The sequence below is a fragment of the Aythya fuligula genome, chromosome 3 (assembly GCF_009819795.1).
Source record: "Aythya fuligula isolate bAytFul2 chromosome 3, bAytFul2.pri, whole genome shotgun sequence".
Taxonomy (NCBI): domain Eukaryota; kingdom Metazoa; phylum Chordata; class Aves; order Anseriformes; family Anatidae; genus Aythya; species Aythya fuligula.
Genome location: NC_045561.1, coordinates 64,383,276 through 64,527,454, shown reverse-complemented (window position 1 = coordinate 64,527,454; position 144,179 = coordinate 64,383,276). Strand labels below are relative to the sequence as shown.

General features: G+C 37.5%; 1 protein-coding gene and 1 long non-coding RNA gene across 10 annotated transcripts; one reads left to right on the top strand and one right to left on the bottom strand.

Annotated features, from left to right (window-relative positions):
- The first annotated feature begins 1,368 nt into the window (after nucleotides 1–1,368).
- Nucleotides 1,369–5,057, top strand: LOC116487093. The gene is made up of 3 exons (XR_004253053.1): nucleotides 1,369–1,423; nucleotides 4,032–4,294; nucleotides 4,619–5,057. It is a non-coding gene; the product is annotated as an uncharacterized LOC116487093 (long non-coding RNA).
- A 30,992-nt stretch (nucleotides 5,058–36,049) lies between these two features.
- FUT9 (fucosyltransferase 9) lies at nucleotides 36,050–141,397 on the bottom strand. Of its 9 annotated transcripts, none has more exons than XM_032183680.1 (4): nucleotides 141,146–141,397; nucleotides 81,830–81,886; nucleotides 61,552–61,654; nucleotides 36,050–39,023 (listed from the first exon to the last, which is right to left on the bottom strand). In XM_032183680.1, exon 4 carries the CDS (start codon nucleotides 39,013–39,015, stop codon nucleotides 37,936–37,938), a length of 1,080 nt encoding a protein of 359 aa, XP_032039571.1. In that variant the 5' UTR covers nucleotides 39,016–39,023; nucleotides 61,552–61,654; nucleotides 81,830–81,886; nucleotides 141,146–141,397; the 3' UTR covers nucleotides 36,050–37,935. The 9 variants fall into 9 exon arrangements, with proteins under 9 accessions (XP_032039571.1, XP_032039572.1, XP_032039573.1 ...); XM_032183681.1 differs by lacking the exon at nucleotides 141,146–141,397 and adding an exon at nucleotides 139,926–139,941; XM_032183682.1 differs by lacking the exon at nucleotides 81,830–81,886.
- Nucleotides 141,398–144,179: the final 2,782 nt, after the last annotated feature.

Sequence of the window (144,179 nt, the reverse complement as noted above, 5' to 3'; positions counted from 1 at the left end):
TTTGCTTATGTGAGAAAATTTGTCTGCAATACAAGTTCTGTATTTGCTTGAGTAAGGCTCCACATGACAGCTATAGCCCTAAACTTGATTCCCAGGTAGGACTTTAAAATATCATTAAAAGCCTGCAGCCTGACATCCTGGCTTACAATATTAGGCTATAAATAAGTCTACATATTATTGTACAGACAGGTTTTTACTCATTCCACCTATACTTTAAGCCAAAAGGATATCAGCCAGCTTTAAACTAAAGGCACCATGGTCAGAATTATCCTTGCTCAGAGCACAATGCTGGCTAATGAAGCTATGTTGTTTCTGGATGAGACCTTGATTGCATCCAGCCAGTTCAGAGCACAAGCACAACAAGCTCAGAGCTGTCTGCAAAGGATCAAATGGATCCTGAAATGAGGCAAATTGCAAGCTCTTAAGTGAAAACTTTAATGGCTACTTCCCCAATTTCTAGAGCAAGAATGAGACCAAACTGTGGTTAATGTGAGAACTGAAGTTGTGTAAAATCGGGGTTGGACCCGATGATCTTTCAAGGTCCCTTCCAACCCCTTCAATTCTGTGATTCTGTGAAAATTCCACTAACCTTGCTTACTCAAAAGTGATTGTGCAGGCATAACAGTGGAGAGTATGTTAAGCAGAGAAAGAGACAGTGGAAACTGTCCCACTGTCCCAAAATAAGGAGGATAGCTAAGAAAAACAAGATGAGCAGTGCGAAATCGGTAAAAAACAAAAAATCATGGGCCCTCTAGTCATGAGAGAAGGGGGAAAAAAAAAGGGAAAAGGAAAAGGCTAAAATAATGATTGGTCAAATAAAATTGTACATATATGATACAGTAATAAGCATTGAGTAGTTTGTGAACCTGTAGTACTCAGCCAGTGAGGAAATGGGAGGAATTAAGCTTTGTATAATTGCGAATATAAGGTTATGATAATGCTTTTGCTGTGCACTCCTTCTTGCAATCACTAATAAAAACGCTGCTTCACTGAAATCCTCACCTGAGCCTGTGGATGCAGATTGTTTCTCACAGTTGAGAAACAGTAACCTGATGCCAGTTGTGAAGCAAAGTTGTGGAGTACTTGTATATCAGTCCAGTGCTGCATCAGACTGTGTCAATACAGCATAGATGTAATCAAGGGTAATGAAGAAATATTGGTATGATGAGTGACATTTTGGAATGATTTTTAATCTTCTTAGATATCCCAACTGTTTTAGTGTAGAAGGTATTTTGGGGTAGTAATGTTGAATGAATATATATAGCTCTTTGCATGCTTGTATTTATGCTTGTGTGTCCCTATATTTGTTGCTATTAATAGATGCTCTAGCAGAAAAATAATGAATGTATTGGAATAACAGAGTGGAAGCTGACATGGATATTGGAGGCAGAAGGCAGCATGCTTTTAAGAATGTCAAGTGAAGGTAAATCTAAATTCCTGATACAAATTTTGATGACTAGCCCATGATTTGTTTTTCAGTGTTCATACTTGTATCATTTACTTTCTTACTGCAGGCAGAAATCACATGAGAAGAAATTCTGAAGTCCTTATTCTTTAGCCAAGCAAAACTGTCAGAGACCAAGTATTCCACTATTCTTAGGTGGATTCAGACCAACAAAACATACTTGTTATCTGTTGTTTTCCACAAATTCTGTAAGATATTAATATGCTGAATGCAGATTTCAGGCATGTTTAGGTCTTGCTGTTCAGAAGCAGAGGGAGGTTAGACTCTTTGATGCCCAAGGCCTCATCTCTGAATGCCTCTCTCTTCACCACACTGCATGAGAATTTAGCAGCTGATGAAGCGATGGAGGGGGAAGAAAGTCAGTGTGACTAACATGCTCGATTGGTTGTATTCTCCTAAAGCAAGGCAACCACCTAGGACTGAATTCTGATATTCTGAGTCTCAAGATTTGGACTGCTGTGCTCCTGGGGCAGTACAAATATGTGCCGTTCAGGGCTTGTCATAAATCCAGTTTTGCCCTTAAAAAATGGTGAATTTTATTAAAGTGAGAAAAATACTGTTAGTAAGAAGAAGGGCACATTTGGAAGTGCTGTAAATAGCTTGTCTCTGTTAAACTTGGTGGAATTTGACTGCTATCACCAGTTCACAATTTTGATAATATTTTGGCAGAAATGAGCCTTGAGGTTCCGCCATAGCGAGTTCATTGTTACTGTTATTTTCTCTTAGGTTTCACAGCAGGGAGAAATGAAATGAGTGTGAAATCTTGTTAGCTATCTGAAGACCATCTGTATTTTCTTAATGAATGCAGCATTCCTCTTGAAACCATGAAATATGTAATATATTATGTTGATTCTAAAACAAATTGTGTGGAATTTAAACTTTACATATACAGTGAACCTTCCTTTATTTAGGAGATTCTCCTGTGAAATCTACCAATGTGATATTAATCATTTAGCAGCTGCTACAAGAAAGAGCTCTTAGAAGGTTTTCCTTAAAGTCTGGCATTGAAGTAATTACTTATTGGCTATAGGCACTTGATTTTATCCAGTGAGGAATTCTGAATTTTAGCTCATTACTTTTTATGATGGCTATGTCCTTTAGTGTAAACCTTTCATTGGTTGTAAGCAGTCTATACATTCTAAAGCTATAAAACACAAGGATGGGGGAGGACGAGTTATATGCACAGCCTACCTGAAAGGAATTTTTCTCCTTTGAAATCCTTTGAGGAAACCTTTAAATAGTACCAAATGTTAATGCAGAATAGCAGTAAAATATTCAGCTGAGTTTCACAAATGAAGATGTGTGTTTCATAAGTGTCCCAGAAGAGCTATGAAATGTCATATCTTATAAGCCATTAAGTATTAGGCTGCTTAGATTCTTAGTGCAGAATTGGCATGGTTTAATTTTTGCATTGTCATTAACACAATGATACAGCATATTGAGGTTTCACAGAGCCTTTTAAAAAGCAAGATGGCATGAAATGTGGTTGGGGAATAAGAGGCAGGTTGTGCTAGAGAATCTCCACTGCTCTCACTTACCAAAATAATTGACACTTCATTATGTCAATGCTGTGGGATCTAAGACAGGTTCACAGCTCCTGAGATCAGACACACAGCTGAGCCAAAACCTCACTCCATGTTGGAAAAGGGGATAGACATGAACCATGCCTATACAGCTGGCTGATCCTGGTTTCCATGGAAAGAAAAACTACTACTGAGCAGAAGAGGACCCCTGGTGCACTGTCCCACATCCCCAGATTTGGACAATGAAGGGTCAGGTGTCTCCTGTGGCACCATCAGAAAGGTGCCATAAAAAAAATACCCCCAGTATTTATATATAATATTATATATATTATATTATATTATATAATTATATTCTATATTCTATATTATATTCTATATATTATATTATATATTTAATTATAATATATTAAATATTAAATTAAAAAATTAATTAAATTATTTTATTAAATTAATTAAATTAATTATAAAAATTAAATAAAATTATAATATAATTATATATTATATATATTATATTATATATTATATTATATATATAATATAATATAATATTATATATATTATATTATATATATTATATTTATATACAAATACTGTGAGCCAGGTAGCCAGGGAGGAAAAGAACTTTTTTTTTTTTTTTTTTTTTTAAGTCCATTTAATTTTTTTTATTGTATGCACTTGCTTGATCTAGTCCACTTGATGAAATAGGGTAGTGAAATTTAGCTTTATATCAAGTTTGTGGCTTTTGGAAAGCCACCAGCTATAAATCAAGTATGAGAAAGAAAGTCTTATATAAAATAAGGATTATAATAAAAACTGTTAGGGACCATTAACTTTAAGCATTGTTACTGCTCTATGAATATTACAATTAAGCATCTCCTTAAATTTGAAACATTAAGGGGTAACTTCTTGCATACACAACATTTAAGTTTGGGTGTAAAATGTTTGCAATATAAACACCACAGAGGTGAATGCAGATAGCTGTTTTTATTTATGACTTTCTTATATGATTAAGTGAAGCTTTTCCTATTCATTTGTTTTCCTAGACACGGGGCCTTGCCTTGGAGGAACTATTTTGCCTATTTGCGTCTATGTAAATGAAAGGCATGGGGGGCATTCTTCTACAACAATTAGCTCTACAACAACTTTGCACAGCACAACATTTGATTTTTGAAAAGCCCTTACAATTTGACCCTCAAGAAGCAGAAGTCCAGATGAGTAAGCTTCACAGTGCTGTTCTTTTATTTAAGCACCACAGAGAATGAGAAAGGAAAGGAGCCAGGGTTCCCTGCTTAGCTGTTTGATACAGGTAATCAACAAACAAAGCTCTAAGCAAAACTGTGGCAAGAAATAATTATCACGTTCATTCCCTTTGTTATCATGGTCTCTTGTCTTTATGGAGCTGAGCACTGTTCCCTACTACAGTAAGTGTTGATTCGAGAATCACCAAGTAAAAGCTGTACTCGGTGTGGGTGCATTCCTTTCACTTAGCACAATAATTTTCTGTTCTTACTGTTCTCATGCTTGGTCACATCTCTGTGATGTAATGAAATGGGGAATGGAAAGGGGGAAAAGAAAGGTTTCACATTTGAAATGCGCTTGCCAGTTCATTCTCCTTTTCCTTCTCCTTCAGCTTGGCCTTGAAATTCTCCATTACAGAATCCCTCACTGAGCAAAGGAGTGCATGAAAACCAGCCAAGAGCCCTCAGGTCCCCTGCCCCACAGCACAGAGCATGCACCATTTCAGAATACAGGCTGGAAGATTTGAGGACAAAGAGATTGGAATGAAGACACTGCTTGATGGGAGGAGTGGGTGAGGGAAGCCTGTGAATTACTTGCTTCTTGGTGAAGAGAAAGTTTATCTGAGAATATGCACTTCAGGGAGAGGATCCTGCCTCACCTCTCCAGGCACAACTTTGGTTTTGGATGGCAGCACACTTGGGTCTCTCACTTGGAAGCTGGGAACTTAAATGTCATGCTGGCTCTAATGCAGATCAGGGTCTGCCCCGTGACTCTCCCACTGCTGATTGTCCTACGTAGAGTCTACAACAGACAGGAGGTGCCTCACCACAACTTTGGTAGGTATATATGCCTCTGTTGTGACTTTACCTCAAAAGAAAACTGCTGCATTAGACAGAAATTAATTTAATCTGTTGGGCAATCCCTGGATTGTTCTGATACACAACTTTTCAATTAGCAGTAGTGGTGTTTTCAGAATTGGGAGCTCTTTTACCCTGTGTTTCTCTGTAATTTCTTGCCAGTGTTTAAAGGAGCATTTGTGAAGAAAATAAAAATGTTTTCTATGGCTTGACTTTTCATCACATACTCCAATGTGCATAGGTTAAGTTGTTAAGCAAAATCCTGTGTAGACAGGAGTTCTGTTTATACTTACCCACAATATGTATAACATTATAATATATATAAACTGAGTAACTTTGTCATGGGATATTGTTTAGACCATACATCTATTTCTTGTAACATATGCATTGTTAAGTTCAATAATGCTAGGTACTTGAGGGTAGAGAGGATTAATTGCAGACTCTGTTTTTGCAAGCAGGAAGCAGCCACTTAGGGTGTATATGTGTGGGTACTGAAAGTGAAATGAAAAGCAACAACGGGTAACGACAAAAGTTCATGCTGAAACAGAAAATAATATCAAATGAGGCTTTGTTGAACAAGGAGCCCCTGTGAAGTGGGGTTTCGTACCCCTTATTGGCTTCATATTCTTTCTGTAGAGCTCAGAAATCCTGAGCCTTCATTACTTTTTTATTGCAGCCTGCACCTTTCCCTACTCCCACAGGCACACATGTAGCAGAGCTATGGAAAGGTTTATTTCCTCATGCTAGCAAGGATTTAATTGTGTGAGCTGTTGGACACTTATATCTCTTATTCAAGTCATCACAGCTGAGGGCACTCAGGATCCTCCAAGATCAAAAAAAATAGAAACCACAACATCTTCCTATCTTTCAAGAAGTGAGAAGAAAATCCATAGTAGTGCTAATCCTGCTCTGTCTCCAGTGCTACTAATTCTTGTTTGAATGAGTGCTAGTGCTGCTTTTCTAATTTCTGATTTACAGCAGGTGATTATCACTTGCCCTCCTAACAATCTATTTTTAACTACTCCTAGTAAATATCTACATTTTTGAAATGAAATGGGATCATGAGAAGTCACTCTACGTTAACTTGAAAACTAGGAATTATTCAAATTTGTTGCTGTTCTCAAGGCTACCTCAACATATAAAGTAATTTAGATGTTAAACCATCTGTAATGCTTCTTACCATAAAACATAGAGTGAAATTCTAACACACCGATTAATTTGTTATTTTTTGCTTTCCATTCACAACACTACAAAGCCAGGCTGTTTTCAGATGTCCTATGTTTTATTCATAAATCTACCTTTAAAACAATAATAAATTTTAAATGATACTAAAGCAAAAAACATTTAAGTTAGTGGCAGCTATAACTGTTTCCTTTCAAGCAAAATAATTAAACAGGGATTATAATATTATTTATTTTAACGTGGTTGGCATTACGTTTTCTCATATACGAGCTTTTGGCATTGATTAACTTTATTTTCATTTAAATTAAAGCCCAACAAGAAGAAAAAATAAAAGTCAAGTGCCCATCAGACAGTATAGTCTCACACAGAATTCAGAGCACTGAATGAAATGGAAACCATCTCTGCAGGAAGAGTGCTTCATAATTTAAAAGCAAAGTACACAAAAATCAACTACTATGTGTTTACTGCCTCATATGCCATATGAAGGATGTTATCACTCACACTTTTTAAATAGCTCTTCAAAATGAACTTGTTCTGTATGGCTTGCAGCTGTTTGCATTTTTATAAGTTTAGGAGAAAATTACAAATTGTGGATGGATTTGCACTTACTCAGCTTTGTATCTCAAAGATTTTTTAGAGATATATAAAGGCCAATATAAAAACAATTCAGTATGGAAAAATAAGCTTGGACAGACCTGTTTTTGCCTCACAGAAATTGAACATCAAGATAGCTAGGTTTCCTTTTCATCACCATTAATTTATCTGAATCTATGTTCTGAAAACTGACTGGATACTGGCAAGAACATAAACATACAAGTTGGATAATGACATTAGGTTGATTTTTATAACTGGTGATACATGGCAGGGAGTATTCAGTGCTCTAAATGTCAGTGCAGGTCCCGTAAGAGGTACTTGACTGGTTCTGGACACCAGAAACAGTATATTTGAGCTAGCACAATGCCCTCCTGCAGTTCTTTTACTATATCTAGTAACAGTATGCTTTGACTTTCAAATCCCATGCTGCATTTCTCAGACTGAGATCCAACATGAACCCCCAAGCATATTTTGCCTGTGACATAATAAAATGTCACACAGCCACATGCATAAAATGCTTCATTTTGTAGTATCTTCTCATAATACAGCATCATTTTGAACATCATAGTGGCAAGTGTGGATTCTATTAGTTACCACATAGCCCTCAGGTACAAGAAGTCCTTTCACTTTTGCCCCTCATACCTAAAAAGCAAAAAGGTTGCATCTTGATACTACCCCTGCAGAAGTTCTTCACAGAGTCACAGAATGTTCCAAGTTGGAAGGGACCCACAAGGACCATCGAGTCCAACTCCTGGCTCCACACAGGACCTCCCAAAAACCAGGCCATTTGTCTGAAAGCATTGTCCAAACACTTCTTGGACTCTGGCAGGCTCAGTGCTGTGACCACTGACTGCACTGGGGAGACTGTCCCAGTGCCCGACCACCTCCGGGTGCAGAATCTTTCCCTAACCCCCAGCCCGACCCTCCCCTGTCCCAGCTCCATGCCATTCCCTCAAGTCCTGTCGCTGTTCCCAGAGAGCAGAGCTCAGCACCTGCCCCTCCTCTGCCCTCGTGAGGGAGCTGCAGGCCACCATGGGGCTTCCCCTCAGCCTGCTCTGCTCTGGGCTGAACAAACCGAGTGACTTCAGCCACTCCTCATACATCTTCCCCTCCATTCCCCATCTTCATAGTCCTCCTTCAGATGCTTTCTAATAGTTTTATGTTCTTCTTATACTGTGGCGCCCAAAACTGCACACAGTACTTAAGTTGAGGCTGCACAAATCCACAAATCTTCCTCTCCAGTTTAATTCATGCTTTACTGACATAAACCCTTTCCCACCTCTTCCACTTATTAATCCTCTCTGCCCACTACAACAGTTCTTTGATCATTCACCTCTGAAAAGTCTGTGAATATCAAAATGATATGTCATTCTGGACTTTTAAAGCAGGATTTGCTTCCTCTAATTTAACTGCCTAGAATTTGTGTATTTCAGCCATTCATTTAAACTTCATTTACAGTGAGTAGAGAGAAGCAGGCATCTTCAAGTATATATTCATCCTACCTATCTAAAATACATACTTTTTTTAATCATTCCTTTAATCAGTTCAAGGGGGAAAGGACCTACACATAAAGCTACATTCATAGCCTTAATATTGTGCAAGATGAAGCAACTTCGCCAAAAATCCAGTTGGTTCTTAACTACTCATTCCATTTGGGAGGCTACTGCTTCCAGTAAATTTCCAAATGATTATTATTATTATTATTTCCCTTCTAAGCCAAACCAATGTGTGTAATGGTATTTTCAGCCTACATTGTTGCTGTATATTGAGAAGAGAGGCAGTGAAGATCACATCAGATAGCATAACTGGGGATGTGTTGGAATAGTGAGCTTCTTACTCTGGAGTAACACAGTAAAGGAGTAAAACTTTCAGAAGAAATGATCTCTTTTGGGTTGCTCATGATCTCCTCAGCTGTTGAGTGTTTACATTGACTCTGACCTGGAGCTTTTTTTTTGAGATCTTTGATTTCAGTAATAGCTAATTGTTAAATACCCTCAGAAATTTTGGGTGCAGAACAAAGGCAGGGAATAGCATAACAGGTATTGGCACCCTATATTATTTATTTCTTCAAAAGAAATGGAACTATTTTGATGAAAACGCAAGAATTCTATTTGGACAGCACAAAAAAAAAATAATAAAAAGCATTTCTTATTTTCTTGAAGCATTTCTTTCTTTTACTTATTTTTTCTTTTCTAGCTGAACTGACAGTCTGAACAGCGAATTTTCTGGATCATGAATTTCTAAAATTGTCTTAGTTGCTTTACGCTTCCCTGTTAGATACTTCTCTTTGAATTTGTCCAAGTTCTACAACTTAAACATTTAAACATTTTCATTCCTACCTTTTACCCAGTAAATACCAATTCCCCAGTGTTGCTTCATTCTGCTTATAGTTTTTCTGAACTAGTGATTAGAAGCCCATAAATCATCCAGTTTCCTGTTTTGCTGTTATGACACTGCAACTTGTGTGCTTCTTTTCCTGTGGAAGAGGCAAGGAGCAGGTGACGAGCTGTGGTGTTGGGAAGAGGTATCTTCTCGCCACCTACCATGATAACCCCACAAGGCTGAGGGAGGATGTGACAGGTAAAAGTGCTCCATTGCTACATGATTGGACGTTAGCAAAGATAATCTTGTATTACTTTACATAGTTGAAGCCATTCAACCTTACATTTCTGCTACAAACACACGTTTGAAAACAACATGGGCTTCTTCAGCTGTAAAGTTTCCTTGCCTAGAGCAAAGTGATAGGTAATGGTTGAAAATTTTGTTTCACCCCTCTCACCACACAGAGTTATCAGATTCATATCTCCATCTCCTTCGTTGAATCAGGGCCAAATATTCATCACCTCACAGGAGAGATCCTTTGATGCACGTACATGATGAATGCAGCATCCAGTTCAGCTCATCACATTATCAGACAAACAATTTGAAAGAGAAATTAATGCTTTATTTTTCCAGTTTTATCTGCTTTAGAGTTTTATCCTGAATTCAATATCAAACCAGCAAATATTATTGTAACTAAAGAGAGGGACCAGATTGTATTACTTTTGTCTGTCCTAGCTGCTAAGCTTTGTGGAGGAGCCTGTTAATTTCATGCTGTGATGCTATGCATAGTAATGTATATATAATGGTAAAGCCTTCATCACATCAAGCATTACAGGATACAACATAGGGAATGGGGTTTTTAGTCTGGGAGGACAGTTCAGGTTAGGTACCTTAGGCTTTTTCTTATGCTGGTAAAATATCCTCATTAGTGATTTGGATAACAGAATAAAGAGTAAGCTTAAAAAATTTGCAGATGATGCTGAGCTGAATGATTTGAAAGTACTGTGGAGGAATCAGAAAGATTAGAATTCAAAGGTTCTTGATAAATTGAAGAAATAATCTGAAATCAGAGAGACAAAATCCACTAAAGAAAACTGTATAGTTCAACGCTTAGGAAGGAAAAATCAAAGGTTTAAGTACAAAATGAGTTATAACTGAGTTGTCAAAGATAGTGCAGTGAAGACCGTGAGGGCTAAAGCAAATCACTAATGAAACATGAATCCCTGCTGGGTTGTTATAACAAAAAAAGTGTATCTCATTCTGTGATATATTAGCACGAATAGTATATAAAGGAAACAATTACTTCTGTTAAGTGCTGGTGAAAAACTGGAACTTGGGCAACGTGTTTAAAGAAGGATCTATATAAAAACTAGAGACAGACCACTAAAACCACTGAAATGAAAGAAAACTGTACTTCTGAAGCAGTTGGCTTTATTTAATCTAGAAAAGAGAAGAGGTGGGAATATGGCAGCAGCCTGTGGATGCTGAAATGTTAGTGTAAGGATATTGTCCATAGTTATCAGAAGCAAGAGAAAGGTTACTTTGCAGCAAGGAAGATTATATAACAGTCTATGAGAACTGCCAGCCTTCTTGAACAGTGCCTGTTTTATCACTTATTTATTGTGTTTATTTATTTATTTTTAAATAGATAAATGTAGTTCATCCTAACTAGAGAGATAATGCAAGTACAAACAGAAATACATGTATGTTTCCTCACTCTTTTCATAATTAACTGTGAGATCTTACCAAGGTGAATTGCTTCCTTCCAAAACAGTTAAAGGATGAAACAGATGGGCAGGGACTTTATGTTGTTATTGTCTATTGTCTATTCAACTATAACTTAAGTTTACCAAACTATGTTCTGTCCAACAGGGGACCCACACATGTGCAGTGTATTCAGTTCTACTCACAGTACAACATTTGGTAGAGATTTTTATAGACTTAATAGATAAGTAAGTGGATATCAATTTAAAATCAATATAAAAAATCTTAGAAAGCAAAAACTAAGACGAGAAGATATGCTAACATTATCTTAAAAAACATATATAGAGAAATTAGTATGGTGGTGTCGTGGTTTAACCCGGCTGGCAGCTAAACACCACGCAGCCGTTCGCTCACCCTCCCCCCTCCCTCTCTGGGACGGGGGAGAGAAATGGAAAGTGAAGCCCGTGAGTTGAGATAAAGACAGTTTAATAAGACAGGAAAATAATAATAATAATAATAATAATGATGATACAATGGTGATAATACGAAAGTAATAATAGTATGTACAAACAAGTGATGCACAATGCAATTGCTCACCACCCGCTGACCGATGCCCAGCCTAACCCCGAGCAGTCCGGCCCCCTCCCCCCGGCTAGCCACCCCTATATATTGTTTAGCATGACGTCAGATGGTATGGAATACCCCTTTGGCTAGTTTGGGTCACCTGTCCTGGGTCTGTCCCCTCCCAGCTCTTACTGCACCCCCCAGCCTGCCCGTTGGCAGGACAGAGCAAAGGCTGAGATGTCCTTGGCTTAGTATAAGCACTGCTCTGCAACAATTAAAGCATCGGGGTGTTATCAGCACTCTTCTCATTCTAAGCCAAAACACAGCATTCCACCAGCTACTAGGAAGAAAATTAATTCTGTGCTAACTGAAACCAGGACATCTATCCACCCCTTATTCCATACCATTTATGTCATGCTCAGGTTACACTCTTTTCCATACATTCTAATTAGTCACCTATAGTAATCATGGTAGTGATAATATACAGTATAATATACTATTTAACATGGTGCAATTCAGTTCATGGGCTATTCTCACCCAGTATTAAATCTCCTTGAGGTACACACCGGACCTCTCCGTTCTTTTGCATTACCCACCAAGTATATCCAGGTCCCTGAGCGAAAACAATTCCACGAATAGGTTTGCCTTTTCCTGAGGCAGGAGTAGCCCAGACTGTTTTACCCAGCATATTTTTTACATGCACTACAGGAACTTTATCCCCATCTACAGTACGTAACAGGTTTGATTGGGCAGGTCCAGCTCGGTTGGTAGATCCCCTAGTATTGACTAACCAGGTGGCCTTTGCCAAATGCGTATCCCAGTTTTTGAACGTCCCAGCGCCCATTGCTTTCAAGGTAGTCTTTAACAGGCCATTGTATCGTTCAACTTTCCCGGAGGCTGGTGCATGATAGGGGATGTGATACACCCATTCAATACCATGTTCTTTGGCCCAAGTGTCTATAAGGTTGTTTCGGAAGTGAGTCCCATTGTCTGATTCTATTCTTTCTGGGGTGCCATGTCGCCATAGGACTTGCTTTTCAAGGCCCAGGATGGTGTTCCGGGCGGTAGCATGAGGCACAGGATATGTTTCCAGCCATCCGGTGGTTGCTTCCACCATTGTAAGTACGTGGCGCTTGCCATTGCGAGTTTGAGGGAGTGTGATGTAATCAATCTGCCAGGCCTCTCCATATTTATATTTCAGCCATCGTCCTCCATACCAAAGAGGCTTTGACCGTTTGGCTTGCTTGATTGCAGCACATGTTTCACAGTCATGAATAACCTGTGCTATAGCGTCCATGGTCAAGTCCACCCCTCGATCACGAGCCCACCTGTATGTTGCATCTCTACCTTGATGGCCTGAGGTGTCATGGGCCCATCGGGCTATAAATAATTCACCTTTATGCTGCCAATCCAGGTCCACCTGAGCTACTTCAATCTTAGCAGCCTGATCCACCTGCTGGTTGTTTTGATGTTCTTCAGTAGCCCGATTCTTGGGCACATGAGCATCTACGTGGCGTACTTTCACAGCCAGGTTCTCTACCCGAGCAGCAATATCTTGCCACAATGCAGCAGCCCAGATAGGTTTGCCCCTACGCTGCCAGTTGTTTTGCTTCCATTGCTGTAACCATCCCCACAGGGCATTTGCTACCATCCATGAATCGGTGTAGAGATAGAGAACTGGCCATTTTTCTCGTTCAGCAATGTCTAAAGCCAGCTGAATGGCTTTCACTTCTGCAAACTGACTCGATTCACCTTCTCCCTCAGCAGCTTCTGCAACTCGTCGCGTAGGACTCCATACAGCAGCCTTCCATCTCCGATGCTTCCCCACAATACGACAGGACCCATCAGTGAACAGGGCATATTTCTTTTCATTCTCTGGCAACTGGTTGTACAGTGGGGCTTCTTCAGCACGACCCACCTCCTCCTCTGATGATATCCCAAAGTATTTGCCTTCTGGCCAGTCCATGATCACTTCCAATATTCCTGGGCGACTGGGGTTTCCTATTCGAGCCCGCTGAGTAATCAGTGCAACCCACTTGCTCCATGTAGCATCAGTTGCATGATGCGTAGAGGGGACCCTTCCCTTGAACATCCAGCCTAGTACCGGTAATCGGGGTGCTAGGAGGAGCTGCGCTTCAGTACCGACCACCTCCGAAGCAGATCGAACTCCTTCATATGCTGCCAATATCTCCTTTTCAGTTGGAGTATAGCGGGCCTCAGATCCTCTGTATCCCCGACTCCAAAACCCCAGAGGCCGACCTCGAGTTTCCCCAGGTTCTTTCTGCCAGAGGCTCCAGGTGGGGCCGTTCTCCCCGGCTGCAGTGTAGAGCACATTCTTTACATCTGGTCCTGTTCGAACTGGCCCAAGGGCTACTGCATGGACTATTTCCTGCTTGATTTGTTCAAAGGCTTGTCGTTGTTCAGGGCCCCATTCAAACTCATTCTTCTTACGAGTTACTTGGTAGAGTGGGTTTACAATCAGACTGTAATTTGGGATGTGCATTCTCCAAAACCCCACAACACCTAGGAAAGTCTGTGTTTCTTTTTTGTTAGTTGGTGGAGACATAGCTGTTATTTTGTTGATCACATCCATTGGGATTTGACGACGTCCATCTTGCCATTTTATTCCTAAAAACTGGATCTCCCGTGCAGGTCCTTTGACTTTATTTTGTTTTATGGCAAAACCGGCTTTCAGAAGGATTTGGACTATTTTCTTCCCTTTCTCGAAAACTTCCTCTGCTGTGTCACCCCACACAATAATGTCATCGATGTACTGCAGGTGTTCAGGAGCTTCCCCCTGCTCTAGTGCAGACTGGATCAGCCCATGGCAAATGGTAGGGCTGTGTTTCCACCCCTGGGGCAGCCTATTCCAGGTATATTGGACTCCCCTCCAAGTGAAGGCAAATTGTGGCCTGCACTCTGCTGCTAGAGGGATGGAGAAAAATGCGTTAGCGATATCAATTGTGGCGTACCACTTGGCTGCCTTCGATTCAAGTTCATACTGAAGTTCCAGCATGTCCGGCACTGCAGCACTCAGTGGTGGCGTGACTTCGTTCAGGCCGCGATAGTCCACTGTTAGTCTCCACTCGCCATTAGACTTTCGCACTGGCCATATGGGACTATTGAAAGGTGAATGAGTCTTGCTGATCACTCCTTGGCTCTCCAATTGACGAATTAGCTTATGGATGGGAATCAGGGAGTCTCGGTTGGTGCGATATTGCCGCCGGTGCACAGTTGTGGTAGCAATTGGCACTTGCTGTTCTTCGACCCTCAGCAACCCCACAACAGAGGGGTCCTCTGAGAGACCAGGCAAGGTAGATAATTGTTTAATGCCCTCTGTCTCTAAGGCAGCAATACCAAAAGCCCACCGGAACCCTTTTGGGTCCTTGCAGTATCCTCTTCTAAGATAGTCTATGCCAAGGATACATGGAGCATCCGGACCAGTCACAATGCGGTGCTTTTCCCACTCATTCCCAGTCAGACTCACTTCAGCCTCCAATACAGTCAACTGCTGAGATCCCCCTGTCACTCCACAAATATAGATGGGCTCTGGTCCTTTATAGCTCGATGGCATTATAGTACATTGTGCACCGGTGTCTACTAAAGCCTTATACTTCTGTGCGCGTGATGTGCCAGGCCATCGAATCCACACAGTCCAATAAACTCGATTGTCCCTTTCCTCCCCCTGGCTGGAGGCAGGGCCCCCCTAATCCTGGTCAGAATCTTCCTCGTTTCTGTGTTTGAAGGACTGTCTGCTGGAAGTTGGAGCAGCAAACTTTTCGGAGAATCCCTTTTTCCTGATTGTTTTCTTTTGCAACTCACGTACCCGTGCCTCTAGGGTCGCGGTAGATTTTCCATCCCACTTTCTCATGTCCTCTCCATGGTCTCGTAAGTAAAACCACAGGGTGGCACGGGGTGAGTACCCACCATATCGTCTTCCTTGTGTGGGTGAACGCCTACCCCTGACAGCTGAGACACTGCTTTGTACAGGTGCGAAGGAGAATAATCTCTCTTCAAGTTGGTGAACCTTTTCAGAAAGTTTCTCCCAAGTGTTCTCCTTTGGTCGGTGGGCACTGGTTGGTTCAGGTGGGGAGGACAATAGATTCTCTTCAAGTTGGTGAACCTTTTCAGAAAGTTTCTCCACAGCTGAGACGCAGGCCTGTAAGGAAGAGGAGAGACTTTCTTCGTACTGCCGGAGTTGTTTAGCCGCTTCACCCACTGTGGGTTCCTCATCCTCTTTCCAGGCCATTATTGCCAATGAGCTGGCATATGATGATGGTGCACTCCGTACAAACTTCCGCCACATGGGTCGTGTACACTTGACTTCATCTGGATCTGTGGATGTTTGTTTGAGGTCTGGATCCTCATAAATCACTTCCCGTACGGCTAATTCCCTCAGGTACTGGATTCCCTTCTCCATAGTGGTCCACTTGCCTGGTAGACATAAAATATCTTCCTTGAAGGGATACCTTTCCCTCACAGCTGAGAGGAGACGCCTCCAGAGGCTGGTGGGTCGTGCTCCATCTGCAATTGCTTTGTCAATGCCGGCGTCTCGAGCAAGGGATCCCAGCCGCTTGGCTTCCCTGCCGTCTAATTCCACACAATTGGCTCCAGAGTCCCAGCACCGGAGCAGCCAGGTGACAAGCTGCTCACCTATACAGCGACCAAAATCTTTTCGCACATCTCGTAGCTCGCGCTCGTTTAGGCTTCGGGTAGTTACTGTTGCTCTTTCGGCATCCTCATCTTCCTCCTCCTGAATCCTTGACGGCCCAGCGTCGTCATCATCTTCGTCATCTCTATACTTAGTTTTGGCAGAAGCCTTACCTGGATTGGCAGAAGACTCTCTGCGTTCTAAACGACTTGAATTTCTATACCATATTTTCACCTTCTCTACAGGGGCAGCTTGCACTGCTACTGCTCGTTTCTCTGACTTTGTTACAGGGTCTGCCACAGGGGTTGGAATGCCCTCTGCAGGGTCAACTTGCACTGCTACAGCTCGTTTCTCTGACACGGCCACAGGAGCTGGAGCGGCTACAGGAGCTGGAGCAGTTGCAGGAACCGGAGCTGTAGCGGCTACAGGAGCTGGAGTTGGAGCTGGAGCAGTTGCAGGAGCTGGGACTGGAGCAGCAGTAGGAGCTGGAGCTGGAGCGGCTTCAGGAGCTGGAGCTGGAGCGACTTCAGGAGCTGGGACTGGAGCAGTTGCAGGAACTGGGACTGGAGTAGCGGCCGGAGCTGGAACTGGAGCGACTGCAGGAACTGGGACTGGAGCAGCTGCAGGAGCTGGAGCTGGAGCGGCTTCAGGAGCTGGAGCTGGAGCAGCTTCAGGAGCTGGAGCTGGAGCAGCTTCAGGAGCTGGGACTGGAGCAGTTGCAGGAACTGGGACTGGAGTAGCGGCCGGAGCTGGAACTGGAGCGACTGCAGGAACTGGGACTGGAGTGGCTGCAGGAGCTGGGACTGGAGCATCTGCAGAAGCTGGGACTGGAGCATCTGCAGAAGCTGGGACTGGAGCGGCTGCAGAGTCCACCGTAGGGGTCACAGTGGCCGTTGGATCTGTCACGGGACTTGGAGTGGCCGCAGGGTCTGTCACTAAGTTGATAGCAGTATCCATGGCAGCTCGATAGGCGTAAGCCAGGCCCCAGCATGTTACAATGATTTGTGTTACTTTGGAACTTCCCGAATCGCGACACCTTTTATTCAAGCATTCTGCCAGTTTTTGAGGATTTTGCACTTGTTCAGGGGTGAATTTCCAAAACACTGGGGGTGCCAACTGGTCTAGATGCCTGCCCATATCCTCCCATACTCCCTGCCACCCACAACTATACTGCCTCCGGGCAGATCTCCGGATGAGCTTCCTAAGTAGTTGTTTAACTTTAAGCAGAACCTGAAGTGCATTCAGGAGGCAGAACAACAGGACTATGCTGGTCTGAGTATCCCAAGGATATTCAATATCTTGGAGAGCTATTGTAATAAACTCGGAGGATAAGAGGGTGGTGAAGGAGGAAGGGAGAGTGATCAAGGAGGGTACAGGGGTGGTGAAGGAGAAAGGGAGAGTGATCAAGTAAGAAAAATTATCTTCCCCTTTCCCCTCCACAGATTGACTCCCTAATGAAAAAAGGCAACAGATACAATTGCTAATAGTTTCCAAAATACAGTTTCCAAAGTATAGAATCGAAGATGTTACTGAGTACAAATACCAGGTTAGAGTCATGGCCAGATATTTCATCATCTCATAAGCCACTGATACAACACACAGTACCATAATGGTCTGAAACCAGGGCCCGGAGAGGATAAACAACATGACAGAGAGCACATACGGAAAATAACGTGCTATAATACTCAATTTGGAAAACAGGCGCAGCACAGTTGAGATTAAAGCAATCAGCATTATGACAAGTGACTATTAAGCAGGTCTAATACTTATACCAATTTTAGTTTAACACACTCTGGTCAGATCTGCCGTTATCTCAACCTTTCGTGCCCCACGTTGGGCGCCAAAAAGACTGTCGTGGTTTAACCCGGCTGGCAGCTAAACACCACGCAGCCGTTCGCTCACCCTCCCCCCTCCCTCTCTGGGACGGGGGAGAGAAATGGAAAGTGAAGCCCGTGAGTTGAGATAAAGACAGTTTAATAAGACAGGAAAATAATAATAATAATAATAATAATGATGATACAATGGTGATAATACGAAAGTAATAATAGTATGTACAAACAAGTGATGCACAATGCAATTGCTCACCACCCGCTGACCGATGCCCAGCCTAACCCCGAGCAGTCCGGCCCCCTCCCCCCGGCTAGCCACCCCTATATATTGTTTAGCATGACGTCAGATGGTATGGAATACCCCTTTGGCTAGTTTGGGTCACCTGTCCTGGGTCTGTCCCCTCCCAGCTCTTACTGCACCCCCCAGCCTGCCCGTTGGCAGGACAGAGCAAAGGCTGAGATGTCCTTGGCTTAGTATAAGCACTGCTCTGCAACAATTAAAGCATCGGGGTGTTATCAGCACTCTTCTCATTCTAAGCCAAAACACAGCATTCCACCAGCTACTAGGAAGAAAATTAATTCTGTGCTAACTGAAACCAGGACAGGTGGTTTCACACTTACGTAGCTAAACATCACCATGCTGCTCTCTCATGCTCCTTCCTCAGAAGGCCATGGGGTAGAAAATAGGATGAAAAGTTTGTGGGCTGAGAGGGAGGGGAGATCACATATCAATTACCATCGTGCGCAAAACAGACTCAGCATAGGAAGATTACTGAATTTTATTACCTATTACTAACAAGCTAGAGCAGTGAGAAACTGAAAGAAAACTAAAACAACCTTCCCTTCCCATCCACTCTTTTCTACCTCCTCCCCACAAGAGGTGCAGGGGAATGGGGAATGGGGGCTGCGGTCAGTCCTTAACGCTTTCTCCCTGCTACTCCTTCACGGTCACTCTCTGTCCCTGCTCCCCGTGGGGTGCCTCCCATGGGATGCCATCCTTCCCAAACTGATCCTGCAGGGGCTTCCCACAGGCAGCAGCTCTTCAAGAGCTGCTCCAACATGGGTCCGTACCACAGGGTCCATCCCCCAGGAGCAAACTGCTCCAGCATGGGTCCCCCTCGGGTGGGAGGCAGCTCCCCCCAGACCCTCTGCTCCTGCTCCTCTCACATGGGCTGCAGCTCTGGCCCAGGGCCTGCTGCTGCGTGGGCTCACCATGAGCCTCAGCCTCCTCCAGGCCACATCCCCCTGCTCCACTGGGGGCTCCTCCACGGGCTGCAGCGTGGAGATCTGCTCCATGTGGGACCCATGGGCTGCAGGGGGACAACCTGCTCCACCAGGGGCCTCTCCACAGGCCACAGGGGAACTGCTGCTGTGTGCCTGGAGCACCTCCTGCCCTCCTGCTGCAGTGACCTTGGGGTCTGCAGGGCTGGTGCTCACTCCTCTCTCCCAGCTGCTGTTGTGCAGCAATTTTTTTTCATTTTTTTTTTCCTTCAATCTTCTCTTCCAGAGGCCTAGCGTCGCTCCCTGACTCAGTTCTGGCCAGCAGCAGGTTCCTTTGGAGCCCGCTGGAGCTGGCTCTGCTCTGACGTGGGGCAGCTGCTGGGCTCTGCTCACAGAGGCCACCTATACAGCCTGCCTGCTACCAAAATCTTGCCAGGTAAATTCAGTACAATTAGTTTTATATAATTTTGGAACCTTTTTTTTTTTCTTTTTTTTTTTTTTCTTTTTTCCCCAGCATACATGTTTTTAAGCCACATGGAATAACACTGTACTATTTGCAGGATAATCTAGATTGTGGTAATGGTATATTCTGCTAGTGATGTTCCTCAGTGAATAAAATAGAAAGACCTAAAAAGACTGCTCGGCCACAATATCTTGGATAAAGCACTCTGAAGATATTGCTAGTGGGTTCAGAGACATGCTATAACTGGAAACTGATCTTGACTAAATATCAAAATGGAACTTGATAAATTCTAATGAAATTAACAAGTAAGCAATCTGAATTGCACCAATCAATTATTCTGCCCATCTTGCCTGCAGTTGTATGAGTGTTTAATATTATGCTGAAGTATAGTCCCATTGTAGTCACATAAATTCCATTCTGGAAACAAGGTAAACAAACATACACTCAGAGTCACCTCAGAGTTTATGAGTAGCGTAGGCACAGTTAAATATTGCTGTTCTAAGAATGGGATAGAAGGGCCTTGTTACCTTTTTCTGCTAGAAAAGGGAGGAAGAAGGGTGGGTCAGAGACAGAGGGTAGCTTAAATAGAGATGTCAAAATATGTACCTTTCATTCACACTGTGTTAGATATCAGATGGTGTCATCTTGCCGGTGACAGACTAATCTGGAACAGCTTGGAATATTGAATATAAATCCAGCTTAACGTAACTTGATTTTTTTTTTTTTTTAATAAGAATCATTGTTCTCTTAACAGGATCTAACCAACTCTAAGGATATCTACATGGAAGCTGTGGTGATGCAGATTTTTTGTACTGAGTTTTGAGTTTTGATGAAAAAGTCATAAGCTGTTATGACATCAGGGAGTGTTGCACCAGTGAAGTTTTTATTTATTTATTTATTTTATTATTATTTTTTTTAGTACTGTATTGAAAATCAGAACATAAAGGAATTGTTATATGGTCATAAATACATAAGCATTGCACTTCTGTGCAACTTTTGATTCTTTAAGTTTTAGATCTACTAGGTTTCACATTCTTTACTCAAAACAGCAAACAGAACAAAATAAACAGATCAAAACAATGCAACGAAACTGTTACAACTTATTGTAATTTGTAGTCTTCACAATTTTTGTCTAAAAAGGATAACATTTTAAAAACATTCTAGCCTAGCTGACAAATTCATTTCCTAACATCCTCCTTAAATGTGGAGTGCCAATATATGAGATAATAAGTGAATTTGGTTGGACTTTGAGTCAGTTATGTATGCAAACATGCAAATGCTCCTTTGAATCCTTTCATGCAGGACGTCCAAACTGGCATAATTCACCCATCTCCTATGCTTTTATAAACATATTCAGTACTTGTTGGATTCATTAAAAGAATGTGTCACTAGATTCAAGGAATGTCAGCAGATACTTATTAAAAGAACAGAATTTCTTCTGCTTGTTATTTATCTTTCATATCTGTACAAACAGCATCTTGGTCTTGCCTTCTATTTCAATTATACAGAAAATATTTTGGAGAAGAAAAAAATTATATCCCCAAATAGATATCGTGTGGTGTGGAATAATGAATGAACCATTTAATCAAGAGCTACCTCTTCTCCAAATATGTGAAGGACTCAATTCACTCATACACCATTGAACTCTGGAGGACTTTCATAATAATCAAGGGAGGGAAGGTGGGACTAAATTTAGATATAAGTTAGTTTCTCATTTTATGCAATATCAGTTGTAGAATTTTGTTTTCATTAAGAATAAATTATCACTAAAAAGGGTAAATTCACAGTGAATATGTGAATGTGAATTGTCAGCATGTTGTCAAATTGGTCACGCACTGAACAGTAACAGCAATTTCTTGAATGAGTTCATAGCTCTTTCAGGGTAACATGATTGCTATCCCCAAGGGAATATGACAATACCATTTTGTAGGTGGTGGGTTGTTACATTGTTCTAGTTCATGAGAAAGACAGGGATCAAGAATCTAAGGAAGGACATAATATTAACTGCTTAAATATGTACTTAGCTTTAATGGCATTTATACTAGTGAAATATGTCCACGGCCATTTTCTGGCACTAGCCGGCATCTAGCCAGGCTAGTCTAGTCAAGTCTATCCTCCAGAACAGAGTAATCTCATATTAAATGCCTCTTGGCATGAGATGACTCCTGAAATGTGCTAAAGCGATACTGGGATGTAGCAGCTGGCCTGAGGCATAAACGGTACCAGGGATCACTCTAACAATTTAATAATATAGATCAGATTACAATGCCTGGGGCATGATGGAAAAAGTGACCTTATATATTCATTTCCCACTGCCTCTATCTACCTTTGCAGCTGTGGCTCATAGTTCTGCTGAAGCCAGATTTCAGGGAGATTTGGGTATTCCCCAGTCACTTGAAGGACCAGCAAGGAGGGCAGTTCTGTGGGGCTGAAGGCTGTGGGAATACATATACACAAGCAAGGACAAGTCTTATGTTCATGAAAGAGGACTGAGAAAACTGTATCTTCCACTCCTCTGAGGCTCTCTGAGTCCAGTGCTGGTTCTAGAATTGGTTAACGTTTGAATTTTATAGAGAAATATGGTACTCTGTTGCTTGTGTACCACATACAATGTCATGATGCCAACGCAGTGGCGAATTAGCTTTATCCACATGCTGCTGCCTCCGAGGCGTGTAGCTGGCTTGCACATCCCTGGCAGCCTGCTGTTTCTGTGAACTAACACAGGTACAGCCGGATAAGCTTTCAATTAACTCTCACAGCAGACTTGCTATGGGAGAAACGATACCATTAGACAGTGTGCCACCTGCTGCCATATCTGAGTAGCGTGCCACTGGGATTGCCTGAAGAGTGCACACAGACTGGTAAATGAGAGGGATTTTAGAAGTTGGCCAGTGTATGTGGTGCTCACATTGGTCTCCAGGAATGACAAACTGTGGCATCGGTAGGTCAGATTTCAGATGCAATCATGGCAAGCTCAGCATGATGCTTCTGTATGAGGACATAAGAAGGATCAAAGTTGGCTGGACATGGAGTCCACCTAGCCCAGTGGTCTGTCTCCACGAGCAGATAAAAGCAGATGCCCATATGTACAGTGCAGTAGGCTTCCTAAAATAGTTTTTCTTTAACGCCTGCTTGGCTGTGTGCTTACTTGTGAGCAGCTTGTATTTTAATGAACAGTTGGGGAATGGTTGTTCTTTAGCAAAAACTCTTAGCTGTTATTCTAATGCTTTTTTTTCTTTTCCACATTTATTTATTTATTTTTTTTTTTTTTTTTTTAATATGTGGACGTTTGGGAAATACTGTCAATACTGTCTTTGTAGGTAAGACAAGAAGGGAAATATTGCATGAAAGGAAGTTAATGTGATTCTTACAAAATCAAGAGTCTGATGAAGAAGGAGCTTTGTAAATGGATCGAAAGTGAAGCAGTAGTTGTTTCAGCATAGAGGCTGGTTTTTGTCTTGTTTCTTCATGGAAGTTGAAAGTTGAGCTTGTGTTTCTCTAAGGATATGAAAATGGTAGATATTTGTAATGCTTCATGGTAGAAGGAGCTTTGTTTCAGAATGAGATATTAGAGATATTTCCTAAGGATACGAAGCTTAGGAAATGTGATTTACTAAGTGATTAGTGAAGTGATTTTACTAGAGATTACTTTCTCCTTTATATGTATCTACCTATGTCTCTCTGTTTAGCGGTATCTTTCAAAATTTATCAGGACATGAGACAATTCCACAGAATGTTTGTAGATGTGAAGATAATATGTTCATATGACGTTCATTGAAATGGGCAACTAGATAGTTCAAACAGTCCTGTAAAGTCTTCCTTCTGGAAGAAAGCCTGACTTCTGAATGCAGCCCTCCAGAGACACCAGGGAATCCACAAGAGAGAGCTATTATGAATGTCCTGATTGTGAGAAAAGCTTTAATCAGACATCACACCTAATTATATGCTAGAGAATCCAGCTACAGGACCTGAATTCATAAAACTACGCTTCATTTCTTCTTCTGCTAAAGGATCTTAAAAGAATTAAATGTCTATTAAGGGGATAGAGCTGGTGATGAACTTCACTGAATGACTACTGTGGAGAGGCATTGTTATGTTTAGGAAATAAATTGAGAATGAGCAGTGTGTTGTCAAGGTAAAAACTGGTGGTGGAGAGGGATGTTTTGAGGAACTTTTTAAAACCAGAATGTGTTGTGAAGTAAAAGCCACAGAAGTAATTAGCTTCAGAGGAGGTGATAAAGCTTATTAAGCCTGTTTTCTGTCTTGGAGGGTGTCATATCATACAGTGGAGATATTGCTGCAAGTATTAGAACAATGCAATCAACAGTGCCTTGAAATTAATGTTTCTGGACTTCACAAGCAATTTCAATTATATTATGCTAATATGTTAAAATAGGAAAACAAAAGTTATGTAAGGTTTTTAGATAATATTAGGGTGCTGAGCTGGTAAATGAATGAAGGGAATTCTGCTGTAGTGGGAAGGGACTGAGAAACAGTTAAGGGAGGAGAATTGGGAAATGCCCTCAAGCTGAAGCAATCTGCTATTGGGAGAGCAATAAAAAATCACTATAAGGCCAGAGACATCTCCAGTAAAGGGCTCTTTGGGGAGGGGGCTGGAAGAGAGATGGAAAATGGATCAATCATTTTAGAGAAGTACTTTTGAAGCTGGTACTACCAAGCACCTCAAATACTGTATAGAAGTCTAGTCACTCGTATTCAGGAAGGATAAATTGCTCTTGGCAGATAAAAATATCAGGGCATAGCAAAACTGTGATGTGAAAAGCAAAAGGAAGAGCAAACTGAAAGCAGAGAAGGGATGCAACACTAAGAAAACACATCTTGAAGGTAAATTTAAGGGAGGAAGAAAACATTTTTTTCTCTTTTAAGCTGAAGAGCAGTGCTGTCACAAGATAAGATGGGCTTCAGTGAGAAGGAATACATTAACTATTGAAGCACCATGATTCTAAGCAGCAAAACTGCTTCCTGAGTAATTTTAAGGTAAGGTATGAAAAGATTATGCTCAAGTTACTGAGAATGGCTGGTTCTGGGCATTCTGTCTCAAAATGTATCCTTTCCAGTCCTGTCGTAAATCTCAACTATCAAGTTGGCATTAACAGATTGTCAGAAAAAAAAAGACAGGGCTACAGGGTAGAAAAGTAATGGGAAGGGAGAAAGGAGCTATCTCTTCAGTGGGGATATAAGCATTAAATGGTTTCCAAAATATCTAAATGTTTCACTCAAGACAAGCTATATTTGCTTTTCCTGAGAGATTAAGAGAAAAATCTCTTTGTTAATGACACCTTTATTAATGATGTGGTCAGCTGTAGTCAATTGCTTTGTAAAGGTATGTTCACCACAAGGAGAGGCTCCCATGTAACTTAGTCACAGATTTCATTACAGGATTAAGAAATACAGAAAATCACCTAAGGCTGTTTTTCTTCCATTAGGAGAAAAAAATACTAATCTTGAGGGAGAAGTCTAAAGATTTCCTGGATGGAGGGGTGTAGCAGATCCCTTTCAGAAGTTCAGTGGCTCAAGGTGAGCTTGCTCAGGTGCTGGGAGTGGTGCGGGCAGGTGGTTACATTGGTATGTATGCGTACTGTGCTGTACAATAGCTGAGCTAGTTCCTCCTGCTCATGGCTGCACTGTGATAGCAGACAGCCTGACTACCTGAAGTGGACTATCTCATTCGTAAACTCTGCTTCAGTTCTTGTAGGAGGATGAAAACATGAGGATTTACACAAGACACCAGTTTGTCTGGAAATTAAAGGCCCCAATTTTGCAAACACTTGTGCAGTGATTTTCTTAAGTATGGAAGGAGTCTTATAGCCTTTTATGTCTACAAATTGCATTATCAAGGAAAAACAGCTTTAAAAATGCTGAAGGGTCAGATCTATTTCATTAACTCTTTGATCTCCTTGGTTGAATGGAAGATTGGAAAAAGCAAGAGTTATCATTATCATTATGGTGCACATTTCTGCATATTTTTTTTTTTGCTGATAAGAAAGAACTTGTGAGCTGTGTTTTCATTTGTAAGTACATTTCTGAGCCTTATAAAAAACAAGGTAGAAGATCTCTGTCTTGCTATACAATATGTTTATCTGTGGAAAACATTCATCTCAAACACAAACTAAAATTTAATGCATCAGAGACATGTAAAATCACTACAAAGATTAAAGATTTGGTTCTGTAATTTTTGTAAGAGGTTCTGAATGATAATATTAAGTGCCACTGCTTTCAGAGCTAGTGGAAAAGAGCATGCTCTTTAATACCAAACAAACAGAAGATAAAAGATTTTTTCAGACATCCAACATGAAAGACATAAAAATAAAATAAATTAAAAAAAGATGAAGCTGCACTTTTGAACATTCTCTCATTGACCCAGATCTTGTATGGCCAGTGGGTGTCCTGCAGGATTAAGCCTGCCTCAGTCCTCACCAGGCAGTGCCATCCAGCTCTCAGGAAAGCTTGGAGATGTATGTATTCTTCAACTTGCTAGACAGCTTGTCTGGGGCACTGGAGAGCTCCGTGGGTCCGCATGGTGCTCTGTGCTAGCCAGAAGCCAGGACACTAGGTGCAGACTCAAGGATTGTGATGAGACAGAGTTGATAAATGGTGCTGGACATGAGATGGGGCTGTGCAGGTGGATTTTGCTGTAGTAAATTGTACAGTATGTCTACCTGTATCTGATTTTTATTTTTCAATTAATCAGGAAATCTCAGATAACATCTGACTGCATGGTTATCCTGTGATATTGCTCAGTCCCCTTCATATTGCTTGCTGTCTTTGAGCTCAGGACTGGGTCTGGTACAGTACAACCACATGACAGCTTGGAGCAACATTGGAATAAAAGGTTTCAAGGGTAAAATTGCCATTCTGGATGTGATTGACACATCCAGTTGATTGCATTACAATATATTTGGTTGAAAAGCAGAACCAATTAAAAAGTACCTGATTGCCTATGTACCTTGTTAGATTTCATCTCAGTGCACTTATCAGTGAATTAAATCTAATTTAATGACAATGAGGGGGCAGTGGTGTAGGAGTACAGGGCTCACTAGTTCAAGTGTACAGGGGCTTGAATCATTCTAGCTGGAAGTAAATATTATTATTATTTCTTTCTTCTGTCAAAATAGACAGAATGCAAAAATATAGATTCAGTGCAGAAGGGGAGGGCATGATATGGCTGAGGAAACCAAGTTGACATAAGGTGGAGACAGTGTCAACAAATGCCAGAAACTGATGGTTCTGGAAAACAAGAGTGAGCAGCTTAAAAAGCAAAGTGAACTTTGTACCTTGAAAGAATGTGTCTGAAAGATGGCAATGAACTATTAGACGATTGCTCCTATTGCAGGAATAACATGATTGTGGTGTATCAGAGAGTCTGTGACTATATAGAAATTATTTTGAAACCTTTTGCAACAACTTTTCCATTTTGATTAACCACAGCCCACTGAGTATGTGTTCTTCACACATGACAGAATTCAGATGACAGAGGCCAAGTGAAGAATGAAAATGCTGTTGATGACATTTTCCTCATTCAAGAATCCTGTCATTGAAAAACAGCCTCTTTTGGGAAAAAGAAACATCTCATAAAAATTAGTGTGGAGTTTCTCAAATTAGTCTTAATATTATGTAGTTATTATGGAAATATTAATATTATTTTAAGGTTTGAATTAAAAGCAAAAATTTTGAGAATACTTTTGATCTTTCATAAATATAAATTAGAACATTATAAAAAACTAATTTTTACTGAAAAAATGGAACCTTATAATTTTTCACCTTTCAGCACAAGCAACTATTTTCTTCTTCCTTGTACATCAAAATTAATTGTAATAAAATTATCATATCTCATAGATAATACATTATTTTTTAATGTGATCTTAGGCAGGACTGAAGATAAAGACCCGCAGAGTAGGTGAGATGAGTTGCTCTCAGACTCCTTTTACTTTTTTTAACTTGTGACTCTTTCTCATGTAGTGGGAACTTATTTATTGCACCTCTACACACCTATATGTAGGCATCTGCTCTGAGATATCTTAAGCTACAACCAGGTCTTTTGCCTAAAGGCTTGTTATCCTATCCAAAAGCTTCATTGGAATTAAAATATGTGTTGAGAAAATATTAGACTTGGAAGGAAGCTGCTATTTTAGTTAGTGAGAATCAAAATGGGGTATTTTGTAATGTGGTGTGTCAGGGTGCAACCAGCTGATAGACTAAGAAGTGCTGTAACTATTTGTCTGTCTCTAACTTCTATATCAGCTTTGCTGAGAGGTGCTAGCCTGTTCTCAGACTCACACTGGCTTCATATTCAGTTCCATGCACTGTTTTGTGCCAAAGTACCAGCCTGCATAAAGCTAAAGTGGGGTTATTGCTGGTTTTACTGCATGAGGAAGTTGTGCCCACAGCAGCTTTATCACTCATAGATATGGTTTCAGCTTCTGGAACCCTAATGCTGGCAGTGCTAGAAACCTGCACAACTTCTGTGCACGACAACTTCTGGCTTTCACTTCAGGTATATACTTCTAGAGGCAGATCAAAAAGTCAGTTGCTTCTGACCCGGTTTTCTAAACATGTAAAGCTTTATGTCCAATAAGTTGGTGTATCCAGAAGGAGTTTGTATTTGAGAGGGAGAATGAAATGGATATTTTTATAAAAAAAAAAAAAAAAAAAAAAAAAGTTCTGTTTTAAAGGCAGAAGGTTGTATTAGCTGTCTTAGCCTGACTTTTTGATATGGCTTTTGAATGTAAGAAGAGGAAATGAGAAGGAGTGAATAATGAAATGTGACAGGGATTTCTTTCCCATGTACTATTAAAAAAAAAAAAAAAAGCCTCTGCATTTTTTATGGGTAAGTTGAAGATAATGATAATTCTAGTTTGAGCAAATGACATAAATGTAAGAAATTTTAAAGAATGTATCCAAGCTTTAGCTCAGGTGGAAAGCAAATTACCCAGCTAGTGGGAGGGAGAAGGATTTTTGAACACCCTAACCAATTCTACAAGTTGCAATGTAGCCAAAAATAATATTCTGCCTTGCTATTCTTGCCTGTTATCATGGGGACCAAATACTCTGTTCTTTTGGGAATGCTGCATTAGTTAGTACATTTATTTGACTGGCATCATCAAAAGCAAGGCAAAGTAACTTCAACAGTAGTACCATAATGATTTAGCTATGTTGCTTACTGTACACGGGAAAGTCAAACAAGAGTCCACATGAATTCATTCTGACTCTGACCACTTGCAAGGATTTTGTGTGTAACAGCTTAAAAAAAGGCAAAGTACTGTTTGTGAAATCTCAGTTGGAAGTCATGGGAATGACTAGCAACAATCAACAATCTTTAGATACGGCTCTTGTTGAGAACTACAAAAAGAAAAAGAATGGCATTAGACCTACAAAATAATGATCAAAGACTGTAGTACACTTAGAATGTTTTCTTTTATTTTAAATATACCTATTACAATAATTTGTTAGGCTTATATAGAGCACTATTATTTACATAATTCAGTGTTTATCCTTTGGGGTGAATTCCAGTGCTCAATAAATAAGAGTCAGTGAGCTGCTTGTTAACCATGTCAGGATCAGAGTTCAGAAAGATTAATTTCACATAAATGATGAAAGTCCTTGAAATGGTTACAGTTACCTATGGTTTCATACAGCAGGTATCTTCTGACTGCAGTCAAATTGTGTTTAAAAATCTGACCTTAGTTATACGTATTTAGAACAAAGATTAACAACAACATCAAATTAAAAATATACTGAAAAACATCAGTGGTTAAACCTCTACATTTTTCAGATGCATCTCAGGGTGATGATATTGTTCGAAGGTAACAAAGAAACAGTTTGGTAGAATTCCTGTTATAAAACATCATGGGGCAAAATATACAGTCACTAACAAATAAAAAATACAGCTTTTTACAATATTTCCTTTTGACATGGCATCTTAAAATGTGCCTGCAGATAAGAATGGTTTTAATTCTTTTATTAAAATTAAGTTTTCCATAGTTACTATTTCTTACACATGAATTTATGCATTATGTATGCTATTTAAAACATATAAAAGATTAAGTTGTCAGTACACGAAATATTATTAGTTGAGAACATGAATAAAGGGTTCATATCAGATCCCATTCAATGTTATGCTCAAATACACAAGAAAGGAACTTTGGTCCTGATCTTTCACTAGGAGAGTAAATGTCCCATGTTTCTACATAGAGAACTTACTATCTTTACAGAGATTGTGCCAGTCCTGAGTGCAATCCCGTGATCCATGCCCAAAGTGGGTTTGAATCAGGACAAGCAGCTTTAGGGTTTTTCTCCTAATTCTTGTCAATATGTTTTGGAGGTCAAGTCTATGGCACATCATGCAAGTGGCTGAATATCTATGACATTCAGCTATGGCACCCAGTATTGTTTCTCCAACAGAGAGAAAGATAGGGAAGTGCAGCTCATAACTACCAGGCATTTATCCTAGCGAATGTAGCATTATCATCATTATCATGGACCAAAAACCATTGCTTATTGACAGTATGCCTGTTTGTTCAACAAAACATTTTGAATTTCAGCAGCATTACAGCTTTGCAGAGAATAGTTTCTGAAGTACCTTGTTACAGTTTTGAACATCTGGCACATTTAAGACACCCACCCAGCTATTTAAACAATATTTTAAAGCAAAATTAATGTTTGATATAAAATAACAGTTGTGTTGTAAATGTGGAAAAATAGCCTACAAAAAATAAGTATAAAAGTGATATCAGATTTATGAATATGTTTCATATATAAACAAGTCCAGGTGACTAGTCTGTGTGTTAGAAATGGCCCTTGACAGGCTGTGTCACAACAGTACATCACATTTTTCACAGTTTACATTAACACAGTTAGATTCACTATAAGATGACACCTTATATAAGAAAAATAGTATTTTACAAACTATACATTTGGCATCTATTTTTACATTTTTTTTTCTGTTTCTTTGTCAGTTCCTTTTTTTTCTTTATCCCTCTTTTTTTTTATTTTCTTACAAAATAGTGCAAAATTACAGTGCATTAATAGAAGATTTTGCAAATCCTAATAAAAAGACATACATAACTTTTTATTTTATTTTTAAATTATTATTATTATTATTCACTGGAAGCAGTTTGGCACATTAGAATTTTGTATAGATGGAAAATCTTCTCATTTTGTTGTCTTCAGGATATCCACTGAATCCTTGAAACATTAACCTGCACCAAGGGAGTTAACTTTCCATACTTTTTAATCTCATTTAACATATGCATTACAGAAGGAAACAGCAAAGGAAAATATAGATTTTATGGTTAAATTATTTACCAAACAGCATACATATATCAGACTGGCTTTTCATACCATGTTATAAGGAAAAGGACTGATGGGAACATTTTCATTTGGTGACTGTTAAGTGGTTAGTTACAGCTTCAAGGCTCTATAGGAAATTTATCCCAATTTCAAAGCATTAGTTTATGGTATATCTTTCACATTTTGCTGTCATGCATGTCCTTGTATATAGATCCAAACTGTCTGTATCAAGTCAGGGGGACAGGGTTTCATGAAAGCTTGTTTTATGCTGGACTAATTCATATATAGAATAACAAACAATTGCTTTTCCTGCCAATTTGCAATGATTAGATGATTTTTTTTTTTACTAATTTACTTAGGAATGTTAATGAAGAGTTCCCCCAGGTATGAACACTTCATTTGTACAGACAAGCACTATACTTCAAAGAAATGCCAATACTCTTGAAGACAAGAGACTTCTGTGTAATCACAAACAGGCATGGTGAAGGCAGCAGGACTGGGAGCACCCTAGGTCACTCTGTGCACTGAGAAATGCACAAAGATGTCACATGAGTTCAGTTCACATGACTTCAGTTCTTTACCTCCTTAGCTAAAAGTAGGAATGAGAAGCCTGGTTGAGATCATAGTATCACCTGCTAGAGGTTCCCAAATAGCCACCTGCACCAACCTACTCATAATTCAGGCAATTAACCCAGAGGTGAAAGGCTCTGACATGTGACCAAACCTCTGAACTCTTCACTGCACAGAAACTATTGGGTTCAGTTAATTGCATGGGGAATATGGCAACATAAAGGTTTCTCAATTAAATAGCTTTCCAATAGAGTAATTAAGTGACTTTTTCCAATACAGAAACCACAGGATGATGTCTCTAGGACTAATTATTTCTCATGAGTTTATGGTTTTATTATCTGTATCACTCTGTGGCATTTGTGCCATGAATTAAAATTACTACTGCATGGTTTATTTAATCAATTTCTTGGCATTCCTGTACTTTTTATGAATATATCTAACCAGTATGAATGTTACACTGATTCTTTGAAGTTAGAATGGGCTGTAGCACTAGAACCATTTATTCATATATTATAAGGAAAACATCCACAAATAAGAAGGTTGCTTTTTACCCCAGCCATTCCACTCTGGGCTCATCCTGTATGAAAGTTTGGGAATGTCCCATTTGGGAATGTCCCATATCGGCTACTGACTTTGGTGGAATATTTGCCTGAGCAAGGGGTAAAAGATGAAGCTTAAACAACCATTTTGAATGAATTGTATTTGTATCGATTGTGGTCTAACATCCAAAAAAAACACTTATATGAGAAAAACAAAACACCAAACAAGAAAGCAGAATTGTCACCCATTGTTAATAAGAATACCCACCAACTGTTAGATAAACAAGTACTTCACCTAGATTCTCTTCTCAATAATTTACTGGTTTGGATGAAGGAAGCACTTGAATATTTGACTAACTTCCACCATTAGATTTAAAGAGGTCAGAAGCCTCCCTGTGTGTGCAGACACACTTGTGTTCTCTGTCTCTCCCAGGCTGTCGGCCTCTAGTTCCTAAAACTCTAGTTTAGTATAAATCAGTAGTCCAATTAATTTACTTACAACTCAGTTGTTTCTGGTTCTATGCTTCTCTAAGATGAAGAATGCAAACATTTCCTCAACAGTGGGAATAAAACCATGTGCTGTTTTTCAATTATATGCCTTTTCTTATCCTCAGAAAGCAAATAAGTAATTCAGGGGTTCACATTTAGATGTTCAAATAGCATTTGGACAATACTCTTAGATACATGGTTTAACTCCTAGGTTGCCCTGTGTGGAGTCAGGAGTTGGACATGATGATCTTCATGGGTCCCTACCAACTCAGGATATTCTATGATTGTTCTAAGATTAGACTCATCCCCTCTAGGACGTCCTTGGTCTGGGTTAAATGAAGCAGATGTGACCAGGTTTTATACTTTCTTCCTAGGAGAATATTCTAAATATCATCTCAGCAAGCCTCAGCTCCTCTCACCTCTGTATTCAACATCTAAGTGCACAGCACAGGGAGGTTGTAAGGTGGGGTGCCATACTGAATGGATGATATGAGGTGATGATGCACATGCTATATGCTGAAGCAGAAGAGTAGGGCCAACGTCTGATGGATAAGCACTAAGCTAGAATTAGTCTGAAGAGTTTTCAGTTTGGAGTAGCCAGTTTACTCACAGAATAGACCCATGGATGTTAAAAGGACACACAAGTTGGCCTATGCTATAGACTGTGCTCTCAGGCACAATTCCCAAAGACAGTAAAAAATATACTGTTAGAAGCCCCATTGCATTAAAGCACTTAAGATGATCTTAAATTCTCATGGTCATATGCATGTGCTTAAGGTCCTTTCTGAATGAGGTCCACAAAGCATTGTTGCATAAGTGCAGAAGGATTTATTTCAAAATCAAAAAAGAAAAGATAATAAGAATTCTTTATATCAAATGGGAAATATGATTAGCATACTGACAGACTTCAGTCTTCCACCCCCAATGTTATTTTTTATCTAATAAAAGAGATAATACAAGGCCAACAGGAGTGTCATTTTTGAATAACCAGTAACAGTTATTAGTTATTTAACAGATGCCTGATTAGAGAAAATTATATGGTACTTTTTCTCTTTCTTTTCCTTTTCCTTTTCCTTTTCCTTTTCATTTTCCTTTCCCTTTCCCTTTCCCTTTCCCTTTTTCTTTTTCTTTTTCTTCTTCAGTTCCAGGTTGAAAGTGAACATAAGTAGCTAGAGCCAGTAACCATCTGTTTACTGTGATCAGCAGTGCCAGTTACACAGATAGTGCTCAGTCTGCATGAAATCCGCAGCCCCACATACATATTCTAGCTCTCTCGGTCTTTCATTTCATTTAATATATTTCTTAAAAAACAAATATGTTGCTGGCTCTTTCTTGCACAGTCTGTGGGCCTCGCTCAGGCTGCTTGTTCATTGCAATCACAGCCACCTTGGATGACAAGAGGCATTCAAAGAAACTGGGAACCTGAATTTGCTAAGGAAGGGAGATCTCACATTGAGCATGAGCTGCTATGGTCATTGAGTATTGGTGAAATGAAAGGAAAAGTCTTCTTCAGAAGGATCTGCTGCCAGTTTGTCTGACATCTCTTCACATTCAGTGGGATAGCAATGCATCTGCTGTTAGCATTTTATCTGTTTTGGATCTTATTTTCCACACTGATTAAGACAGTATAATGTTGATAGCTCAGCATAGCACAGAGTGCCTAAGAACAACCAAACGAAGGTATAGTAAAAGAAAGAATAATGATTACTCTGTCTTCAATGACTGACGATGTAATATGTGACAAGTAAGCATGCTGCTGGATTACTTGGCTGGCAAATAAAATGAACTGACTGGCTAAATAAAATTGTTAAGAAAATAGTAAGAATTGATGTGATTTCTCATCTTTAATTTCTCTTTTATTGTACAAGTATCTTCTTTTGACAGTGGTACCATGGCATAAATAATGCCTTGTTTTCCATTTTAACTAATTCCGTGTAATTTTTCTTTCCATAATTAATTGTTTTTGCCCATTCTCCTTCACAGTGATTTACTATTTGAACCCATTACACTAATTGTTCATGTAGGATGGCACACAGAAAGACCATAAACAGACTGGAATCAATCTTCTGTTAGTTAGGTGTGTAGGTCCAGGCAGATTGCATTTTTGCATGCATGAAGTCCAGATAATTTACAACCATTTTTTCCATCATTATTCACCTAGGCTGGATACGTCTGAAGATGTTACAGCTTCTGTCAGCAAAGCTCTTTACATTCAGTCTTCCATACTGCTTAAGTCTTGACAATACATACACGTAGATCCCCCTAAAATCTTCATAAAATGACTGACTCACTTTTGTTCCAGACCGCACACTTCAGGAATATCAATGAGACATTAGGGCCATGTCTTGTGTTAGGATTTGATCATGATTCTTAGTCATTTCAATCTGGTTTAATTTTTTCCTGTTTTATTAATCTTTGAAATAATTCAAGTAATGAATCCTCAAGGCAAAGTATCTACACAAGCTTGTGTAGAGTTTTTGTGACAAGAATGACTGTTTCCAGTTCCAGCAAAAGACTGTCATGTACCTTAAAATTCAGCACAAGATTAGCCACGCTGACTGGATCCAGTGCTCACAGAAGTAACAATACTACTTACAGGCTTAACACATAGCATATATTTCAAAACTTTCCAGTGTATACTCCTATTGATCTTTTTAGTAACGAGTAATATATATTCCCATCTCATCTCATTATTGTGCTTACTTGTTATTAATATAAGAATTTATCAGATGAATCTTGAAGCCAAGGAATTAGTCTCCTCTGACTAAGGCCTTGTAATGCCTAGCACACCTCGTGCTATCTGGAATGAGGAATGAAATAAGAGACAGTACATGTTCACCAATGGGTGAATATACTTCCACTGAGGTCAATGCAAAGAATTTTAAAATTCCAGCATCAAAGAAATCAGGTAATCTAGCTGAAGCAGTGCCATATTCAGCAGCTGAGAATTTCACAGCCCTGAAAACAAAAAGTATGAAGAAACAGAAAGGTTTTGTTCCTGTGGGTAATAGCCACTTGCCTTCAAAATGATAGAAATATTATTCACATTATGACAATGTCAACACTGGTTTTAGAAGACTGGGTTTCCTTATATTGCATTAATTTGCAAGGTAAGCCCATCTTGTTTCCTACTGGAATGCTGGTGAATTTAGGAGGTTCACAGTATCTTGTAAATTATTTTTTTAAGACAGCAATACACAGTATAAATAAATATCTAAATGGAGACATAGGGAGAACACAAGTGTTTCTATAAGATTTTCAGAGGAGTTTCTGAGTTTAGAAATGTAAGTATATTATTCTTACAGCCTTCCATGTTTCTGTTCCAGCCTGGGGTAAACAAAGTATCTCATAAATCACTTTATTGTTTGTTAATCATCACTTACAACTTGATTCATTATTGCAGCAGACTTGTTGTCTGCAAGTTTAATCTTAAGTACTTATCAATTACATTGCTTGATCAAGGTCTTCTACATCACATAACTAGAAGTTTTTCCAGTTAAACTATTAGACTTTTTTTCATTCTTTTCTGTATGTAGCTTCTTTTACCAGGCCTTACTTTAGTAGCAGGACATGTATTTGTTCACGGTAAACGAAAAGTATCTTACACCTTCATGTTTCAAGCTTTTTACATGTTATTTTCTTTTTCTTAGGGATAAGTCTCAAAAGTTTGAACTCAATGTTCATCTGTTAACTATTGAAACAACGTACTAATTTTACTGTGTGATGCTTACCAGTGAGTTTGTACCTTTTAACATTTCTTTTACAACTCTTTCTGTAGTTTAAATAAAAGATAACATAGTCAGAAAAGAATTCACATTTCTAGTATGATTTTAAAACATATCAAAATAGTAGACACAAGATTCTGAGAGCTGACTGCAACTCAGTAGAAACTGTACTCTGTAATATTTTGACCTAAAAAAACAAGCTGATTGGTTTTCAGTTGGTATCAAAATATATCTGTATGTCCTACATCATTAAACTAACCTTGTACTATACACAGCAATCCAGAATTTAAGTCTTAGCTGTTGAAAGAAAAAAAGTAATAAAATCAAATAACACACATTAGAAACAGACATATTTTTAACAATCATGACAATCATCACATTTCTGTATTTGTTATCAGAGCAAATTTAATACTTAAAAACCTGCTTGTATATTCAGATTTTGAAAGCATCTACTGTTCTTAAGAATGCATTTGTTTATACCTGTCACACAAAATGTTTTCAGAAAAAAAAACTCATTAGCATAATGAGTTGAATGGTTGAATATGTCATCTTGATAACTTATTTACTGATTTTCAGCATATTTCTTTCAGAAAAGAAACTCGGTACTCAGCAAGTTGTCCAACTATAATTACAGTTCAACAGATCTTTACAGAATTGGAGAGAAATTTAACAATAAAAAAAAAAAAAAAGGAGAGAGAAATTTCTAGAATCTTTTAACAAGCTATTTCTAAAAGGTTACTATTACCAGCTAAATTCAGTGCATGAATCTACGCGATCAAATGCCTATATTAAAATCTGTTTACTTCTGTATCAATATATCACCAATTACAGCCCTGATTCAGGTAAACAATACTTGATACACCAGGAAAATTAAGGACATGCTGCATTTAAATGCATTCAAAAGTTGGATGAATCGGGCTTTGATCACTATGGTTGTTCATCTTGTTCATATCTGGCTTCTCTACTCTTTGGAGGGTAACAAACGTATTACTAAAGTAACTCTAGGAGCTGTTTCTTAGGAAACTCATCCTTTTTAGAAACAGAGCGTCTGCTATGGTAATACGTTTTAAAAACTGTATTTCTACATTCTGCACCCTTAAAAAGGGGTGCAATTGATCACACTGAAATAATGACAGATATTGAACTTCACTGTGTTCTCAAAATATAAGATGACCCATAAAAAAGTTACTGTTTTTTAAAACATTACACACATTTCAGAATAGAACAGAAAATTATGTTCTTAAAATTCTCTATGGCATTTAAGAGTTGTGTCCTCATTTTCCAAATAGGTTAAAAAGCAAATAAAATCTTTAAAAAAAAAAAAGGAAAAAACAAATGTTAAAAATCACCGCTTTATGTGCAAGAATGAGGCATACTTCATAGACAATGTGAAAAATCTTGTTTAAAAATTATAGTAAACAATCAAATATTCTTCAGTGCACATAATTAGTATGTACATTATAATTTAAAACTGAGTATTGATGACTGTTGCTCATGATCTTTAAAATCTCTTACAAAATATAAATAGGACAGCCAAGAGAGGATAGCTGATAAACCATGACATAAGGTTTTCTCTTCCTTCTTTTCTTTTCTTATTCCTTTCCTCTCCACTTGGACTAAAGATCCTTCTGGCTTCTTCAAAAAAGTGCACACGTACGTGCGCACACACACACATACACACACACACATTAATTCCAAAACCATTTTTCTAAATTTCCAATTGACTTGTATTCCTGGTGTCTTTTCACATGATCACAAGCAAGACATGCATGTGATTCCCAAAACCTAGGAAGATGCACTGAGAAATCCTTCTTCCAGTTGAAATAACTAAGGTACATCTTGTTATTTTTGTCAAGCATTAGAAGATATTCTGCCAGCTCTCTTGGGGAGAGAAAATCTTCCACATGTATGAAAGAATCTGATGGAATGTAATTCTCATAGTTTTCTCTGGAAGGGCCCAGTACAACTGGTACTGATCCAGCCAGAAGGGCATTGTAAAGTTTCTCAGTAATATAATCTTTGTGGATTGAATTTTCAAATGAAAGGTAGAATTTACAAGTAGAGATAGTTGGAATTAAGTTTTTATCATTGACGTAGTCTCCGAAGGCTTGCCCATAGGTATGGATTTCAATGTATTTGCTAAGCTCATTGTAATACTTGACTCGAGCATGCTCAGGGTTCCAGTTACTTACAACCCAACACACCAAGTTTTCTTTACTTGGCACTTCATATGTAAAGGAACTTGTACCAACCATCATGAAGCCATAAGGCACCTGAATATCTGAATCACGCCGATAAGTCAGGGTCAGGTTAAAAAGGTGTTCAATGCCACTCTTTTGAGGAGTATGAGTTGGAGACTCCAAGTTCATCCAAATCCATTTCTGGAATGGTGGCCTGGCTTGCTGAGGTAAATTAGTCAGATCCCAGCTAATGTCCCTGTGATGAATGAGAACTGCATGGGATTTGTTATATAGTGAGCGGTCAATAGTCAGATGGCACCCATGGATGTTGAACATTGTTTGGCAGGATGTTAGATCAAATGTCTGACCAAATGGCCAAACCCAGATCAAAATAGTAGTCTCGTTAATATTATCAGTTTTGGAAGAAAAGAAGCTCTTCATTTTCAAAACTGAGCTGGCTGATTCTATAGGACCAGAGATCCAGCTGTTTGTCGGTTTAATATAAATTAGTATAAATGCCATGAAACAACCAAGGACAATGAAGATAATCAAAAATGGCCGGAAAATTCCTTTAGATGTCGATGTCATAATTTGTTCTGAGAAAAAAAAAAAAAAAAAAAAAGAGGAAGAGAAAGAGAGAAAATAACATCAGATATTTAAATCATATATATATGTCTTGTTAATGCAATCAGACATCAGACCCCAAAATGGACAAATTTTGATATCATTGACCTATAATCTCAGAAACTTCTTCTAAGTAGAGAAGGTATGTTGTGGGTGCCCCATCCCTGAAAGTGTTCAAGGCAGATTGGATGGTGCTTTGAGCAACGTGGTCTAGTGGGAGGTATCCCTGCCCATGATAGGAGGGTTGGAACTAGATGATCTTTAAGGTCCCTTACAACCCAAGCCATTCTGCACTTCTATGATTCCATGAATCCATTTTCCTATGAATCTATGTGATCTTGCACAGCATTCATGGCAAAATTTTGGATAATAGCATATTTCTCCTCTTCACATTAGAAGCTATCTGACATAAATTGAAAGTAGGGTTTTCAATATATATATCAAGCATGACATGTATGACATATATATATCAAGCATGACATGTATGTCTTAATCATTGTATATCTTAAACAGTGTTTTTGCTTAAAACCTAGGCCGAGGATTTGAGACAAATGATTCTCTTTGATTCTCTTCTTGTGTATCTGCGTGAAGGATAATATGATGCAGTTTTGGTCCATACATATTCATATGTATATATGTATGGAGGATGCAGCTTTAGAGAAAAGAAGAAGGAAAGCACTGGAACTTTAATTCTGTTATCAGTAAGACTGTCAAAAAATTAGCTTATGCCTGGTGGGTACATGGGTATGAACATTTGTGCCTTTTCCTGAGAACTCCAAGAACAGATAGGGGAGCAAACAGCAGTACAGGTTCTCAGCTCCCATATTCAGCGTCACAGTTCCCACATAAAGAAAAACAAACAGTAGTATGTCCTTAAACGTTTAGTTATGTTTTTATGCCACAGCCCTGTGTTAAAAATTACAAAACTACAGATATGCTGCATCTTTTTGAGGCATATTTTTTTTTCTTTGCGGAAAGAAAGGGTAAGAAGTTCCTATAGTTTCCTTTGTTCTCTTTCTGGTAGTGTCTTTCTGAGATAACTGATAAATCTCTTTCCAGCACTCATTTTCCATATGTTTCTTGTGAAACCTAGCAAAGTTAGGGATTGTTTGTGGTTAACTTCTACTGCTGTATGTAGCCCTATAGGTGTTCTAAAAATAAAAATAGTTAAACATGTAAAAAGTACTATGACACACAATGAAAAACGAACAGAAGTTAGATATCAATAAGAAGTGTTCTAAATATACTGTCTGACTGTAGAAATGTAGTCCTGCAGTACACTTTAATTACTATAAAATTTGTCTGACTTTCTTTTTCTGCATGTTTTTCAGTGCTTTGGGTTTCTTATTTATTTATTTATTTATTTTATAAAGTACTCTTTGATTCTCTTCTTGTGTATCTGCGTGAAGGATAATATGATGCAGTTTTGGTCCATACATATTCATATGTATATATGTATGGAGGATGCAGCTTTAGAGAAAAGAAGAAGGAAAGCACTGGAACTTTAATTCTGTTATCAGTAAGACTGTCAGAAAATTAGCTTATGCCTGATGGGTACATGGGTATGAACATTTGTGCCTTTTCCTGAGAACTCCAAGAACAGATAGGGAAGTAAAGCAGCAGTACAGGTTCTCAGCTCCCATATTCAGCGTCACAGTTCCCACATAAAGAAAAACAAACAGTAGTATGTCCTTAAACATTTAGTTATGTTTTTATGCCACAGCCCTGTGGTTCTCAGGTTCTCAGCTCCCATATTCAGTGTCACATTTTTTTTTTAATTAAAAAAAATCCCATGCCTAAATATATATAAAATATCACTCTTAAAAAAAATAATCAGACAGAAAGCAAAAAAAAATAATATATATATATTTTAAATTTAAACCAGCTCATCTCATTTAACCTGTGAAATAAACAATTACATTCAGCACAAAGACATGGTAGAATGTTGTGAGTGTAAAAGATGATGTGTAAGCATAGCGGCACAGTTACAACAAAAAACATTTTCACATTCATCATTTATGAAAGGGACACAGAGGGGATGTCATTCCTAGTTCTACACTACCACTGTATCTTGAGGAAAAGAATTTTCCACAATTTCTTCCTTATTTTAGAAGGTCAGATGGTCTTAATTTTCTGGTTTTAGGTACTGTAGGTTAACCTTGGCTGGCTGCTATGTGACCACCCAGCTGCACTCTCAATCCTTCTCCTAAGCAGGACAGGGGCAGAAATTAAGATGGAAAAGCTCACTGAGGTAAGGATAGGAAGATAACTTACCAATTACTGTAAGGGGACAATAAAACAGACTCACTCTGGGGAAAATTAATCTGATTCATTGCCAATGAAAATAGATTTGGATAGTGAGACCCCTCCAAAGGGAGCAGAAGGGATTGTTAATGGGGATTGAGGTCAGTCTATAACAGCTCCACCGCACCACTCCTTCCTCACACTTTTCCCCTATTCCAGTATATGGGCTGTAGTCTTTCTATAAATAACCGCTGGTCCAGAATGGGGTTTTCCACAGATTGCAGTGTGGATATCTGCTCCATCATGGCCCTCTCCGTGGACTAGGGGGAAATCTTTGCTTTGGTGCCTGAAGCATCTTCTCTACTTCTTCTCTGACTTTGGTGTTCACGGGGCTGTTTCTAACACTTTTTTTATTATTATTATATATATTTTTTTTAAAAACCCTCTCATTCCTCACTGCCTGTCTAGTGTATTTGCCTTTCTTAAACACACTTTTTCCTAGGCACTGCCATCTTGGCTGCTGACACCAGCTGTGCCCAGTGGCGGGGTCAGTGGAATTGGCTGGAATCCAGCACGGGGCAGCCCCAGCCCCTGCTCACAGAGGAGCCCTGTAGCCCTCCTATCCTACGAGTGCCTGGACATGGACAGCCAGTAGAGATATTTAAAATCTTGTGGTGTGTTTAGTCTGACTCCTTTGTCTCATCCTCTTCTTTTGGACATAGATTAGCAAGTCCTCTATGCTTTCAAGCAAAATGATCCTGAAAGGAGTAAAGGGGAGGAATGTTTGTGTCCATAACTTTTCCACTTCTTCTCATCAGTTCAAGTTCCTCTGAAGGAAATTTGTGGTTTTACAGCTACATCACACTGGCTTTTTTTTTTTATTTCTTTCTTTTTTTTTTTTTTTTTTTTTTCCCCAGCTTATGTTGATTTTTGCTTGAAATACATCTAGAGGGCAGTTTATGACCCACAAGAGCAGAAGGTTCTTTCCCTGCCTTTCTATAATGACAGTCTGAGCAGGGTCTCTGAGGAATAAGGGATTTATGTTGAACAGCTCTAGGAGATGAAACGCAAGTTAAAAACAAGGGGCTGAACCAATCTTTATGTGACTGTTCTTAGTTTCTCTGCTATCGAAACCAACACAGAATAGGGACAGCTTTTCACATAAGAGCTAGTGTGAGCTGAGTTTGGAGAATAGGTTGGGAAAGGTGTCTATTCACAGAGACTGATCATTTTCTGGAGACTGAAATGGCCGGCAAATCAGAAAAGTACTTTAACATTGTGCCTTGTAATGCAGTCACCCTCCGGTTAAAAGCTCACAAGGCTTTCATTGCAGGGATTATTTTACACCAAGCTCATCTGCTAACTAATGAAACCCCCTGTATCATCACAAGACAATTTCTGCTACACAGGAAAGAGTCAAATATTATTTATTCTGTTCTCTGCAAGAAATTGTAGTGTATTCACGGTGCAGTATTTGTGTAGGAAGTTTTGAACTATAATGTCAATGTGAGGATAAACACTTGCTGCTCCAGAATACCAACATTAACTTCTCACAACACTAAAAAAGTAAATTAACCTATTTTCTGTCCTCAAAATCTGTTTCCTCACATTGTTTTGGTGCCCTCTACTTATGTGCCCCCTACTGATGCGGGATCGTGGTTCTTAGAATTTACCTTTCACTGAAACACTAACTCACAGACAGGATAGTACTGTCTGGTTTTACATCCTTTGGGTTCAGAGAACTAGCCATTCATTACACAGACTCAAACATCTATTAGGAAGTTACTGCTAACAGGATTGTGGGAAAGTGTTACAAAAGCAAGATGTTAAAACCTGGAATGAGAGGTTTGCAAGGAAGCAGAAGCCCAGAGCAGAATTCTAGCAATGCCACTTGCTTATACTCCAAGGAGCTGACAGGATTTTGTGGTAACTGCAGTAATAACTATTAAGATATTCACTGGGAATAGCAATATTTTTTTTTTCAGAATGAAGTGTTAACCTCAGAAGCAATAACTTCTGCCTTCCTTAAAGCAGACTGAAGAACCAGCAAACTCTGCCTTCATGGCTTTTGGGACCCTTGGTTCTATATACAGGGAGGCAGTAGACCAGTGAAAACATACAGCAAGCACCTGTTGACAAATAGTATTTTCTTGCGAAGCAGCTTTTCTATAATGCTAGGATATAGAGATTGGTTCCTTTGTTTGCCCACTAGAATTTATGGAAGATTTATTTTTCACAATGTTCTTCAAAATGTGTTTTCCATATTTAACATTTCCTTCTTCCTTTTTGTGCCTAAGGTAACTACCAATCTCCTGCTGTAGCTCTCACATAAAGGTGACAGACACTAAGGAGACATTCATTACAAGACATCCAGCCAAATAACCTTAGCTCACCCTTCCTCTTTCATGGCTTTCCTTCCACCACGGAAGCACAAATTTCCTTTTTGCAGATCCCCTCCCCCATCAACCTCTGGCATGCCAGCCTCTGAAAAGAAAACTTTGTCAAAGAAATGTGTTTACTGAGACTATTGCCAACTGGAAGAATTCATTACCTTTGATAGTTTCATTATAAAGTACATTTCTGAGTGTTGTGACATAGCGAGTATCTTCTAGGTGCTTTTTTTCCTAGTTGAAAGTATAATATCTCATCAGTACAAGACTATTTTTCTCAGTACAAAACTTAGCAAGGCTCCCTTTAAAGTGCAAAATTTGGCATTACATCTGCAAGCAACTCCACGTAGTAGCAACACAACCAAGGAGATACTAGCAGGGTACTAGCAACATTAACCCTAAGTACACCAGGCAAGGCTTGCAAAAAATATATCTATTGTGTGAATGCATCATGTTCACAAAGAAATAAAATGGAATTTTAAAGGAACTGTTTTATCATGGCTCCTTTGCAATGGTGACTTCTTAGTTATTCCAGAAGGGATATATATATACATTTCTGATATGCAACTCTGCAGGAGGGAGAAAAAAAGGTAACCTTCCTGGTCAATAATATCAATATCTGCTTTTCTGGCATATCTTTATGCTAGCTTCACTGGCATACTATCAAAGTTTTCCCAGTAACCCAAATATATAACTACTTGCAGAAGTATAACTGTCATTACTAGTCTAGTACTGAAATCTTCCAAAGGCTTAGTGTCAAGGTCAGTCCTATGATTTTTTCAATCCAAAAAAGCTGGCCACTGCATCCATCAAAAAAAAACACCTGACTGTCAGCACTGGCAGTCACTGCAAATCTCCTAGAAGAGCTAAGATGGCTTTCTGGAGAATTTGAAAGTGTGAGGGAACGTTTTGTTTCCAAGGGTGGAAAGGGGCATTGAGGACAGTATTTTAAAATTAAGCTGGAGCAAAGGGACAGTGTTATTTTTGAAGTCATGGACACTGAATAATGAATAAAGACCTCTTGTTACTTTTCTTGCCTTACTTAAAATCCTGAGTTGTTCAGGGCTAACTCTTATCTTTATCAGCATTTGGTTTCAGGAGAACTCAAGAAGAAATACTTTAAAGTCTCTGGTGATCACTCCTGGGATCAGATTGGGCATCTCTGGCACAGAGGATTTGTCAAAACTGAGAAGCAGGAGGACACTGAGGCAAACAGATGTGTCAGAGATGGGCCCATCTAGAAGCAGATAGTATCTATGGAGATACTCTAGAAATATTAAAAGGACGGTTGAATGCAGTGGGAACTGATACGAATCTCATGAAAACAAACATTATTGTTGGAAAGAACATTCCTTTGAAATTCCTTTCCCTGTCCTCTGGCATATTGTAGCAGCCCCAGCCGCGACATATCTACCTTTATGCTAAAGGTGGTGTTGTCTTAGACCAAACTTACAGTTAGCTGGAGGTTTCTTCACCTGCAGTATTAAAAGAAAATATATTGCTTCAGGCTAGCTTGAGTTTATCTTTCTATCTCCAAGTCATTGCTGTGTGGACATGCCCCAAACTACTTTTGCTTCAGTTCTCTGAGACTAAAAAATTTTTCTTTTTGATGGAATTAACTCTTACTGCTCCCAGTTATGCCTTTTTAGCAACTGAAGTAGTGGATTTTTTCCTTGCATGGACTTGTTTCCATTCTTTTCCACACCTGTCCCACAGATTTCTGAAAGCAGCCCAGTCTGAAAAGACTCATCAGAGCTACATAGAGTTAAAGGTTTTCATGCTGAAAGTTGAATGAGCTGCTAATCTCAGGCTGTGTATTTTGATTCTATTTGCACCATTGTATTTGCACCATTCTTTTTCTTCCCTTCTCCACCTCTTTTGTTTTTGGGTTATTTGTTCAATTCCTCAGATTCCAGTTTTGTGTGTTTGCACATTGAGGACAATATAGAATGTTCTTATTCAACAGTGGTAATTTTTATTATTATGAACAGTTTTAGAAAAATAATCTAAGAGGACAGGTAGCATAATTAAGACATTGTTTAGGGAATGTGCTAAAGCAATCACTGGAGACTGTTAAGAACAGGTTAGACAAGCATCACTCAGCAAGGAGAGATTAGATTCTCTCAGGTCCTGGGGCTGGGCTAGATGACCTCATTTGATTCCTTCCAGACTTTTGGTCAGTGATGATATTAATCACAGACTGTTGTAAAAAGTACCTAACAAAAATGCATCCCGACAGCCTAAAACTGCAGAAAATTGCTGAATAAATTAGTAAAAAAATCTCTCATCTTGAAACTTTTCTTGCAGTCTATGAAACAGCAATACTGCATAGTGAAAATGTAAAGGAAACTGAAAAATCAAGTGCACAACAACGACAACAACAACAAAAGTCCCCGTTTTCAAAGGCAAAACAGAGAGCTTCCTGTCAATTGCTGGCTGAGGTACTGCTGCTTTTTTGAGAATCTCTGAATCTTGTCCTCTCAGGCCTTGGTGAGGAACACCCTATTCTCATCTCCATTCTCCCAATTGCTGTGCAACACACAGAATGCTGCAATGGCTCAGCAGCCTTCAGCGTTCCCGTGTGATTGCCATCTATCCTCTCCTTCTCCTGGTGGCACTCACATACTGTCACTCCCCAGCTGCTGAGGCAACAGCTCAGTGGTTCCTTTCTGCAATCTGACACTACAGCAGACAGCCTTAGCCAGGGATGCAGGGTCTTTTGTAATAACAGAGGGAAGCAGCTACAGCATTGCTCTCCGTACTGGACAGATCCTACTTCCACGCCCCACTGCCACATATTTGAAAAGAAAAAAGAAAAGAATTACCTGAAAATCCTATCCAAGGAACTTTTTCCAGCCAATACAGAAGTAGCATCAGGACACCCCACTTCACACTGCAGCTCTATCTCTTTCTATTTATGAACTCTAAGGGAACATAAGAGTACTGTCTGTTCCCTCTCTTGCACAACTGGAAAATTCATGCATGCAGAGCTTTAAGAAACACCAGCAGCATTGCCAGGCTTGGTAACATGCAGAGACAGTAATTTTTTACCTTAATGACCATGTTGGCTTGTCCACGTCAAAGCTAGTTTACAACTGATAACATTCTGTGAAGGGAGTGGTGGCTTTCCATACTGTGCTGACTACAGAAAAGGCAGTTCTTTACCACCATAACTTACGAGCCAAGTTTATCCACCTCCCCAGGAAAGTACTTTTTGTCTTCCTGAAGATAAAACTCCTCCTAGTTATACAGCACAATCCAAACTTCTTTCAAAAGCACTGAAAATGCTCTGCAACAAATGAAGCTGTTCAAAGAAAAGCATCCTCAGAAATGGGTAAGGGGGTTTCTTTCTCCCTTCTTTCCATGTAGTTTGGGGACAGCAAATTGCTGTTCTCACTGATTGTGCCAGAACTGCAGAAAGAGCTGTTCAGTACCTTTGTGGATGGCTTGTAAAACTGCAGCCAACCAGCTGAAATATGGAAAAAAAAACATATCTACACAAGGTATGAGTTTGTGATGGCCACCAGCCTACCAGAAAGCCCTAGTTAACTCACAGTAGATGTGAAAATGGTGTAAATTAAGTTAAAAAGAGATGGGATGTAAAGTGGCAAATGAAGAATCATAGGCTTTGCTGTGTATGTGTGCTAAACTGAACATCCCAGAATCATGGTTGCTTCTGACAAATTTCCTAGTATATAATTCCTTAGTACAATGGAAAAAAATGCCTCTCCATGCAAAGCAGACAAATCAGGGTCAGGAAAAAGTGGAAAATGCCTGCTTATAATAGTGAACATTTACTAGGGGACATTACTTCTGTGGCAAAGCAAGGCTTTTGGAGCTCTAAGCACCAGCTGTTTGTGTAGATATGATTAGAGGCTGTGTGCAGCCTCTTACACTGCTGAATCTTGCTGCATAGGCAAGCTTGAAAATTTTAATTGGGATTTAATGCTGTTCTTTTTGCAGATACAACTGCAAAGATCTGGAGGATTGTGCCAGTGGCAGCATAACTTCTGAGACAGCTCTGTAGCCTAGACAGCTCTGTAGCCTGAGAGGCCTCTAAAACTTCCCATAAAATCCTCATAATTTGAGCTCTTCTTAACATTTCAGTTCCCTGCCTGCCTAGCACCTGTTTCTTAAGAAACTCATAAATATTCTGGCTTTTGGATCTGTACTGATATCAGTATTTTAGGATGCAAATCGATGGTCTTGCTTTAATTTACAAAGCCTAAACTGTTAAGAATGCTAGTTGCTGGAGAGAAAACTGCTCTTGAGAGAAAAGGGGGCAACTGAAGTGCTCACATCCGTTGTAATCAGCTCTATGGCTGAAAGGGAAAAAGACATTTACTTATAAAGTCAGAATAAAAATGCAGAAGAGAGCTGATTTTCAACAGGACTCAGCAATGGCCAAGAGTCCTTATCCAGATTCTGCAACTTCTTGTCCACACTGCTCTTGCTTTCTTAAAAGAGACTCAGTAAGTCAAAGGCTGAGGTTAAAGTCAGTGTATATAAAATACAAATCCTTCGTATCCTATGATACTGAGTGCCAAAAATGATCGTCACTTATTTTCTGTATTGAAAAAATGTACTTCAAGTAAGTGAACACTTATAAGTGCAAGTGCCTCAATACAAAATACATGGACAATTGGAAAAACACCAATCATTTTCCAATTGCACACCAGCAGTTATGTTTTCAAGGTGAATTATGTTGGTAAAGTGTTAAACATTTTAAAGAATGAGCCTGGTAGGTGTAAGATGGAAGGTCATTATAAAACAGGACTCTTAAGGTAAGTATTTTATCTTGCTGGAGCAAAGAAGTGTGTAAGTCACTATAAACGTTGGCCAAATTTGGAAATTTTAAAAAATAAGAAAGGAAAACTTTTTAGAGACCAATCCATTTGGCTTCTTACTCATGCACAGAAAGCAAGAGCAAGATCCACACACACACACACACAAAAATAAATCATAATTGCTCATAACAATATTATAAGAGCTTAAAAATCATGCATATACATACCCTCACACACAAACAGAAACAAAACTGGAATCCACCAAAACCTAAACAGCAGAAAATTAAACAGTAAGGATGAAAACATATTTTAAATATATGTATTAAATAGTATATATTGTAAACCCAGCAAAAATAGTAACCCCTAAGCCTCTCAAACTGTACATTCCTCTGAGAAAACAAAATCTCAGTTGAGAGAAACAGCGGTTAATTTCTTGGAGTATCTCTTTGTGTGTATAATGAAAGGAAGAACAAAGAGCTGGAACTACTAGTATAACAAGCTGAGAAATACAAAGCTGTAACAAAAAGTCACTGAAAAGACATTTTCTATAGAAAAGAAAAAAAAATCTTTCAGTCAAGAAACAGTAAATACATGAGGAGTGAGTTGAAGGAATTACAGTCTGGAAAAAAAAATCCTACAACACCTACATGCACTAAGATGATGTTTTCTTGTTACTACTTACTGTCTGGGTTAACATATGCAGTGATGCCTCTGAAAGCAACGCTCACAGTTAGAATATAGGAAGGAAGAACAAGTTGATGACAATAAATTGCATAAAACAGATTGGTACTTAGTACAGAGATCATGCTTAATTTGAAAAGACTCAGGTTACTTGCTATGGAACTTGCTGTTTCCTAGCTAATTTTCTTCCTTTTCAGACTATTGAAAAAAACAAGTTGAGCATCTGCAGTGTAAGTTAAAGCAGTCCATTCTGATGTTCAGTTACTGCATTTTACTGTCATACATTATTTTATTCTTAATAGAGCAAAAATTCCATAGTGAATTCATGTATTTTTTACCACTGCAATAACAGGTTAAAGTAAAATTATTTACTATATCTTGAAGATGCAATTTGCTAGGCAGTCTTTTTGCCATCTTAAGGTTTGCAGCCCATATTTTTTATCTGCTACAATCCTACTGTACATATTAGAATGAGGCATTTAAATAGGGGTGAAAAAATAGTTCTCATTTGTTCCAGTACATGAGGAAGACTTTCTATAGCCATTTTACTCAGAAAGCAGCTTTCTAAAAAAGTCAACTGAGATGTCTAGGAGCAAATGCAAGGAGAAAAAGAGAGGACAATGAAAAGAAATTAGAAAATAGGAAAAAAAGGAGCACTCTGCTAAATTCCATTTTCCTCTGCTTTGAAGATGTTGGTGTAAAGAAAAATGATGGCAGGCAGTTGCCTTTATTTAGTCTGTGTCTCCCTGCAGTTAGTGCAGCTTAGCACAGGTGGGTAGGACTAATTTGATGACAAGGATGATAAGAGGGACCGAAACTCATGCTTGGTTAGCCTACCCCTGGTCCTAAGGAGCCCTAAACCAGAAACAGGCACTACTAATAGGGCTCAGGGGGTATGCTGGTGTCTGACTCCAAAACTGCAACCCTGAAAATCTCTGTTCATTTGTTCCTCAATGTTAGTCATGCTTGAACACTCTCTGGCCCTCTGCCTTTCAGCCTCCTGTGCACTCAGCAGCCTGGTGCCAGCACATGCCTGGAAGGGGCTCATTCTTCACAGGGAAGGGCCACTTAAATCGATAAACCAGCTATTCTCCCAGCTCGCAGCCCTGAGGAAGAACTTAGTAGCTGTGTCTACAACCAGAGACTCCATCTCAAATGCAGTGTTAGCAGCTGCTTTTTGCTTCTCTGCTTTTAAACAAACCAGAATAGGGTGAAGTCCCTTTATGCAGCACTTGAAGCTACAAACTCGGATGAGAGATACAAATCCTACTTCAGCATGAAGTGATTCGGTCCTAGATATTGCACTTTCCTTAAAGATTTCCTAGCTCCTTGATGGCAGTGACTGTTGATTTTAAAATGTGAGAAGAGATCTAGGATTAGAAGGAAAGAATCCTTTCCTCCTTATTGGTGCCCGAGCTGCTAATCCAGACACTACTATTTTCCCCTGACCTCCTTCTGTCTCTTGCCTATTGACTCCTTAATGATTTATGCCCAGGGGCACATCTGCAGCAGTGGAGCATGGTGTCCAACTTCCTTCCCTGTGCAGTTTACAGCCTTGTAATGGGGGATGGTGCAGGGAGGTGATAGAGGTGGTCTGAATCTCCTGTGTTGGAAAGATCACAAAAACTGGTCTGTATGATGGGCGACTGTTTTTTCTGTCCTCCTCTTGCTAGGTTTAAAAAGCTGTAACACCCCAATTTCTTCATAAAAGAAAGAGTCTAGCTCCCTGATTTCAAGGGAGGATTCCCAGCTCTGAGTCCCAAGGAGAGTACTCTTAAAGAGTACCGGATGTGCCTTGGTGAGGGATGGAGGAAGGCACATCCCTGTCCCATTTTAGGTAGCCTCTTCCATTGCTTATCCTGTGTCTCGATCCTCACTGGTTTAATTTCCTGCATTTAGGTTGGCAGCCTAAATACCCTAAGGAAGCTTTTGGGTTCCTATCCTGGGGCTGACAGCTAACAGGCAGCCATGCTAATGTTTAGGGCACAAGCTGGATCTGAGTGCAGATTCTGGCATGCATGGTCAGACATCAAACAAAACCAAAGACCAAACTACTATGAATACTATGAAGTCTCCCTCCCAGCCAAATTAAATGAAGTAAATAAAATTCTTATGTTGTAATCTTTCATAAAGGGAGTGAAACCAAAAAGAATAATAATATTAGTAAATCTTGATATTTCTGACCAGCATATTGATCTAATGAAGAACAGCATGGTTTTGCCAAGTCTAAATCACTATTAGAGCCTGCTGGTGCCCTAAAAAACCTCTTACATGGGACAGAGAGCAAGGTGATAGGAGAACTTCCTGGCTCATTTATCCGTTTCACTTGAGTTCAGTTGAATGAAATTTAATTTGGGTTAATCACTTTCTATCTCTCTTTTTTTTTTTTTTTTTTTTTACAACTATAGCATGAAACTAATGATATTTTCCCTCCTTTAATAAAATACTTTAAATAGTCTACAGATTATAAGCACCATACAAGCAAAACCAATGCTGCATTGGTAATAGCAATAGTTACTTCTGAAATGCCTTCCTTAAATAATCATAAAGGACTTTTACAAGCATTAGTTAAGTTCTAATCATAGCACAGTTAGAAAATTATTACTGAAACTGCTTTAGTGGGAGTCAAGGAGGGGTGAAAATGAAGTCCAAGAAAGATTAAGTGATTTACATAATGCCATATAGTTTTTATGGTATTTGACAATGATGATTTTAATTTATATCAAAATGGTTGCATCTGTGGGATAGAATATCTTCCTTCAAACAAATGTCACCAGAAACTACTCATCACATTAATTCAGACCAGATACCTCTAGCATACCTTCATTTCAGTCTCTGAAAACAGATCCCGAACTTCTTGACTGTAATACATTAGTAGAGGAAAATGTAAGATATAATCAGAAGCCAATATAAGCCAATGACGCCTTGATTTGTACAATAAATAAATAAATAAATAACACCTTGAACTCCTTTTTTTTTTTCAGAACACTGAAAAACACTGTCAGAAGAGCTGAATTTATTGAAAGACAAGAAGTATCAGAGATGAAATCTTGCTCACAGAAACACTAGCAAGCCTTCTATTAATTTCAGTATGGTTATGGTTTTGTTCTTTCAAGTGAATGCAGCAACATCTAAGAAGTGAGAAAAAGAGCACAAAAGCTATTCCTTTGTGACCAAAGTTGGCTTAGAAATGAAAAACCTAAGGCAGCTCAAGAGACAGCAAGAAAGATACATGTCAGAACCTAAACTCTAGAACAAGTTACAAATAATGAACACTCTCCCCTACATAGACACACACACACATCAATAACCTTAGGAAATTTAACACATTTTTTAGATTCACTGTAATGTCTTATCAACACCACTTTACATTCTTTGTGCCTGTACCCTTACACACATCATCTATACGTATGTAAATACACGCGCACACACACATGCTTATGAACATATAGAAAACTACTGCCCAAACTGCTGGACATGGGTAGAAGCAGTGGGTCTAAGGAGATAAGCTGATGCTTTGCCGTGTGACAGCCAGGAGATGTAGGTGGTAATGGCACAACTACTCCTGCCTCACTGACAACTATGAGGGAGAGAGATAGGTGAGAAGAGGAGATGAAGAGTGGAGATGGGGTTATTGTGTATGAGAAATAGTATCTTTTTCTTTCTTACCTTAACCCTTTTATCAGAGAGGATGTGAAAGAAAGCACTGATCTCAAACACTTCCCTTAGAAAGAAGCATAGCAGCAGGCTGAATCCTGAAGTCCTGAACATCATTAAGAGCATAAGACTTCTGTATACATATCTTGAGATCAGAAATCTTCCTTCAGACTTTTTGAAAAAAAGTACATCAAGGAAGAGAAGGAAGTTGCTCATATCAGAACGTTGATGAAATTTGTCTACGATGTGGCAGTAGGGTGGATTGACTCAATAATCGTTTCTAATATGCAAACAAGTACATCTATTTGCATAGTTGACACGAATAGAAAGCTTTAAGGATAAAGGATTCTTAAAATCCATTTTAGTTTTCATTCATATTCTGCTCCTTTTTTTTTTTTTTTTCATTTTCCATGTCAGCAAGGATTTTTATTTTCTATTTTTTTATTATTACATTGATTACATTGCATTGCATTTTATTATTATTTTATTACCTATTATTATTATATTTTATTTTTATTTTATTTATTATCTTTCAAAGTTACTACGCTATGCAAGGTTACTAGGTTGGATTTGGGTCTTAAGTACAACAAATATGATAACTGTTTTCAACCAGCTACTTCTAGTGGATTTATTTTAACTGCCAATACAGAGGATTAATATTTTTTTAATCAAAGAACATTAAAAATATTTCTAAGGATGTTTTAGAATAAAATCTTTCAATGTTTCAGCAAAGTGTTTTTTTGTGTGTTATTTCCATGACTGTGGTTCCTAGTGAACTCTTACTGACACCTGTTACTAGCACTAAAAACAACAGGAGAAAAAAATATATTTACAGAAAAAAAAAAAAAAAAAAAAAGCCTTTAAAAAATGAGTTACTTTGGATTTTCAAAGACATAACTGTGTGGAGAAGATGTTTTCTAAGTTCCAAATAGTATAATATTAACTTGAAAATGTATTTTTTTGGGGTACTCAAGAAATATTTAGAAAAGTACTTACAATTTCAAGGAAGTCTTCCCACTTTAAGCTATTTTCTGAATGCCAGGCAAGCATTTATTCAATGCCCATGGTGTAAACATTAAAACACGAAGTAAAAGATCACTTAACAGAGCTCGTGTATGATTGACAAATATTGGAATTTGATTGCATTTCTCTGTTATTTAAGAAGATACCAAATGAAATATGTACAACCGGAAAAAAAAAAAAAAAAAAAAAAAATATTTTGGATAGATGACCTTACTTGCTGATAAAAGTAAAATGAAATAAATTACATTTCAACATTTCTGAAACTACCCTATTATGCTGAACTGAACGGTAAGTATTTCACCGGGAAATTCTACATTCTGAAAGATATATTTTTTTATTAGTATTATTGCTTTTTTTTTTTTTTAAATGGAGAATAAAATATGATAATCTCCCAGGAGACTTCTGGAAAGATACTTTAAATTGTCATTTTGTGCAAGGAAGCAAGATAGAGTTCTGCAGAGCTGATGTGTTGATAGTATGATTACTGCAGCTAGATTTATTTTTCCATTGGGATTTTACATCTTTGCTTTATTTAACTGCTACATATAAGGGAAATTACATAAAAGGGCAAATTTGGCACAGAATTTCAGTTTATAGTACCATGATTTATAGAACCTAAAAACAATAGACAAGTTTCCACTGCTGTTATTGCTTAAAATACAGAAGTAAGAGTTTTATTTCTTTTACAAATTCTTGCAGTGTATAAGCTGTTGCTCTGTTAGTAGAGGGCAAACTGAGATTTACTGGACAGCAACTATAAACTATGGTACAAATGAGTGTCTTGTTTTCATTGGACAAGGTGAATTAAATTCCCTTTGTTTCCTACTCTCCCTCCATATATTGCTTCTGAAATGTTTTTGGATTCTGATGCATTGCACATAAAACTATGTTATTCTCTGGAAAAGTTCAAGGAGACTTGATCACAAAATGTTTAATAAATTTTGTTGTTTTTTTAGTTATCAGTGTGTAAAAAACAAAACATTCTCTTGAGAATATCATTTTGTTAACAATTTCTCAAGGATATTTTTTGGCAGATTTTGAACAATTTTTCAAGGAAGCCCATAGCTTCTCTAACTGCTTATTAGGGAGGGAATGGTTTGAAAGCAATTTTGCACAGAAAAAAGTAAGAACATTTTCAACATCACAAAAATTTGTGGAGGGCAAGAAATCATTCCAGCTATCAATTCATGATAGCTTTAACCACTGGAAGATTTCTCATCCTTTGTGAAAACTGAAGGACAGGTACACACTGTTGTACGATACTAACAGCATCACAATGTCCTCCTGAGTTGTACAACTAGAACACCTAAAGAAAAGCAAAAGCAGAACTACATCTTGATGCAGACATAGCCTGGGCGATTACTAGTTTCCCTAATTACCCAGCAACTGGGCGGCTCAGGCACCAGCCACCCAGATGAATATTTTGCTTCCAGTTTTCCCTAAATTTTTTAGGTAAGGGTACTTTGAAGAATCTGCCTCAAAGAGTTTGTACCTGTTGCATCCATATGTACAATGTTTCTGAGATATCTTATGAAATTTCAGTATACAAAGAGAATCATAGAATCACAAAGAGCATGAACATGGTGACAGCTTCATGGTCTTAGCCTTAAAAATCATAATTCCCACAGACAGTAGCCCCAACTCTCTCTATTAACAGCCCCTCTTACCTTTTTTTTTTTTTTTCCTACTTCCAGTGGCAAGCTCATACCCTTGCTATATTTCAGAATTAACAACAGCTGTGGGAATCTGGCAGCTCCAGCAACATCCTAACAACTTATTGAACTAGCCAAATAGTACTGCCAGTGTCGCTTTTTTGTCTTCTTCATTTGGCTTTTGCTGTTGTCTATGTATTTTCCTATTTTAAGGCCAAAAACCAGAAATTAGAATGCTTTTGGTATGGCCTAGCATGTGAATACAAGAGTAATTATTAAATAAATGGGAAGTGCCCCATGGACAATAAAGGCCCATGAGAAGACTGAGAGAAGAGCATCTGGAAGCTGTGCATTTTTTTTGTTTTAGTACTCTACTCCACTGGGAGAGACAAAAGATTATCAGTGCTAGACAAGGATCTGGAAACTTTAGGACTTTAAGTGTGTTCAGGAAAGACGGGATCTCCAGGCTAGTCCAGAGTAAAGACTGAAGAATAGAGACGGTTTGTTGATAGCAGTACTTGTTTGTTAAAATATATTTTATGTTACATATATGTTATTTGTGTTCAGACATGAAAAACAATGCATTTTATGTGTTATTTGCTATGCAAAATTAGTTCCATGCCTATAAGTGTGTGTTACTCTCAGGGAGACGTGGTACAGCATGTACTACATCCTTGACACTTCCTGCAGACTTCATTCTTAATCTTAATCTTACATTCACTCCATACCAGGTTCACTCGGCTCATTACTCATTAGTGGAGTTACTCCTTGTTCCCCCAGCAGCAGACATTCCAAATTAAAAATATCTGCAGGATCCAAATCACTGGAGCTTTCAGGTGAAGCCTCTGCCCCAGTAATGAGCATGAATTAAAATCCCACAAATTTGGTTATAACAGTGGTGTTTTGCATATATATTTTCTGGACCTACGGTTGCAGGCCTCATGTAGGTGACTATGTTAATGCCTCATTTCAAAGAAGAGGCACTATGCTTTTCCAGCTATATTCATCTCTGATTTCTCAGTCCTTCTGGAAGACTCTGGATGCAGGTGACAGCACTGCCAGCAGCTGATGCTGCTCTGAGCAACCAAGTCATTTTCTCCCATGTTCCTCAGTGTGACAGACCTAGAGCCCTGCACTGGCCCAGCAACCAGCCAACACAGGGCCTGCACTTCCATTTAGTATTTTTAGTGGAAGCACCCCGCTTAATAAGTTTTTAGTTTACCAGATGGGAATTACTGTTGAAGTTTTCCTGGTTGTTGGCCACAGTCTAGATATGACCACTAGGCTATCAAGATCTATATACTCCAAACAATAGGAGTAAAATAGAGGGTTTCCTGGTCATCAGCACCCTCCCTTTAGCTTTGCAGGTCTGAAAGCTGTTGTCACTCAATGCATAATAAGCCTCACTTTCTCTATAATAATGGTGGTAGATGCTTGCTACTGTGTGTCATAAGTCTGAAGGTATATTTCCATTGTAAATACAGAATATAAAACCCAGTATTTGAATGTCATACCCACAACTCAACTAACACTGTCACTGTCATTTTAGCATCCTAATTACATCAACATTGTCCTTTGTGACTCATACTGCAGATTTCCAATCAAAATGTCTCTGATGAGGGAAGCTGCATTATAGCAATCAAGCAGCAGAACAACATCTCTAAATAATCCCAGCTTATTCAACATCCCAACTGCACTGTAAAAAGGTGATCTAAACAGCTAAATATGGCAGGAAAGTACACATCACTATGTGAACAACTCTGGCTTAGATAGCTGATGAGGAGCAATTAAATATGTCTGAGTATTGCCAGAGTTCAGTACACATTACCCATGGAACCACATAATGATGAATGATCATAAAGAAAAGGTGAGAAAATATACTTTATGCCTGTTAATATCTTCTCTGCATGCCCTGTTTTTATTATTATTATATTATCTTTTATTTATTTATTTATTTAAATTCAAGTGAATGGGGAAGCCTAAACTTGCATCAACCTTAAGTTCCTGGGAACCACAGCATTGTGAATTCACAAGAACCAGAGCTTCCGTTTTCCCAAGGAAATACATTCCTAGCAATTGCAGCTGTAGAGGAAAGCTTGAAAAAGCAACCTGGTGTACCACAAAAAATAAGATAAAAAAATACAGTACTGATTACAAGAAATCCTATTATGGAATTGTAGGAAAGCAGCTCCCGAGTTTCAGTGCCGGGTACTTCCAATACAGCTTACAGAACTCAGTTCTTTTTCTCTCAAGGTGGAAGACTTTTAGTGTGGAAAGTTTGAAATAGTCCCCAAAAATGCTTCCTCCCCCTACCCCCCCCCCCCCTTTTTTTTTTAATTTCTCTTTTAATGTCACATGGATCCAAACCATTACTGCAGACTATGTGTTTGGAGCAAAATTATACTAAGTATACTTGGCTGTGATACTTCATTAGGAATTGATGTAGCAATTGAGTAGGCTCAGAGTAGAAACATATTTGGGTGATATTCTCTGTATTTTGGAACACATCTGAGAGGTGGAATGGGTATGGTCTGAATTGCTTTAGCTGTATTACTGTCACAGAATGACTATTATACTTCCGAGAAATTTTTCTTTGGTTAGATGCTCCTGTGCTGCTTTGCTGCATGCTAGGGCTATGCTAGATAGCATATGCTGTGAGGTATTTTCTGCAGTCTCTTGTTAGACTTTTTTTCTCCCCAACTTATCCATTAACATCAGTGGTGGAGAGTCCCATCCTCTCTGGAGTACCCCAGGACACTGGGATGACCAGAACCCCTCCTTAAGCTTGTATCTTCTCTGAGAACACTGTACCACTGCTGTCTGTACAGGACTGCCATTTGGTAGAGAGAGAGCAATACCTGTGGTTTGCCTGCAGTGTTATAATCACTGTCCCCATTGCTATAACATGAAGAAAGGTGAAGAACAGTTTTATTTTGTGATAGTGAAAAATATTACAGAAATTCTGCTGGGGAAAAGATATGCAGAAATAGAAAACACCCTGTTTCAGAGTTACTTATAAATATCTAAAAATGTCTGATTTCTTATTTCATTCAAAAAAAGACATCAGGATGCTTACAGAGCTCTCACCTCTGGGATCCACTTCTGGGCAAGACCCCCATCCTGAGAACTGTCAGTACCGATCAGGATGCTGACCTGCAGCACGTCTTCCCAAATGCACACATCCTCCCCATTCACATTTTACTCTCTTCCACAGAATTTCCTGTGATTCTCAAACTTAATACTTAATCAAGGTATCCATTTTTAACATTGTTCCTAAAGGATTTCTAACTGTTACAGCATAGGTTTGGAAATGACAATATCTCTAGGGTGTAGTTAGAACTGTTGCCTGGCCAAACCGTCAACAAGCTTTTTCAGAATAACTGTGGAAAGCATAATGACTGGGCTGGTATTTAATTTTGTGGTGAACAAAAGATTTATCTCACTCAAATAAAATCCTCCCTCTAGACCAACAGGGAGAAGTTTATCTCAGTAAAAATTCATTTACACATTTAAAATATCATTTAATCCCTTTACACGGAAAAGCACTCTTTAGGCTACCATAAAAGAGAAGCTATAATCATAGTTTTGGCAGAGACTAAATACAAGAGGAACCAACTAGGAGGATACTCGCAGTTTCAGTGTGGATGACGCTGATACCTAGTTTGCTTGGGTGGTGGGACAGGTGATGGTGACACTGGTAATTCAGATCTTCTTCCTGATTTAGTTTCCTTGAATGTAAAATGAAGTTAAAAATACTTGCCTTCTTTATAAAGTGTTCTGAAAGTACCTACAGAAATTATCATGTAACTAAGATCGGTTCCCTTGTACTTACTGAATCTTCTGTTAACCAATTAATTGAAATCTGTGCCTGCTTTGTGCTTGCAAATCAGCACAGATGAGATCCAGCAGAGTGGAAAAATAAAAAACAAGTTATGGTCTATCAAGATACATTTTAATATCAGTTTCATGTCATGTGCAAGAAGTAGGTTGCACTGATTGCAGAAGAAACTCTGATATGCTCTACTGATAGACTAGTAGGTCCATATCATCAGATTATAGCCTTGGATTGCTTGCCCTCTAAGTAAGCCCAAATCAAGCCACTCTATTTCAGTGATGGTGCGAACACAAACTGTAATCTAGCTGATCTGATGTACCCGACCTTTAGCACGATGTCAAGAGGGCTAGCTGTGCTGATGACCTTAAACACAGCCCAGGGCAGAACTAGCTTACTTCCTGAGTATGGCCAGAGCAGTGTTACAGCACAGATCTTACGCAGCACAAATGCGTAATGACAGTCCTTATGAAGAAGAGATTCTTAAGGTTTCCATTAATTTGTGCAAAAGGACAATGAGTTTCTCTCATTGTGACTTCTCTCACAAGGCACACATAGGTGATCACACGTTGCTAGGCACTTGTGTCAAGGCCTTGCCATCTGAAAGACTGCTGTGCACTTTCTTTGATGGACACCAAGACTTTTAGGCTGGTAGAAGCAACCTCTGTTCTGGTATGGCTTCAATACCTGGAAGAAGCATTTCTTAGTCTTAGGATGATATAAAGAAGGGATAGGTAGAACTGATGGTTACAGAGGAAGAGAGGAGTAGGTAAATACACTCAGAGCTGATATTTTTACATTTCCTCTCCCTTTGTATTATATCATATGCTTAGATCAGTCAATATGCTATTAAAAGGCAAATGTTAAATTAAGATATATTTGCTACAGGAATATAACCCAATCTTTCATTCCACTTTCTGAGATATAGGAGTAGGTAGTATCAACAGTCTCTCTTCATCTGCTCATTACTACAATTCAAGTATTTTTATCTGGCATAGATCTTAAAAAAAGAAAACAACAAAAAAGTAGACTGTAACACAGATATACATTAGTAAATATATATGTATTTATGGAGATATGTCCCATATTACCCCTTTACTGCCTGTTAGTATTGTATTAAAGCATCTATCAAAACAGAATAAGAAATAATTGTTTTGGAAAGGATTATAAAGTTTCTAGTGGTGATGGACTCTATACTTCCCAAGGTAGAAGTTGTCCCTTCCTGTGTTCTTTTCAGCTGTTTCAGATTATGTCTCCAAACCATGATTTTCAATTCAAAGCTCTTTTGATAGAACATATGAATTATAGTTGTTATCACATGAAACCCCCTTTTTTTTTCTGAATAGTAACTTTAAAATTGCCCATTGCAAATCTGTAAGAACACTTTCTTTGTAAAGTCATAATCTTGTTTTATAACATAGTCAAAATGGCAACAGAAAAGAGTGAAACCCATGATTTCCACATTATTTCAGAATCTCTTAAGAGAATTAAAAAAGGAAGAACTAAAAAAAAATAAAAAATGTAATGATCAGAAGATTAAATCTTAAGAGTCAACAAGTGCTTCCATTCCTCTCTGAAGACTCATGTATAAAATTAATTTTTAAAGCTTCTTTTATAGTATTTTATAACTGTTTTACATAGTATGTTATATCTACTTTATACAGAGTGCAAGCAAACCACTGAATTTTAAACTATAAGTTAATTAAATATAATGAATTTTAATGGAACACAGAAATAAATTGTTACATCTTACAATTTGCATCTCATAATGATGGCCACATTAAAATTCCTTATTAATACATCTAGTGGTTTTAAAACCAGTTATAATTTAAACTATTGTTATGAATCTTAGCTTTCTCATATAAATCTTCCTTGAAAAATGTAAATGCTAAATTTAGTTTGCAGAATATGTTGCACATATAAAGTCCCAAGTCCCAAGTTAATGAAATGCACTAGGGTTCTCTTTGCAGAAGCACTAAGGGGGTACCCTTTCCAAAAGCCGGTATCATCTATATGCTTTAGAAATCTATCCCAATTTTCAAAACAAACCTAGGCATTTTAATTGGGACTTCATTATCTTAAAAATTAGGTGTCTGTTCTAAATTTTTCATATAATCTACATCTCATATTAAAGAAGAGAGAGGGATATTTCTCAGTAAGTCATATGTCTCATCATAAGATAACTATCTTGGACATTACATGCTTATTTCTCTGAGAGAATTGAGAGAACTTACTTCCCCTTGTAATGGAGAATCATTAACCCTCTTTTGGTCTTTGGTCAGTCCTTTCTGGGTTGGAAGGTGGGGGACGCAAGCTGCAGCTGGATATAACGCTGTTCTGGAAAACAGAAGAATCAAATCCAAATCCCTTCTGTGTTTGATTTAATTTCTTATCTTTTACGCAAGAGCTTAACAACTAAGCCATAAGGAGGCATTCAGAAATTAAGATCTCAGTGCATCCCAGAGTGAAACTTAAGTACTTGACTACTGCAGCAGACCTAACCAAGCTATTCTGGTTGTGGAGGTGAACATCCTCCCTCTATGACACATCACAGAATAAAGCAGTTGCATGTGAGAGCCTGGAGATGATGTAAATGTCTACTTCAGATTCTCAAACAAAACAAATTTTAATTAGTGATATTGTAAATCAATAACTTCAGCTACTTGTCAAATAGATGTTCTTCCTCTAACTCCATGCCAACTGGCAAAGCTTAGACAAAACTGGTAATGAAGTCTGAGTATGCAGGTAGCACAGGGAAAATCCGTTTGGATTTGAGGATCCTATCAGGAGGTGCTCCAGGCACTGGAGCAGCAGTTCCCCTGCGGCCTGTGGAGAGGCCCCTGGTGGAGCAGGCTGTCCCCCTGCAGCCCATGGGTCCCACATGGAGCAGATCTCCATGCTGCAGCCCATGGAGGAGCCCCCAGTGGAGCAGGTGGATGTGGCCTGCAGCCCATGGAGAGCCCCCGCAGCAGCAGGGCCCATGCCGGAGCTGAAGCCCATGTGAGAGGAGCCCATGCAGCAGCAGAGGATCTGGGGGGAGCTGCCGCCTCCCCCCACGGGGAGGGGGCCCCGTGCTGGAGCATTTTGCTCCTGGGGGATGGACCCAGTGGTATGGAGCCGTGTGGGAGCAGTTGTTGAAGAGCTGCTGCCTTTGGGCAGCCCCCGCAGGCTCAGTTTGGGAAGGATGGCATCCCGTGGGAGGGACCGCACATGGAGCAGGGGCAGAGAGGGACCATGAAGGAGCGGCAGAGACGAAGAGTTAGGGACTGCCCACAGCCCCCATTTCCCTGTGCTGCTTGGGGGGGAGGAGGTAGAAGAGGGTGGATGGGGGGAAGTTGTTTTTAGTTTGTTTTGGGTTTCTCACTGCTCTACTGATATTAATTGGCAATACATTAAATTAATTTTCCCCAAACCAAGTCTGAGACAGTAATTGGTGAACCATCTCCCTGTCTATTTCTACAAGTGCCTGAAGATCAAATGTTTTCTGTTTATGTCAGAATCATTTAACGTGCCAGGGCAATTTTCTAAAGTTTTTGGGTACTGTTCATTAATTTACATTCATACCTTCAAATTCTGCCTTGTCCTTCCCTTGCACTTGCTTTTCAAAATGAAATTTCAGAAACTGTTATACAAGGTGCTTTTAAAAACCACCCTTCCCTTTCCTAGAAAAATGCAGAGTTTCTAGTCTTTTTTTTTTTTTTTTTTTTTTTTTTTCCCCCATAACAACAGGTTTACTTAAAATGTCATGTACAATAAATAAAGAAAAGGGAGAATGTAAATGTTAGCCTTTTAGGGTTTTGATATGTTTGAAAACCAAATCCAATTATACCTCCATATTTGCAATTCTTTATCCTAATAAAGTTGCCGTGGGTGTTTTCTGCTATTTATACCATGAAAACATGAAGAAACAACATGATTATTTTCAGATTTGTGTTTAGATTTTTTTCACATCATAATCACATGAGAAAACTGCTTGAATGTATTCAATATTAAAATCAGCAAATAGTTTTTAAAGGAGAGAAGATAATTAACTTCCCTTTTTAATGATGCTTCTAATTTAGATTATGCATGAGATGTATCATAACTGAGAGAGATTTCACAGGAAAAGACTGTTCTGTAGCTAAAGTACTAAACTCAGAATCAATACAGTTTGATTCTGTTTTCATGTCTTCAGCAGACTTGCTGTGTGACCTTAACTGAATTATTTAATTATTCTGCTCCACAGTTTATCTGTAAAATTGAAATAATGACGGTCAGATTACTGAGAGGATGTGAGGATTAATTATTTAATATTTACATCTTCAGATAGAATAGAGTTAGAATTATATTATAGAATTATATGTTAGTTAGAATTATATGGTGAATGGTTAACATTATTTTGCTACTACCAAATTCTCAAATAGTAGCCTGGCTATTTTATTGTACAGAAATATTAATTTTTTATAGTCTTACATCTGACAACTACTCTTCCTGAAATGTGTTAAAAAACAAATGTAAAGTCCTTCTCTTGGCTTTTAAATCTAATTAATGCCCAAAGTACTCCAAGAAGGGGTAGAGAACAGCACTGTTCAAGTCTACCTTTGTTGCTCCCACCTGCCAGTTCCACAGAAGGACGAGTAAAAGATATCTTCCAGATAATAGATATTTACCACAATCCAATTGTTAAAATAAATACCACTACCACAGAACAAAACAACAACAACAAAAAGAAAGAAAGAAACAAACAAAAAACACCAAACCAACCAAACAGAAAAACCAAACACAGAAACACACAGTGCATTCACTACAGGCTTATAATGCAGGTCCTGGAGACCAAAATAAATAAACAAACTAAACACTTTCTGCTTCTGGCCAGAGCTGGCAATTATACTCACAGGAAACAGACAAGATTTGTTTTGAAGGTGATGGGCTCCTGAAGTACAGATCTGTCCCACACAGAATCTGGCTACCTCAGATGTTATTCTATGCAAATCTCTCAGTCAGTGGTTAAAAGAAGAAGGCTGTATATATACCCCAAATGTGTATGAAATGCACTCTAACTGATGATAATGAATTGTCATCATCAATTGATAATTGATAATTGGCAATTACACAGCAATATTAATGATGTACAAGTACTACCATTTTGAATCAACAAGTAATTGCCAGAAAATGTCTCTAAAAATTTTCAGCATAGTTGTATTCGATATACTGAGTTAAATGGCCTTTTTAATTCAAACACTTTCTTGACATTATTGGCTGTACTTTGTGGATTATTACGTTGAACTGGAGTGTGCTGATAAAGGTCTTCAACTTCTTCAGATATGTGATGCAGCTGAGCAAGTTGAACTTCCCACCTGTTTGATTTATCAACGCAAGCTAGAGGAAGGTGGCATGTATCCTTTCTGGTATTAAAAGGAATGGAGACCGCAAGTGGATGATTGCTATCCCCGTGACCATATCCTAGGATGAGTCCTGCATACAAATACCTGCTCCTTATCACAGGTAGGGCACACAGCAAAGTCTGGGTTAGCTCATAGCTCAGCTGTGTTTTGCTCCTGCATATGTGCAAGGAAAAGTGATTTTAACTGTAGTGCTGAGGCACAGCTTGGAGAACTAAGAGCTCGTGCAAATACTTTGGAGAAAAAAGAGAAAGCAGAACTTCATTATTTCTTAGCAAGGCACCCAACACATTTAGAATAGATTATACTGAAATGCGATGATTTTAACTCTTGTGCCTGAGGATGATGCCAATAAAAAGCAGCTATTATCTAACATAGCTTAATATGAAATTTTTACAAATGGTTCATTTGTAAGAAAGAGGTCCCTGGTGAAAGGCAGGTTACTCAGATAAGCTGTGAGACCATAGTTTTTCACCCAGGAGTAAAAAGCATGAATTAGCCTACGATCTTACAGTGATGCCACAAGCAAAGATTAAACATTGTGAAACAGGCAATCTATAAGGTTCTTGAAGCTTAATGTCCAACAAAATCCCAATAGAATAAACTGTCTAAAATGACCTTTCTTATTACCTCACATTCTGTGAACACTGTGACAATATAAACACAGATAATTTAAAATAGCCTAACCCATATAAACACGATGTATGTGTATAAAAACTTCTCATTTTTGACTTGAATCTCTCCCGATATTTTACTTATCTCTATTACCTTTGGAGTCAGAAGCTTTGTTTCTGAATAACTGTAGAGCCTGCCTTGCTATAAACAAGCATTAAGACCCCTACCTGATTGGGGAAGCTTGTATTTCTTGGTCTTGATGAGCAAATGCAAGACTCACAAGTTCCACAACATAAAAAATAAGAGCAGGTGTACCTCTGAAGCAATTTGGTTCTTGTACGACTGCTGCTCAGACATAGAATCGTACATTATGCAGCCAGAAAAAAAATCACACAAAATTTCCCTGAGTTTTTCTCACATAGAATAGAAATGAATGGGATTTGAGCATAATTCCCATTGAGCTAAATTCTCTACAAAGCCTTATTCTGATTCATAACAGCAAGAAAAACCTGATCTGCTGATTCAAAATAAAAGCAAACTCCCCAAATAATTATTTTAAAGGACAGTACCAAGTTTTCTGATAATTTTGTTGGTCTTGGTCAATCACCTTACAGAACATTATTATGACCTGATAGGATATACAAAAGGCAGTGAAATCAGAGCAGCAAAAACTCTTAGTTAAATACTACTCTCTTTACTTTCAATGAACAAGATCGATTAATTCTAGGGCCAAGGTCTTTCTGTCCAGTAAAAATTTGCATGCTCTTGCTTTAGTATGCAGAAAAGTCTAATACCGCTATTCAAAAATAAACAAATAAATGAAATTTCTTTAACACAGAGAAAAATCTAATGCTATTGTAAAAAAAAAAAAAAAAAAAAAAAAAAAAAAAAAAAAAAAGTAACAATAAATAAAACCAAGGGACACTTTCCTGTCTATGTTTAATCTGCTCTGTGGACTTTGCACAAAAGTATTGTCATTAGAAGTATGAAATGTGATGAAATCAGAAATGTTCTACACCCTGTCTATAGACTAAGCTGAGCTGATATAAGAAGAATGCAGGGTGGTGGATATAAAAATCTTCTCCATCTTTCAGAATCAGGATCAAATAGACCATTGCAAATATGAAATAAATAAATAACTGTCCAGGAAATAGAATAAATCCTCAGTAACACAGGTTCAAATATACTTAATGAAAATGTTGTTGCAAAGAAAATATCAGAATAAAATACTTAAGAAAGTATGGAAATTACAGCTTACTTACTTGGTTAAAGTGATGATTAAATATTTGTCAGGTAAAGTGACATGGTAACATGCAAAACTATACATAAATATTACAGTGATGAAGAAAAACAATGATTTTAGGAACAGAACCATAATCTCTTCTATCAAGCTCAAAGAGAATTACCTTTTTTTTTTTTATGTGAACATTCTTAAATTCACAAAAAAAAAAAATACAGAGAGGAAAAAAGTACAATTTCATACTATTTAATGACAGCTACACAGCTACATCACAGCCACTGGCCATGACAAGTGAAAATACCAAATATGAACCAATGTAGTAAATAAAATTCCAAATGCTTGGAATGCCAACCAAAAACATTATTTTTGACTTACAGGTCAAAAAATTAGAATTGCCCTTAGGAGGACAAAACACATATACTTCAGACCAGTATGATTATATTTTTAACACATGTCAATTACATTTACAACCCTGGATACACATTTGCAATCTATCAGAATAATCTAACTAAATGAGTGTCAGATGTGATTAGAAGCAGCAGAAGGAGGCAATGCAGTTAGAATATCAAATAGGCACAACATGTTTAGCCCTTTTCTGCATTCTGTCTACCCAGCTTTACTATATGTTTGCCATAGCTTTCTGCCCTGGACTCTAGGGAAACAATCAAAAATGAGAAATGTAAGATTTTATAGACTCATAGCCTTTCTTTCATTTCCTAGCCATTTTTAACCCTTTAGATATTTCAGTTGTTTAGGTCTATCAGGTCACAATTAGGTCACAATGTGAAAAAAAAAAGGTGATTTTTATATGCCTCACTCACACTAAAAGATTTTGCTGTCACTGACTGTATCAGTAAATGCCTCAGTATTGCTCTTGATTAGCCACTGGTTTTCTCTGGATTATGCCAAATTCACCAGCAACACTGAGGACAAAGCCTTCTGAATATTCCCAGCACTTGGCTGTGCAAAGCAAGGATTTCAAGTGAGTGATGCCTCTTGCATTAAAACTGTTTGGACTGCTGAAGATGCAGTGAGACCTGCCACAAATACACAGGGGGTTTTGGAGCACAGCTGGTGACAGGTAATGGTGACATTGCATACCCTTACCTTAAAATTAAGAACATTTATTAAATATGTGCTTATAAGGCCAAAATTGTAACAGAAAAACATACTAAGTTAAAAAGGAATTAACATCTACTTGCTGCTACAGTGAAATGTCCCAGTTAGGGACTTTTCTGGATACCCTGGGCAGTCTCTTACAGAAAATATTGAAAATAGATAACAGCACAAAACCTGCCACCTATCTGTGCTTACCAAGGGCATTTCTTTCCACCTCCGTTCCTCCAACAGACTGTTTTTTTTTTTTTTTTTTTTTCCCCACAATGTCTCTATTTACCCCCTCAGGGAAATCCAAAGTGAGCATGTGCCTTTGCTCCACCTCATATCACATCAGCTCTCAGTCACCCACATTCTCACAAGCTCTTAGTCTGATCTCAGCTAGGAATCATTAACTCTGCTTAAACAACTCTTTATAAAGATATCACTAATATAATGTATGCAGTACACAGTCAAGGTCAAGCTGCTTAACATGTGTGTTTGCTCAGGTGTTTTTGACTTTCTACCTGCAAAAGTGAGTATGTGGACTGGGCTAGCAAGTTTGATGCTCTAAGGGATAATAAATGAAATAATTGGGGGTAAGTTTCTTCAGCTGCATCCATGAAACTGGATTCTCAGACTGGGTTTTTAAGATTTTTTTCATTGTTTTAGAGACAAATTTCATTTTTCTTCTGAAAATATTAGCTAATATGTAGATAAAATACATAATGTTAGAGGACATTGCATTACTTGAGAAATAATGAAATACATGTAATTTGCATCTGTACTGTAAAACATATGTAGAAAAGAGTAAAGTTAAGACTGCAAATGGAATTTGTCATTTCCTGATGAGTACAACTTTATAATAAGCTATGTTATTGCATATCACCAGAAAAATTGTCACACTTTTTTTTTTTAAAATCTTTGTAAATACCATGCACTGAAAATTTACATTACATGGAAATCATAAATACTTTGTTGTATCCAAAATATTTTATTATGAATTCCTCTAGTTCAGTGGAATTTGCTTCACGTTCATGTGTTAAAAGTGATGACTTATGTAATACATGTAGATGATGCACTCTATAACTGAGTTTAGGTGGCTCAGACTTCTTTAGCATTTTGTAAGAAACACATGGGCACAGGACCCTTTCTTTTACAGAAGCATGTGTGCTTGGATGACCAACGCAGTTATAGTTTCTATAACAATATGGAAATTAACATATATATTGGTAGGTTCCTGCAATAACCCATCTGAACAGAAATTTTGAATGTATTTGCACCATGAAGATTCACATACATGTGGAAAATTTGCCACAAGGAACATTTTTTCTGAATCAAGATAAAATAAATGAATGCAGCAAAAGATAAGAAGAAAGACAAAGCAGAATTAAGATCACGTGTTTAAGTATGCATATCCAAACTGTTTTAGAAAGCTTAAAATAGATTTATATCAGACATCTGGTTTGCTCTTGAATTTATGACAAGGTACTTCTTTCCAAACTTCTTTCCTTAGGTCTTAATGGGAAGAGAATATGATCAATTTATGGATCAATTTTAGGAATCTATTGTAGGATTAAGAGGCTACCTCAGAGAAACTTCCAAGGTGTTTGCCTCCATAGCAAAAGAATGAATAAAGATGGACATGGTCCAAGGTGTTGTGATGTGCAATGTCAAAAACACAATGGCTGACCCTGATGTGGTAGGAAATAGGACAAGAAATAGAGCTTCAGAACAGAGGAAAGCATACTATAATAACCGACAGGACTATTTTGGCAGATGCATTTTTTGTAGGCAGAAGAGTGCAGTGAGAAGACTAGTTAAAAAAACAGGAGAGCAAATAACAAAAATCAGTTGTGGGTTTTAGCAGCAGTGGCAGGAAAACACACTTTGGAGGAATAAGTGGCCAGAGATGGCTTTATCATGGCAACAAAGTAGAAGGAGGAACTGAAAACTTTCTTTAGTGAGTTAAAGGGTCACTCTTTCCTACCAGATGGGTTGTCTGGGCACACTACACATATTTCCTCATGGCAACCCAGTCTGAAGGTGGGAAGGAGCAAGTCATCCGTATAAGAGAAACATCCCTGTGCCTGCACACTAAACCAATCACTGCTTCTCCTCAGTTTATTCCCTTTCCTTTCCAGTGTATAACACTATTGTTCTATTTACCAAGTATTTCCCAACATGGTCTACATTTCCCTATGATGATTTCTATTTGCTCAGTGCTTACTGAATCCCCTATTTTTAGAATTTAAAGAATTTCGATTATTTTTACTGAATCCCCTAAATAATTGAAATTCTTTAAATCTAATCATATTACTTATTAGCTTAGTACTTTGTGAGTAGACAGCTAACTTTGCACATAGCCTCTGAGATGTTAGAACTTGTGAGGACACTGTCCTGGCTGCCACAAAGGTCAGCATTATCTTTTCTCTTCTCTTCTGCTGTGTGGGCACAACAGTGAAGGTGTTCTAACCTTGTTCCTTTGAATGAAGGGATTTTCTCTGTAGACTATGTCCTATTTGAGCACAGGTGAGAAGGGTGCTTTATAAAATGCATTTATGCTCAACAGGTGGTTAAAGAGCCTATATTACCAATCCCAGGGATGCTGTGTGTATGAATTATTTCTCAATAATTGCATTGTTTCTGAGTTAAATAATTTCCTTACCCATTTTTTTCATCAGTTTTCTCCACCAAGTCACAGGTATGTTATCTAAATGCAAAATAGCCCTAAAATTACCCTAGCACACTACAATCCCTTCCCAAACTGAAAGTTTCCATCCCAAATTATGTTTCACAAATCAGCTTTCCATCCTGCAACTTTTCAATTCTCTTCATTTTAAGCATTAATCTCTGAGGTCAAATCATCTTAAACACTTTTTGAAATAAATTCTGCACAGGAGTTAACTTCAATTTCATCTTCTCAGAACTCATATATGTCTTCTATGGATTTCTGCAGGCAGTAAAATGGCTACTTCATTCTGACTTTTCTCAGTAGCATGATGTTTTTTCTTTCAGTAGTATGTTGACTGTAATGTAACTCTCAGGGGTATTTTTATCATTATTATTATATATATATATATACTTTTTTTTTTTTTTCTAGTGTAAGAAAAAAAATGAGGAGAGAAGAATGCAGTGCTCAGTGTTATCTTTTTAAGAACTAGAAAAGGGCTCAGGCAACTGCAATTTAATGCTGCAATGCCTAAATCCTACACACTGAGAACCAAGTATAACATTTGCATTGAAAAGTGTGCAATAAGAAGTCAGGTGTCCATGTTCCCTTGAATGCATGAAGAACATTTTGCAGCTATCAGCAAGTGAAACAATTTGGTGCTTAAATGAGTCCAGAGGAGGGTGAATCTACAACTCTTTTTCTGTTAGAAGCAGGCACTTGGTAGTTAGTCATCTCTCTTAAACTGAGAACATGAAGCCCAGCTCCTGAATATGGCTACCAAGCTGGATGTTGACTGGTCTTTGCTTCCTATGATGGGAAGGGCACATAGCTGCTTGAGTGCAGCACTCAATTGGAGTGAGTGGTCTCAGAAAACTGTCCAAGCCAACAAGCAGTAAGTCATTATGGAAAGATAATGTGTGTGCGTGTAACTTTTCTTTTTTCCCTGGTTCGGCCTGTCAGCCAAGAAAACAAAAGACAAAAGGAGTAAGCATGATACCAAACCCTGAAAGGTTTTTATCTTTCAAATCTTATTAGCTCAGAACTTTGTGTTTATGACATTCACCTGAGAAAGAGTGTGCTGGAGGTTTCCTGCAAATGTGCTTTATTTTAGGTACTCAGAAAATATATTGTTTGACCTGGAGATAATTGTAAAGATAAGTAGATTCTCCTTGCATAGAGGATGCACAGAGACAGCCTAGTTATATTGCCTTAAAATGTTCAACTTGAGAGTAGAAGAACCTTCTGTGAGGTTCTGTGAGAAGAACCTTTCTGTGATGCTACCTTGGATTTAGAGTAGGAAATGTTTGTTGTTGGATTTATTTTTTGTCTTTCATTTGAAATTTGTGCGTAGTCACACTAAACTCAGCAGAACTAATTATGAATTTAGCAACAAGCACGTGAAAATTATTTGGAGGGCTTTGGACCCAAACTAACTGGTATGTCTACTTCATCTCCAAATGACAAGCTCCCTGGCTGCCTGCTTCTGGTCTGCTGGGATAACCTGTGCAAGATTAAACTTTTTCCAACTTCATGCAAGAAAACTTTTTTTTTTTTTTTTTTTTTTTTTTTAATCTTGATACTATGTAAATCCTTTAGATGGGAATCAGGCTGCATGATATAAAAAACAGGACTAATCTCTTGAGAGCTGAAAACCCTTCTACCTTAACTTGATAGTTGTTGATCATTTCTTTGTTTGCATGGGGACGAAAAATCCTAATGAGCATCTCTGTAAATTCCAGTGTCAATTTAAATATTATTGAAAAACTGCTCAAGACTTACAAATGTTCTATTACAAAGATTACACTATACTGCATAGTGGTCTTTAATAAGAACCGAAAGTGATTCACTTTCAGTAACATTTTTCACCTTTTGATTCCTATAAATTCAGCTAGTACACAAAATAAACTTTTTTTTTTTTTTTTTTAATATATGACTAACGTGAACTGCTAGTATTGTTATTACAATTATTTATATATATATATATAAAAACCCAGCTACCTCAACCTAGCATCCTTAAGAAAAGGATTGACAGCCAATGCACATTGTTCATCAGAACAGCTGAGATCTATTTCCACCACAAGTTTTTCTCTGTTACTTTTAAAACATCAAATAATTTAATTCACCCTTCTATCTGAAATGGCATTCGTCATATCTATTTTTTTTTCCATTTTCAATTCTTTTTGCTATTTTTGCTTTTGCTATTTCTCTGTATTTTTCTTATGTTTTCATATGTTTTTATATGTTTATGTTTCATATGTTTTTTATTTGTGTATGTTAAAATAGATTTTAAAGCATTTTGTATAAATGAATAACTAGAATCACTTTGTATTTCTTCACAATTCAAAATGCTGAAAAGCTTTCACCATTCTTTAATGTGCTAAGTTTCTAAAGGAACCACAGCAAACATTTATTAAATTGCATGCTGGCAGTTCTACTGAGCTGTTACTCACATGTGTAGAGTTAAGCACAGGAAAAAAATTAAGACTATAATCATCTTTCTGTATATATTTAGAGAATATTGATCTAGAGGCACAATTTGGAGTCAAGTGCCAGATTTTTGGTTTGACAAAGGCAAAGCTGTCACATTACATATCTTTCTTCGCACCTGCTTATTGATACTAAAATTTTTGGCACCTTCCACATAGAATCACAGAATCATTAAGGTTGGAAAAGACCTTCAAGATCATCTGGTCCACTGTATGAAATAAGCATCAACTTAAATAACTGAATGTGGACAATCTTATTGTAGCTTTCTGTATATTGGATTAAATATAATGCCCAATAAGTATATTGGGCTAATATATATTTTAAATATATAGTTATATATAGAATGTTTCTATACATATATGGAATGTATATAGAATTCTATATACATGTATATAGAATGTTTCTATATATATATTATATATTGTAAAATATACATGATATATTAAAAATTATCTGTGTTGAGTATCCAATGGATAAATTAATAAAGTTCCTAAAATGACAAATAACTTTTTAATATAATATTATGTAAGATCATACCCCTTTTATTTTTCAACATTTTAAAAAATGGTAGTCAATTTGTATCACTCAGCTAATTATGACAATTTTACTTAGATATGTCCTTTGATATATTGCAACTTCTTCTGGAAAGAAGGCAATGAATGATTATGATTCCCTGGTTCAGAAGGTGGATCGGACCAGATGACCTCCAGAGATTCTGTGAAAAAAATGTAGTTTCTTTCTGGAAATTCTGCTTGAATAAAGAATTCATGATCATTTCCCAATTCAAGGTTTAGAAGAATGTTGGCCCAGCATTCATGTCTGTATCTTCAATCCTTTTGAAGACACTGCAGCTATGTTTAGGTAAATATGACAAATAGCAGAACAGGCTTAATAAAAATCAAAACCAGATTTGTTTGAATAGGGATTGCGTGATCAGGTTATTTACTAGCAGAATAGAAACTACCCAAGGCCACAGGACCTTAGAGGGAAAACATATTCTACGCAAACAGTGAAGACAGGCTGAGCTTTATGGAAAGAATTATTTTAGAGTTTGAGAACTGTTGTCTCTGGTATATATAGCAGCAATGTATTTCTGCTACACTTCTACAGTGCTACATACCACTAGCCTCACCTGTGTTGGCCCCAGAATTTTCATCTGTATGCACAAGGGTGAACTATATACCTCACAGCTATTGCCTGCTCACTGTTTCCTCTTATTATTCTTTAAAAACAATAAATTTTTTTATCCACAAGATAAGTGACTTTTGCCACATTTCTCTCTCATCTACCTAAGAAGATTAATTGATGTAGCATAGATTTTAGATGCAGAAGACCTTTCCTGCAGAGATTTATAAAATGCTTAAATCCACTTGTATGAAACTTTTTTTCTGAAGTGAAATGCCCTTGATATTGTAAAGGTGCAGTGCCAAACAACAGATACCTGTCCTTTTGTTAATATGTCATTCACTTAGAAGTGATTTGTGCCACCAAAAGAATGATAAAGCTGGTGTAGTCTTTGACACTTACACAGACAATATAGCTACATTACAAAAAGGATATTTGTGTGTGTATTTGCACAGGATTTAAAGTACTCCACCTCTATAAAAACTGTCAAAGAACCTTTGTGTTACCTGACACCACTGCACTACCAGAAGTTTTAGAGTAGGTCCTATAGAAGATTCCTGTGTAAAATACATGAATGGAATGGGCAAGGAAAGGAGCTTATCCATAATAAAAAATATCAAAGTGTTCCTTAACCTTCTGGAGAAAAATATCCATTGGTATTTTGTTATAGTCTGGTACTGAAGGATGAGAAAGAGAAAGAGGAGTAGTGAAGAAGAATGAATAAATACAGAAACACTTAACACTGAATTAAAAACAAACAAACAAACAAAACTATTGTTTTTTTAAAAAAATGACTTTTGAAATTACAAATAGTTTCGTGAAATGCTGGTTTGGATTTCTTTGTTTTCATACTGTTCAAGTCTCACTACCCCTTCATAAATTAGATTATCACTTCATACCCCCTCATAAAAAGATTATTTATCACTTTACGTTTTTGACAGAAGTTAAGAAAGCAATGTTAAAAAAAAAAAAAAAAAAAAAAAAAAAAAAAATTGAAACAAAAACCAGACTAGTCTCACTAGCACCAGTGTGTATTTTCCTATAGAACTGTAAATTTCTGTGCTATGGGCAGGGACACTTTCTACTAGATTAGGTTGTCCAAAATCCTATCCAACCTGCCCTTGAACTTTTCCGGGGATGGGGTGTCTGCAGCATCTCTGGACAACCTGTGCCATTGCTTCACAACCCTCATAGTAAAGAATTTCTTCTTAATGAATAATCTAAATCTATCCTCTTCTATTAGAAAACCGCTACCCCTTATCATATCACTCAACACCCTGATAAAGAGTCCCTCTCCATCTTTCTTGTAGGCCCTCTTTAGGTACTGGAAGGTTGCTATAAGGTCTCTCCAGAGCCTTCTCTTCTCCAGATTCTCTCAGCATGTCTTCATAGGAGAGGTGCTCTAGCTCTTTGATCATCTTTGTGGCCCTCCTCTGGGCTCACTCCAACAGGTCCATGTCCTTCTTGTGCAGGGGGTCCTATAGCTGAGTGCAACACCTAGAGTGTTCCACTCTCATGAGAGTAGAGAAGGAAAACCACTTCCCTCAACCTGCTTGCCATGCTTCTTTTGATGCAGCCCTGAATACAGATGGCTTTATGGGCTGCAGCTGCACACTATAGACTCTTGCTCAGTCTTTCATCCACCTACACCCCCAAGTCTTTCGCCACAGAACTGCTGCCTATACCACTCAGTGCCCAAACTGTGTTCATGGTTTGTCTACTACCCCCTCCCTGTCTGCTACCTTTAAGCTACTGAGAACTGATCAGATGGAAGCAGGGAAGCAGGTAACTACAGAGATTAAGCATGATGAGAGTCAGTGCTGCGACAACCATTGTCTTATTTTCTCCAAATTTCTTTACAACAAAAGAGACTCTTGGTCTCTATGGTCTCTTACATATCTTTTTTTTTTTTTTTTTTTTTTTTTTTTTTTTTTTTTCAAACTAGGCACTTTCTAATTTTTGACAAAAAACACAAGTGGAGAACTACATGGAGTTAAAATTAATATGATTTCCATGGCTTCTCAAAAAATTGTTCATCAGTGACTCTGTGGCTTTTCATATGAACATTTAGGCTACAATACTAAAAGTGAGCACCTGCTTGTCATTTTGCATTGCAAACAGCTTCATTGATTTAGTGAGTTAAGCCAGGTCTCTGAGTATACCTTTGCAGGATCAAAGCTCAGCTGCTTCAAATTTCAAACAATAATAACATGACATGTCTAGGTCTAATGTTGCTTCTGCTTCAACAATCTATTTCTGTAGCTGGTTTTGTTAAGTACCCTGGTTTTTATCCTACCTCCAATAATTAAATTTGAGTTCAATCTCATGTTTATTTAGACATTTTTTTTTAAAAAAGAAAACCAAAGTTAACTACTTTTTGTAACTGGATTTGACAAGAAAACAGAATGAGCAAAAGAGGTCAAAAGCTTTACAGGCAAAATAAAACCAAAAGAAGTTAGGAAACAATACAGAAAACTTGAGACTTAATTAGGATGTGCATAAGAAATCTTAGAATGGAACTAGAAAGACAGAAATGAAATTGTTTTCCACAAAATTAAGTGCCTACAAACTGCACAATGGAAAGATTGCACAGCTATTTCAACTTAGAAGCTAATATAGATATTTTTCAAAACCTGAAATAAATAGTAACTAGACAGAAGTAATGGAGTACTTCTGCTTCCTTGTTTCTTTCTAACAGAGTCTAAAGTTCAGAAAACCCAATGAGAATTACATGCCCGAGTTTTTAAATCATTCAGAGGAACCTTATCATATGACTTTCTCACTCTTTATTCCTTTCATTTAGACCTGCTTTGTGTGTTCATACCATATTGGTTTGCTAGGCAGAAAAGTCATTATCTTGAAAACTTACTTTCTGATTTGGTAGCTTTGCTTTGTAGCAATAGCAGGTACAGTAACTTTGTAGATGAAGTAGTCAAACTTTATGTCAGGAACTCATGAATAAGCTCAAGCAGGTCTGTCTATGATGGAAGTTAAACTGCTGATTAGTTACAGATGAAAGTGAACTTTATTGGCTTGCATAGAATCTAATAACTTAGAAATGTCCAATAAATCCCCAGTTTATGTAATGGCTATAATAATATCAGGTAGGTTAATCTTGCCTCTCTTTTATTCAAATTGGCCTTCAACTTGATTATTAGCTTGAAGAATGTAATGCACAAGAGAGACAGTCTTAGTGCTTTTGGTTCCCAGTGCTAGAGACCAGAGTGACCTGTAGAATACGGGAGAAGAAATTGTAGGGAAAGTCCCTCTCAGTCTACATAAGTCTGAGATGTAACATTCTCAGTTTAAATATATTTTCCAGAGAAGTTAGTAGCTACACTATTAACCATTTATGAACTAAACATTCTGAGAAGCTATTTTTTTTTTCACTTGGCTGAGTTTGAGCATTCTTACATCTTTTTTCCCTTTCCCTTTCCCTTTCCCTTTCCCTTGCCCTTGCCCTTGCCCTTGCCCTTCCCCTTGCACTTTCCCTTTCCTTTTCCCTTACCCTTTCCCTTTCCCTTTCTCTTTTCCTTTTCCCTGTTAATAACAACAGCAGTGATACTAAACATCAAATCTCAGCCTTTTTACTTCCATGTTATTTGGAGCTACTTAAACAATTCCAAGAATTACTTTGAAGAACCAACCAACAAACAAACAAAAACATCCCGCAAACCCCCAAACAGAAACAAAACCCACAAAAAATAATGAAACTATCTTTCTTCCATTTTTATCCTTGGAAATAGCGAACCAGACTTGGTCTCAAAATTGTCATAAATCAAACACTTAATACAGAAAAATGCCGATCAGATGACTGAAACTTTACCACATAGCAAGAAAAGGATTTTGTGTCTGAATATATCATGTACTAGCTCTCCCTATAGAATCAGGTTGGAAAAGACCTCTAAGGTCATCTAGTCCGACCTTTAAACCTATAATAAACTATCATAAGTGACATGGCCTTAAGAGTTTAGAAGAGGACTTTTAAGCCATTGCTTCTCTCTCTCTCTTTATTTTATTTTATTTTATTTTATTTTATTTTATTTTATTTTATTTTATTTTATTTTATTTTATTTTATTTTTTTGGTCTTCAGAAGACATTGTCAAAAGTCATGGGAGGTGGCACTGATTGCTTTTGTGCTATCCAAGATATCTTCTAGAATAAATGAGCTAAGTACTTGGGTGGATAGCATTCTTTTTCAGATCCTGCCTTCTGCCTCCTATTTTTGGTGATCTATGCACTATTCCAGATGGTGAATAATCTTCATAAAATAAGACAATAAATCATAATAAGAGAAAAATACTACATTATGAGGTTGAATTGGAATAAGTTTCCTATGTCTAATGATCTTCTAGCAGTGCTCCATGTTTCGGTAATATCTGTTCATCCAGAGTATATTTCTCCTACTATTGCCTAGCATTAAGATTAGCAGCATTTTTGTTTCTCCAGCTGCTTTTGTTTCTCTTGCTTAGCAATTAAATACAACTACAGACAATTACTTACTTTATAATTTGTGTATGTAACTGGGCTGTCTTACTATTATATGTTTCAAACTGTGCATGATCATCTTTATTATCAAACACAATATGGAGGAAAATTTGTGGTGGCACAGAGAAATATATTTGAGTAACTATTATAGACATTAATAGAAATCACACAGCCTGATCTATTTAAAACTTGCTGGAATTTAAATACTGAAATATTCTAAAGAAATGATTAGGAAAACAGGATAATTCCAATCAAAGTAAATTCCATATGTCAAATTCTTATTTTTATTTATATACCTTAAGGCCACTCATGAATATTCACCCACTTCACTTCTGTCAAGACAAAATCAATTTCTGTTGTATCAATTTTATACTATTGTCTGAAAAGTCTTTAACTTTCTTTCAGGATAATAGTGCTTTTTGGATGACTGTTTCTTTATTTTCTTTATCCACTGAGAACTTTCCAAATTTTGTGTTCAGTGAGTCAGAGGTCCTTTGAGAAAAATAGTATGTGATCATGTAATTAAAGACAACATGCACATTCACATAAGGGTAGACTGAAGACTCACAAACAGCATTGATTCAGGCATTTCCTAACTCACAATGTTTTGGCTTTGCAACCCAAATAATATTCTTCAGTATATTTTTTGCAGGTCAAGAACTGATTTATGTGAGTGAACATTTGTAGGAAGTATGGTTCAAATAGGAGAACAATACTCTGGACTAAATATGAATGTTGCAGAACTTCCAAAGATGGTCATTTCGTTGTGCAACACACTGATTAACTTTTCCTACTTCAGTCTCAAAATGTCTTAGCATGATGTCATGACGTTACTTTCTATCTTCTTGTGGCTTTAAGGCAACTCCTCTGCTTTTCACCACAGTATGTAGTTATTTATCTTCAGCCCAGATGTATTTATCTCTGGCTATATATATATATTCTTCTTACAAGTTAAAGAAATGACTTGATTGAATTTACAATTTAGTCTACAGTAGAGTAGTGTTTGAACTTCATGGTTTAAAGACAAAGTGATAACAAATTTGGAGGGAATCTTATATACTGTTACTCAGATATGCTATTTTTTGGTAAATGAGAGCCAATTTGGTGCAAATTGTAGCATTCTGAAGTAAACATATATATATATATATATATATATATATATATATATATATATCTGTGGAAGCTAGATCCTAAGAACTGTATAATCTCCCATTTCTCTTTCAGTTCTACTGAAGTTCAGTAAGGCTAGGTGCTGAATGCGATGATACAGGCTGAGGTAAGAGTTGCTGGAGAGTTGCCTGGTGGAAAGGGACCTGGGCGTATTGGTCAATAGCTGACTGAACATGAACCAGCAGTGTGCTCAGGTGGCCAAGAAGGCCAACAGCATCCTGGTTTGTATCAGGAATTGTGTGGCCAGCATGACTAGGGAACTGATTGTCCCCCTGTACTCAGCTCTGGTGAGGCTGCACCTCAAATACTGTGTTCAGTTTTGGGCCCCTCACTACAAGAAAGACTTTGAGGTGCTGGAACATGTCCAAAGAATGGCAATGAATCTGATGAAGGGTTTAGAAAACAAATTTTATGAGGAGCAGTTGAAGGAGCTGGGGTTGTTTAACCTGGTGAAGAGGAGGTTCAGGGGAGACCTTATCACTTACTACAATTACCTTAAAGGAGGCTGTAGCGAGGTGGTCTATTCTCCCAAGCACTAAGTGATAAGACAAGAGGAAATGACCTTGAGTTGTGCTGGGGGGAGTTGTGTTGGATATTAGGAAACAATTCTTCACTGAAAGGGTTGTGAAATATTGGAACAGACTGCCTAGTTGAGTCACCATCCTTGGAGGTCTTCAAAAAAATGTGTAGATTTAGACATGGTTTAATGGTGGACTTGGCAGTGCTAAGCTAAAGGTTGGACTAGATGATCTTAGAGGTTTTTTTCCAACCTAAACAATTCTATGATTCTATTGGGTCTATCCTGTTTTGCACGAACCACTAAGAACCATTAGAAACATAAGAACCATTCTCTGATATGAAAATCTTATTCAATTCTCATGACTACTCTCAGCAACTTGATGGATGTTAACTGAATATGAGTTCATTACTTGTGAACATATACCAGGATAGGATTTTTTGTCTGCTGCCATTCTAAGATAACTTCTGAAACTGCAATATTCTTATTAAACTAAGTGGTAAAATAGAAGTATACAGGAAATTGTACAAATAAACCCAAGATACTGGGTCATAAAAATATGACATATTTACCATAGTTTTTAACGCAGTATGAAACAAGCAACAGATACAAGACTCAGAGAATGAAGCTCCATCTTTTTCTTCCCACCTGTAGATTTCTAAAGCAACAATGCTGTAATAAATACAAAGGTGCCTGCCATCTGTTCTATTTTATGAAGATTATTTGTTGCCTTTGTAACACTGGAAACTTTCCAGCAAATGTTCCAGCAAATTTGAGCAAAGAAACAATCAGGTGCAAGGTATATGACCATTATTCATGTGATGTGCTATAAAACATAAAGCAGCACAGAAACACACAAAAAATAAATAAAATAAATAAAATAAAATAAAGTACCAAGCAGAAGAAAATAAATGTTAATAAAGATAAATGATATTTGATATGGTTTTTTTTTTTTTTTCATTTTCACTAAAAATTAATAATTCTATGCACAGAAAAAGGCAGTGGCTCATAGAATCATAGAATGGCTTGGGTTGGTAGGGGCCTTAAAGATCATCCAGTTGCAATGCTCTTACCATGAGCAGGGATGCCACCCACTAGATCAGGTTGCCCAGAGCCCCATCCAACCTGGCCTTGAATGCTTTCAGGGATTGGGTATCCACAACTTCTCTAAGCAACAATTTCCAGTGCCTCACCACTCTCTGAGTGCAGAATTTTCTCCCAGCATCTAATCTAAATCTCCCCTCTTTTAGTTTAAAACCATTCCCACTTGTCCTGTCATCATGCGTCCGAGTGAAAAGTCACTCTCCAAATTGTCAAGCTGTGATTTCAAACACTTTTAAGCTAGATAATAAATATGTCATTGATGAACACTCTTGATCAATAGCACACATCCCTGGTAGCTTTAGGAGAAACTAAGCACTACCTGAGCAAAGTGAGGCCAACAGTGAGGTTTGGAGCTCGTGAGAAAGTACTGTTGTTATGTGTTAAATGGATAGCAGCAAACAGCTCTAAAACAAGACAGGATGGAATACTTGGATAACACTTCAAATTTGGAAGAAATTACTGTAATTTCATTAGGTTTGGAAGAAGAATTGACAACAATTTAGCATTATTTTTGTCTCCTTTTGTGAAACACTGTATGACTTTCAGCTTTACTTCATTCACTTGACCATCTGAGGTTGTCCAGTCCTCATTTATGAACTAGTAAAGTGTTCTTACTGTAATCTCTTCAAAGATGCAGCAGGATCAGCTTCAGGTTTTCCAATAAGATGTTCTCTAGAAATAAAAATGAATGAGATGCAAATAGACTTTTAGAAAAACATTGTTCTGGCCAGTGGATTCAGGTTAGGATGAATGGTGTTTGGAACAAAATAGAGACCCAACTGTTCTAATTTTTACTCAGAGCTTTGACATAGCCATCCTCTATGATCATGGATAAGACCTATTGTAGACTGGAAAGTCTGGCAGAGTTGAACATCTAAAGATGATAGTCACTTGGAATATTTTTCATTTGGAGTCTTTATGCATTTCTACTTTGACTGAAGCCAAATTTTAGTTGGAATCCTATGACATGCCAGGAAAAAAAAATAAAAAAAAAAAATCAACTATTGCTCAAACCTGAATGGAAAAAAAAAAAGAACAGGTTTCTTTTTCAGTTTATTTGAGATTTAGTTTTGTGCGCTCATATTAGATATTTTGTCAGTGTGTCTAGAATCTGAAATAGAGCTTGTACAAGACCCAGGTTAAATGGTCATGAAAAGTCAACACTGCTATCTCAGTTTTTCATCAGTATAACTATGCTTGCTCTTGAAACATTCTTCTCAGTTGCTATTAACATGTTTGACCAGCCAAGAAGCAAACACTGTTTACATTGAAAAGGAAAGAACAAGTCTATGATCCATGGTGAAGACAGTACAAGCTACTGGAATTTTCAGGGTTACCAGAAAACTAAGAAAATATGCTCCAGTTCAGGATTTATTTAGCTGCTTTTGTAGTTAAAACACCTTTTCATGTTAAGATATTCATAAATAAACTCAAATAAAATAATGTGTAACAAAGAGGTGTTTTGAAGATGCATCATAAGAAAGAAATAAAACAAGACAATATCTCTCTGTACCACTCAGGGGAGGACACAATCCTGGATATCAAGGCTTCAGAGGATATTGATGAAAACAGAGCAAGATCAGGAAATGGAAGAAAAGTGATAAAGAGTCCTGGAGGAATTGATTTATGAGAAAGATCAAAAAGGTAAAACAAATCTATAGCTAAGTAGTGACTAAGGATAAGAGAGAGCAGTAGAAACTGGCATGCTTTATAGCCACACAGAGAAATGTTACTGGAATAATAGCGGGGAATGGTAGTCCTGTGAAACTCATTACAGAAGAAGCTGGTAGAATAGCAAAGTAGGCTGACTAACATCTTAGAAAAACAATGGGAGAAAAGATGTTAGTTATTGTAGGCAGATGACAGAGAGAACATGACTATTTTTTTAATTACAAACTTGGTAGTGTATTAATGTTAAACTGGAGTTGATGAATAAATTAGTGGTGCTGGCTGCTGTAGTGGGTGGCCTCAGCTTAAATCACTTGGTTTATTTTTCAGTGATAACCTCATCACACAAGGCAAGGAATACATAAGAATCTTGTATACCTATGATGCTAAGTTGTGTATGAGGCAGGAAAGATGCAAAACCTTCATTCAGTCTAAATTCAGAGTGTTGGGTTGTGGAATGAACTGAACTATGTTCCCTCTAATTAGTGTCTGACTTTCTGAATTCATTCATCATAATTAGTCATTCATATGAAGACAAACGTGGAAGACCTCTGTGTCTAGTGACCACAGATATATTGCCATCCACTTGGAAAACAAACAAACAAACAAAAAACCAAAACCAAACAAAAACAACAACAACAAAAAAAAACACACAACAAAGAAGATTTTGTTGACCTGATATGAAAAACTAAAGGAATTATTTGGTGTGTGAATTGATAGAAAGATATTGATACTAGTATCTAAAAGGGCAATCCCGAATTTATCATATGAATTACAGCCTCTGGCAGGAACATCCGCAGGGGAAAAAATCCAGGAGAAAGAAGACTTTCTTCTATTTTTGAATGAGATCAAACTCCCTGGATACTCTAGTGAGGGAAAAACAGAGCGTGTATTGGACCTGCCTGCTAATGACAAGCCTGGGTCCAGAATTTCTGGCACTAAAAAACTATGACTGGAATTTAGCACATCAGGGAAGATAGAAAAAAAGTATTATCTAACGATTCTATCAAACTCAGTGATTCTACTTTTGATGAAAGTGATTCAGATTTTGTGTTCTTCTAAAGCACCCCTATTCAGAAGCAAAAGCAAATCCCAAAGCTGCTCTAAGTCAACAATGAATGATAGAATCCTAGAATGGTTGGGTTTAAAGGGAACTTGAAGATCATTTGAAGACCAAACCCCTTGCAATGGGCAGGGACATCTCCCCCTAGATAAGATTGCTCAGAGTCCCATCCAGCCAGGCCTTGAACTCTTCCAGGGATTGGGCTTTTCTAGCTTTTCTGGGCAACCTCTTCCACTGCATCACCACCCTCATAGTAAAGAATTTCTTCCTAATGTCTAAGCTAAATCTATCCTGTTTTATTTGCAATCTGTTACCCCCTGTATCATTCCACCCCCTGATAGAATCCCTCCCCATCTTTCTTGTAGTACTGGAAGGATACTATAAGATCTGGTCTCCATCCTTGGACATTTTTAAGATCTGAATGCACACAGACCTGTGAAACCTGGCCTGACCTGAGTTTGAGCATTTGAGCAGAAGATTGGACTAGAAATGTCCTTGGATCCCTTCCAAACTGAATTATCCTAAGATTCTGCCTCAATAAATATTAAGGAAATGTAAAAAAGCAAAGGAAGGAAGAAGTGAGAATATTTATGGTAAGATCAGAAAATTGTCTGTATACTAACTCCTGCAACCTTCATTCAGGTAAAATTGTCATTTTATCTTGTGTGATATAGGCAACTGGGATCTACAGAAGGATTTAAATGACTGCATTTGCATTGAACTGAAATCAATGAGGGCTGTACCTATTTCAGTAGAACACTAGATTTAACACCCAAATCTGCTAAGTATATCACAGACTTTTAAAATAATTCTGCAACACTTCAGTTCCACCTTATTCAAAATAGGAGTAAAGTAATATCTACTTAGAGTTACAAAGACTTAAGTGCTTGTTTTTATTTCTTCATTTTTATTTTTATTTTTTTTTGCATATACAAGGTGGTGCAGTCTTACTGATATCCCAGAACAGTAACAAATAAATAATGGTTCAGTGTACGGTCAAGGGAAAGTGAGTTGCTGATGGAATTAACACTATTGTTTCCTGGGTTACCTGTATGATTTATAAAATCCCTTCCTGCCTTTAGAAACAAGAAAATTTAACTTTTTTTTTGGATCTGCCAACAAATCAACAAACAAACAAACAAACAAAAAACTTAAATACAAGGACATCAAGTTTATTCTGTAATTGTGCTTGTAGCCAGTGTTATACCTAGGTGTTGCCAACAAAGATCTATTTTTTTTTTCTTTTTTTCCAGTTATCTTCTCCACTGCCACAGACATTATATGTGAAATGAAAGGCACTCACAGTGCACCTGAAGAGTTTAAAGTCTGTACATGCTACCTATATAAACATGTAATATTATTGTAACTATCACAGAATCATAGAATCATCTAGGTTGGAAGAGACCTCCAAGATCACCTAGTCCAATCTCTGACCTAACACTAACAAGCCCTCCACTAAACCATATCACTAAGCTCTACACCTAAATGCCTTTTAAAGACTTCCAGGGATAGTGACTCCACCACTTCCCTGGGTAGCGCATTCCAATGCCTCACAACCCTCTCAGTAAAGATGTTCTTCCTAATAGCCAACCTAAACCTCCCCTGGCGCATCTTTAGCCCATTCCCCCTTGTCCTGTCACCAGGCATGTGGGAGAACAGACCAACCCCCACCTCACTACAGTCTCCTTTAAGGTAGCTGTAGAGAGCAGTAAGGTCACCCCTGAACCTTCTCTTCTCCAGGCTAAACAATCCCAGCTCCCTCAGCTGCTCCTCGTAAGTTTTGTTCTCCAGACCCCTCACCAGCTTTGTTGCCCTTCTCCGGACTTGCTCGAGCACCTCGATGTCCTTCTTGTAGTGAGGGGCCCAAAACTGAGCACAATACTTGAGGTACGCCTCACCAGAGCTGAGTACAGGGGGGCAATCACTTCCCTAGACCTACTGGCTACACTGTTTCTTAGGCAAGCCAAGATGCTGTTGGCCTTCTTGACCATCTGAGCACACCACTGGCTCATATTCAGCCAACTATGAACCAATACTCCCAGGTACTTCTCTGCCAGCCAATACAAAATATGGTTGGAATTACCTTTTTGTGTATTTACTTTCCTTCTACGTTCCTAATTCCTCTTTTATTATGTGTGGTTTTGCTTTTCTTCTTTTTAATTTCTGGAAGTTGTCCAAATTATCCCTATCTTGGAAGCACACACTTCTTTTCCACTTATGCTCTAATTCCCTCCTTTCCCTTATTCTTTGATATAGGTTAATCTCCCTTTTATTCCAACCCATGACTTGACATTTGCTCCTTTTAGGAACCAGAGAATCTGTAATATTTCAAGAGAGAGAACAGCACAGAGCAGGAGAAGCATGCAACATACTGAAAAGAGGAATGGAGAAAAATTTGGTGTGGGAGGGTGGTTGAGCTGAGTAGAGAACTAGCAGAGTCCTGACTATTCTTTAGACACCAGAAGACTCATGGTGTAGGACTGACAATGGACCTTTGGGGTGATGAAACATCAGCAGAGAGCACAGTTGTGATGGCCTTGTTCAAGACAAATAGGAAGAAGACAATGTCATATAACAATAAAAAAGTGACAGTATATGTCATCATTGCTATTATATTTCCTCTCTTTGTGTTTCCTCTCTCTGGTTTCAGAGCTAGAAAATCTATAATATGCCTTTCTGTATATTTTGCCATCAGAATTGATCTCTTTTTATACACTGTTTCAGTTATCAACAACATGCTTTCACCACAGGCTGCACAATTAAGAGACTATTGTGGACTATCCTAAAATAATGACTAATGTACAAACTAAATTATCTGTAGAAAATGTAAAAAAAAACAAAACAAAACAAAACAAAACAAAACAAACAAACAAACAAACAAACAAACAAACAAAAAAACACCAAAAAAACTAATTACAGAATTCATCCCCTTGGAATATGAAAACCTGAAAGCAAACAAGTCAGAGCACTGCTTAACTTTCATGCTAAGAACAAGACAATGTAACTAAATACAATTATATACAATAAACAAACAAGAAAATATTTATTGCAGCTATGTTCAGAAGTCATGTTAGAAACATGAATACTTTCTGAACTTATATTAAAATGAAAAGCTATGTACTTTTTACCAGAAGTTATAAACCATGTCTTAGCTCAGTTTTCTGATATAACATACTTTGCAAAAGCACCTGCATTGTAAAATGAAGAAAAATATCACTTTTCAAAAACAGAAAATAATTTCATATTGCATGAAAGATGGATATTTATATATATATATATAAAGTTGCATAGTTTATAACTATATACCTTGAGTTTTAAAAAGTCCATCAAGAAATTAAGGATAACAAGATGGTCATCCTCACAAGTAATGACGATATTTTGTTTTCAAAATATAAGCATGGGCTAAGAATTATTCGAGATGGGAAAAATCAACTTTTACTGGGGAATGAAAAAAACAACATTTTAATGAGGACTTAGAGAACTTATACATTATACATGATTACAGGCATACTGCATACTGATGAAAATATTAAAATAAGCCAGGTTAAAGGAAAACAAGATGTCTTATTCTGCGTAAGTCAACATTTAAGATTACTGTTTCAAATCAATGATTTTGAATATAGTGACCTTCTGTGATTTTAAAACATGTGATTTAAAACTCTTCCAAGTTTGATGTTATGGCACAGAGATTTGAATCCTCATTGTTGACAGATTAACAGCATAGGTAGTCGTACCCTACTGCTATGGATACAGCATAAAAACCTAGATAGATGAGTTACATATGCCAGATTTCCTAAGAGAATTTAGGATCATGCTTCAACAAAATTAGAACAATTAAGTGGCAAGCATGTACTTCACAAAGAAATACTGCCCATTACAGGTACATCATGTAAGCCATATGGTACCAAATTTTCACAACAGAAATATAATTTGGTTTTAAAAATGAATGAAATGAGCAGGGATGGCTTAGAATGAACAGAAAACTTTTTAAGCATGAAATGCATGGAATAATGAGGATGTTGCACCTCAGTGGAGAAACACAGCATAATGACACAGAGATGCTTGCAAACAACTGCCTTGTACAGTAGACCTTAATCAAATTACACTGTTCTTGTTTTTACAGTCCAACCCCTCTCGGTTTCCCTTTCTTTCCATTTATTTCTTCTCTCATAGTCACTAGGGATGACAGAGAGTACATGTAATACTTTTGACAGAGACAGGGAGAAAGGACAGATCTGGTTCTGCTCTGAAAGTGATTTTCCAAGGATCATGCTACTAGTAGTCACTACTAATGAACACTGTGAAGATAGGAAGAATGTACATTTGTGTATGACTCAACACCCACTGAATTAAAAGGAAAATTACTTCCTAAAATTATATTCTTGATGCATTTTTGAGTGTGTGTAGGCACAAAGAGAGAAAGAGAGAAAGAGAGAGAGAGAGAGAGAGAGAAAGAAGGAAGGAAGGAAGGAAGGAAGGAAGGAAGGAAGGAAGGAAGGAAGGAAGGAAGGAAGGAAGGAAGGAAGGAAGGAAGGAAGGAAAGAAAGAAAGAAAAAGAAAAGAAAGAAAGAAAGAAAGAAAGAAAGAAGGAAAGAAGGAAAGGAAGAAAGGAAGAAAGGAAGGAAGGAAGGAAGGAAGGAAGGAAGGAAGGAAGGAAGGAAGGAAGGAAGGAAGGAAGGAAGAAAGAAAGAAAGAAAGAAAGAAAGAAAGAAAGAAAGAAAGAAAGAAAGAAAGAAAGAAAGAAAGAAAGAAAGAAAGAAAAAGAATACAAAGAGAAAACATGATTTAATTTTCAGTTTTTAGGAAGAAAATTAAATTGATAATAGCTCCTGGAAAAGATATAACTACAGTTTATTTTTAAATGTATTGCTCTCCTAAGTTAAAATTTGTTGCTATATAGATATTGTGTTTCAGGTCTATATGGTGGCTTGGAGTGATGCAGATCACTGAGGTTTTTCAAGGAAATGATTTATCGAATAAAATACAGTCCTTAAAGAACAGGCACAAGTGATTGCATATAGGATAAAGAAGAAATAATGCTGGAAGTAATATTTGATTTGAGCAATGCTATTCAAAAGTAAAATGCTACGACATGTAGAGCTTGTAATGCAATAATTCTTGCATGTACAGGTAGTTTTAGCACTGTTTTTCTGCAAGACAGAAGTCTTTACAATTACAATATTTAATTTAAAATAATATGGGTTCTTTTCCTATATTAATTTACTTGAGAAAAGAAACTTAAAAAGGATCCAAAGAAGGAACTTTACCTAGGCTTGCACTACTTCCTGTAAAAAGAACTAGAAAAAGAATGCATTCACATATTCATTCAGGTCAAGAACCTGAACCTGTGAATGTTTATATCCATCTGGATTCTGCAATCAGATTTGCCATGGCTGCTAATAGGGATTAAGCTATTCGTGTATCAAGGAATCCTAGGTGCTGCATCACAAGGCCTGGACCCTTCTGAATTAAGAGATAAAAGGGTAAGCCTAATGTGTGCACCTGCCTAAAAACTTTGGTTCCAGCAAGTTCTATAAACTGAAACCATATTATTAAAGAACTCAAGAACACATATGCATTTGTTCAAAAACTCCAAAATCCTATTTCCTTTTAAAATCTGGTTCTGGGCCATAACACGTCACAGGGACTGAGCAATTTACGGAGTACTTAATTATTGAGTGCAAATTTTCTCAAGTGCCTAGCTAATGAGTTTAGCAAAAACAAGCAAAGCAATAACCAGAAAGAGGTTCGAGTTGAAATTAAAGTCAGTGCTTCAGCCAATTTGTATGTGGGTAATACCTCTTTAGACTGTTTTTGTAATTCCATCTGGAAGAGATATGCTTCTTTTATCACCTTTAAACATTTCCATTTTGTTTCTATGTGCCATTGACCTGAAGCTGTATTTTAAATCTAACCTGATGTATTTTGTGGCTTCAATTAACTCAGTGCGTATTGAATAAGGGTCTGATCCTTCATCTTTGATTCACAGGTATATTCTGTATTTGATTCATATCTGTATTCTTTGCTTATCTGGACTATCTATTTGTAAGAGTAACAGTCTGTAAAAATGGCCTTTGGAGCTCTTCAAGCACTTTCAGATGAGACATGAATTACTGTTCTATAGCAAATTTCTTCTGTCTCTACTACGGTGTTTTGACTTTTATTTAACCAATTCTCTCATTCTTTTTCTAAATATATGCTACCCTTAGTTTGGTCTTTTTTCTATATCTCACAATTAGAAACTTCTTTAAGTCTCAAGACATGAAGCCTCAAGACTTTGGTAAGTAGTAATGGTAATAATTATAGTATGTCTTGTTCTTTATTCTCTTTTTATTGAATGAGACCTGGTATAATGCAAACATGGTTATCGCATGATTGTTTTAATTATATTACATTTTGTGGAACAACATACAACTGTGCTAAGTTGGTGTAACAGCCTACAACATCAGAACTGTGCTGGTCTACATCCACTCTGAAATTGCTTTGCACGGACAAACACATATACAAAAATGGTAAGGGGGGGGGGAGAGAAGATAGAATCAGACCTTCTCAGTATAGACAGAGTTTAATTTTAGATCATAATTGAATTACTGTAACTGGCTTAATGCCTACTAAAGTCTGTTTCTTGCATAAAACATAAGAACATTTAAGATATGTGTTTCTAACCTCATAAGACACCTTTATAATGTGGATTATTGAAAATTATTTTAGACTTGTTATCAAATAGGCCCACATAACTATTCAAAAAGACTTGTAATTTTCAACCATCACCAGCAGAAAAAGTCTTCAACAGTGAAAGAGGTGGACAAAGAGGAAAGCACATTAGTTGAGCATGCCAAAGGGTAACCAACAGAGAAAGAAACCACTCACCCTTTAAAATTAAAGCTTGCTTGGTGTGCTTTAATGTGTTCTATATCTAGGGCTGTGCTTTTCACTGCTCTTGAAATTCCTTTCTAGTCCAGAGACAACAGCTATTAGTGTAGCTGCTCTGAATTAATTTACACCATATTTTATTGCATATATTTTTACAACGAAGCTTTTATTCAAATCAACCATACCAACATATAATTATCAATCATAGCTTTCTCCTGGAAAATTACCAGTATATTCAAATAATCTGACTGCATGGGAAATAAATATTATTTAGAGCTCTATTTCTGTAAAACTGTGAGATCAATACTTCTGAGGCTGTGGAATACTTTATTTTTATGAATATGATGTGAATTAAGTTACTGCCATGACTGATGTGTTAAAAAGCTTTATTTATTATTTCATGCCAGACTCACTGAAATCTTTGGCCTGTTCTGATATGTAACTTGAATTCTCTTCATTTTCCCCCAATTACTAACTGACACAGAAAAGAAAATCAGCCTACAGAATTGCTTCCAGGAGAGTCTAAGGTGAAACTTCATTTGCTTCAGTAGTACAAGGCAAATTCTAGCAGTTTTAAAATTATAATTTTGTTTAACAACATCAATTTGTGCACTGATCTCTTTTATGGTTAAGAAGTGTCTTCTGTAAATGCGAGTACTGGTAAAAGACATACACAAAACCAGGGAGGTGCACTATTAATTATTTGAATGTGAAGATGGAATTGAAGTTTAAATGTGAAGCACTAGTCCATGGTTCTTTATTTCTAGGTACTTTCTAAAGCCTTTAGCCCTGTGTGCATATTAATTCCATGATCTTCGGACGGGAAGGCATCAGAGCTGAAGCTGATGAAGACATGAAAGTTGATAAGGTTATGTTTCTATGCTACCTGTGCTGTGCTATGCTATGCTTTACTGTCTTATCCTACCCTTGACAAATCACATACATTTACAGGACTCCTAAAATCAATATTTTTATCTACAAGGAGACTTCAAAGGGGAGTCCTTCTTCAGCCAGAAGGAGGCAGGATCTAGATGGATAATGAAAGATAAAACACTGAGATGATGGTACCATTTGCTTGGTGGAGATTATCTATGGAGAAAAATACAAACAAGTAGACCCCAAAAGAAGGTTGTTAAATCTCATGGAAAATTAAGGAAGGAATGGGGAGAATCTGCTGAAGTGGAAGACAAGAAGTGTTCATCAAGAAGATAGTCAATATTGCCTGGCAACCTAGGGAATGTTAAGTTCAGTTCTGAGACACCTAGACTGGGACATACTTGTAGAGTGACTTCACTACAGTGGGTAGAACTTGATTTAGAAACAATCTAGCATAATTTTTGTCTGGTCATAGAAAATGTTGCTGGTCAGGCAGGACTTGCCTTGACACAGGACTTTGTGTCCTCCATTCCATTCTACCTTTCACTTTAAGGTTTATTACTTTTAGAAGTCTGGCAAAATGTAAATTTTTTGCTCTCAATATAAAAGGGCATGATATGATTGGCTCAAAACACTTTAGTACAGTCACTTCTGAATGCCTGAGTACAAAGGCACTGGCAGCAAAACATATAAAACAGGAGAGAAGAAGAGTGATGTTGTTCATTTTGAGCGAAATAAGGTCAGAAAGGCTTCAGCCCATTTTTTTTTTAGACAGCTGTAATAAAGAAATCTGTGGCAAGTCATCAAACATCTATGTGACTCACCTCTTTCCTTTATTTAGTGTCCTCAGTATGATGTTTTCAATAGCAGAAAATATCCCTAGGTGTTTTTACTCTTTTGATTTGCACTTCTAGTTATTCAGGCACTTGGCTAAACTGATGCTGCCACAGAGCTTCCTGTTATGGATAACTTGTTGGAGCCAGGAACTTTACATGAAACAGCAGTGCAAGCTACAGGCATACACAGTATCAGCTGAAATAACACTATGACCCAGATGATCGTCCTGGAGTTCTGTATGGTGTATAATCATGCATATGTTGTTTTCTCCTTTGAGTACCAGTCTCTTTATAACCAAATGCTCAGAAGTAAAAGCACTTAACCTGATCCTACTGATTATGCAGTGAGACAGTGAGACAATGTGCTCTCCTCTGTCTTTTAGATACAGCATTTAGGTGTCTGACCCCACATCTGAAGCTGATTTTTAAAAATCATAACAATCAAATTATGGATTTATTTATTTATTTATTTTTTAATAACAAAACTTTTAAAGCCTTTCTAAGTAATCTCATCTGGGATGATGTTGTCTTCAATAATTTTAAGATACCTTTTCTTCCAAGATGAATTTATGCTAATCTTTCATACACATTATCAGATTTCATGAGGTCCAGGTTTTTAATTTCTCTCTTGATACTCTTGATAACAACAGCTATGAATATGTCTTTTTCCAAATCACTATTTAAAATGTTATGAAAAGTTACACTTACCAACAAAACTAATAGCAAGGTCTGGATAATTCATCAAGTAATGCATGTTTTATTCTTTGAATTTAGTCCTTCAGAATTTAAATTATTTGGGTTCAGAAGCTGCCAGGATGAAGACAGCATTTATATATTGCTTCTCCATGCCTCCATGTTGTGGAAAGAAAAAGTTATTAAGATTAAATGAAGGCAGAACAATTCTGCTCAACTTTTCATGGATTTCTGGGATTTTTTTTGATGTGAAACCAAGCAGATGATCTACACCTTTGGCAGTGCAATGACATGTCACTTTATGTAGATAGTAACAACATACATTCATACAATACCTTGTAATCTTTACAAGAACTGTCACCTTATACTGTAGCAAAATGTACTATTAAGCACCATTTAATCCACATATCAATGGCATAATGCCATGGAGTAAGATTATAACATTTTCCTTGCAGTTCTAAAAATTATCTGTCTGAATTGTCAGCTCTTTAAAGACTGACATGATTTTGGTGTGGTGTTACAAGTGTACATCATGATAAAAAATGTAATTTAAAGTAACTCCCCTGAGTGTACAGAATCTTTTTAAACAGCTGCTTCAGATTTATTTATTTTATTTTGTTTTATTTGTGAAGCATAAAACATAAGAAGATATCAACTCAGTAGGTAGCAAATGTACCTATACTTCTTTTTTAAACAAAGTCTTTGTCTGAAATTGAGCCAGGAACAGTATTCCCTTTCCAGCAACATACTGTCACAGTGGAATATGAGATATATGAGATATTCCTTCCCATGTTCCACTCTCTCTTCTCCTGAAATTATATATACATATAAATCTATTTTCCACTAGTATCTTGTCACAGTCCTCTACACTTCAATGGAAGAAATAGATATTCAACATGAAATCAAAATGAAGGTTTGTAGCATGTATAAAGTAAGCATGTAGCATGCAGAACTTATTTATATATATTTTTTAAAGCATGCACTTTCATTAAACTCCATGCAATAGACCTGATGGGAAGAATTGTTTTTGAGTAAATGTCTCAAAAGGAGTTCAGTCATTTCTCACCAAAGTACTATATGTAGAACAGCTAAAGAAGACAAGAGGATATATTAGTATTCTGGTGATCTTTTATATGCAGACTGCATGGAAATCACAAAGGTTAATTTACTGCTAAATTAATTAAAACAAATACAAAGTCAGACTGTGGAATTTCCAAGGTTTTTCTGTCTCACCCAAACACTAATTCTTGATTTTATTCTTCAAAGAAAATAATACTTCTTTGTGTTCCAAGACATGCAAAAGACTTAGGAAAGCAAAGCATAATGAATCTCATAAATCATTTTAATTCCAACCTCAAAAACAAACAAACAAACAAACAAACACTTTTTTTGTTTGTTTCTTAGACTACTGATATTATGTAGACTGCAAAGGAGATCATACTGAACTCATGACTGTGAGAAGTGCTGTATGATGTCATTCAATCATAATTTTTGTTGTTGTTATTGTTTTTTTCACCCATCTTTTCCTGAATAAGTGCAAAGTTGTTAATAATGTGTTAGACCAAAATGTGGGGCAGAGAAAAACAGAGAAATAGTACTCAGGGGGAAATGAACAGATCAGAAAACTGGCAAAATAGAGCAGTGATCATAAATTATGGGAAGGAAAATCAAATGTGTTTATATATATCAAAATATCAGCCCTATTCAAGTACTTGTTTCTATTTCCATGAAATGAAATGACATCTTAACTGAACCCATTAAATTCTATGCAGGAGAATGAAAATGACAAAATACTAAACTTGAATTTAAAAGCAGAAAACACAAGATGGATAAATATGGTCACATTTTGCGTTATCAGTATTGGGAGCCTCCATAGGCTGGTATTGACTGAATAGGCCTATTAGATCACGTGGTGTCTCTCTTTCCATTTGACCACAAGCAATCATTACTTTTTTCCATGACTGCAGTCCTGTAAAGTGATCATTGATCACTTCATAGATTTTAAGGCCAGAAGAGAACTCTGCAGTCATTTAATCTGACCTGCTATGTGACACAGGCAGTAAGATCTCACCCAATAACTTCTACACGAAGTCCAATAATTCATGGTTGACTACAGAACACCTTTTAGAAAGAAACCAACACTGATTTTAAAATGTTGTATGATGCACAGAAAATCTACTACTTTCCTTCATAAATTGACCCAATAGTTATTTTCTCCTCACTGTTGGAACTGTGTCTCATATTTCCATTTTGAATGTGCCCATCTATAAACTGTGGACATTTTTGTTGTTGTTGTTGTTGTAGTTTAAATAACATGGTATCCATTAGCCCTCCCTTGTTACATACATATATGGGAGTATTATAGGTCAGTCTCTTTATTTTCCCCCTGATAAACAGATTATTTCCTGACGTATATTCCTGTAAGGGAGTCTTTAAGCCTCATGATTCATTCTTTTGAGCAACAGAGCTAGAAGTTACATTTTCAGCCTACACTTTGTACCTGCAAACAACAGAACTAGAAAACTTTCCTGTATAGAGACAATATAAGCTTTTGGTTTCTGTTGTAATTATCTGTATATACACAAATAATTTAACTTAGTATCTGTTCTAATGATCCTATGAAGATAACTGTGTAGTTTGTCTTAATGGGGAAATGGCACATGCACATTTGCAAATAGAATAGAATTTACAGCTAGCTAAGTGTAAGGAAAACTAACTATGATAAGCAGAAAGTTACTTAGTCCAATATTTCCTTAGTCTGAAATATTCAACAGACTGTGGAAACAGAGATTCCCAGGAAGGAAAAGGTTAGAGCATACCAAAATTATGTAATATTTTCTGGATCATAGCACATAGTGCACTGATACTAGAAACATCGTTCTGATTGCAGCTTAACTTCACATGTATGTGATATTATTAGAAATGGAAAATAAATATTTTTATTTTTTATAAGCTTTAAAGCATGTTTGACAGTCTTGAGAGGTGAGACTATGAAATTAATGTGAAATTAAGCAAGACCAAGTGCAAGGTCCTGCACTTGTATCAGGGCAATCTCAAGCACAGATACAGGCTGAGTGGAGAATGGATAGAGAGCAGCTATGAGGAGAAGGACCCGGGGGTGTTGGTTGTTGAAAAACTGAATGCAAGACAGCAGCGTGCACTTGCACTCCACAAAATCAATTGTATCCTAGGCTGCACCATGAGAATTTTGACCAGCAGGTCGAGGGAGGTGATTCTCCTCCTCTACTCTGATCTTGTGAGATCCCACCTGAAGTATTGCATTCAGTTGCAGGGCCCCCAGCACAAGAAAGATGTGGACCTGTTGGAGTGAGTCTAGAGGAAGGCCATTAAGATGATCAAAGGGCTAGGGCACCTCTCCAGACAGAGAGTTATCCAGCCTAGAGAAGATCCGGGGGTGACCTTATAGCAGTCTTCCAGAACTTAAAAGGGGGCTACAAGAAAGCTGGGGAGGGACTCTGTCAGGGAGTGGAGTGATTGTGGAGTGACAAGGGGAAATGGTTTTAAACTAAAAGAGGGTAGATTTAGATTAGATAGGAGGAAGAAATTCTTTACTCAGAGGGTGATGATGCACTGGCACAGGTTGCCCAGAGAAGTGCAGATGCCCAGTCCCTGGATGTTCAAGGCCAGGCTGGATGCGACTTTGAGTAACCTAGGCTAGTGGGAGGTGTCCCTGCTCATGGCTAAGAGTTTGGAAGTAGATGATCTTCTACCCTATTATTCTATGATTCTATGATTTTATGATATTATAAAGTGATAGAAATTAGTGATAATGTTTGGAATGTTCTTAGCAACTCCTCAAATGAATAAAGTTTCTAACTTTCTGTCTTAATACACCTCAAATATACTGTAGGAGTCCTATTTCACTAGGGCCATCAGATTCTCTTTGCTGCATTTCAGAGTTAGTTTGGGATTTTGAAAAGTCTTTTTCCAAATAAAGCTTCCTCTCTCCTTTCAGAACAACCCAATTTCCAGTTTGATTTTCAGTTTCAAAGCTTCTCAAAACCAAATGAGATATGCTGGATTTTCTGAATTATTCTAATGACATAACCTAGTTTCCACAAAAAGCAATGGGAGCTTGATCAGTTGCTCTAATGGGAGCTAAAATGGAAAACTTGAAAAAAAAATCACCCATAGCTAATTGGCTTTTGTGTACATATTAGCTCTGCCAAGTTGAGTTGTACTGATGAGCCAGCCTAGAACTGGCAGGATACTTGATGATGCAGTTGCCATCCAGTCTGCCAGAAACACTTTTTTGAAATAATGCTACACTTCCATTACTTGAAACTTTCTTATTTCATTTTCTGTATAAACTGATGTATTAAAACAGTTGGTGAGGGAAAGAGTCCTGAGTTTACAAAGAACAATGTGAATAAAAATTTCTAGAACTATGAAAGACCAACTTTAGGATTTGTTTAATCTTATTTTATAAATGCATATGATCTAAGCAGTAAACTATGTAGAATTCTAGAGTCAAGGTAGGGAGACGGTAAATCACACCTGACTAATCTGATTACCTTCTATAGTAAAGTGGATGGATCTGTGGACAAGGGGAGAGCAGTGGCTGTAATTAGTGTCTGTTTTAGCAAGGCATTTGGCTGTCTCTCAGAGCTTCATTGTATGCAGATTAGGACATGATCTGTATGGGTGGATAACTATATGGGTGGAAAGCTGACTGGCTGGATAGACTCAGAGGATGCCAGTTAATAAATAGGCCACAGTCCACTTGAAGGCTAGTAAATAGTGAGTACCACAGAGGTCTAAATGGGGACCTGCCCTCTAACATCTTTATTTATGACTTGGAGGATTCAATGGACTGCACTCTCAAGTTTGCAGATGATACTGGGGACACTCATCAGTTCACCTGAAAGCAGAGATGTCATCTAGAAGGTACCAAACAGCATGGAGGAATGGACCAGTATTAACCTTTGAAATTCAACAACATTAAGTTCTCCACCTACAAAGAAGAACCCTTTGTGATTATACAGTCTCAAGACTTAATGGCTTGAAAGCAGCACTGTGGAAAAGGACACAGATATTGTAGTGATCTTGGAGGAGAGTAAGCTGAATGTGAGCCAACAACGTACCCTAGCAGGAAATGTCAACAGTTTTGGGGGCTGTATTAACAGAGGAGCAGAGCCAAGAGGTAAATGAAAGTGATTATCCTTCTCTACCTGAGACAATTCCTAGACACAGTGTCCAATTTTGAGGCTCCTCCTTCTCCTCCCCCTTCCTTCCTTTCTCCCTAGCCCTATCAGTAATCTGGAGAAAGCACAGCAGAAGTGACCAAGATGCTCAGGGGGATGAAGCACTTGCCCTGTGAGGAGAAACTGATGGAGTTCACCTTGCTCAGCACTTCCTGAAGAAGAAGCAGTTTTGAAGGGACCTAAAAGAAGCCCCCTAGTAGCTACAAGATGGTCACTGAGAAATGGTGCCAGTCTCTTCACAATGGTGAAGGATGAGAGACAACAGGAATAGGCTGAAACAAAGGAGGTTCAGGCTAGATATAGGGAGAAAAGTTTTCCACTGAAGACAGCTGAATCATGGAACAGGCTGCCTGGAGATGTTGTGTAGTCTTCATTCTTGGAATTTTTAAAGGCCCAGTAGGATGAACCCCTGAGAAACAGTAGATTGGACTGAGAATTTTCTGAGACCACTTCCAACATGAATTAGCCTATGATTTAAATTCTTTGTAAGACATAATTGCCCTTACCAAGTGTCTAAACTGCTACAGAAGGAGCCTAGCTTGGGGTAAGATGACTAATTTTTAATGTGTCATTGTTAAATAAAAATGTCCTCCTATTAGCAGGGAACTGCAAGTCAGCTAATGAACTGAATGGGTGCGATTACTGGTAATAATAAAAAGGCTTTTAAATCACAAGCCAATTCTCCAATCTCACCTGCATAATAGTGACCAAAAATCTTTTCTATTGGACAAGGCATTTTCTGTAAAATCCTGTTATAATATATTTTCCTCCTTCCCCCACTTTCCCCTCCTCCCCCCCACCAATATACAAACAGTGCAGCAGCTGTATCAGAACTCCACAATAGTTTCTGAACTATATTTATACCTATTTTGCTTACTTCAATGAGCAGTAAATTGCTCTAACTTTCTGTTTAGATGTGGACATGAGACCCAGAAGGGTGTTGCTTTCCTGGTTTCTAAGCTACTTCTCTGTCCACTGCACTACCTTTCATCTTTATCAGATGGTCTTCCTTGAAAATTATCATCCTACATAAAGGTCTAATCACATGAAAGAGTCAAGGACCAAGGTGCTGCTCGTCATGCTTTATTCAAACAATGCTTATTTTTCCTATATCTTATACACTAACTTCCAAAGCAGTAATTAGCTTCACGTTCAATGATCTTACAGAATTCTCTGGTCTTCATTAGGCTTTTAGCCCTTCACAAATATGAGCTATTAATTCATTAATAGATGAGCAGTTAAATTATAATGTCTTTTTGGTGTCAAGAAAGAAAAATATCTTAATGTCACAGCAAAGCTGAGAATAGTTTCAAGGAATATAGAGAAGGTTGTTGTCTGGAGTACAGATGTGAGAGGATAAGATAAACAAAAGATGAAGTAATAGTCTGAAGGGAAACCTGATACACAAGGATAAATTATGTGTTCTTAATTCTTAGATGAGTGTTTCCTATATCTACTAAAATGTAGGATAAATAGATGTAAAAGGGAAGCATCCTTGAAGACCACTGTAGAGAGGATAGCAGGAAGTGGCAGGAGTAGAAACCATAGCCTGCCTGCTCTTCTTTATACTCCAGAATAAATAGGGCAAGTACAGAGATCTGGAAATGTCCATAAGCAGTATGAAAAATTTTAAAGAAAAAGTATGGACTTCTTATTGATAGGAATAGAAGAAAAGGTATATGTTTCTCGAGACTCTTTTCATCATTCTTTCCACAGTCTTTCCCTTCAGCAATTAGTAAATTAATAAATTTAATTAGTAAATAATTAGTGATCCTTTAATTTACATGATTATAGTATACATACATTAATAAATTAACACAATTTGAAGAACTCTGTCCTTTCTTGTTTTTAACCTTCCAGTCATGCCATCTGGTCCTGTGCAACGGCTGCTTAAATCATTCATTTTCCTTTTTAAGTTGACCTTGGGTTGACTTCTTCACTTTCCACATAACTGATTAAATTTAGTGGCAATTATTTTTGGGTAGTCTAACATACTCTCAATCCTTTTTAATGTACTTGCCAGAAATCTAATTTTAAAATAAATTTGCACATGTACAATTTTTGCTGTTTGCTTTGCTTATATAATTATACTTGCACCACTGTGCAGGCAGCTTCAATATGTTCAAAGATGGGTAGAAAGATCTTCCTGTAAATGTATTCACAAAGGTAATTTTGGCATCACCTTTCAAATGTAAAGGTAATGATGAATCAAGGGCAAACACCCTTTCTTTACAATTTGGTCTGTAGTAATATATGTTCCAACAGATTAATGTCTTTGGCAGTACAATTTTAAGACTTCATCTCAGTCATCTATTTTTTGTTGGAAATTTCTTGAATCTTTGCCATATGCTGAGGCAATCCCTGTTCAGTAGGCCAGTTGAATTACCGAATAAAATTCAAAAGGCATGCAGGCATTTTGTCTCAATAACTTGATATTGTATCGTCACTTATACTCAGAAGTTATTATAAATTAATTAAAAGAGCATCTGAAACCCCTCAGGTAATTTTTAAACACAAGAAGAACCTCTCTTGTAGTGATACTGCTGTCCCCGCAAGTCTATGAAGATATTTTAATCAGACATACTAATTTTACTGCACTAAAAGGAAAGGGGGAAATATATGATTATGGTCTGTGCCTACTGTCAGAAATGCATAAATTTTCTGGCATAAGTAGGATACACAGGGTGTAAATCAATGGCACAAAACCAGTGCCATTGATTTCACATGAAGTATAGCAGCCTAAAATGAAGTAAAAACATTCTGTGTAGGCTGTCATGTTTAAGAAACCAAGATGCAGAAGGATTTACTTGACACCTTTGGCAATTAATATACATATGTGCTGTGATAGTTTGTGGAAGAGGTTGGCAACAGTACTCTCTAAAATAGCAATTTGGCTGAGATGCTCAAGGATTTCAGGGTATCCACTGATGACAAAATATAGCTGTCCGAAAGCTACTTCTTTCTGTACATCTCTTTTCCAGTCTTACTCAATGAGGCTCTTGATGTGTAACATAGTTTATGAGCTGTCATACTGCTGGATGGACTGGAAAATGATTCCCATCCTTCTCAAGTTTTTTCTTGTTTTGGCTTCGTACATGTAAAAAACTTCTTCTGCAGGCTAATTTGCTCCCAGGTGCCCAATATTTTCTGCTTACTGAAGATACTGTTCTTGGGATAGGTCTTTTACTGCTCATGCTTCCTTCTCTGTATTAGTCATTAGCTGTTGTAACAGGGACTTGAGCCTTATTTTCATTTCATTATGTCACAATGGAGCAAAGGCTCTAATGAATTTACAGTAGCTTTTTAAGTTACTGTCTCCCTGTATGTGCTGACCTACTTATGGCCATGTTATTGCTAACATGGAATGGACAAAAAAAGTGGAAGTGCATTGGCTTCTCAGTTGACACAGTTCATATCCTATAATATGAAAGTAAAATCCATTAATTTCAGTTCAGTATGGTATGATGTGCCACAGGGTGTCAAGAACGAAGAGAATAATATACATTCAATTTTCCTATCTCCGATACTTGGGCAGAAAAAATCTGGAGCAAAAAATAAGGATGATAATTTCTTAAAATATTTCACCAGGATTCAGGAGGCCTCAGTAACTGCTTCCATTTCATGTTTTCCTTCTGAAACTATTCCATTTTCCAGGGGGTTGGCCAAAAGAATTTATTTATTTTTAGAAGTGGTTCTTCTAGAATGGAGAATGGCTATGGGTGCCTAGAAGCTTGCAAATTAAACTGGAAGGAAATAAGATATGATTTCATCATAGCTGGACCATAGTTTGGTATGATATATCAGTATGTAGTTTTGCAGGAAGTCATGTGTCTTTAGATATCCCTGAAAATTATTATTCTCATAGAAACATGATTCTCCATAATAGGTGTTTTAATCTATAATCCTGGTAAGTAATATAAAGGTAAAGTAAAATGATGAAAAAAATTCTTAGTTCACTTGTATGCTTTACAGTTTTATATTCTTATATTTATAACTCTTAAGGGCAAAAATCACTTGTTACTCATATGAAAATGGATACGATAGTAAGTGTGCTGTTGAAGAGTCAGTACTGACTCTGACTTCTGGTTATGATTCTTTTTTCCCCCTGTTACCATACTGAAACTCTGCAGAAGCAATGCAAAGAATGGAGAAAAGTATAATAGAAGGGGAAGGGAAGGGTGTCACTTTTTGAAAGCTGATCAGCTAACTCCATCACATTATTGTGTTTGAAGGAAAGCATACTTATCTTCCAGGCATGAATACAATGATAACAATTTTGGCCCTACACTTTCATAATATCGTTAAGGTAGTTGTAGAAAGTTCAAAGGTCAAAGTGTGACAGATAATAGCCAGCTCTTTTAGGACAGTTCCTGAGGCTGAATTCCATGCTTATCCAATACTTTAAAAAGTGTCATTGATACTTGACATGCAAAGATTTTAAAAGCCCGACTCATTTTAAATTCAACAATATCATTAAGCTACACAGGACTCAACACTGCCATTGCTTTTCAATCTGAGAATTTAAAATTCAACTTGGAAAAAGTGTCCTAAGGAATCAAAACTAAAGTAAAATAAAATAAAGCAAATCTAACATATGTAGACCTCTTAAACTATCTACAAATACATTGCTATTATTTTTTTCTTCTATTTACTTAAAAAAAAAAAAAAAAGAAAGAAAGAAAAAAATGTTTGCTAAAATTCTACCTCATATCTTGCTTTGGAACTCAAAGTAAATATAAAACAATTCAGCCCGAAGAAATATCCAGATCTGAAGTGTACTGGTCATAGTGCTCATATCAACATTCACTACAAATCTGCACAATCAAGTTCTATAGCCAGATTTAAGAACACAGAAGCATTTACATTTACATCTTTTTACTATCCAAACCAACCTGTAAGCTGTGGAATATAAAATGGATTTGTTCTTTACTAAAGAGCAATAGAGGCCCTACAACATGCAACCAATCCTCCATAAACAAAATATAAAACAGGAATAAGTTTCTGTTACCTACAGCCCATATAACAGCAGTTTAAATTTTGGTCCAGATAGTGAGAATTCCAAGATTCTAATTAATTCACATTTTGTCTGCCTCAAACTTACAGAAGGTCAATATTTTAAAAACAACAGCTAGAATAATAAAAAACTACAAACATTTTTGTGATCATGCACAAGAACATTACCCCATGTCTCTGGCAACCTTGCAGCAAAATTAGCTGACTAGGTCCAAATTATACTGATAATAAATTTTCTCACTGCATAGCCTGAGGAGAGAGATGAAGAAAATGAACAAATACAAAATGAAGAAAAGTGAGAAAGGAGAGACATGGAGGGAGAGTAAATATATATTAGAGACAAGGAAGCTTTTAATAACACTGTTCCCTGAGCTTGAGCTTGTTCTTTTCTTTTGTTCATAAAGGTTTATAAACTATGAACTCACAGAGAAGAATCACTATATTTTTTCAAGGAAGTTTTATAACTTTTATTATCATTTGCACAATCCAATAGATATGTAGGACTCAATACAAAGCAAATTGATATCAGATTCTATCTTAAGTATATATGGAATTACAGATGGAAATATAGAAAAAAAAAAAAAAAGTTTAGCACAGCATATCTAAGCCCACATTTAATATCTTCCATGGAGTAGCATTGTTTTCAGTGCAAGCTGATGACATTCACTTGGATATTATACTAACTCTTGCATTGGTATATAAGAAATCATAATTTTGTGTCCAGATAAATGGCAATGTAGAACATGTAAATCCTAACAACACGTTACTGCTTTGGATGCTTTCTAGTATTAGGATGCTTTGGAAGCAGCACCTAAGCAAGCATCATCATAAAACTCACAAACCGTTTAGAGGGATATACATGTAAACCTACTACCTATTTAATTTGAAGAAAGGAGACTTAAAATGGCTCAATTTCAAATTCAGCTAATTATATCTTGTGCAAATCAGACAGATGAGAAAATTATCTATCACTTTACTTTTAAAAAGCTTAAATATTTTTTCAATATTTACTCACAACACTGGAAGAAGGTGGCATTTCCAGGCTGAGACAATTCAAGTATAGTACATTCTTTTGGGAAAGATGCTCCCATTATCAGTTAGAGAAATTAATTTATAAAAGGTAGTCTAACAGTTAATTACTCTTATTTACTCAAAGGAACCAATAGCATAAGATTATGTTGGTAGAACACCAGCCCTACTAAAGAAAAGTTACTTTCAAAGCTTAATTGATACCAATTACAATAAATTTCTTTCCTTGACTGAAGCAAAATGCGCTGAACTTTCCCAGTACTCAGACAAAAGCATACTGATTCGATACTTTTTCCATAGGTCTTGAAACTCATCACTTGACTCCTCTAGTAGTTCTGCTTTAATGTGACATGCTGGGAAAGCTACAATAGTGAATCATATTAGCTATTTTTTTAGCATTATTTTGGAATGCAGTCTGGGTTTACAGTCTTAAATAAACAAGCATTGGGTCATTTCAAAAATACATTCTACTGCTCTGTTACTTTTGTGCAATTTAGAATGAGATAGAAAATCTGTGGATTGAAAAAAAAAAAAAAAAAAAGAAAAAGAAAAAAGAAAGAAAGAAAGAAAAAGATCGAGGAGTTATGCCCTTTCATTCTTAAAATGTACTTTTTGGCAGTGAAAGAATCCAACTGAAAAAAGGCTTTCTTTTAATCTGGGGGCCAATTTAAATGTCTGCACTTAAATTTAGTGCGTAGGTTAATGTCCCTCCAATTGGATCTCAATTACATACACTCCAGTTCTTGCATTTAGATCATTGTACTCCTTAACAAATCAATAAATAATTTAGCTCCCTGGGGAATAAACTATTAAAGCAAAATCCAGTGGACTTTAAGAGAGGGGTGTTTGAACTTTCTAAATTATATTGGAAGTCTTTCAATAGTTATTGTGTAAAGCTAGTACAAAATTATGCTGGTAATGATACTGTCTTGCAGATACAGTGACATCACTCACTCATTTTGCCATTACAAGACATTCTCTTATCATTTATTTTTACTTAAGAGTTTATTTTGGTTAATGCTAATGAAATAGTATTGCTCACAATTTTTCTCAGCTTGAGTGAATGCTCTTTTACTTTGCACCAGCCAAGTATCTTTATTTATTCATGATTCCTCCCCAAGAAAGCTGGGTGTCACAGAGGCTCCTTTTGAGGGCTGTGATATCACTGTCCCGTATGGAGCACAATGGCCCCATGTTACCTGTGACAGATCTACAAACCCTTACAATGAAATACAGCTCTGAGGAGGTGAGCATAAGTGCTCAAGACTTAGAGAAGAGTACAGGAAGTGACCATAATTATGGTAAAGGAAGACTAATTTATCTCAAGACAAAGTGGACTGCAGGGTGGCCTTTGTTTTAGGTGATGGTTATATCACTTGGATAAATCAACTGGTTCTATAAATGGCTTTCACATAGGTAACCAATAGAGAGTATTCTCTTCCTGAGCCAGTCAGATCAGTATGGGGGAAGCATATATGTGCAGCATAGAATAAGAAAACTGTCAAACAATGAAATGAACTTTGAGGAGAACAAAGGGCTTTAAACCACATAACCTTTTCCAGCAACATGGGATGCCCAGCATCATGACAATGAACATATAGAGACCAGTAACAGGAATTACATTTGTATTATGATCCAACTGCATGTTGCAGTTGTTATATTCCATATGTATTTTTATTTCAGTACACTGCTGTAACACTCTTGTAAATCAAAATCCAGTGTAATGTCAGATTATCTCAAAATAAGTAAATTCTGAATTAAATGTCAAATCCTCATTATGTAAAATACCTAAAAAAACCTGGTCAGATAGTATTAGACTCTGACACTGCTAAACCTCACTGACTTACTGTTCCAGAGCATTTTCTAGCATGGTTCCCCTTCTTGGGATAAGAGGCAAAGAGGACAAATTTAAAAACAAAAAACAAAAAATGACAACATGACATTCCATATGAACACAAGAAAACACCTTTTACAAAGTGGGTGGTAAAACACTGGAACAGGTTGCCCAGAGAGGTTGTGGAGCCTCCATACTTGGAGATATTCAGAACTGGAGTGAACATAGCTGAGAACAAATTGCTCTTGCTCTTGCTCAGAGTTGGATTAGATGTCCTCAACAGGTCCCTACCAATTTAAAGGATTTAGTGATTAGGCACAACAGGCAATTCAAAGATGTGTTACAAAGTGAAAGAGAGTAACAAAAACAAAACTGTCAAAGGAGCAAGAGGTGTCCAAGGCTCTTCATCGTGGCAAAAGTCTTCTATAAAACCTCACTCTTATAATTTGCACTTTAGATATATGAATACAGATAATGAATACAAATAAGTACTAGTTGAAACATAAACTTAAGCCTAAAATGCGTGATATTTCACAGATTTGAAATGAAGCACTACACAGATGCATGATACATCTGAATTACTCCTCAAGCCATTGAAGCAGCTCTGCTAAAACTCCTCAACCATTCAACAAAGATGAAATGCTCAAAGATGAGCATTGGAGATTGCATAAAGTTCTGCAATACTGATCTGTGAAACACAGGTAAGCCCCTAAATTGGGTAGTCACATAATTAATTCTGTATCACCAGCCTCCTGTGGAGTGTGATTAAAGCGTGCTCGGATACATGTTGCAGACTTCTCTGCACAGCCCTTATCTCCAGTACTGGGGACAGCTCAAGGTCCCTGTTTGTGCCTACAGGTTACGACACCAAGATTCCAAACAACTTAAGTGACTGTAGCAGCACCCACATCAGAAGTTAAATTCTATTAAAAATGATACCACACAAGCAAGTGTTAGGAAAAATAGATAAGTGTGACAAATTGGATTAACTCCTGGCAAGATAAGACATGCTTCACCTTTCGCCAATGACTGGTCTGAGGAAGGAATTGTGATGCAGCTTGATGATCTGTCAGGAGATATTGAGTGATGAGAATAAGATAAATATTTAATGGAAGCAAAATAATCAAACCAATGAACAAACAAATATATAAAATCTACACATTTTAGAAAAAAAAAAAAAGTATTATAGAACATAGTGACTGCAAAATTGCTGTCTTCAGCACAAATAAACTTTACCGTTATGTCAGAAACTTGAATTCTGACAGCAGAGCATAGTTACAGACCACAGCGTCTATCTGTAATCATTGATGAATTTTCAATATCCTAGTTTCAGACTACTCCATACCCAGAAAAATGCTGAGACCATCAGTTTGCCTTGCTATGGCATCAAAGTCATACTGCTTGTTGCAAAGGCAACTGGCATATTTACTTTCTCTAATTCATATGGCTGAAGAAGCTTGTTAAAATTTTCAGTACTAATCTGTGTTTCTGAGAGACTGATGCCCACCATACCTATACTATTTTCTAATTAACAAGAGAGATAAAACACTTGTGTAACTAGGGCCAGTCATGAGCAAGGTGAAAAGACACTTCCCAGGCCAACTGAAGAGAGTAGAGGTTTTTATTAGTGGTTATATCTAAAGAAGAGTTAAGTATAGTGCTTGGAAACTACAGACTATAAGGGACTGACTGTAGATATGAACTTTAAACAAGAGGTAGAAGTTTCACCTTTGTTGTGGCAAATATTTCCAAGAACTTTCTTCTGAACTTATAAATAACTGACTTCCTTCTGTTCAACTTCTACTGGCTGTTCTCCTTTCCAAGGCTGATTGTGTCTATGTGCTGCAGTTGTTAACTGCTCTTGCCTCAGTCCCTATGGAAATGGAAATAAATCTGAGATGATACTGAAAGGTTGCTAGGAAACAGCCTGATGATGATGAGGAGGAGACCAGTTTCCTGGCCTCTCTTCAGGGTATTTCCCTGCTGTTTGTCGATCAAGATCACCACTGATGATTTGCCAATTCCAGGTGCTACTACAGAATTCTATTAATAAATAGATCAGGATTACTTTTTTTTTTATACCTGTGCTTAGTAAGGCAAATGCAAAATTTTCTTTCTGACAAGATTTTGAAGCCTTTTCCAACTCAGCTGAAATGCACTGTACGTGGAACTACTCTTAAAATTCATTTAAACTCAGGCTGATGCAGAATGCAACAACTTATTTGACAAGTTAATACATTTATTATATTTTTTATATCTCTTTATAGCTTAGTCACAATGAATATTTGAGTGCCTTCCAGTAGTGCGTTAAGCAATGTGACTAATGCTTGTTACATGTTTATTCTTTCATTCCTCTCCCCAGGGGAAGATATGTCTACTGTGCAATGTTTTGTTTTACAATATACAATGCTTGTCTGACTGTTCATCCAAATGTTTATGTTACAGAATGAAAGGTTAAGAAAATCCAATTTGCACGTGGAAAGGGAAGTGGCACTCAAACTTGTTCCTCCTGCAGAAGTTGATTTCTCAGTCCCAGACTGGCCCCAGCAAAAGCACTCATTTCTGTTTAATAAGATTTACCCTCCCTGCAAAGGTTTCTGTTTTCCAGTAAAACAAAATCAACAGTCACTATTTTCATTTGGGGACTTCAGTTTAGATACTCTGAACTCTGGCCACAAAAAAGACTTTGAAAAACCTTACAACTTTGAATATGATTCAGTAGTTGATGAGAATGGAAATGATACTGCAGAAACCACAGTACTTGGAAGAGCTCAAAATTCATCACAGCTCACAATTTTCTTACCAGAAAGACAGTTCCTTCTGTCATACAATGTTGTTGTAACCTGTTGTAGTGGGTTTACGTGGCAAGGTTTTGGTAGCAGGGAGCCATAGGGGTGGTTTCTGTGAGAAAGATCTAGAAGCTGCCCCATGTTTGGGAAGGGCCCCATTGTTTTCCAGATCCGAGCCAATAAGCGATGTTGTTTTGCGCCTCTGTGAGAGCATATTTAAGACAGGGAAAAAACGCTGCGCCACACAGCAGCCGGGAGAGTCAAGGGAGTGAGAGAACAGCCTTGCACCAAGGTCAGTGTAGAAGGAGGGGGAGAGGTGCTCCAGGCGCCGGAGCAGAAGTCCCCTGCGGCCTGTGGTGAGGACCATGGTGAAGCAGGATGTCCCCCTGCAGCCCATGGAGTACCACGGTGGAGCAGGGTTCCACGCTGCAGCCCGTGGAGGAGACCACGGTGGAGCAGGTGGCCCTGCACCGACGGAGGCTGCCGCCTGTGGAAGACCCCTGCCGGAGCAGATTCCGGGCCGGACCTGTAGCCCGTGGAGAGGAGACCACGCAGGAGCAGGTGACCCGGCAGGAGCTGCTGCCCGTAGGGGAGCCAGGTTGGAGCAGTTTTCTCCTGAGGGATGGACCCCGTGGTACGGACCCATATCTGGAGCAGTTCTGAAAGAGCTGCTGCCTGTGGGAAGCCCACGCCGGATCAGTTCATCAAGGACTGCATCCCGTGGGTGGGACCCCACAGCACAGGGGACGAGAGTGACCGAGAAGGAGCGGCAGAGAAGAAGTGCTGTAGACTGACCGTAACCCTCATTCCCCCGTTCCCCTGCGCCGCTCGGGGGGAGGAGATGGAAGAGGGTGGATGGGGGGAAGGTGCTTTTGGTTTTTTTTTCGCTTTGTTTTCTCACTTCTCTCACTTGTTAGTTGTAGGCAATAAATCTTACTATCTCCTTATGCTGAGTCTGTTTTGCCCGTTACAATAATTATTGCGTGATTTTCTCGTCCTTATCTCAATCCTTGAGCCCTTTTCACATATTTTCTCCCCATTCCTCTTTGAGGAGGGGGAGTGAGAGAGCGGCTGTGGTGGAGCTCGGCTGCCCACTCGAGCGGAACCACGACACCTGTAAAGGCACTGAAACCAGGAATCTGGTCAAAGGTGAGTTTCTGATGGTATACGCTTCAGGAGAAATGCTTATTTATGCAGGAAGCTTCTGAATATGAAAACCTAAGGACTGGTGGTATCTAGACCCCTATAGGAAAACCAGATTCCTGGAGAAAATAATAACTGGGAATGAAAAGAAGGGATTTGTGGTGATGTATTTTTAAAGTAGAAAGCTTTGGAACAACATTATACTTTCTTTTTTACTAAATTTTCAGTACAATGTATTGTACTGAAATTTTCAGTAAATTTTCAGTACAATATTTAATAATGAATTGATTAATGTGATAAAATATGTCACTAGATTCTGATTTTAAACCTTTTCTCTACTAAGTTTGTAGTGAACTGCAAACAATTTTGTAATAGGAAAGTATGAGAGAGATATTGATTTCAGTTTTATCCTTATTTTACATCTTCTCTATAAATAGTATTTTGCCATAAAATTGTTACTCCATGCTTTATGGTATTTTTATGCTTTAGTTGTATTACTGTCATTATTGTAGATTTTACATTTCAGAGAATATAGTGTTTTGGAAAGCAACAGAAATGGCTTTGCCAATACCAGGCAGTATCATAAAGGCTCTGGAAGATATGTCATAGCCTGCTTTGTAGCAATCAAGACCACATACTCAGTGTAGAACATCTGGAATAGCCACTAGGCTCAGGATTTGCATGTTTGTGATATTCAAAGGGTTTGAACAGGTGTCAGAAACTTCAGAAAAATGAACTGTCTGCTTACAGCCATGAGTGGATCTCCAATGAGAAACTTGGTTTGTTAATATACACATCCCTCTCAGATGTCTTTATTTGGACAACTCATTTTTTTTTCTTTGCAATTTGCAATATTTTTAAATCAAAAAGGAGAGTAATGGATTAAACTTGTTTTTACCAGTATTTTGAAGGGAAAAAAGTGATGACTACTGTAAAAGAATATATATTTTTTTCCTTTTATTTTCTGTTCTCCCTTTATACATTAATGGATATTAATTATAGTTTGATGGATCTCTGAAATACTTAACCTTCTGGAAGAGTATAAAAATAAACCTTTTGTCTATTATAGTCTACTACAGGGAAAAAAAAAAAAAAAAAAAAAAAAAAAAATTCTCCTTTTCAGTCCCGTGTTTAAAAATGTAATATCAATGGGATGTGTGTAGGCAGATTAAGATTCCTTTTCACATTCTCTTACACCATGAAATGTAATTTGATGTGAGTAAATGTTGCTAAGAAGGCAGCTTTTGTGATCTCACTAATTAAGTGTAAGAAATCTGATCCTGATTGCATTGATGATAGTGAATAACATCATTTAGTTTAGATCCAGATGGGACCCATGGTTTAATTAATGTTGCAAGCAGCCATAGGATTGTACGAAGGTGTTGAAAAGAGTTTACTCTAACTTCAGTGATACAAAGTTTGCCTCAGAAAAGCAAATTGCAAAAATGTGTAATTTGGAAAAAATGCAGGAGGAAAAGTCAAAATATGCTATATTCTACCTTTAAAAAAGAAATCTAAGTTACTCTAGGAATCTACTACTGTTCCTTTCCTTAAACGACTATTCACTTCTCTGATACTCCTCGCACTCCTTTCTTAGATAAATGAAAATAAGTTTCTTTCAGATGTCTCCTATTTTTTTTAGCTCATTCCTATTAGTCATAGCAACATCAGCCTCAAAGGACTAATATCAGAAAAATCTATTTGTACTAGAGTCTACTTTATAACATGTGCTTTCAAAAACTTCCTAATAGCAGCCATTGTAAAATCTGTATAACACCTGGTACAGCTTTATTTTCCCTTTAGAGGGACGAGAAGAACTGGAATTGAAGATCACCTGTTTATTTGTCTACTATCTTTGGGTTTGACCCAAAAAAATCTTCCATTATATTTATCTGAGTTTGAAAAAAAAAAAAAAAAAAGAAAAGGTTTATTTTTCCTGTTTTCATCAGGCAACTTTTGTATCTTAGTAAGAGTCTCCTTGGTCAAGCTCCCTCCACACATGCATCGAAATATCTGGTATCAATTTTGATCTCTTCTATTTATGTAAAATTTATTCTATCAGAAGAATGATGAGAAAAGCCTTACTGTGATGATCAGAAGAGGGTTGGTTGTTCTTGGGAAAAATTAAGAGGCCTATTAAAGAATAGATTGAGAGGATTTGTTATTACTGTTTACAAATATACCAGAGCAAACATGCGAGTTAAAATAAATACCTTGAAGAATGATAAACAAATTGATAATTTAGTGACTAAATTCTACTAATTACTTATTATACCTTTAATTCAAACTGCAAAACTTCTATTTTTCTGTTAATTAAGGTTCCAGACTCATTCTGAATTCAGATAAAAATTGGATTGCAACCTCAGACCTGACTCATGACCTTTTTCTATAAAAAAATCTTGTAAGGACTCAGTCAAACACTATTAGTTATAACATGTTTTATGTTTTATTTTGTTACTAAACATACTAAATTATAAATCAAAAAAATTATTATTCCGGCATATGTGTTTTGTCCTTTTCTCCTACAAATTCATCAACTTTAAAAAGAAATTCTGTGTTTCTAAAATAGGCAATGGACATGTTGTTCACTCTGAAAATAAAAACATATGCAACAATCAAGTGCTATGAAGGTATTTTTCAAACAGACTAGAAACCATATGAGAATGCTATAGCAATGATATGTTCCAAACAACAAACTCCTGTGAATCCTTGTAGAATGCAAACTCATAGAATGTCAGCTGTGTCAAACAGTCAAATAAAACTGGCATTCTGATATTTTTCTAACTTTCCAATTTTCACACTTTTTAATAGCAATGCAACTATTTGTGCATATGAGATTATTATATTAATTATTGAGTGCAGTGATAATTGATATTACTGAGCTGTTAGTGGAACATTTATTTATCAACTGATAACGTCTCAGTTAAAGACCTACACAAAATAAATGGGATAGTTACCATCAAGAGTTATAATGATGGGGACTTAATCTGTTACCTGTACAAAAAAAAAAAAAAAAAAAAAAAAAAAGTAATAAAAAGCAGTAAAAAGCACTGTCACCATACATGTTGACTGCATCCGAACTTAGTATTTACTGTAAAAATATCTTATGGTATGTATGGGCATCACTTTCAATAAAAAAGGCTGTGAACACAATTTTAAATTGCTGGCTAACAGCCAGCCAACTCTTTTTTCAGTGCAGCTTCGTCACACTATGGCTGTTCCTTGAACATTCTTCAAAGTGTTATAGAATGTGATTTACCCCTGCCATATTTGATTTTGGATGTATGGCCCTGTAGAAGTTATGTTGAGTCAGATGCATTGAAGGATCACTTCTTTAAACTTGGAAAGATACAAAGCAGAGAAAATATTGAGCTACTAAATATCACAATTAAGCAGAAAATACACATGCAACTAGAATACCTAAATTTCTGTACCAACTACAAGCAGTGTTTGCATGCTTAATTGGCTTTCCTCAAAGGCTTACCTACCTCTTTTTATGCTCCCAATTATGCAGACAATTACTATTATTAGGCAAGCAGTACAGATGTATCTGTCAGAAAATTCTTGTAAATCTCAGAAGGTAGTTTTGAAGTGGTAGACTTTTTACTTCCAGTCTCAGACAGGAGGCTCTGAAGGTTTGGAAGAGTAAATATCCTCCCCTATGTCATGTGTCTGTTATGGAATTTTGGATCTTCAAAAAAAAAAATAAATTATTAATTAATTAATTAATTACTCCATTGAAATCAATGGGAACTTCATAACTTCCTCCCTGTCTCTCCAGCAGCAACATTCTGCAGAAGAACGCTCTGAAAAATGAGTAATAAACATACCATTTTTTTTTTTAGTGTTAGCTTTTGTTGATCTTTATGCTATAATAAGTTTATGAGGCCTGAGTACTAAAGAGGTTAGTTGGTCTTATATCTGGACCTCTCTCAACAAAGTTCTTGGGAAGTCTGGGGAAGTCCCTGCTGACTGGAAGCTAGGCAATATTATACCAATTTACAAGAAGAGCCTGAGGAAAGACCCAGGAAACTACAGACCTGTTATGGTCTAATCTCTATACCTGGAAAAGTATTGAGAACATTATCTAAGCTACTAAAAGTTACCTGAAGAACAAAGCTATTATCAAGCATAGTCAACATAGGTTCATGAAGGGAAAATCCTGCCTTAGTAATTTGATCACCTTCTATGATAATGTCACCTGTTTGTTGGATGAAGGGAAGGCAAGGGATGTAATATATATACATGTATACATATATTTTTGACCTTTTATGCCATTCCTTATGGTATCCTGAACAAATTGTCCAACTATGAGATAAACAGGTCCATGCTACACTGGATGATGTGCTGGCTCAACAACAGAGCTCAAAGGGTTGTAGTGAATGGGGCTATATCTAGCTGTCAGCCAGTCACTAACAGTGTTCCCTGTCAATTCTAGGGTCAGTTCTGTTCATCATTTTTACCAATAATCTGGATGCAGGAGTGGAATGAGTCTCAGCAAGTTTGCTGATGATAGTAAACTGGGAGGTACTGTTAGGTACTGGAGGGATGAGGGGCCTTGCAGAGGGATCTAGATAGACTGAAGTGTTGAGCAATCATCAATGGCATGAAACTCAGCAAAGGAAAATGCTGGCTTCTTCACCTGGTACACAGGTGAAGACATAGGCAAGGTTGGACATATGCACAGACTGGGAGATGAATGGCTGGAGAGCACCTCAGCAGAAAGGGATCTGGTGGTGGTAGCTGACAGCAGGCTTAACCTGAGTCAGTATTGTGACCTGGCAGCCAGGAGGGCAAACTGTATTTTGGAATGCATTTAAACACACCACAGCCAAAAAAGAGGTCAAAAGAGGTGATTCTTCTGCTAGAGAGCATTGGTGTGGCCTCACCTTGGTTATATTGTACAGTTCTGGTCTCCACAATATTAAAAGGGTATTAAGATACTTGAAATCAGCCAGATGAGGATAACAAAGCTTTTAAAAGGGCTGGAAGGAGAGGGTGAAGACACCTGGGTTGGCTAATCATCCCAGGCAATAATACAAAAAAAATCAAGAGACAAACAGTAGGTCTGTTTGACATCATCAGCAACCCCCTGCAGAGAGCCACCAAGAAGATCAAGGGACTGGAGCACTTCTATGAGAAGCTGAGAGAGACAGAACTGTAGAGCCTGGAAAGGAAAAGGCTCAGAAAAGCTCTTATCAAGGTGTATATAATACCTGAAGGGAGAATGCAATAAAGACAGAGCCAGGCTCTTTTCATTGGTGCCCAGCACCAGCAAAAGAGGCAATGGGCAAAACTGGAACACAGGAGGTTCCCTCTAAACATCAGGAAGCGCTTCTATACTGTGCAGGTGACTGAGCCCTGGAACAGGTTGCCCAGTGTGGTTGTGGAGTCTCCCTCCTTGGAGCTATATGGACATGGTCCTGGGCAACCTGCTCTAGGTGTCCCTGCTTGAGCAAGGGGCTTGGACTAGATGACCTCCAGAGGTCTCTCTGAACGTCAAGTGTTTTGTGATTCTGTGATCATGTCACAGAATGAGAAAGAATAAGAAGGTTGAGTTAGAAACAGTGAGTTTGTATTTGTGCGTATGTATTCCTTTTCATTATTTCTTCCTCTCCCAATCCTTCCCGTCGTCATTCCCTGCTACATACTTCTTCAAGTAATACTTCAGTCTCATTCTTGCTGTAAAAAGACCAAATCATCAGCAGAGGAATGTCTGCTTCTCTGGTGAGTCAAAGTCAAATTCCCTTTTTGGTTCCTATCATCCCCCAAATGTGTTTTGACCTTGTCCTTCTCCAGTCTAGGCATCACATAGACTTCTGGTATGTGGGTGCATGTGGCTGTGCTCATGAAAAGGACAAAAAATCATGTTTAGAATGAAATAAATACTGCAAGTCACTTGATAGCCTCATCCACCTCTCCTAACCACAAACCTCCATCCCCAAGAGATGTGTTTTGTATTATCCTACGTTATGCAGCCATCAGTTATAAAGATGATGAAAGTTGTGGCCTTTGTGAGGTTGTTATTGACAAGTTTCCCTTGATGAATAGATCTTATTTTTTGCCTCCCACGCCTGTTTCCAGGCACATAAAACACTACTTAACCTTCAGGGTATGTCACATATTCAGCTATGATTCTCTGTTAATTAGACACTGTTTGTATTTATAGGAATGCCCCTTTTTATTGGGTTTGAATATCTTTGCTTAAGCATGCTTTATGTAGCAATTATTGAATTTGAGTTCTCTGCAAACTAGCCATAATTCAGTTTCCTTTCTGTGCTTACATAGAATACTATTAGCAGCTTCTTTAGGTAAACAGAAAAATGTGTAAAATGTATCATTAGCTGGGATATAAAAAAAAAAAGAAATGTTTCTGTAGAGTAACTAGTTTTGATTATGCCTGCTTTTCCCACACGTTTTTCAATCTATTTTCAGCTCTCTTCTCATAGGCACAAGGGATTCTGCACTATAATAGCTTCTTCCCTATCCTCAAAGGAAATAAAACTGATAACACCCTTTTTTATTAAGCAAGCAGAGAAGTCAGTATGCTGACAAGATGTTAATTTTTTTTTTTTAAAGTTTTCTCATTTCCTTTTTTTTTTCTCACACTACTTCATTGTAGATAATTGGGCCTGTGTGTGTTTGTAGTTTTAAACCCAGACAGCAGTTGTATTGTCACTTGTTTTCCTCATCTAAAATATTTGTAAATTCATCCATTAACACTTCAAACATTCATTTATATATACATATATATATATATATATATAAAATGTGGGATTATCATATATTTAGTTTTTATTCATTTAAAAAGATTATGCTGTGTTAATTCTTCAAAGGAATACCAAATCATTCAATTATGTCCTAAAATGTAGCTTTTTCTTGTTTTGGAGGAAAGCCAGTTTCCCAGTCTTTGCTTTCTGCCTCACTGTCCCTGTCCACTTATTCTAGTGGTCATGAAAAGAGTTTTTCTTTCATGACTGCTTCAACATTGAGTGTTCCTCTCTTGTTAAAAAAAGTCAAGCATTTCATACTAAAAACGAAACTGACATTTTTATTATAGTGTTGATTCTGCTGAGTGAGAAGACCTCAGACAAAGGAAGCTTGTACAAACAAGCTATTCACATGAGGTACTTGGTTTCTTGGGAATGGGAAAAGCTTTACCTATTGTCAGCAGCTAGGGGCTGCAAAACAGAGCAAAACTGAATGCAGTAACAGCACCTCAGATTTCCCAAGCTGAAAGCAAGAGTGATCAGTTAACAACACTAACATTGACCCTTAATAGGTAGGAGATTATGAAGCTGAATATCAAACAATAAATAATAACATAGGTCAGGCTACATGATGCAATATTAGTTCTTAATTTTTAATGCTACCTTCATTTAAAAAAGGAGAAAAAAAAGGTACAGTGAATACTGAAAATGCCGTAATCACAGAAGGGTCAGTAAATAGATCATTTCCTGCTAATAAGAATGCCATCAAGACTCAAATTGGGATGAAAAAAAAATAAATAATAATGTGTCTTTGGTAATAAATCCAGATTTAGGAATTACCGTGTTGCCTAATTCAATCTCCAAACACGGTCTCCAACTTGAGCTAATTGATCTGTTCATTAAGGATTAAAAAGAAATTATATATGGCATTAAATAGCACTAGCAGACATTTTTTTATTATTATTATTATTCATTAATTTGTTTGGACAGCATTAGTCCTTCACATTTAGATGCTGTTGCAAGGACGAAGGATGAAATCTGTCAGGGTTGATCAGGATCTCTTTGTCAGGAGATTTCCTTCCTATGCCCATGTCTATAGCCAGTCTAATGTTCCCTCAGTGCTCTCGAATGGGACTCAAGAATAAAAGCTACCTCCTCTCTGACAATGATGATACCCAAATCTAAGAATGAACAGTTTCAAAATTTGATCTGAGAGAGGACTATCTCTTCTTACTTAACTTTATCTGTGCAATTTTAGTTCCATTCCCTGCTAATGAAAATGAATAAAAATAAAAATAATATAAAATGTAGTTAACATAATATCTTTAGCATAAAAGAGTTGGTTTTTGTTTGTTTGTTTGTTTGTTTTTTCCCATTGAATAAGAGGAACAAGAATCTATAGGGAGGTAACTAGCATCTACTCATCATTTGATATTTGTAAGTGTCATCTCATAAACATCCTGCAATGCTGTCTAGCATATTTCTGATAAGTGGAGTATGTGTCAAATGTTGGAACAGAGGAAGGGAAGACTGACCTTTGGCTTTCTTTGGGAATATAATGCCTTTCGTGTCTTTTTTATTCCTTCACTGACAGTAGTACTTCCATATGTAGAATTGAGAACAACCCATTTCATCTTGCTTAATGATTAAATATAAAATAAGTATCGCCTGGAGCAGAAGCCAGGGTTTCCTCTTTTTATCTGACTATCCTATCTTAAATATAGAGTAAAACTGTCTTTTACTTATTCTTGACTACATGTATATCACTCTATTTGCTGAACAATACTTTAACAGACAGCTAAAGGGATGGAACAAATGAGAATATCCCATGGGATATTCAAGAAGTGGGAAGGGTAAAGGAAAGTGGATTTCCCTCATTCAATAAGGTAGCTTGGGTGAATCTGCCATAAAAATAAATAAATAAATAAAAATCAACATGACCACTTCTGCTGCCAGCCATTGGCTTCCTTTTTTCTCAAGCATGGTCCAGCTCAGTCTTTCCTACTACTTATTATGTGACTGCCCTCAGAAGGAGGTATTTGCTTGAACCTGAGAGACAGTTGCACTTCTATACCTCAGAAATAGGGCTATATAAGCAAGGTACATGGTGCGTATCTCTTCATAAATCATTTGTCCCATAGAATTTATGTTACTAGATCGATTTATTTATTTTTAATAGATCTACTTTCCTTTGCTAGTGGAATCTATTTCTCTAACTTAAAACATATTTAGAAATTATTTTGGTAATTCTGTCATTGTGTCATCAACAATTTAATTTTACAGTCTGCAACATTTCTTATTTGCTAATACTGTTTGTTTTAATTTCTTCAGTCTACAATTGTTTTCATTAAGTCCCTTATTTGAATGAATATTCTCAATCTGTTACACGCTGCCATTATTCTTAGTCAGTAAAAATACCCCCACCAAAACAAAACAAAAAAAAAAAAGCACGACCTTTTTATCCCTGCATCTTAGCACAACTTTGACAGATTATTAAATTATCCAATTTGAATGATAAGTTCAGTGTAAATTCTTATTGATAAAAATCTGTCAAAAGGAAACAAATCCTCTTGGACATAAAGCTGTCATTCACCAAGCTAGTTTCTTTCAATATTCTTAAAAAATAGACAAACCAAACCTCAAGTAGGCTGTTCCACCGGAAAATGTTACTTTCCTCACAAAATGGCTGAGCAGACAAATTCATAACCATTCAACTACAGTAAAATTTAAGGTTTTACAGATGAACTAGAAAGCACTGAAAAATGAAAAGTCATATCTTAAACTTGTATGTTTAAATCTTTGTTTGTCTAAGAGTTTATTTAGACTTTAAACAAAGTCTGTTCCTTTTAAAACACAAACAAGCAAAAAAATAAAAACATTGTAAAGCTAAATCCCCTCACAAAACTACCTGTGTGAACAGCAACATAAGCTATCTCCATTCAAAACTCAGTAAATCTTCCCTTCCCTCCCCTTCCTTTTTTTTTTTTTTTAGAAAAAAAAAAAAATATATATATATATATTAATTACTCTGTTTATTTAAGCAAGAAACTTCTAAAGTTAGAGTTAAAAATGCTTTCTTAATTACTAGTGCACTAATTTCACTGAGAAAACAGACAACTTATATTTAGTATCACAGCAAGAGGTTTTATTATTACCTGCAAAAGTATGTACTGAACTGAGTTTAAATACTTCATTACATAAATAAAAGTAATTGTTGCTGTAAAGAGACAGTGAGAATCAAAACCAGAATAAATTTGAAGTGCTGATACTAAATTGATTATGTTGATTATGTTGACCATACCTCAGCAATTTTCTAAAACTAGTATTGAGATCTACTTCTGTGTGCAAAATTTCACATTATTTAGAATAAATTTATCTATATCCAGCATAATTTAGTTTCATTTAACACTTACTATATATCTATACAAAGAAAAAATACATTTTAATCCAAAGAACACATCATTACATAGTCATGAAAATAATCATATTTTCCAAGGACTGAAATTTATCACTTTTACCAAGACTTGGCAAGTTGAAAAATGGACTGATAACTATACCAAGGTTATAAAACACAGAAATCAAATCACAATGAAAACAACATTTAAAGCTTCTTAAACAGAATACAGCAAACAGACAAATGTTAATTGTGGAATATTTTGCCTAGGAATTAGGAATGGGCCTTCTTTTGTTTTGTGAAAAAAAAAAAAAAAATGTGTTTCCTTCATTAGAAAATAGCTTAGAAAGGAAACGATGATCAATGTTTCCTGGGGACAGGTGTTACAGGGGACTTTCCACTCCCTTTGAAAACATGCATATTTACAAGGGTCGGCTCTGCAGGCTCTGTGAGTAAGCAGCTCTATTATCCTGCACCTTCCAAGACTTATTTTGGGAGCCTGGTAGGGTATTAGTGAAGGACAGTAATGTTAAAATTTCTCTTTTCATCTCTGTGTTGAGTTCCTCATGACAGTTCCCAAGCTGATGGGTGTCTACAGATAGGCCCAGAGGGCATTCAGAGGAGCTGTGAGTGCTGGTTGCTGTGACCCACCATTACCAGCTTCAAAGCAGCAGGGAGTAGCAGAACTTCAGGACATTAAGGACCGTGTCTTTCTCTGGATGTCCCAATATATCCATGATACTCTGATTTTCCATAAAGCACTGAGTTACACAGAGCAATGGGAATGACCCTGTGAAGGTATTTCCTGGAGGCTTGACACTGGTGCCTGCAAGGATCTTTAAACTGAAATAACAGAAAAGTACAAAGCAAAATTCTCTTCCCACAATACTATTTGCTGAAGCCTAAAGCAAAATTGTGTTAACTGCAAAACAAAACTAGCATTTAGGAAGACAGTATCTTTCAAAATACATATTGAAACTGAATATTCTCTCAGTTACTCTGATGTCTGATCTCCATCATAATTCTTCTGAATCTTATACAGTGGCAACTTGCAAAGATTGGCTGGCAACAGAACAGTAACTCAAGACTTTCTCAGTCTTGAAGCATAAGTAAAATTGTGAAAGCTAGCTAAAATCTATATTTATTTGCATAAAGACCTTCAATAGATATAACAGGACATGACCACAGCAATCTTTGAGTCATGTAGAGAATACAGAGTTGGGCTACAAACTTGTCAAGTATCCCTTTAAATGAATTGAGATTTTCTGTTTTGAAGATCTGTTTGCCCAACAAAAAGGTCTGCAGACCAGAGCCTATGAGGCATCAACAAAACACATAAAATCACAGTGTGACCTGAAGTCCAATAAAGTGAACAAAAAAACAACAACCCAAATGTTTTCCTGCAAATATCAGAAAGAAATGAATTCCTGAATTTCACTGATCCATAAGATTTTAGAATACCATGGCCTGAAATGAAATATAGGCATACATTTTACAATCAAAATGATTACTGCTTGTGGGTGTTATTCCCAGAAAAGAAAAGAAAAAAAAAAAAAAAAAAGTTATCAATTTTCTAAAATATCAGGTGGATAATATAGTTAAATTGTTACAGCACAGTGTTGGTAATAATTTAACAAAATGTAGATGCTTATGCAATGACAAGTTCCAAAAACGGTAAAAAAACACACAAGGCTAGAACTCAGATAATCCATTGTGATTAATGATAAAAGAGATGACCTAGTAAACATGAAATGTAAGTCATAGAAATGCTACAACTTTTTTCTCCTAAGGAAAACTCAAACAAAAACCTCTCCTGTGAAAGCAAGAAATCATCAGATACACAAGATTTAAAACAAAACCTTCTCTGTCCATATGGGGGGCTCAGAATGAATGTTGGCAGTACACAGCCAGAGACTTGAGTATTTTCCAAGTGAAAGTGATAGTCAGAGGGACAATTTCCAGTAAGTGGAATGTGCTCATGTGCAGACCTTTAGTTCCTCATAATAATCTTTTTGCTCTCAAAACTGCAATAGAAAAGTATACATCCCTACTATTCTATCCCCCCCTCGCAGCTATTTTTGTTACATTTGAGCACCCAGTGTTTCATACTCCTTTCTCCTGTTATTTTCTTAAGTTATAATTTCAACCTGCCTCCAATGATGCTTATCGAAACTTTCAGCAACTTCTGCAAAAGCAAAATAGAAAACACAGATGAAAATACTTGACCATCTGGGAACATACAGTAGAATAAATACTATGAATGAAGCAGCTACATACAAAGAGCAAGACCTAATGAGCAAGTAAAATATGCAGAAAATCAAAGACCCAGTGTAGAGCATTATGTCTGTCAGAAAAAGCAGCTGCTCTGGGAAAGCTGCAGCTCGCAGCATCAAAACATAATGAGTTAGCATGACCAGTTCCCCACACCCCATCTCATAACAGAAAGACACATAGACTCAGTAAAGATCCAAGTGTAAGGCTAAACTTTATCTATGAAGCAAAATGAACATTTAAGAAGAATACTACTTTACAAAAGATTATAATTAGAGCATCAGAGGTTTCCATACTGAATTTGGCTCAAGACCCAATTTTGCTTTCTTTACTGCCCCTGATTTATAATCCTAGTGATGAGTAGGATTACACACTGTTGTCAATAGTACTATCTGCCTAAGTATATATGTCCATCAAAGTACAGAAGGGAAATTGGGATTAAGATTTACCAAGGTTAACATAATTCAAGTTATATCTAAAAAAGATATATTTTTTTTTTAACAGCTAGCCCATTAAAACTATTCTGTGTAGAAGGTTTTATTTCTACAGGTCTTATTTTGTTTTATCACAAGAAATAAAACTTCTATAAGCCAAAAAAATGTCTTTTTTTTTTTTTTTCTGCACAATTTCATGGTTCTCAAAAGGCGAGAGAAAAAATAATTGGATATTTGTCAAATTATATGACAAAGAGTATGTATAAAATAGAAAAGTTTTCTACCTCCTTTCTGAAGCACAAATTTATCCAACTTCACTGCACTCACTCAAAATCATTGTCACTCTCCAGGCTCCATCTTAACTACCCCAGTGGTAAAGATTGTTCTGTAGAACTGCCAAAAGAGCTCAAAAATGGTAACTCAAGCTGTACAAGACAGGCTCAAAAAATATTTTACTTAAAAATAAAAGAATGAGGAAGCTTTTAAAATATGCTTTAACCTTGCTGTTTTTTGTTGTTGTTTATTTCTGGGAGTGAGGTATTTTGAAGCTGTGACCTACACTCATGATATCTATAAACTTATCATTTGAAAACAATCTCATCCTACAGTTCTGGTTACAGATATGACTTACCTTCACCTACCTACATTACCCCTATTGACAGATGGAAGTTATAACTTCTATGATCCAGAAGTTCAACTGCTCACATAATTTCCTATAATTTGTTTCAGGCTAAAACATCTAATCTAATTTAAATAATTTAAATAGTATCTGTTAGCTAACAGAACTAAGAAACAATAATATTTAGTAGGTGTAGAAGGATTTTGCATAACAAATGTAATACTTATGTTCCTAGCTTTTCTTTTTTCTGTCTCATGGCATTTGAGATTTTCATGCAATACTGTAATTTTCTAAGTTGACGCATTAAGAGGGAGAGAAACAAACAAGCAAACAAACAAACAAAAAAACAACACCGGGCATATATCATAAAATAATGAAATTAGGCATCAACAGCCCTTTCCTGTGCCCCTATGTAGTAGGGAAAATTAAATACTGAATCTGTAAGATTGTAGTGAATTTAAAGATATCACTGCTATAAAACTGATTTTAGTTCCACTTTTGTGTGTCTTGTTACATTCAGCCCAAAAGGCCAGTAAGGAACTTGTGTATATTGAAGAATTGAGGTCAACTCTCTACTCCAGGGAGACAGAGCCGGATCTGTTGTCTCCATACTCAGCAATTGGAAGTTAGGAAAGGAGAAAATGTTCTGACATTTCACAGCAGGGGGCGCTAGCTATTCCCCCCAAGCATTTAACAATGATAAAACTAGTTGAGCCCTCTGATTAGATTAGTATTTCCTTTCATAGAGATTGTAGTAACTTCCTAAACTAAAAGGACTTATAGGTGAAACAACAGAGAGTAACCCTAGTGTAAAAGAGTATTAAACCAAAATGGGAAACAGTCCCATCCTCATGTACCATCCTTTGGCAAAGACCAAATTTAACTCTACCTAGTCAAAACACTCCCTCTGACAACACGCTATGTAGCTCTAATATTTCAGAGTCTTATTTAAATGGTATCCATTCAGATGGCAAAATGACAACAGTGGCACAGAAAGTCAGGCTTGCTTTGCAGGCTTTCCAAGAAGATTGCAGTTTTATTCTTCATAGCCTTGCAGTTCTAAAAATAAATATTGGTATGTCATGAACACCTTCAGAAGATCTTATTTGGAATACTATTGTGGACATCTATTGACAAATTTAGGTCATGCATGCTTTAGTTTTAGCACTAATTGATGGTATGCAGTCATCTATTAGCATCTAGTTTGTATTCATTCACAGAAATGAATGAGAGGACTTTTCTGTAATTAAATTAAGTTGCATTACTATAAGCCCTACTCCAGAGCTGAGTATCAGGATGTTCTCACATTTTCCTCCATTGGCTTAATATAGATGTGCATACATACAGAAATGGTAGGACAAAATGAATGATTGTACTGCTTCTAAGGGAGCATATATTCTGTAACAGAAAATGACTTGTACAGGATGTCCCTAAACTTGCTAAATTTTTGTAATGATTTGTTCAAAACCTAGTAAACTGGGAGACGGGTTAACTGGAAGAAAATTGAATACATAGAATATCCTACTTATCTATTTGAAATAAACAAATTTAAAGAAAATTGAGGTACTGTGCCAGTGAATTAAGCTAGTTTCAACAGAGTTTCTTAGCTCAGTGTGCAGTGTCACAGGAACACAGCTGTGCTGCTTCTAGCCCCACAATGGCTTATGTGCTGCCAGCTGAAATCTCTCTGTACCGTACTCCTCAGCTTTCCTAAATACAAGGGGAGCACAGCAAGCTCTTTTGGCTCCATTCCTACTGTCTAGAGATAGCCCAAGTCAGCCGCAGGTTATGGCCTTGGAAATGAAAGTCCTATATAAAAATAATTGATGGTCTTAAATAATTAAATTGCATCTTAAAAGAGAAAGACATACTCTCCATAGTGCTCACAGAAACTCCCTTATAGTCAGAGGGAGGAACAAGTACTTTCACCGGGTAATTCCTCCCATTCTAAGAGAGAGGTCCAGAAAGCACAGTGAATTGCTCTCTGGAAATGTCTTTCCCTCTCTTAACTGCAGAGGAAACTCTGAAAGTTAGCTTGCTTTTGGTGGCTAAAGTGAGGTGAAATGAGGGCCATTCATGAATACATTTTTAACCTGTTCAGGCACCTCTTCACAATTTTGGGTTGATTATAGTTGATTACAAGTAGAATCATGTCTGAGTGATAAAATACTGCTAAAGAAGATGGGAAAGTAAAGAAAAAAAATGAGAGTCAAAGATGCAAATTATAAGTGACCAAAAAGAAGATAATAAATATAGAAATTAAAAGACATTATCATATCTGTATTTAGACTTAAAATTTTGGTGGCTTTACATAAAAGACTAGGCTGAGTTATAAATTAGTTAAATGCTTCACAGTCAAGGGCACATTTCTAGCTTCACTCACTGCCTTTCAAGAAAATTTAGGGATTTCAAAATGCAAATATTTAAAGTGGGTTTTCCCAGGTATATTCATGCATAACTGATCAGTAGATGAGGATTTGATTCTAGCAGGAAGTAATGATAGTTCTGGCATATCTATGTGTCAGAAGGGAAAGCCAGTTTTCTAGAACTCTGAAAGAGACATAAACCCAATAATGATTTGTAAGATTAAGAGACCATGGAATAGATATATTCTAGTAACTGGACTGTAAACCTAGGAAGATTCCAGGCCAAAATTGGTCTATCAAAAAACTGCAGGCTAATCATCTGAAAGGAATAATATATGCAACAATGAAATTCTATGCTATAGTTAAAGAGACATTTCCCACTCATTATAATTTAGATAAAATTTTTCCTTGAAAACACTCTTTTGAGGTTAGAGGAAGTCATAAAAACAGGGAAAGACAGCCTACCAACCGAAACAGATTTGCAGGCACTGACTACATTATTACCTGTGATACTCTAATGCTCTTGTCAACTTACTCCTGCTTCAGAAAGGTTTCGGTCTAAACAGAAGATAATAAATTTTAATGGCTAGTTCTTTCTCATAATCTTTACCAGAGAAGATTTATCACAAATATTAGGGCTTTCACTAAAATGATATCTACAATTTGATAATTGCTCAAGGAGCATTAGGAAGTATGAATGCTTAACTCAGTATGAATAAATCAGATTTTTAAGGACTTCAGAAAGGTGTTTGTTTTGGTTTTTTAAAGTGTTGCAGAAACCTATGTAAAGGTTTGCTTTGTAAAATAAAGCGTAAAAACTAGATTAGATTATGTTGAGCTATCATGTTAGTACACAACAGCTTTTAAGGCTACTGGAAAAGTGTCTACCATGAAGACTTTAAAATCTTAAATAAGAAAAGAGACAAAGGACTGGTAAAGATATTTGTTTTTTAGTAAATAGTCCATCAAAAATGAATGTCTATAAGAAAATGATAGATACTTACTTTCATCCAATGCATAATTCCCTGAACTAATATATTCTTCTCTTCCCTTGGACATTAGCTTATTTTGTGCCTTGGCTATAGACTTTAATATCTTATAACAACAAATGGAGGCAAAGTGATGAAGGACTATGGGAAAGCTATATTATTGCTCACTGCACTATATCTATTATATGCAAGAACAGAGATCTTCAGTTTCCAAACTAGCAACTAAGTGCTTTTTATAGACCATTAAATTCACTGAAGGTTTCTATTATTAGTAGTTCTCTGTAGTTCCAAAACCTCCTTTTAACACTCTGTTTTTTTAAATGAACTATAAAGGTAAAACTTATCAAGGGGTTTAGTTGGTGCTTTGGTCAAATGCTAAATTCAGTGCTAAGGCACCACTAATGCTTTTCAGCCCTCATGCAGCTGCAGCCTAGCATCTCAAAGCACTGTGGTGCTTACACAACAAATCCTCAAGCCCTGACCCTGCCCAGACTCTGAACACAAACTCCCTCACAAGAGCAGCAATTGACTCCACAGAGCAACATTAGTCCACTCTTCTGTGAAAGAAGAGTGTCAGATTTAAATTCTTCCTCCATTACCTCTTTAATCAATTATGCAAATTGGCAAAGTTTCAAAAGGAGAAAGTCACTCACTTCATCCCAAAATAACCATTCAGTCAGTAGTAAGGGCACATTTCTGACCTGAAAGTGTCTGTGAGCGAAGTATTTTCTCTAGTTCAGACACATGGGGACATTTTTAAAAGGTCATCCACCCAAATGGTAAGTCCTCTAATTAATGGATACTTGGGTAACAATTAGCAGCATGTTTTAATTATTTTGTAGAAAAGGCAGGTCTGGTGTACGTGCTTACTTTCAGTAAGTAGGTGGTTGCTCAGTGCTGAAAGTAGATCCTTTAAGGTGCAGGTTGTATGTGTATTACTGTCCCATTGTATTTCCTTCTGACGCTCAGCTTGCTGATTTCACTGAATTCTGCTCTTACTCATCTATCTCCCATGCTTTCCATGTGAAGCCTAATTCAGGGCAGAGAAATGAGTCTTTAACTGACAAGTACTGTGTTTATAAATGTTTCAATGCCTGATGGCTGAATCCAAGAAGTCTGGGTATTAAAAGACAATTCATTACTTCACTTTTGGTGTCTTGAAGACACATCACATAAAGCGTTCCTATTTAAGTTGCACACAGTCCCTCAGGAAGTCAGGTGGAACAGGCTGGGCTGTGGGCACCCTGCACACAGAACAGATAGTTATGTGAAGTTAGGACACTGACCAGACATTTTGATACAGAGGACAATACATGTCACAAAGCCTGTTTTAAATTCTACCAAGGCAGAAGTTAAGCATCCTGCTTAAGGTTTTAAGGAAGTATGCATATCCATCCATATATTATTCAGATCCTTCTAGCAAAGTAGATATAAAATACTTTCTTTTCTTTTTTTTTTTTTCTTTTTTTTTTTTTTTCCTCTCCTTTAGAAACTGAATGGAAGACAAAAAATAAATTGAAATTATTTTATTTTAAAATAAAAGGAAAGGTGATGGTGGTGCTCTGCTAATAAAACTGATAAGATTTGTTTTCCAAACTGTCCACAGCCTGGGTTTGGTTCTGCCGACTGCCTTCTCTGGCACTGCAACCTGCTGCTCCCAGAGATTATTCTGAGATAAGACATTTGTCACACCTGTAGGAACGATGCCACTACATGGTCAGAATATTTAAATACTAAATATTTATTTGCCCACATGATGAATGACTCTTTAGCCTACTATCCAAAGCAATTGCCCAAGGAATGGGTTCCTGGTTGCAGTACTTAGTCCATATGATCACATAATAGAACATTTATGCAAGTCCTTTAACTTCTTTGATCTTCAGAAGACTTAAGGTGCTTCTTGGGACATAGACAAATAGAACTTTAAGATTGAAAACTGAGCTAGCAATAGGCAACTCCAGGGCAAGGTGATGGTGGATTGTGCTGTTCAGAGACTAAAAGATTATGCTGCCATTTGTCTGGGAGAAGTAGTGTTGTTCTGTAGTGCATCCCATTTACCATACATTGGTTTGGTTTCCAGAGCAGTCTTGGTGTGCAGGAACTAGATTTCTTTTGAAGGAAACTAAATTGGAAGCTCTGCTTACAGCCTGTACCAGATGTACTTTGTCCTGCAGAGGGGACAAATGGATCTGAGCTAATCAGTCCTTTGAACAGCCTCAGACTATGTACAAGGTAGTAACATTTGGTTCAAGACAACAAACTAAATCTAGTCCATGGTAAAAAGCGTTGATCACATATTTTAAATAAAGGGACCTCAGCACCAGCTGCTTTGATCTACTGGTCTGCTCCTGTTGTGCAGAATTACTTGCTAACACAGACAAATACACCCAAGTCATGTTTTTTGTTGCCTAAAACCTTTAATGTATTTAGTTATAACTCTGTGTGTGAATTTTGCCCTCAATCATCACAGGTAGCTGTTAGTGAAAAGTTCTTTTTTTTTTTTTTTTTCCTGGGTTGAATAAAATGGCTTTTATATAATTAAGAAGTGACAATTTGGGAATCCATGTAAAGGGGAAAAAAAAAAAAAAGGAAATTCTGATCTGAAATGAAATGAATCTGAGGCATAAAGGAAACAGCGGCAGGAAGAAAGGGAACAGACTGAAAAGGAATACAAGTGGGAGTGAAGCAGGAGAAAATGCTATTTTGAAACAATAGATTGAAAAAATATTTAGAAATATATATATTTCTATTTCAGTAGGTAGAGAATTTTACTATCTCGACTGATCATTGACAATTCTCTCAAGTCTATGCCAGCCTTTTTCCATTTGCTGCTGAAAGAGTTTGTAATTATCACATATTACCCTCCCTTCATGACATCAGAAGAATTCTGTATATTTTGAGGAAAATATGTGCTAAAAAAATTTAGTAGTATAGAAAGAGGCATGGCTGCAGCTGTGGACTGGGAACCTAGTGCCTTGGCTTGCATTTCCGGCTTTGCATCTCTGACCTTCAGAGAGGCAAAATTCTGGAGTAATTTCTTCTACTTACCTGAAAACTACAGATAATCCATAATCATTACACAGCATTAGCCACTTACAAAAATGGGGCACAAACATCAAAATGACTTATTCAACAACCCAGTGAAAGGAACAAATATTATCTGCATAGCGATGAGAGCAAAAAGGAGTACAAATTAGGCCAATCCAAGAAAGTTCAAGAAAAGAAATAAAACCATAAATCTAAACCAAGAAACTGCTCTATTATGGAAAAAATAAATAAAAATCTCACTTTCAGGGAAGAGGTTTTCAACTAAGCAGGATGCTTAGTAGCTCAGCTGCTACTGTGGACCAGGAAGAATAGGAGTATATATGCTTCTGTGTGTGTGTGTATGTATATGTATATATTCCTATACCAGAAAATATATTTACTTAAAAAAAAATACATTTAGACACAGTGATTCTATTCAGTAGTTTAGACTGTTCTCTATATAAAACTTAATACAGAAAGCTGCAGATCTTCCTTGTAACATCCAATAGGATATCATATTCTTTTCTGGAGATCAGAGCTGCATGATTTTTTTATTTTATTTTATTTTATTTTATTTTATTTTATTTTATTTTATTTTATTTTATTTTATTTTATTTTATTTTATTTTATTTTATTTTATTTTATTTTATTTATTTTTTTTTTTCCAGGGGAGAATGAAGGTGTTTTTACATCAAAATATCTCTTGGAAGAATGTCAATTTCAATAAAACATGTTTTGAATAAGTGACTGCTGTGTATTTTTAACATTTAAAACAACAAATTACTTTGATTTTATCAAAATCAGTCTTCCAAATTTATCCACTACTAGATTATCCTACAAGTAAAATTACTGACCAGAAAAAAATAAATTCTTAATCTGTAGAACATATCAACTTTTTGGTTTTGTTCTTTTCAGAGTAGAAAATTGTAAAATTGTAAAATTTCCCACAAAGTGGTATTTTCATCTAGCCAAGTGCTTCATTACTCAGTGTGCAACAGAATCATAACACGTTTTTTCCTTTGCATCTTAACTGTTAAAGAAAACAGAACTTGTTCCTCAGTGATAAACTTTATACATATAGTAGGTCACTAAATCATTAATTGAAAAGCGGGTGGTCTTCACAGCTAGTCTATTTTGACTTATAACAAGATCAAGAGGAATATGATAATGTGATGTCTGATGTAGGGCTATTTGAAAGTGTTGTGGGAAGAAGCAACTTATTTTAGTAATAGGTAGCCTCCCAGTTTCAGGCTGCATTTCTAAGACAGACATTTGTCTCTATATTTTGTAATCACATCTTATAAATGTGAAAAAACTATGACTTGCTGGTATCTTCTTAGATTATTCACTGATGTACTTCACAGGTTTTGGTCAACTACTTCCTTTTACTGAATTGCACAACTCATTCATACTGTAGCTTATACGCACATACACATACAAACAATTTTCCTAATTGTTTCATTGATTGCATGAAATTAAATTACTCCCAGTCTTATGCTGATTATTGTCAACTGTGTAAAAATCCTGGTCCCACAGCAGTACTGTGCTGAGCTCCAATGTGCAATCAATATGGAATTCCTTCCCATTGACCATTAGCATCACTTGCTACACAAGACTTTGCATAGCACTTTGCACAAAATAGACTTTCCATACAAAAGAAATTTTCGTGCAAAGAGCTAAAAAACAGATTTAGTTATTATAGTCAATATTTTTGTTTGTTGTGTTTTAGCAATATGAATGCTCTCCGATCCTTGCACTTGCCCACCCTAGGACACCTTTGGAAAGAAGACTCTTCCCCTAAATGAGGCCTGAAGGACATAAACTTTGTCTAGTTATGAACACTAACTCCAACAGATTTTAAATGTTATTTTGTGTCCCCTGGGAAGCCTCACTGGAGAGGCAGATGTTTATTCCTTTTCTTTCCATGCATGCTGTGAACAAGGGTGGCCAGTGGAAAGCCGTGGGGGAGTTGCGTAGATCTTTGGGAAGTGCAATTTGGCTCCTTCACTGAGTTCCTCACTAACAACCCTAATCTAAGTGATAATGTATCATGTAGGGACGTCAGTTGTCTCTTAGCGGAGGTGGTTATGGCAAATGTTGAAACTCTCTTAATTATTACAAGTTCTAGAATTAGCAAGCTTGTTATGCTCCAAAATGGCATTAATTGGATATTATCACATTTCCTTCTGCGTTCAGTATTGTTTAAAAACTCTTTTTAAAGTTTGATAGTTTGCAAGAAACCAATTAGCATTTGTTTCAGAGCAAGCTTACTTCGTTATACTTAAACATTGGCCTTTACACTATGGGTATTTAGAACTGCTGAATAATAGTCTTAAGCAGTTAGTTTGTGAAAATTTTGTATTGCCAGATTAAATAAATCGTAAAATCAGGATAGCCTAGGTTGATAGCCTTGGCTGTGTAGCTGACAAATTTGATTCCAAACATAAAAACACTGGCAATAATAATAACAACTTGAATGCTTTCTAAGTGTAGTTGGATGTTGTCCCATTCCATTTAAATGTAATATTCAGTGTTAGTGACTGTAAAGTATTTCCTTTTTCGATTCCTTAATTTCAAAAGTTTATGATTTTCCATAACTCTCTCCCTCTAAGCCAAGACTTCCCCTGCTTTGGCGAAGAGTAGCAAGGACTCAATTCTGACAAAGTCTGTTAAAGTCAGAGTGCTTATCATAGGACTAACATGTTTTACACAATCAGCCAATTTATTGGAATATTTGCATTCACAGAAATTGGCATACATATAAATGATTGATTGATATGCCTTCATTTGGCATAACCCTAACTTTAAGGAAGGCCTTTCTTCCTTTGTAGTTAAAGCCACTGAAGAAAATTCACTGAAATCCTATTCTGTCAGAATATGCTGTTCAACAGGTATCACAGCGCTCTATGAATTTGGACTAATTTTGGTGAAGTCTTGATTTGAAAGAAAATCTAATAAAATATTCAAATGGTTTCTGGGTTGTTGAGATGTATATTATAATATTTTAAAAGCCTGGCTTGAACAGTTCAGTCTATCTGAAACAATTTGGAGGAAAGACTTCATTTTTTGAGGACTTCTAAATTTGTATCTTTTATTTCAAAAGGACACAATATTTGACATTTCAATAAGCTCTGAAATGTCACCCTGATAAGCAGAGAGAACTAGATTTGACACTTTATGAGCTTCCTTCACCCCATGGTGTCTGGCAAGGTCTACATTCCACCTGCATCCATCTGTCCTCAGTTAGTAATCTGCTCTGGGTACTACTGTTAGTACCTGACTTCCTAAGATGTGGTGACTCATCTGAAGGTAGCCCTTCAAAATACACAGAGTTGAGGCTGCTTAATAATTTAGAAGCTATTTGAAAATTTGGAACTCCTACCTGGTGTCTCTATTTGGACTGAAAAAAGTGGGTTTAAAAAAAAAAATGCAGGAGGAATTGTGGGGAAAATTTTACACCTACCTGAAAGGAAGTTGTGGGAAGCTGGGGGTTAGCCTCTTCTCACAGGCAACTAGTGATAGGACAGGAGGGAATAACCTCAAGTTGTACCAGGGAAGGTTTAGGTTGGAAATTAGGAGTCATTTCTTCTCAGAAAGAGCACTTAGGCATTGGAATGGGTTGCCCAGGGAGATGGTAGCATCACCATCCCTGGGGGTGTTTAAGGAAAGGTTGGACATGGTTTAGTGGGAGACATTGGTAGTAGGGTGATGGTTGGACCAGATGATCTTGGAGGTCTTTTCCAACCTTAATGATTCTATGATTCTATGAAATGTAAAGACAAAAATGTAAACAAGATGTTAGTGTTGACTTTATCATAAGAATTGGCAGATTTCAGTCAAACTGTTTTCAATCACCAACTTTAACCATAGTTCAAATCAGGAAGAAAGACACCATGTATTAATATTGTATTATGTATTATTAAATAATTGTAATTAATCTTGGACTATAATTATGCTTTTTAGTTATTTTCTTAAAGAATATTTGAGCATCACTCACTTAACCATTAAAGAACATTAATCAGCAATCAATATAAGCTTTATGTAAAATTTGATACCATTTATTGCTAATCACAAAGAAGTCCACATCTGTCCTTTGTTCAGATTTTCAGCTTGTGCATTTCAATATGAGAAATGGTGCCTAATGTTTTAAAAATACCTAGATGTTTTGGGACAGAAGTCAATATACAATTAAAATACAATATATATATTTATATATATATATATTTTCTAGATTTTTTATTAGGTAAATGAAACTGTGAGAAAGGCCCTAGATAAATACAAAATTTACAAACACATTCCGTGTTAAAATAAAACCCATCACTCATTTGTTAAATGAATGAAATAAATAGTTTTGAAGTATATGCTTTACATCTTTGTGTCCTTCAAAGTTTGAATTGTATAGATCTCTGCCTTTCCATTCTAGCACTGAAATAGGGAAACAGGTTTTTCTGCACTTTCAATTCTAACACATTTTATCAGTTTGAAACTGCTATAGTTGTAGTTTATCCCGGATAAAGGACATGGAAGAAGACATCTACAGAAAAGAACAAAGCTTTTAACAGCTGGATTATCACTAAGATATACAAAAGTATATTTGTTAGTGTTTCAGCTGGTGGATTCTTTTAGTTCAGAAGCTTTACATACATAATAAGTTTAGGTTGTACTATTACAATAGTGTTTTTTTTCTTTCCTTTTTTTTTTTTTTTTTTTTTTTTTTTTACAAGAGTTGTAGGTTTCATTTATACAAAGCAAACCATTATGTATAAATATCTATTAAAAAGAATCAAATTGTATTTATTTATTAATTTGTTTTCTGACATTTTGTGCTGTTGGGTATTAGAAGTTACAGGGGAAAAGGTATTAGAATTGGAATATTTTAATTTAGCCAGCTATGGAAACATGGTTAAACATCTGTTGTCTATAAACATGGCTATAATGTATAACATGGTAATACATTGTCTATTGTCAGATCAAGAAATGTAGCATTATCTTGTAAAGAAATGAAGCTCTTTGCTCATGGATTGTTTTCTTTCCAGAATAAAATATCTGACAGCATTAACAGTTTCTCTACATAATTAAAAGAAATAGTGTGAAAGCTTCTTTTTTTTTTTTTTTTTTTAATAATAATAATAATAATATAAAAGTGTTATTAATTCATTTCACTCTTCTCCAGTTTGTGAAATATGAGCACATACTTCCAGTAAGATATCCTTGAAGAACTAAATGTCTCAGGGGACTGGTAATCACATTTTTGGAGCCTTTCACCTCTAGTTCACTGATTCAAATACAGCCAACATGAAGTAGTGATGGAAAATCATTGTGGTTTGAAAGCTGGTTTGTGGCCTGTGTGAAATGAACTGGTTATTTCACTCAATTTCTTAAAGGATCTTGGAAAGCACTCAGCACTTTTATAAATGGTGCTGAGGATGCTGAGCTCCTCACAGGATCTGGCCAGCACCTATGAAGACACATCTGGGTCTGATTTCTTTGAAGATGGCAGAGGCCAAGACTGACGAATAAAATCCCACTTCTGATCCATTTCCAGGCAAATTTCCTCAGGAGATTGACCTCTTATAGCAATATCAAGTACCCCATCCAGCAAAGCAGAGCTGAGGTGGCAGCACAAGGTGGTAACTCTGCGTGGCATTGCTGCTCTCTGTGCTTCACAAATGCAGGGCACAAACAGAGTGTCATTTTCTATTTCTGCCGTCTGGCACCTTTTCATTAGAATTAAATGAACTTAATTTAGGAGGAAAAACAATAGGGAAAAAAAAAGAGAGAGAGAGAGAGAGAGAGAAATGACTCTTTTTTGAGGGGGTTGAGTGCATCAGTCTCATTTTATTTTATATTATTTTATTTATTTATTTATTTTATGCAGAGGTACATACATATGTAGAAATAGTTAAGTTATCCTTTGTAAAGCTCATATCTACCATATTCTCAAAAACCCATCTGCCAATACTTTTCCTCCCCAGTTATAAATTATCTCAGCTCTGTGTTTCCCAGTGAAGGCTTTAAATTGTCTCCTTCATTAATTCATTTCCTTTACATAAGGGACTTTTCTTCACAAGAAGTGTATCTCTTTTTAAGAAAATATACACATCTTTTTTTTTCTTTTTTTTTTTTTTTTTTTTCCTGAACATTTAATATGTGGTATTAGGAACTTCCTCAGAGGAGAGGAAGAAAAGTCTATCTTCATTAACCACTAAATATAAAGCAGGGATATTAAAACATCCAGATGTCATGTCAGCTATATACCTTGTCTTCTATGATGTCACATTTGATTTTCTTATTTTATGACTTTGACAGCATCATATTAAAAATTTGATTGCACAATGACAGTACAGGTTTTGAATTATTCAGCTTATGAGTGCACTCTTACAGGAAGACTATTTTGTATTTCTTGCCATTTCTGAAAAACTGACATTTAAAAAAATGTAAAAGGAAAGGGAAAATGATCGCTAATAACTAATTAATAACTCAAGCTTGGCAAAGGTAACCTCATTTTAATAGAATATCACACAAATTAAAACTAGATTACATATAACACACAACGTATTTCAAAAGTCATTTGAAACATAATTCTCCGGATGACATTTTGGCCCCAGTGAGATCAATGGCAATATTCCAATTCAGCTTCCGTGAAGCCAGGACCTCCTCCTAACTGAGGATGTTTTAGCAATTGTCAGAATCCTTGTGGTACTTCATTGGATTATCTTTACCAAACCCTTTGCTAACAATGTTCTCCAGATACAAGTGGTTACTGAAATCACTGGGACATTTTCCATTGGACTCCCATTCTTCAAGTCATACCCTTGAAGCTGGAACCTTTGGGGCAGTTTTTGCAACAGTCTTTTGGGGCATATGCTGTGTGTAAATGACTACTACAATGACTGACTGGGTACTACCAGCTTTTGTTTTTGTTCCATTTTTGTTTTTGTTCCTCTGTCTAATGTTAAACAAGTGCAATCTGTTTGTTCATTTGCATAAATAACTTCAGCTGTAACCCTTTACAGAGTGACCAAATCTGTTTTTACTTCATTACAATTTACACTTATTTTTTAAATCACTAAAGTTAGAAACATCTGCTCTCCAGCTTGACTAGATTCAGCTAGCTCTTTCATATCAGAACCGTAAAACAAATAATGTTCCATTTTAAGAAACATGTTATTTCCACAGCCTAAAATGAAATTTTACTGGTATCAGATATGAAAATGTCATTCAAAATCGAGCCCTTTTACCATCAAACATTACAATTTTTTAACCAGTAGGGCCCAGAAGAACAGTCCATAGCTATACATGCTTTATTATTTCTCACAAGAATTATTTCAGCTGAGCTGTCTGGGCTTGTAAGAACTATAGGATTGACTACAGCTCAGAAGGGTAAAGCTTGGAATATTCCATACCAGACATAAAATAAATCCTTCCAGCTACAGTGATAGGGAAAAATACAAATGATCTTTTCACATCCTGGTTCCTTCAAAATGGTTAGCAGAAATGTCTTTGATTCAGCTCACACCTGTGTCTGTGGAGAAACTCATACTGATTTAATTGAGATCAGAATCATGACCACAGTTATATCAAGAAATGTATTTGTAGTCTCTCCAGAATTTCTGAGGTTTATTCAAGAGTTCAGTTTGTCATTAAAGACATACACTGCTGTTCTTCACCTCCCTTCTAACATGTCTCTATTCCAATTTGAAGATGACAAGATTGCCTGTTTTCATTATAAGCAATGAAAATTAGTTACGGATCACTTACACTATGTCATTTTAGTTCACCTATTTAACCTGCACCTAGTCTGCTTCAACACATGAATCCTACTGGGATAGCATTTTTTCATTCTTAAATGAACAGTTCCACACTCATGTTGCTTTCCTACTGATAAGCAAAACTTATTTCAAAATGTACAATTGAAAACAAGATATCACAATTCAATAACATTTCATTCTGCAGTATCAATATCGGTCTGTAAATATTCTGCCCAAAATAAAAATGCAAGAGCTTCCAGGACAAAATCCTGCCATCCTTATCATTCACTGCTCAACCTCTACTCAGGCAAACTCCAGCTGGAGATAACAAATGGTAACTATATAGTTGCAGAGTAAAAACTGAGAGATAATATAAACCTTTCCCTATTTAATTTCATGTGTTTTTAGCAGCAGTCCTAATCAAAGGCTGCATGGTTTAAACACTGTTTCTGGAAAACACTACTGATTAAACAGAAATCAAAATCAGAGCATTTCTCTTACAACTATTTGTGGTCTGACTGGGAACAGGCTGATCATGACCAGTGACAGAAGAACTTATTTCCATAATAACCTTTAAATCTTGTTGTTTCAGGCTGCCACCAGCCGTGGCAGTTAAGGTATGATGAAAGCTTTCTGATGAGTCTCACAAGCTTTCCTCTCTTTATTGCAGACAAACTCACCATCCTGTAAACTATGCCAGAAAGCTACATCTACAGAAATACAACCTTTCCCTTTAGTACTTGTATGTGGAATTGCTTTAATCTCTTTACCCAGGGCAGTGTAGGACTAAGGAGTTCTCTGTAACTGAGACAGAATGCTAGGAAAAAAAAAAAAAAAAAAAAAAAAAAAAAAAAAAAAAAAAGTATAAGTGAAACACTTTAAAAAAATAAATCAAAAATTCCAGCAAAAATTTAACAAAAAGCAGGAATTATGGGAAAAAAATAAATTAAAAGATGTTTCCCCCCAGACTCCTTCAGTCTTAAGTGTTATCACAGCACCAGCTTCTGGAGAAAGAAGTGAAGATTTACTTTGAATCCTATATTCATACTTGTTGGCTATTTGGCAAAGAGGCAAGAGGTTTCTTCTTATTATTATTATTATTGTTTTTGTTAAGGCTGTTTCCAGGTCTTTAGCATTACTCTGAGCCAGGGATGTTAAATAAAAGGGGGAAGCGCTGCTGCCATAACAACCCTTTTGGCAGGGAACTATTGGGATACAGATAGCTACTACACTACCTACAACCAACCGTGTGCATCATGACACATAAAACCAGAAAAAGGCTTTTCAGCCCCAGCATCTTCAACATTTGCACTCGCCACTCCAGAGCAGCGAAAGCCAAACAAGCACAGACTTCTCCTCCCCATCCCCTCCGACCCTATACTTATTTATTTGTTTGCTGGGGCAGGAGGGGTAGAAAAGTCCATCCCAGAACCGAGTTCTGCCCGAAGGGCTCTCCCTAGAGCATCGCGGAGCATCTCAGGGCCCGGCACCCCGGGGGTGCCACTCGGGGGAGGCAGCCAGCTGTGCTCAGCTGGGTCGGGTGTCGTGTGTGTGTGTGTGTGTGTGTGTGTGTCACCAGCACATTAAAATGGTCCCTCGCAAAAGTTAAGGCGCTGAACCCTCCCCCGGGCTGCCCCGGGCATGGGGGGCTGCGGAGGGCGTGCGGGTGTGTGCGGGGAGGAGGGGGCTTCTGGCCCCAGAGCTTGGAAGCGGGGCTGTCGGGGTGTCTGTGCGTGCGGGTATGCGTCTGTCTGTGACACAGAGAGAGAGAGACCCCCGTGGGAAGGGGCAGCGGGAGGGGCAGCAGGGTGCCAGCCCCTTCCCCCGCAGCTCCCGCGCAGCCCCAGGGCCACCCCCGCCGCTCCTTCCGCCCCCCCGGGGAGGGCAGAAACCGGGGGCCGGGACCCCCCAGTTCCCCGGGGACAGGGGCAGGCGGAGCGCGGTGCCTCCCCCCGCACCCTCCTCAAATCCCCCAGCGCTCATGCCCGGGGCCGCTCCGGGATGGTCGGCGGGGGAGGCTGTGGATGGATGGGGGGGTGAAGGCACGGCAGGTGCTTTTCTGGGGTGATGGTGGTGCTGTGCGGGGGGGCCGGGGCCCGGTGACTCACCCGTCCGAGGCGGGGGCTGCGGGTATCGCGGCGCTGCCCCCGGGGCGCGGGGGGCGGCGGGGCAGGAGCAGCAGCGGGCGCGGGAGCAGGGGGGAGCGGCGGGGCCCGGGCTGCTCCTGGGCGCGCTCTCGCTGCCCATCCCCGGCGCTGCCGCCGCCGCCGCCGCCGCCGCCGGAGGAGGATGCGAGGGAGAGTCAGCCCCGGGCGCGGGCACGCGCGGCGGCGGCGGGAGGGGAGGCGGGGAGCGGCGCGGGGGCGCGCAGCGGAGGGGGAGCAGCGGGGAAAGGCGGGCGCACGGTCCTGCAGCCGTCTGTCCCCCTCAGCCCCGCAGCCCTCCCGGCCCTCAGCCCCGCAGCCCTCCGCCCCGCAGCCCTCATCTGCTCAGACCCCCGGCCCTCAGCCCTCCACCCCACATCCCTCCATCCCTCGCCCCTCCATCTTCCCATCTCTCCATCCCTCCGCCCGTTATCCTTCCATCCCTCCCTCGCCCAGCCATCTCCTTCCGTCCCTCCGTCCCTCCGCTCCCCCTGGCCAGGGAACCGCCGTCTCCCCCCGCTGTCCCCCTCCCTCCGCCGCAGGGGGGCTCCGGAGCCCCCCGGGACCGCGGCGGGCGCGGGCGCGCTGCCGCTCCGCCTGCGCGTCCCCGCGGCGCGCCCCCGGGAAGGGCGCCCCGCTCCTCTGAAGGGCAGGGGGTCCCCGGTGCCCCCCTCGCTCCCCGCAGCCCCCGGGGAAGAAGCGCACAGGTCTTGCCGGTCGCGCTCTTCCCCGTTCTGTCTTTTATTTTTCCCACCCGGCAGGAGAACACAAAACCGTGCCGTGGCAGGAGAAAAGGCGGTAAACAAGAGGAAAACGTACAGAGTACGGTAATCACCGAACGAGAAATAAACCGCACGCTGGAGTAGTTCTTAAAAGCCGTCTTTCGAGCCTGCTCCTGAAACCTAGAGGACTTCCCAGGTGTTTATTTAGGATCAGGAATAATTTTTTTGACATTAGAAATAAAAGAGACAGCAGCTCAAAATGCATTGTGTGAATGTAAGAACTGTCAATCAAGCCTGCCAAATAAACCACCGTACTAAAAGCTGGCCATCAACTCTTTATCCTTGTTCTCAACTCTCCCTGCATTACATAATGTTGATAAACTGCTGCAAGTAAGTTCGGGGAAAGGATACAGTGATGATGAGAGCATGGCACTCTCTATGAGAGTACATCAGTAGCCTTACCTGCCAAGGAGTTGTTTCAGAGGTTCATCAGTCCTTTTTTCATCAGCCCTCCAAGTAAACAATCGACTAGACGTTTGGTGCAGACATATGATTCCCCAGTGTCAGTGCCTCTGCCCTCGACGTTTCTGAATTGCTTGTAGATTATTAACTTACTATGCTCTTCCGCTCTGCCTTGTACCAACAGCTATGCAGGTATCAACAGCTCCCACTTGTGAAGCCGGGGAAGAGAGAGATTGGGTAGATTTCCATGCTGCTCCACATTTCAAACTGCTGATTTGCTGTAAGGGCTACAGTCGCTCAGGGAATTGGTCTGTGCCTTTAACAGGTTTATTCCAAAGAGAGGCCTGACCCGAAGTTCACCGAAGACAGCACAAATATTTCTATAACCACGGTCAAACTGGTTTAAACCACTGTGAGCTCACTGCTGGCATGAAGGTATTCCTGAGTGCCACTGTTCTTTCATGGTAGTAAGAACTCTCTGGGGAAAAAAAAAAAGGATAATTACCAATATGCACATCTTTTCCATAAAACTGTTGAGAGATACAGATACTTGTTTTTGCTGCTCTGTAGCTATTAGCAAAAATATGTGCTAGACAGCAGGTTACAGTCCCTGGCTAGGGCATGTCTTCTGGTCTCTGTAAGCTCATACCAAGCCATGTAACCAGCAGATGCAGTGGGAAAAACGGAACACCATGAAACTCCTAGGTCTAAATGTGGACATTTGTAAAGCCAGCAGGAGTAAGGCTCAATGTTTCATTGCTCCTCACAAGGAAATTCCTAACAAATTGGCTTTTCAGGGCTTTTCTCTTCTTTGGTCTCAGTCCTGGGATTAGGTCTGAGCACCCCGTTAGCTTACAGATTTCTGTTATTTTCCTTGTATTGAGTCCCATCTTCTTTCTGCTTTCTCCAGTAAGGGCTACAAGCCATTAAAAGAAATGTTAGTGGCCAGTTAGGAAAGTGAAGGTAAACTGGGGATTTGGACTCTGTATAGATAACATTTTTGAGCAAGAATTTCGTGTGTCTCACTGACATCTGGTTAATTTTTCTTTTAGTATAGACATCACAGGCTTTAAGTATACTTAAGACAATTTTTTTACTATAGCTTTTTTTTTTTTTTTTGGCCCCCTCTTGCTTCTTGCTCTGTAGTTAAAGGTGAATGGCCACAGTAGGGACAACAGAGTTCAGTGTAACAGTAGCCTGGTAGTTAAAGTGATTCCAGAGAAATGGGAGACTGAGGGTAAAGACTTTTTCTCTGAGATTTGGAATAGGAAATGAACCATGGAGGTCTTGTGTCTGTTCTCAAATGAATTACTTAGTTCTCTCCTAGCTTTGACTCCAAATTTTATCTGCATGAACACAAGCACATATATGCCCACAGAAATGTTTTCCCTCACCAAGGTGAATTTTTTTGCAGATGTGTCTGTTCTTAAAAAAAATCCAGAGCTCTGTTCAGATTCTTGCACGCTTTTTACACATATACCTTATATTATATACATATGTTATATATTGTCATTTTCCAAGTAAGGGGTTAGCAAGATTGCTTTAGTTTCATATTATATCACCATTTTGTGTTTATGAAGAATACAAATATTAACCCTTACTTTTCAATATCACTCTTGTGAACAGGTTTATTCTTAGATATGAGGTTGCATCTCTTCTATAAATCCTTTGGATGAGAGCAGTAAACATGCTTTTTCCCACTAGAGATATAATTTAAGTCTTTTGTGATTATAGAATTGCCATATAAATTGGCTTTGCAAAATCTAGCTGCTGAGCTTGCTACCTTAGAATGGATATATACATATATATGTTGTTTTCTGAAGATTCCAAAATATTTGCAGAGAGCACAGTTTGATAGAAGGTTTCATTCACATAATGGAAAAAAAGTGGATATTAATAGAAGTTTAAAAATAAAGTAAGTGTAGATACAGACTGATTGTTTTAAGCAGCGTATTTTAAAGGTCAAAAGAAACAGAACAATTTTAAAATAAAACAAATCCAAACAATCCCTTCCCCAGACAGCTCCCCAGCCCCTAAGGGGGGGGGGGGGGGGGGGGGGGGGGAGGGGTTGTTGTTTAGTTTTGTTTCATTTTTTCTTTAAAATGGTCTGAACATTTATTTCAGGCATGTTTTTAAAGAGCATACTTCAACAAACATTTAAGCTCTTACTAAAAACATATATGCAGCACGTGCATTGTTCCACTGATGTTATCTGTATCAAGCTGGTCTTACCAGTGTTTTCAGGAGCAGGTCTTCCCTTTTCATCTGCATTCATTTCAGATGGCCCAGGACCCATGCTCATGGGAGTTCTGTGCACATTTTCCTATTTGTAATTGATTGTTAGCTTCTGGGTTAAGTGCAGCATTTAAAAATCTATCATCCTTTGGCTTACCGTTCATGATGTTCATTAGTTATGGCTTGCCTTAAACTTGGCCCTGATTATACAACTGGTTTGACTAATGCCAGCACCTGGTGTTTGTGCAATGAGCCTTAATGACCCCGATGAGTGCAGTGGCCCATTGCATGGCCGTGGGATGAGGAGTAGGATTCTAGATCCAGACAATGGACTGTGTTGTACAATGAGGCCTCAGACCAGGCTGAGGCTTTGGATATGATTAAGATAAAAAATGAGATAAGTATTAGTAATACTTGGATCTCAGAATGAACTTTATGTTCTTAGTCTTCCTTCCTTCCTTCCTTCCTTCCTTCCTTCCTTCCTTCCTTCCTTCCTTCCTTCCTTCCTTCCTTCCTTCCTTCCTTCCTTCCTTCCTTCCTTCCTTCCTTCCTTCCATGTAGTTAGTGTGCTTTATTAAAACTTTGATTTATTGGCAAAATATTTTTTTTGCTCCATATGCTTTATCCAGAAAAAATAAAGATTATGTGAGATTAACTAATTATAGCAAACAAATGTTTTGTTTGTTTGTTTGGTTGGTGTGTGTGTGTATGCCATTTTTAAGACACTTTGTTAAACAGCAGTTTCATACTGTAGAGGACAATCAGATTTAAAATTTTACATTAAAAACCTTTGCAGTGT

Bases quoted from the DNA above. Each gene is read 5' to 3' on its own strand.
- FUT9 (XM_032183680.1), bottom strand. From the start codon at position 39,015: ATGACATCGACATCTAAAGGAATTTTCCGGCCATTTTTGATTATCTTC.